The sequence below is a fragment of the Grampus griseus genome (genome assembly GCF_964374135.1).
Source record: "Grampus griseus genome assembly, chromosome: 11".
Taxonomy (NCBI): domain Eukaryota; kingdom Metazoa; phylum Chordata; class Mammalia; order Artiodactyla; family Delphinidae; genus Grampus; species Grampus griseus.
In genome coordinates, this window is record NC_139005.1 from 6,660,594 (window position 1) to 6,804,772 (window position 144,179).

The following is a 144,179-nucleotide window of genomic DNA, read 5'->3' on the forward strand; positions in this document are numbered from 1 at the left end:
TTCTCCAAAGAAGATATACAGATTGCCAGCAGACACATGAAAGAATGCTCAACATCATTAATCATTAGAGAAATGCAAATCAAAACTACAATGAGGTATCACCTCACCACCGTCAGAATGGCCATCATCAAAAACTCTACAAACAATAAATGCTGGAGAGGGTGTGGAGAAAAGGGATCCCTCTTGCACTGTTGGTGGGAATGTAAATTGATACAGCCACTATGGAAAACACTATGGAGGTTCCTTAAAAAACTAAAAATAGAACTACCATACGACCCAGCAATCCCATTACTGGGCATACACCCTGAGAAAAGCATAATTCAAAAAGAGTCATGTATCAAAATGTTCATTGCAGTTCTATTTACAATAGTCAGGACATGGAAGCAACTTAACTGTCCATCAACAGATGAATGGATAAAGAATATGTGGCACATATATGCAATGGAATATTACTCAGCCATAAAAAGGAACAAAACTGAGTTATTTGTAATGAGGTGGATGGACCTAGAGACTGTCATACAGAGTGAAGTAAGTCAGAAAGAGAAAAACAAATACCTTATGCTAACACATATATATGGAATCTAAAAAAAAAATGGTCATGAAGAATCTATGGGCAAGACAGGAATAAAGATGCAGACCTACTAGAGAATGGACTTGAGGACACGGGGAGGGGGAAGGGTAAGCTGGGACAAAGTGAGAGAGTGGCATGTACATATATACACTACCAAATGTAAAAATGATAGCTAGTGGGAAGCAGCCGCATGGCACAGGGAGATGAGCTCGGTGCTTTGTGACCACCTAGAGGGGTGGGATAGGGAGTATGTATTGGAAGGAGATGCAAGAGTGAAGAAATATGAGGACATATGTATATGTATAGCTGATTCACTTTGTTGTGGGGCAGAAGCTAGCACACCATTGTAAAACAATTATACTCCAATAAAGATGTTAAAAAAAATGCTGAGAAATCTAGTTCAGATAAATAATGGAAATAGAAATGGAGAAAGTTTTGTTATAGCAATGCCATTTGATTTGTTGAACTCCTTTTAAGGTATATTTCAAAAATCATGTAATGAAATGATACATGCACCCCAATGTTCACTGCAGCACTATTTACAATAGCCAGGACATGGAAGCAACCTAAATGTCCATCTACAGAGGAATGGATAAAGAAGATGTGGTACGTATATGGTACAAATGAACTTATTTACAAAACAGAAATAGAGTCACAGATTTAGAAAACAAACTTATTGTGATGAGAGGGGGAAGCGGGGGGCAGGGGGGAGGAATAAATTGGGAGATTGGGATTGACATATACACAATACTATATATATAATAAATAACTAATAAGAACCTATTGTATAAGCCAGGGAACTCTACTCAATTCGCTGTAATGACCTATATGGGAAAAGAATCTAGAAAAGTGTGGATATATGTATACGTATAACTGATTCACTTTGCTGTACAGCAAAAACTAATACAACATTGTTAATCAACTATACTCCAATAAAAAAATCATGTAATGAAATATGATTAATAATTATTACTAATGATGACTCAGTCAACCATTCTAACAGATACTCCTTCAATTTTGTAACCAAGCAGGACCCTACGAGACCTTCCCAGAATAGACCCCGACCCATGTCCTCTGCCTGTTTTTTGTCTATAGAAAAACTTTAGTGAAAGAATAAATTTAATCAGAGAAGTGAGAAAATGCAGAAAGGAAAACAGTCAAGCAAGACAAAATAAAAATACTTCAGCCATTCAAATAAGTCAAGGACTTTTAGTTCTTCCAAGGACTATAGATAACATTCTGAGCCAAGTCCTTTGAGCTGTTTTGCAGATACTGAAACCCCTACCAGGTGGAAGAAGTTAACTGCATGCTTCCCAGAAGCACCTATAGCTATGAGTCTATGACTAAGGAGAAAAATGATTTAATACTGTGTGGCCACAATATTCTTTAGACTCTGGAGAAAACTGGTTAAGATGAAACTCTCTTGAAATTCCAAAACTTGTTCTCTTGGCATGTGCAGTTAGAGAAAGCTGGCATGATAAAAAATTTTTTTTTCAGAACACTGACACTGAGAGGACAAAAATATTCTTAGGAGAAAACTTGAAGTTAACTCTTATCATGTCCTTGAAATATAAACACAGCCCACATCGACGGAGACAACCACCTTGGTTCAATTAGTAGAACCTAAACTGAGAAAAAAAAAAAGAAGACAAGAGGCATATATAATGGCCAACAGCTCCTGTTATGTATAAAGTTAAAATCCAAATACAGAATAATACAAAAGGCAGGGGGAGGACATGAATGGGGGTCTATTCTGGGAAGGCCTCATAGGGTCCTGCTCCGTTACAATTTTACTAAAAGCAAAGAAATGGAAACATTCGTTCAAATGTAGCTGTCACCTACAAGTAGAGAAATTCTCTTTTAAAGCTGAACCAGTATTTCATGTTATATTAATTGACACATTGGAGTTTACTACACTCCAGGGAAGTGCACTTTGATCAAACTGAGAGGAAAGAAAGATATATTTCTTTCTTTTGTGAGGTAGAGAAAGGCAGTTGTGATGGGGGAATTTGGAAGGGAGAAATTTTAGCAAAATTCATATGAAATTCAAGATCTGGGCAATGATTCCCTTTAAGCTCTCTTTGCCAGCACGACCTTTGGAAATACCACCAAAGATACAGGTACTCAAGTCTGAAAAATGCTGAACTAGATCATAGGTAAGGTCCTTTTCGCATTCTAATATTTCATGAAATATAAACTTCAGGAGGGACTTTCCTGGTGGCCCAGTGGTTAAGACTCTGCACTTCTACTGCAGGGGGGCATGGGTTCGACACCTGGTCAGGGAACTAAGATTCCACATGCTGCATGGCCAAAAAAATTAATTAATTAATTTAAATAAATAAATAAACTTCAGGAAATTTGGAAGAGAGCAACTTTTTCCAACCACTGGTTTGAAAAACACGGGTTTGTTACAGTAGAAAAAAATATTTATATCAGTAAATGAGGTAACAGGATATTTCAATTACTGTTGTTGAAAAAGTTAGTAAAAATTATAAAAATATTTTACACTTTAAGGGGAACAGTTTGGGAGCCTTCAAGTGGGTATAGGTAGCAGTGAGATTGGATCAAAGGTAACGTGATGAAGTGGATCTGGAACATAGTTGACAAGGATGTTAAAAGTTGCTTATTATTGTTGAAAAAACAAACAACCCAATCAAAAATGAGCAGAAGATCTAAGTAGACAATTCTCCAAAGAAGACATAGAGATGGCCAAAAAGCACATGAAAAGATGCTCAACATCACTAATCATTAGAGAAATGCAAATCAAAACTACAATGAGGTATCACCTCACACCAGCCAGAATGGCCATCATCAAAAAGTCTACAAACAATAAATGCTGGAGAGGGTGTGGAGAAAACTGAACCCTCCCACATTGTTGGTGGGACTGTCAACTGGTAAAACCACTATGGAGAATAGTATGGAGGTTCCTTAAAAAACTAAAAATAGAACTACCATATGATCCGGCAATCCCACTCCTGGGCATATATTCGGAGAAAACCATAATCCTAAAGGATACATGCACCCCAATGTTCGTTGCAGCACTATTTACAACAGCCAAGACATGGAAGCATCCTAAATGTTCATTGTCAGAGGAATGGATAAAGAAGATGTGGTACATATATACAATGGAATATTACTCAGCCATAGAAAAAGAATGAAATAATGCCCTTTGCAGCAACATGGATGGACCTAGAGATTCTCATACTAAGTGAAAATAGTCAGACAGAGAAAGACAAATATATGATATCACTTATATGTAGAATCTAATTTTTAAAAAGAGATACAAATGAACTTATTTATAAAACAGAAACAGACTTACAGGTACCCAAAACAAACTTATGGTTACCAAAGGGGAAACGGGGCACGGGGGGATAATTCAGGCACTTGGGATGAACACACACATACTATTATATATAAGATAGATAACCAACAAGGACCTACCGTATAGCACAGGGAACTCTACTCATTATTCTGTGATAACCTATATGAGAAAAGAATTTTAAAAAGAGTGAATATATGTATACGTCTAACTGAATCTTTGTGTACTTTGCTGTACACGTGAAACTAACACAACATTGTAAATCAACTATACTCCAACAAAATTAAAAATTTTTAAAAGTTGCTGCTGCTTATTATTATTTGGATATAGTAAAATTATTCTATACACCCAAAATTTGAAACTATAACCATTAGCGATTGAAGAATTTTAGCTATCAATGGGCCTATATTTTTTATAACTTGATTTAGGTTGCATGAATTTAGACATTGTGATACATAATTTTAAAATATTTTTTGGAGGAAGGTGGTCAAAAGGTACAAATTTTCAGTTATAAGATAGGTAAGAACTAGGGATGTAACGTACAGCAGGATGACTACGGTTAACACTGATGACGCCATGTCTGAAAGTGGTTAACACAGAAAAGCCTGAGAGTTCTCATCACAAGGAAAACAATGTTTTCATTTTCCAATTTTTTAATCATATCTGTATGAGATAATGGATGCTAACTCAATTTATTGTGGGAATCCTTTCACAATATATGTAATTCAAACCATTATGCTGTATACCTTAAATTTACACAGGGATATATGTCAATTATATCCCAATAAAGCTGAAAAATATTGAATAAAATAAAAATATTTTCTGGATTATATTAGAGGGAAACATTAATTTGTGAATAAAGATTTTGGTATTTTTTGAAATATATCATTAGACAATAATAACATTCACAAATATTTTTTGATGATTGTAACACACACATTATGTTAAGTGAATAACAAATATGTATCTTTACTAAGAAAGTATAACTTTTGTCAGAATTTGTTTAAAAGGGGATAGATACATAAGGTTATACTAGTAGTGAATTAGACTGGGCTCGCATTAATTGTCTAGCCTTCTTTTGCCCTTTATGGAGAATGGCCATCTAGACCTAATTATCCTTTGTGATAGAGTGCCAGGACTCCCTTGGTTTCAAATTCTTCAACTATTATTTTTCAACTTTTCTGGAAATTTCTTTGCCCTGCATACATATTTTTTCCTCAAATCCCCAGAATGCAATGTGTTCTGCCTCCTTTGTGCTCCTCACCTTAATTAACTCAGTACGTCCTTTTTCTCAGATTATTTTCCCTAACGTTCTAGCACATCAAGCATAAATTTAAGCTTCACACTTGCAAACCCGCCATTTACACTGAACGTATGAAGTGTGGATGGTGGCATAATGTGATGCTTGTTGTGTATAAACAGTTCATTACAGGTTGCTTATTGACAAACAGTTGGCTTTCATTCCATCATACACTGACTTTCTTTTCCCTCAATTCTAGTAAATGGACGTCTGCTATTGTTCGTCCTTGTGATAGTTTTTGTCATGTACCAGTTCCAGTCATTTGTTCCAGATGATCCACTTGTGCTTCACTTACTGTCTTCACTTCCTCTCCAAATCAATGAGTGCTTCAAAACTGGGGGTCCTGCCTTCCAACAGATATTTATGAGACAAAAGCAATATGTTGTCTTTGTACCATTTTGTCACCAGCCACAGACTGCTTATCTTTCTCTCTACTCCATCCAACAATTGCTATGGCTAACCTACCTAATATCACACTTTTATGGTTTACAGCTGGCCTAGATTACACCCATGTTGAGTATAAATTGTTTTTCTCTACCAAGTTACGTTATGGATGCCCCTCCATGTTCACTATCCCCTTGAAAATGATCATTTGCTTAGCCTTGCATTTGTTCTTTAAGCTAGTCAAACACAACTACACTTTTTGTACACAGCAGCTATTGAATATGTCATGGATAATCCGACACTGACCTTTCTTCTTGCTCTCAATCTTTCCTTGCTCTTTCTCCATGTTTCCCGTAATATAAACCCTTTGCTCTAAATCCGGACTCCGATTTTATCCCTGGTAGCTCAGATTTCACGTTAGTGCCTGACATTCCTCAGTATTTGATATCTGAGTTCTGCAATATTCTTCAGTTAAGACTTGAAATTTCAGCTTTTCCCTTTTAAGAGTTCTTTGTGAGAAAGCAGTTTATGTTCACAATTTGCTTTTCCTTTCACCCAACCACACTCAATACAATATAGTGTCTACTCCACATTTTATGTTTTTGTATTTAATCAACAATGACTTACCTACCTGATGGTGTCTGAAAGAACTAGAAAAAACATGTATGAACACCATGCATCCTTGATCTCAGGATGTTAGGACTGTCCAGAACGTGTAAGTACATTTCCAGTCCCACAAGCTATCAGGAGCCCATAAGAATAAAATAAGAGTCTTGAACAATATGTCCAAGATCAAACATCTTAATCTGTGTAAGGGTGACATAATCAGCCTCCTCCCTTTTCTCCTAATATTTCTGGTATTTGTCTAGTGATGGGCAGTTAAATGAACTAGAAACAGAGATAGGATTTAGTAAAACGTGAATATTGACCAAAGGATTTTACTCATACAAACATTTGTCAAGATCAACTGCTCAGATCTAAACTTCAGCTGAAATGAAGTTAGCTGCCATCATGACTTGTCCTTGTTAAGACTTTGATGCTTCTAATTACTGATCCGGAATAGAAAATGAATTGGGGTGTGGCCACATCCCTGTGGATGATGGGAATGTATTATAATTTTCAAAGTATCCTATAAGCTGAAAATGTCAAAAAACAGCCATACATAGGATGGCGTTCTACTTAAATTCTGAGGAGAAAAATAGATAACCTATAATCCAAAGGAGTAAAACAACACTGGACTCAGATTTACCTTCTGCAACAGATGGCAATGGATAGAGAATAAGGAACTGTTGAAAGAAAATGTTTATGTCTCATTAATTCTACCCAATCAAGTCATCTGTCACATGTGAAGACGGCAGAATATTTTAGTTACGTAAGGCTTTAGAATATGTACATTCACACACAAGGTCCAAAATTATTTGATAAAGAAGAAACATAAGTAACTAATTAAGAAAGATATAGGAAAGCAGAACAAGGAGCAAAGCAAAGGGAGACAGAAGAAAATGTGTGTCAGCAGGACTACTGAGTAAGCCCTTTTGGAATCAGCAAAACTAAGCATGGGAGGAAATGCTGAGTTTTATTATTCAGGAGAATTTGTGGTTGAATTTTTCACCTCTTGCCATGCTCTTCTTCCTTCCCCAGTCCTCCTTCCCTGGCTACTGTCTCTAGGGTTAGTGAGGGAAGGAGAAAGTAAGCATGAAGGGGAAGTAAATGTGGAAGGAATGAGGAAATGCAGTCAATGCAAGGGCTATGACCTCTTCTTAAACAGAGAAAGGAAGTAGAAACGTGCAACTGAATTACAGCAATTAAAGTGAGGGCCGCAGTGCGTTCAGGAAGGCTCATATGATTCGGAAGGCTATGATTTGGGGTTAAAAGACTATCAGTTTTCCCTGTCACTTTTTTCCTCTTAAGACTATGTTATGGAATACTGTTTAATTGACCTGGCTTAAAAGTTATTGGTCCTTACAGAGTGATGGAAGATAGAAAAAGGATGGTAGCAAGAGTTGAACATAGGAAAAAAAAAAGAGTTGAACATAGGATCGAATTGAGACCTTCAGGGTATTCCAAGATCTGAAGACATGCTGTTCTTTCATATACATAATTCAAAATAAAAATATAGTAAACTTTAAAATATAAGGAAGTTCAACAAAATTCTGAGTTATTTCCCAACAATTACTCCTTCAATGGTTTGTTCTCATTTAAAATATGAAAAAGTTTTCTCCAATTGCATTTGAATGCAATAACTTGGTGGTACCCTAAGCACATGCCTAGTCTTTCTGTTAGGTAAGCCTTTACTGGGATTGTATCTAAAAACTTGTGCGTGCGTGTGTGTGTGTGTGTGTGTGTGTGTGTGTGTGTGTTGTGTGTGTGCACAGCTGTAAATCTCTTCCTTGATTCTCATCAGTGAAATTCATACATCCTATTTAGCAACCTCAGCTGCTTCATAATGTTACTTTCTCCAGGATTTCCTAGACCTTTTCCTAGGCACTCCCTTAGGTTACGCCTTTATGTTCCTATTTCATGCACCCTGTCCTCTTAGGTATCTCCAACTGCTCTCTCTCAAATATGTCATATTCCTGTTAGTTTATAACACATCTTGAATTTATTCTTTACAGCTTGTTTACCTCTATCTTCAGTCTTCTAGACCTATAAAACCTTGATTTACCAGTGAAGGTAACTTGTTTCCTGCCTCCATTTGCTCTAAGCCTTAGACTGTTCTGTGTCTGTGTCTCAATGAGAGAGTTTGCCTCGTCCTATGTTTGTGCTCCTTCCAATTATTCCTGCCTTCTAGGAATGCTGTTAAGCTTAAATGAGGCACTGATTATAAAGTGCTTACTACACGTCTGAGAAAGATTAGACAAGCATTAAAATTTGCTTCTGGTTGTTTGCCATGGAGTTAGCTGGCAGAGATTGAGGTGAATGTGAACGTTTTACGCTATTAATGCCCACCCCAATTTTGTTTTATTCCCACTCACACGTTGAGTTTAAGGACCTATGGTCAAACTATAAAAACTAAATAATGGTAATTCCCTAAGGGAAGTGTTCAAATATAACTTTTGCAACATCAATAATGAAAAAAAATACACTCTGAAAATTTAAGAAATTTGTTACAGTTTGTTGTTACAATTTAAGCAACAGCAACAAGCTGTAACCTCTGTCCTCGTGGAATGTGTATCCTAGCTAGGAGAGATAACCAATAATCAAAATCAATTAGTAAAATATATATTATATTAGATGGTGATCAATATTATGGAGTACACATTGAGGAGCTTCAAGATGGCGGAAGAGTAAGACGCGGAGATCACCTACCTCCCTACAAATACATCAGAAATACATCTACACGTGGAACAGCTCCTACAGAACACCTACTGAACGCTGGCAGAAGACCTCAGACCTCCCAAAAGGCAAGAAACCCCCCACGTACCTGGGTAGGGCAAAAGAAAAAAGAATAAACAGAGACAAAAGAATACGGACGGTACCTGCACCTCTGGGAGGGAGCTGTGAAGGAGGAAAAGTTTCCACACACTAGGAAGCCCCTTCGCGGGCGGAGACTGCGGGTGGCGGAGGGGGGAGCTTTGCAGCCGCGGTGGAGAGCACAGCAACCGGGGTGCGGAGGGCAAAGAGGAGAGATTCCCGCAGAGGATCGGTGCCGAGCGGCACTCATCAGGCCGAGAGGCTTGTCTGCTCACCCGCCGGCGCGGGCGGGGCTGGGAGCTGAGGCTCGGGCTTAGGTCGGAGCGCCGGAGAGGACTGGGGTTGGCGGCGTGAACACAGCCTGCAGGAACTAGTGCGCCACGGCTGGCCGGGAGGGAGTGCGGCGAAAAGTCTGGACCTGCCAGAGAGGCAAGAGACCATTGTTTCGGGGTGCGCGAGGAGAAGGGATTCAGAGCACCACCTAAGTGAGACCCAGAGACAAGCATGAGACGCTGAGGCTGCTGCTGCCGCCACCAAGAAGCCTGTGTGCGAGCACAGGTCACTATCCACACCCCCCTTCCGGGGAGCCTGTGCAGCCCGCCACTGCCAGGGTCCCGGGATACAGGGACAACTTCCCCGGGAGAACGCACGGCGCGCCTCAGGCTGGTGCAACGTCACGCCGGCCTCTGCCGCCGCAGGCCCGCCCCGCACTCCATGCCCTTCCCTCCCCCCTTCCCCCCCCCCCCCCCCGCCAGCGGCCTGAGGGAGCCAGAGCCCCCGAATCAGCGGCTCCTTTAACCCCATCCTGTCTGAGCGAACAACAGACGACCTCCGGCGACTTACACGCAGAGGCGGGGCCAAATCCAAAGCTGAGCCCCGGGAGCTGTGAGAACAAAGAAGAGAAAGGGAAACCTCTCCCAGCAGCCTCAGGAGCAGCGGATTAAAGCTCCACAGTCAACTTGATGTACCTGCATCTGTGGAATACCTGAATAGACAACGAATCATCCCAAATTGGGGAAATGGACTTTGGGAGCAATGATTTTTTTTTTTCCTTCTTCTCTTTTTGTGAGTGTGTATGTGTATATGCTTCTGTGCGTGATTTTGTCTGTATAGCTTCGCTTTTACCATTTGTCCTAGGGTTCTGTCTGTCTGTTGTTGCTGGGTTTTTTTTTTTTTAGTATAGTTTTTAGCACTTGTTATCATGGTGATTTTGTTTGGTTGCTCTCTTCTTTCTTTTTTGTATTACTTTTTAAATTTTTTTAATAATTATTTTTTAATAACTTTATTTATTTTTATTTTTTTCTCCCTTTTATTCTGAGCCGTGTGGATGACAGGGTCTTGACAGATAGAAATTGATTAGAATAATCTTGTTTCAGAAATTTTTAAGGAGGAAAAAAATCCCTTCATAAAGACCTGTCAAGCTGAAGGATAGATCACAAATAAAATTTGTACATTTGGGAGAAATTGCAGCCTGTTGTTTTGGGCAATGTTTACCTTTGAGATTATATTTCTTAAATGATTTTGGATTTTCTAGATGTTTTGTGCAAACTGGACGTTGGGTAATAAAATGGTAAAACAAACAACACAGTGGATTGGAAAATTTTTCCACATAAAACATTGAATTGTTGGGTGGAAGTTTGTTGGAACAAAAGATTGAAGCATTCAGGTTTTAGTTAAAGAAGAAAAGTAGATATTTTGATTTTGTATTAGAATTCTAAATAAGGGTTCTAGCTACCAGTATAATGCTTCTTAACTATTTCTCAACAATAGATCTTGCTTTGCAGAAACAAGCTTTTATTTCTCCCCTTTCCTCTGTGCATCCTTTCTTTTTACACAATCTGTACCCATGAATGCATTGAAGCCCATTTCAACTATTTCCAAGGGAGTTATTGGGTGTGCCAGAAATTTAAATTCATTACTAAGGTTGTAATTTTACTACTCAATGAAATATGAAAACTGAAAATAAGTGAAGTACCTTCTTGAGAGATTCAAGATGGCAGAGGAGCAGGTGGATGTGGCGTTCATCTCTCTCCATGGATGCATCAGGTATACATCTATAGATGCAACAATTCTCACAGAACACCAGCTGAAAACTAGCAGAAGACCTTGGACACTGGAAAGGGCTATAAAGATCCCTGCATAACTGGGTAGGATGGAAAAAAGAAGAGAGAAGGAGGAGGAGAGGAAGCAGGATGGGACCTGCACCCCAGGTGGGGGAGCTGAAGCAGAGGAGAGATTCCTGAATTTGGGGAAACCCCTCTCTGATGGGGAAATCAACTGGGACAGAAGAGAAGCATTTGAGGCTGTCAGAAGAGAGTAAAGTGTCCAATCTGTGGCAGACGGGACAGAGTGAGAAATACACAGATGGTCCATACCGTGGCCCTATGTGTGCCAGATTGGGACGAGTGTTCACTGGTGCGCAAGGGGGCTGGGAGCTGGTGTGTGGGGACTGGAGAACAGGCCCAGAGCAAGAACTTCTGTTGATTGTGGGGAGATGGACTGAAGGGATGGGAGGGAGGAAATCCAGCAGGGATGCCTATGGAGGAAGACTGGACTGCCATGGAAGCAGGGCGCTATTGCTGAGTCACAAGCAGGGGGAGGAGCCACTATTGTAACCTCTCTCACCCCACATGCCAGCGCCTGCTGATGACAGGAAAAGAAGCCCGCTCAGGGCTGGGTCTTGCACGCTGGCTGACGGGCGCCAGAAAAAGCCCAGCCAGGGCTGACCCTCACGTGCTTTACTCCAGGTGCCAGAAAAGGCCCTCACTAGGGCCATATCTCTTACACCCGTGGCCTACGGCTTCCCTGCACATTTGGCACTGCCGGGGGTCCCGCAATCCAAGCAGTCATACCACCTCTGCACCTGGTCCTCGCAAGGGCAGACCCAAGAGCTCCAAGGCAGCCTCAGGACCAGACTCCTGTGGGTGAACCACACACAGAAGTGGGGATAAAACCAAAGCTGAACCCCAGGGACAGGGCAACTAAGGAAGAAGATTGAAAAGCTTTCCAGGGCTTCCCTGGTGGCGCAATGGTTGAGAGTGCACCTGCCGATGCAGGGAACACGGGTTCATGCCCCGGTCCGGGAAGATCCCACATGCTGTGGAGCGGCTGGGCCTGTGAGCCATGGCTGCTGGGCCTGCACGTCCGGAGCCTGTGCTCCAAAACAGGAGAGGCCACAACAACAAACTGTAACCTCTCACAGCAGTGAGAGGCCCGCATACCGCAAAAAAAAAAAAAAGAAAGAAAAAAAAGAAAGAAAAAAAGAAAAGCTTTCCATCAGCTGTACAAGCTGCAGATTAAATCCCCAAGATGAGCTAGGTAGACCCTGTGTCTATGGAATATCTGAGTAGACAGTGAGCCTTCCCACAAATGAAAATGGTCTAGCTCTGGCAACTATGGACTATGGGGGCAAGCAAACACAGGAATTGGGCCAGATCAGAGTCTGCGTAGTCCGCACAGGGCCCACAGCAGGTCCAGAGACCGCCCAGAGGCAGAGGAGAGCCTCTTGGGGAGGTGGAGGTGAGCTGTGGCTCACAGTGTATGCAAGGACACTTAAGAGTAGAGACCCCAGGGAAACATAATTATTACTATTAATTTTATTATGCTTTGATTCTTTCTGTTATTGGTTCTGGCTTTTTTTTTGGTTTCTTTTTCTTCCCTCCTTTCTTTCTTTTTTTGTTTGTTGTTTTGTTTTATTTTATTTTAGTCTTTTGGGATTGCCATTTTTATGACTTTTTTTTATATATATTTCTTTTTAACTTTGCTTTTCTGTTGTTCTGTGTTCTTTTCCCTTATTTTTTGTTCTTCTTTCTCTTTAATATATTTTTCTTTTTATATATATTTCCATATTTCTACTTTGCTTTCCTGTTGTCCTGTTTCTTCCCTTTTTATTCTTATTACTATTTTTAAATCACTTTTATCAGTTTGTTCCGTTTCCTTGCTGTACTCTTCAGTTGGCGCACTGCTTTGGTTTTGCTTTTAGGTTATGTGTTTTGCTAGTTTTAATCCTAAGTGATTTTGTTTTTGAGTTCTTCTATTTGTCTGGTTGTTCTCTTGCTTTTTTTTAAATTTTGCTCTGTTTTTGTTTCTTTTATGTAAGTGTGTGTTTCCTTGCTAATGTTTTGTTTGATTTTTTTTTTTTTTTTACCATTTCTCGGGGGTTTTGTTTGTCTTTTTTTTTTCTTTTTCTTTAATATATTTTCTATTTTATTATTTTTATATTTCTATTTCTGTGTGGCTTTTCTGTTGTTATGTCTTCTTTCCCCTTTCTCTTTTTCTTCTCTATTTTTTCATCATTTTTATCTGTTTGTTTTGTTTCTTTGTTTCATTCTTCAGTTGGCACTCTGCTTTAACTAAAAACTAACTAACCAACTGCTTTGGTTTTGTGTTTTTGTCAGCTTTCTTCTTAAATGTTTTTGTGTGTGTGTGTGGTACGCGGGCCTCTCACTGTTTTGGCCTCTCCGGTTGTGGAGCACAGGCTCCGGACGCGCAGGCTCAGCGGTCATGGCTCACAGGCCTAGCCGCTCCGTAGCATGTGGGATCCTCCCGGACCGGGACACAAACCCATGTCCCCTGCATCGGCAGGCGGATGCTCAACCACTGTGCCCCCAGGGAAGCCCTCTTCTTAAATGTTTGATTTCATTCTTGGGTTCTTTTTTTTGCCGGGTTGTTCCCTCGCTTTTTGATTTATTTGGTTCTGTTTTTGTTTCTTTTGTGTGTGTGTGTTCTTCCTTGTTTCTGTTTCTGTTTGTTTGATTGTACTTTTTACCATTTGTCTGGGGTTTTGTTAGTCTTTTTTTTTTTTTTTTGTAATCCCCTTTATTGCTGGGATGAGTGACTTGCAGGGTCTTGGTCCCTCAACCAAGAAGGGACACAGGAAGTCGGGCCTGAGGCTCTGGGGTGAGAGCACTGAGTCCAGAAGGCTGGACCACTAGAGAATTCCTGGCCCCAGGGAAGCTTAATCGCTGAGAGCTCTCACAGAGGCCTCTATCTGAATCAAAGACCCGGCTCCACCCAGCTGCCAGCAGCTCCCAGTGGTGGGTGGCTCACACCAAACAACAAAGAAGACAGGAACACAAACCCAGCCATCGGCACACAGAATACCTAAAGTCATACTGCGCTCACAGACACCCCAAAACACACCACCTGACACGGCCCTGCTCATCAGAGGGAAAAGACTCAGCTCCACCCACCAGAACGCAGGCACCAGTCCCTCCCACTAGGAACCCTACACAAGCCACTGGACCAACCTCACCACTGGGGGCAGAGATCAGAAGCAAGAGGAAATACGACCCTGCAACCTGTGGAAAGGAGACCTCAAATACTGTAAATTAGACAAAATTAGAAGACAGAAAAATATCTTGCAGGCAAAGGAGCAAGATAAAAGCCCACAAGACCAAATAAATGAAGAGGAAATAGGCAAACTACCTGAAAAAGAATTCAGAGTGATGATAGTAAAGATGATCCAAAATCTTGGAACTAGAATGGAGAAAATACAAGCAACATTTAACAAGAACCTAGAAGAACTAAAGAGCAAACAAACAGTAATGAGCAACAGAATAACTGAAATTTAAAACACTCAAGAAGGAATCAATGGCAGAATAACTGAGGCAGAAGAACAGATAAGTGAGCTTGAAGACAGAATGGTGGAAATAACTGCACAGAGCAGAATAAAGAAAAAAGAATGAAAAGAACAGAGGACAGTCCCAGAGAGTTCTGGGACAATATTAAGCGCACCAGCATTCGAATTATAGGCGTCCCAGAAGAAGAAGAAGAAGAAAAAAAGAACAGGTCTGAGAAAATATTTGAAGAGATTATAGTCAAAAACTTCCTCAACATGGGAAAGGAAATAGTCAGTCAAGTCCAGGAAGCACAGAGAGTCCCAGACAGGATAAACCCATGGAGAAACACACCAAGACACATGTTAATCACACTAACAAAAATTAAACACAAAGAAAAAATATTAAAAGCAGCAAGGGAAAAGCAATAAATAATATTCAAGGGAATCCCCATAAGGTTAACAGCTTATCTTTCAGCAGAAATTCTACAGGCCAGAAGAGATTGGCAGGATATATTTAAAGTGATGAAAGGGAAAAACCTACAACCAAGATCACTCTACCCAGGAAGGATCTCATTCAGATTCAATGGAGAAATCAAAAGTTTTACAGACAAGCAAAAGTTGAGAGAATTCAGCACCATCAAACCAGCTTTACAAAAAAAATCTGAAGGAACTTCTGTAGGCAGGAAACACAAGAGAAGGAAAAGACTTACAAAAACAAACCCAAAACAATTAAGAAAATGGTAATAGGAACATAAATATCAAAAATTACCTTAAATATAAATGGATTAAATGCCCCAACCAAAAGACACAGACTGGCTGAATGGATACAAAAACAAGACCTGTATATATGCTGTCTACAAGAGACCCACTTCAGACCTTGGGACACATACAGGCTGAAATTGAGGGGATGGAAAAAATATTCCATGCAAATGGAAATCAAAAGAAACCTGGAGTAGCAATACTCATATCAGACAAAATAGACTTTAAAATAAAGACTATTACAAGAGACAAGGAAGGACACTATATAATGATCAAGGGATCAATCCAAGAAGAAGATATAACAATTGTAAATATCTATGCACCCAACATAGGAGCACTTCAATACATAGGCAAATGCTAACAGCCATAAAAAGGGAAATTGACACTAAAACAATAATAGTAGGTGACTTTAACACCCCACTTACACAAATGGACAGATCATCCAAACAGAAAATAAATAAGGAAACACAAGCTTAAATGACACATTAGACCAGATGGCCTTAATTGATATTTATAGTACATTCCATCCAAGAACAACAGAATACACTTTCTACTCAAGTGCACATGGAACATTCTCCAGGATATATCACATCTTGGGTCACAAATCAAGCATCAGTAAAGTTAAGAAAATTGAAATTGTACCAAGCATTTTTTCTGACAACAATGCTATAAGACTAGATATCAATTACAGGGAAAAAAAACTGGAAAAAATACAAACACATGGAGGCTAAACAATACACTACTAAACAACAAAAAGATCACTGAAGAAATCAAAGAGGAAATCAAAAATTACCTAGAAACAAATGACAATGAATGGGCTTCCCTGGTGGTGCAGTGGTTGGGAGTCCATCTGCCGATGCAGGGGACGGGGGTTCGTGCCCCGGTCCGGGAAGATCCCACATACCGCGGAGCGGCTGGGCCCGTGAGCCATGGCCGCTGAGCCTACGCGTCCAGAGCCTGTACTCCGCAACGGGAGAGGCCACAGCAGTGAGGGGCCCGCGTACCGCAAAAAAAAAAAGAAAAAAAATGAATATATGTATACATATAACTGAATCACTTTGCTATACAGCTGAAACTAACACAACATTGTAAATTAACTATACTCCCATAAAATTAAAAATTTTTAAATGTGCTGCTGCTTCTTATTCCTTATTTCTCCTTGTCTCCCTCCAGACTATTTTGAGTGACTTTTTTTGAAACTTAAGTCAGATTGTATCAGTCTTTTGCTCAAAACCATGTAATTGTTCCCCATTTCAGTCTGACAAAAAACCAGTGTTTACAATGGCCTCAGTCTCCACATGATGTAGCCACGTAATTTCCCCCTCCTCCACTCCCCCTTTCCCCCACTGCACTCCTCCTCTACGACCCTCTTTGGTATTATCCACATCCTGCTTACTTCTGCCTAATTTAACCACTTGTTAGCCTCTCTGCCTGCAATGCTGTTCCCAGTATATTCACATGGCTAGCTCCCCAGCAACTTTCTCCCAATTACTGCAAAATCCACTGATGATTCCTGCCTGTAGCAATTATTAAAACTGGAGATTGATGCAAAACCACAATTTTCTAATTCTGTCATTCCTTGCATATTTATTAGCTGGCATTCTTCCAAAAGGAAGAGCTCCCCTGCCCTTTTCCTCCTCCCCCTATACTCTGAGTAACATTATGGACTCATAGATTCTTTTTTAATTTAATATTTTATAATCCATTATGGGCTTTTTTATGCTTAACCTTTTTTTTTTTTTTTTTTTCCTGGCCACACATCTTGCCGGATCTTAGTTCCCCAACCAGGGACTGAACCCACGCCCTCCACAGTGAAAGTGTGGAATCCTAACCATTGGACTGCCAGGGAATTCCCTTTATGCTTAAAATTTTCCAAATTTGGCCAGCACACGTCCCTTCAAGTCGGTTCTCTTGTCCTTTTAACGTCTCCATTGGTCTTTGAACACAATCTTGCTTTCTGGCACACACACAAAACAAAGATGGACCAGGCACACCTTGTACCTTCCCTGCCTCCGACCTAGAATCATCCATTTCTCCAAGAACGTCTAGTTCATTTTAGTGAGAAGTGATGCATCTAAGGATTAAGTGTCCTTGCCATCTAGGGAAACACTATCTAGAGACTAAGTATCCTCACCATCAGGGTATCACTGGACTTTTTTTCTTTAAGAACTCTTTATATTAGTTCTCTATGTATAGTATATTTTGCAAACATTTTTCTCTCATTTTGTCATTTGCCTTTTATCACTAGTTACAGTGTTTTAATATGTGTTATGTAGTATATATTTTAAGTTAGAATTCGTCATAGCTAAGTTCTGACTTGGGATATATAAAACTTCACTTATGTTTTCTTCTTGTACTTGTATGGTTTTATTTTTTGTATTTAGATTTCTTACCTATTTGGAATTTATTCTGGTGTTTGACTTACGGATCCAATTTTACTATCTTTCCAAATGGCTACTTAGTTCTTCCAATTTCATTTATTGAAAACTCAATTTTGAGTTGATGCTTTTATGTTTTTATGTACTTGTATTAATTTCTGAATTTTTGTTTATTCCATTTGTCTGTGTGTCTACTTTTGTGTCAGTATCACAGTGTCTAAAATACAAAGGTTTTATAATGTGCTTTAATATCTGGAAGGACTATTTCCCATTCATGGCTCTTTTCTAGGTGTTCTTATGTATTCTAGCAAGTTTTTTGCAATATAGACTGTAGAATCCATCTGTTTTGTTCAAGGGAAAAAAAGTATGCTATTTGTGTTGAGATTGTGGTAAATTTCTACATTAATTTAAGGAGAATTGACATTCACAAACAAGGGATATCTTTCCATGTGTTCGTGTCAACTTCCAAGAAAGTGCTAAAGTTTTTCTCATATTGATTTTTCACGTATCTTGTTATTTTATTCTTAGGAATTACATCTTATTTATTGCTGTCATAAATGGTGCTTTCTCTTTCATTGTACTTCTAATTGGTTATTTGTATATGTATTGCTTTTGTATATTAATTTTCTATTCTACTATATTACTAAACTTTTTTATTATTTGCAGCATTGATTTTCTTAGATGTTCCTGGTATATTACCACATTATCTGCCAATAGAGATAGTTCTATACCTTCTTTTCCCATTGTCATGTTTCTAGTTATTTTCTTTTTTAAAAAATTGCTTTGGCCCATGTTTCCAATACAGTGTTAAGTTGTAATGGAAATAGTGAGCATTCTTGACTTGTCCTTGACTTCAGTGGGAATTTCATAGCATTTCCCCTTTAAATTAGACTCTGGTTTCAGGAATTACCAATTCATATTTACTAAGGTTTTTATTAGGAATGAATATTGAATTTTGTGAAGAACTTTGAATGCTGAAGGCATTTATGGAGATAAATATAATTTTTCCTTTTGATTAAAAACAGAAAATAGGGTTTGAGACATCAGATATATATAAAATAGAGTTTAAGAGGCATGGAATGACTATCTATTTTACAACCCCTAAAAGGGAAGATAGAGACTAGGGGGTAAAATATTTGAAACAATAATGTTTGAGAATTTTCCTGAAATAATAAAACTTAATTCACATATTTAGAAAGGCCAGAATATCCTAGACAGGATAAAAAAAAGAGAAAAGAAAAGGAGATCCACATTTAGTTATATTTTTGTGAAATCACTGAACCAGAGAAAAAGAGAAGTAAAAATAGCAATTTCATTACAAATCAGGTAATTGCAAGTTAAAAAAAAATACCATTTCATAATCTCAAAGTGACAAAATGAAGAGCCTGACAATGACCAAATTTTGATAAAGATGTGATGCAATGCAAAATTTTATAAGTAACTATTGATAGTTCAAATTCTTACAAAAAGAATTTAGAAAATAAATTGATATTTCCTGGCAAAGAAATACCTTATGATACAGAAATTCCACTTCTAAAGAAATGATATATATATGCACCAGGGGATTTATACAAGAATGGAAGAAACAGCAATCTTTGCAATACGAAAAAAAAGAAACAGTCCAAATTTCTGTTGCGAGGAGAATTCACTAGTTACTGCTATATTCTTACATAGTGAGATACAATATATGTAACAATGAAAAAGGATGAAATACAACTATACTGTATCCAACCACATGTATAAATCCTTAAAATAGGCTTAGGAAATACAACAAGTCACATAAGAACACATGCCATAAAAATATTTATATAAAATTGATAAACAGTCAAAAATTCAACAACATACTATTTGGGAATGGAGAACTACTTTAAAAATGAAATGATTAACACAAAATTTAGAGTAGAGCTTCCCTCTAGAGAACTGCAGGGAGCAGAATGTTCATGGGAGAGAGCGTACAGGGAACTTCAAATCTATTGCTATTTCTTAAGCAAAGTGGTCATATAAAGGTATTTATATAATAAAAAGCTATATGGTATATGGACATTATTTATACTTTTATTATAATATGCTACAAAAGAATAAATTAAGATGCTGTGTAAAGGATCATTGGATGATGGGTTATTCCCCATGAGCCATGCATCAATTACCATACAGCATACCCATTTACAATCCATTTCAACTTTTGAACAATTGGTTTGAAACACCTCTTTGATGAATATTCACTTAAACACTTGGTTGAGCTCCTGCAAGAAGGTTAAATTCATGTCATTTATTGGAAATATTTCTGAAAATATTCTATTCCTTCTGTCGATTCCATGCATTACTACTATGTTGATATACAACCCCAACACAGAAAGATTTGTCCTAGAAAACATGACCTTACATTCATATACTAGTGCTGATCTTCCTCCCAGTTTTTTAAAACTAAGCTTCTCTCCCTTTTTAAGTGGTATGTTCTCGTGAACAGGTGAACACGAGAGTTGTAGAAACTTTCCAACACAACTTCTACAACACAATCGTTTCCATTATCTTCGGGTCGTAAACTGTGACTATAATTTAGCTTATTTACATCAGAGCAGATTCCAGTGGACTATTTGCTCCTTTTTCTACCAATTTTATGGCCAAATAGAAGCAATTAAGTCCAACATAAAGTGGTGAACTATATCTTATTTTTTAGTTAGAAATCTATTTTGCTAGGAAAAGAAAAAAGATGGGTGATCACTGAGAATTGAGATAGGCTAAGAATATCTTTGATTCACAGTTCCCTAGTCTTGCAGTTGCACTGTGTTCGATATTATATGCAAACACAATTCCTCTCAAGATCCAGAACTCTGAATGACATATAACTCCTGTCAAAAAAAACAAACCAAAAGTCAAGCAAACAGAAACATTTACCTAAAGGAGGGGGGGTTGAATTTGAACATTGGTCTACCTGACCCCAGTGCTTTCTTCACTGTGACTTGCTGCCACAATGATAGTGCCACTTGATCAAGGAACAATTGTCATTGTTTAAATGGAATGCATTTATTTCATACCACCCTTTGGAATATTTCCAAATAATATTTCCATATTATTGCTCATTTCATATCAGTGATGCCACTTTAACACTAATTCCTTTACCTTTTGCAAGGAATTTGTTCAGGTAATTTTTCCCTTGAATTCCAATCTGCTCTTAGTCGGATCACATAGTACTTGGGGAGAAATACACAACCCAATAAACCAACACTGGAAACCAAGATGGAAAATGTTCCCAAAGGCACAGTGGCCTTTCCTTTGGTGCTCAGATATCTGGGTATGAAAGAAATCCACACACTACAGAAAACCAGCAGGCTGAATGTGATTACTTTTGCCTCATTGAAATTGTCTGGTAGCTGTCTGGCCAGAAAAGCAATAGTCAAGCTCAGAAGGGCTAGAAAGACCAAGTAACTCAGAACACAGTAGAAGGCAGTAGTGGACCCCTCGTTACACTGCAGGATGATTAGGTCCAACTCTGATTGTGTGTCAATGTCAGGAAAAGGGGGAGAAGTTCCCAGCCAGATTGTGCAGATACATACTTGAATGAGGGAACCACTGTAGATGATAGTATTTGAGTATTGGGTCACCATCCATATTTGCAGGGTGTTTCCTGGTTTCATGGCTTTGCAGCCTACAAGCACAATGAAGGTCTTTGCTAAAATAGCAGAAATAACCACAGGAAATATAAATAACTCCAAAGACCGTCTGTCCTAGGAGGCAGGTAACGAGGCTAGGACAGCCAAGTAAAGTCAAAAAGCAGAGGAAGCAAAGTATTAAGGAAACGAGGAAGATATAACTGACATTTTGATTTTTGCTCTGACAGTGGGTTTGTCTCAGTACCGGATAAATAGGCCTAAAGTCAGAGCAGTAAGGACAGAGGAACTATGGCCATAGAATCCAAAACAGCTCCTAGAAGATATTCATGGGACAAAAAAGGCTCTAACCTGGAGGAGGCACTGCTCGCTTATTTGCATATTGGTCTTCAGGACATTGATCCATATCTGAAAGGGATACAGCTTGATTTATTCTAGCCCATCAGTCGTTTCCCAAATATATGTATAAAGCAAATGTATCTTGGACAGAAACATATTTGAATTCTGAGGTAAATGTACCTAATTACATTCATTAGATCGTAACATTGAAAAATAAGTAACCACCTCCGTTCATGGGAGAGATATCACCTATTATACATTTAAATCCAAAAATATACAGAAACAGTGAGTTGAATTGAACAATAAGAGAGCCAAAAATTTAGAAAGTAACAATGAAGGAAAACCACAGACTATATAACATCATATTTGATAATGTATGAAAGGAAGAGAGAAGACCTTCTGAGGCTTCTGGGCTTTAATTTAATTAACCTAGAAAATAGATAGTCCTAATGTTTATTGAGTATCTATGTTATAGTAAGTGCTTTCTTTAAGGTTATATCTTGATTTTGATAGCAGTTTTACAAGGAGTTTTCCATTATTTAGTGTTTAAAGAATAACAATGAAAGGAAGACATTTTAGAGGTAAATATTTTGAAGAAATTTCAAAACAGTGAAGTGTTAAGTTTTGTGCATTAAGATCTGACCTCATTCAATCTGAAGGACAATTACAAATGGTACATTTTAAATTAGAAAGACAATTACATATACAAATGGAGGTTTACATTCTACAAAAATTTTACCAAAAATATTGGTCACTTCTACGCTGTTAATCTCCCTTCCAAAAGAGGGATATAAATCAGTTTCTTTTAGGAACAATGACTTCTTCATAATCATTATCAAAACTTACTAGGTTTGGTGTCACTTCCACTCATTCTCCCTCTTGCTTTCTTATGCTTTCCTTTAACATGAACCTCTAGGGACTGGAGAGTCCAGGAAGAACACAGGAAACCTAACTTCAGGATAGGGGGATAGAGAAGAAGTATCATTAAACAGACTACTACAATAGTATGTGGAAATATTTTAATAAGTATATTGAGGATGGTAAGCAGTTAATGAAAAGGCAATGGGCCATAATAACAAGATTGAAATTTATCTTAAAAGACTTTTTTACATCTGCCTGTATTGTGCCTGGAACTATTTTCACTTCGCTCTTTAAAAGCTGGTTCCATTCCATCACTGAGATTGTTGCTTAAATATCAACCACATAGAAACACCTTCCCTGACTACTCTGTCTACATCAGCTATCCCATGCTAATTCTCTATCATAAGACTCCATTTTTTCTTTTATACCACATAACACAATTTATAATAACATGTTTCCTTTTTTGTTCATGTGTTAAATACGTACTCCCTTCAATATGCCATAACCTACATGAAAGCAGAGGCATGACTTTTGACAACTACTGTGTCCCCAGCACTTAGTAGAGTTACTACAACTAGGAAAGGCATAACAAATATTTGTAAATAAATAACTAGGCATATGTTATGGATTCAGTATCCACTGGGTCCCTGGACTGGCAGGATTGCTAGTGGACTGTGGCTAGGACAGGCTGGAACCAAGTATAAGTCTATTTCAGGATCTCTGGAGGCACAGATGGGCATGTCTGCCTCCAGATCACTGGGCCCACAGGACTGCTTGGGGACTATGGCTAGCAGGGTCTATGGCCCAGTTACAGGGCCATTTCAGAATCTACAGTTGGACTAAGTTTGGCAGACTTGTCCAGGGGCTCCCAGACCATGGCTGAGAGGGGCTGGAGCCAGGTCATGGGCCACTTCAGGGCCCATAGCCATTATCATCGTCTGTGGGCACGGATAGGTGTGACTCATCCCAAGCCCTTCAGTGTATGGTGCCGGGGGAAGGACCAACGCCAAGTGATGCTATAGCCAAGTCCACAGGGATACAGAGCCTTTCTGGGTCAGCCCACCTGGGCATGGGCCTGCATACTCAAAATGGCCCTCATCAATCTTGACCAAGAAAACTGGGGCATCACAATCTCCTACCTGGATCCCAAAACTTCCACAAAGACACTTTTGTCTGTGGATGGCTGCCCAGTTATTGCTGCTGAGGGGGGAAGGGGTTCAAGAAGAAGACCTCCTGTTCTGCCATCATGCTGACCCCACCTGCTTGCAGTACTATGTTAAATAGAAGTGATAGGGGGCAACCTTGCCTTGTTCTGGATCTCAGAGGGAAATCTTTCAGTTTTTCACAATGTTCACTTTTCATATATGGCCTTTATAGTGTTGTGGTAAGTTCCTTCTACACATAATTGGCTGACAGTTTTTATCATGAAACAACGTTGAATTGTGTCAAATGCTTTTTCTACATCTATTGAAATGATCCGGTGTTTTTTCTCCTTCATTCTGTTAATGTGGTGTATCACATTTATTGATTTGCATTTGTTGAACCATCCTTGCATTCCAGGCATAAATTCTACTTGATCATAGTGCATGATTCCTTTAATGTGATCTTAGAGGGAAAGCTTTCCGTTTTTAATCATCGAGTATGACGTTAGCTATAGGCTTTCCATATATGACTTTTGTAAGAGTGAACTTGTCGATATGTAATTATATCTCAATAAAGCTGTGATCTAAATTTTAAATAAATAGCTTTCTGTAAGCATTAAAGAATCAATATTAAAGAAGAATATTAAAGAAGAATCCTACCCCCAGGAAAAGATTTAAGAATACCATATAATGGGAAAGTTCTCTAAGCCATATGTTTCTGCAATAATAAATCTGAAATACAAAAGGGGCTATTTATTGTTGGAGGAAAGGATTAGAAATTTCAACTAAGATGCTTAGAGTGAATCTGCTCTAAGAAAATGAAATGAGTCTTTGCATGCTATTGGTGAGGCTTCAGGCTTATTGCATGTCCATATTTCTTTTGCTCAGTTTATAATGAAAGATTATTTATGAGGTTTACGAACAAGAGTATAGTTAACATCAGAGTCATAGTTAAGTCTTCTGCATAAAAACTTATCCCAACAATCTAAGGACTGACTTGCCATAGTGTCGTTTTATTCACATTGAAAAGCCCTCTGGGAAAAAGTTTAAAATGCCTATTTTAAACGTTTCATTTAACAATCAAACATCCATATTGTCTGTAAAAAATGTCCTGAAAAAACTGAGGTGATTCAAAAATTGAGAGACGTCTTTAAAAACAGGAATTTGTCTAGATAACTGAAAATGACAATGTATCTTTTAAAAATAATTCAGTTTTGTTAGTTGAATAATTTGTTTATTATAATTAAATAATTAATATATTAATACAAGGTTTCTCAACTTTGACACTACTGGCATTTTGAATTGGATAATTCTTTGATTTGCTCCTTTGCATCATAGAATGTTTAGCATCATCCCTGGTCTCTACCCATTGGATGCCAGTAGCACCCCTCTCTGAGTTGTAATAACCAAAACTGTCTCCAGACATTACCAAATATCCTAAGTGGGAAGGGAGCCAAATGACCACCAGTTTAGAGCCACAAGACTATAGGTTATTTGGTTAATTGAAACCTGATGTCATCCAACCTGTATTAAAGATTTTAAAAACAAATAAAATCTTGATACAATTGTATTTATTTATTCTTTCAATAAAAAATATTGAACACCTATGAGGTCTGAACTGTTCTATGCTCTAGGAATACAGTGATGAACAACCAACTAATTCTATGTCATGTGGAGCTTATATTCTAATGGAAGGTGGTGAAGTTGTTCTTGGGAAAGCTTGACACATTCTCTACAATTTGGTGATAATTTATAAAGAGAGCTTGTACCTTTTGAAGGCAGGAAGCTGCTGGAGCTGTCTATACCAGCAAGGGAAAGTGTTTCATGATGTAGCATGCCTGAAAAGAAGAGGAAGAAGAAGACCCCTGGTTTCCTTGACTCCATATGAAGGCCCTCCAGAGTGTAAACAAGAAGAAAGGAGCCACATGGCTGCTCAGACAGCTTCCAAGTGAGGACATTTCTCACCTTGAGCTATGGGTGTAAAATTCATTTCTTTGAGGCAGTATTAGGTGACAGAAACAAAAACTGAAACACGCCTCCAAGAAAATTAGGTGCCAAAACTACACGTTATACCACTAGGGTGCAGCGGAACCAAAATCAGCCTAAGCAAATGCTTCTTCACCAGGAATCATTGGCCAGAACCATAGAATGACCACTCTCCTCTCTGTTTCTCGTCCGTGTGCCCTAAAACAGAGGCCAAATGCAGAAGCCGGAAGGAAGGAGCTATTTCAAAGAGGAAATGTATTCAAAGAGCAGAACACATCCTCCTTCCTTTGCTGCAGATTCCTCAGGCCATGGCCTATGCCTGTGGTGCAGTGGGTTAGAAGATCCATTGCAGAAGGGGGAAATAAATATAAATAAGATATGTGAAATCAGCTTTAAGATAGATAAGACTAGAGTGGAAAATTTTTTGTTGTTGGTCATACCACACAAACTTCCCGAACCAGGGATTGAACCCATGCCCCTGCAGTGGAAGCACGGAGTCTTAACCACTGGACTGCCAGGGAAGTCCTAGAGTGGAAATTTAACAAGTGAAAGTGACCTGAAAACCAAGGGATCTGCCAAATTATTATTAAAATATCTGGTACCCAGCAGGGAAGAGAAGTTTGACACAGCACAGTAGAGGACGTTGTTGGGAAATAATAACATCGTATCATGTACACACCTCCTCTGAGCTGTGACTGCTCAGTCGCCTGATTGACCAACTGACGGTTACCCAAGTCTCTCTATGTTACCCAAGTCTCTCTACACAATCTCTCTCTCCACTTACAAAAAGATAGCCTGAATAAGCTATTAGCAAACACCTCACAATTCTGATGGGTTAAACAAATTTTTGTGTTAATTTGAGGGCCTATTTATTTCTATGGGGAGATATTTTACATATTCTAAATAATTTAAAGATTATTTAGTACTTATTAAAACTAATACTTTGGAAGCACACACAGTTGTAAATTAACAATTCCATATATCTATCCTAACTTAACTAAAGATGGCCATTTCCACATGGAAGCAACCTAAATGTCCATCAAAGAGGAATGGATAAAGAAGATGTGGTAAATATATACAATGGAATATTACTTGACCATAAAAAGGAACGAAATTGGGTCATTTGTAGAGACATGGATGGACCTAGAGAGTGTCATACAGAGTGAAGTCAGAAAGAGAAAAACAAATGTCGTATATTAACATATACATATGGAATCTAGAATAAATGGTATAGATGATCTTATTGGCACAGCAGAAATAAAGACACAGACATAGAGAACAGATGTACGGACACCAAGGGGGAGGGGTGGGAGGAATTGGGAGACTGGGACTGACATATATACACTATTGATACTATGTATAAAATAGACAACTAATGAGAACCTACTGTATAGCACAGGGAACTCTAGTCAATGCTCTGTGGTGACATAAATGGGAAGGAGATCCAAAAAAGAGGGGGTGTATGTATATGTACTGCTGATTCATCTTGCTGTACAGTAGAAACTAACACAACATTGTAAAGATACTATACTCCAATAAAAATTAATTTTAAAAAATGATGGCCATTTCCACTCTCCTTAAAAATTCTGTACTCTTCTGTTCTCTTTGAGACCTTCTAAATCTTCGCAGTTAGCCTTAGAAATTTCCAAATATTTCATCTGTTCATTGACAGTTGAACAGATCTGGGGAAACTAAAATTCCTCAGAATTTCTATGAAACACTCTCCTTTAACTTACACATCAACAGTCCCTCTGCAACATGAAATTCCCAACAAATTTTATTGTCTTGGGATAATATAACTAAAGTGAAAGCAAAGGATTTCAGAAGCCTCTTAAAATTATATTTTGCCTTGAGAAAGAACTGAATCAGATTATTCACAGGAATTGCTTAAATATTATTACAACAGCCTGTTTCACTCCTTAGAAACATGTTCCTGAGTTTTAAAACAGTTACACATAAAGAAGTAAATTATTAAATCTGTTTGTAAAATATCTTTCATTGCAGCTCTCTGTTAATGTTGACCAGAATGCTCTATTGGAAAATATCCCATGCCCCAAAATTAACCTAAGCAGGGACAGCTATTTAAGAAATTTATATGACTAAATGGTAGAATAAAGAAAAATTTCAAAACTTCCTTCTCCCAAAATTCTAACAATGAGCAATTTGGTAATTTAAAACAAAGAAAAACAAACAATCCAAGATGCAAAAATCAAACAATCAAAACAATAGTAAAAGTCAACCAGGACCCCTGCAACTGCTTGTAAGCCCAGATCTCACCCTCTCTCCTTTCACTGGCCTATATTACTACAGTGGGCCCCTGCATCTACATACCTATGTGCCCCTGGGCTTACTCCCATCACTGACCACCACTGCCAAACACATACCCATGGGGAGACTGTACAGCTACAGGAGGGCACATTGACAGCCATGGCCTCTACAGTTGCTTGTGGGCCCAAATCCGACGCTGCCTCTTGTCACTGGGTGTAGCACTGGGCTCACCTGCAGGTAGGCCCTCTAGCTGTATAGCTGCATTCCCCCAGCCAATCCCCATCACCAGAAACCACTGCCATGAGCCCATGGTGAGAATCTGCAGCCGCAGGAATGCACACCCACAGCCAGGGCCCCTGCAGCTGTGCCCCTGCAGTCGCCAGTACAGTGGCCCCAGCACTACAGATGTGTTTAAAACTGGCCCCTGCCACTACACAGTCGCCTACAGGTAGCCCCTTCAGCTGAGTGTGCGCACACCATCCTGCTCCATACTGTTGGACGTGGAGGTGCTACTGAGGATCCCAAGAGCCTATAAAGTCTCTGCAGGACCCCACCCTCTCCGTGTTCACCAAGGACCACACACTTGTTGATGTAGACCTCAGAGATCTGAGCTGGTGAGTCACCACGACCCCTTCCCCAAAATAAAACCAACAGAAGCCCCCACTTTTTTTTTTACATCTTTATTGGAATATAATTGCTTTACAATGGTGTGTTAGTTTCTGCTTTATAACAAAGTGAATCCGTTATACATATACATATGTTCCCATATCTCTTCCCTCTTGCGTTTCCCTCCCTCCCCCCCTCCCTATCCCACCCCTCCAGGTGTCACAAAGCACCGAGCTGATCTCCCTGTGCTACGCGTAAGCCCTCACATGTGATGATCTTTACCTCTAGACCCAGGGTCAGAGCACACTGGCATGCCGCCACCTACAGGTGAAGGTCTTTCCTTACCAATCATACCATAAAATCTGGAAGAGGTGACTACTTCTTGAAATGTGCAGATACATATGCAAAGCTACAAGGATCACAAAGAATCAGAAAAACATGACACTACTAAAGAAACACAACAGGGGCTTCCCTGGTGGCACTATAGTTGAGAATCCACCTGCCAATGCAGGGGACATGGGTTCAACCACTGGTCTGGGAAGCTCCCACCTGCCGCGGAGCAACTAAGCCCATGAGCCACAACTACCGAGCCCGCGTGCCACAACTACTGAAGCCCACATGCCTAGAGCCCATGCTCCGCAATAAGAGAAGCCACTGCGTGAGAAGCCCGCACACCGCCACGAAGAATAGCCCCCTCTTGCCGCAACTAGGGAAAGCCCACATGCAGCAAAGGAGACCCAACACAGCCAAAAATAAATAAATAAATAAATAAAATTTATTAAATAAAGAGAAACACAATAAACTTCCAGTAACTGACCCCCAAAAATGAAGATACAGAAATAGCTCAACAAAGAATTCAAGATAATCCTTCCAAAGAAGCTCTGAAAGCTACAAGAGAGCACAGAAAACCAGTTTATGAACTCAGGAAAACAACAAGAACAAAATAAGAAGCTTGACAAAGAGATAGAAGACATAAAAAGGAATGAAACAGAAATTTTGGAGCTGAAGAATACAATCACTGAACTGAAAACTCAATAGAGAGTTTCAACAGCAGACTGGACCAAGCAGAAGAAAGAATAAGTGAAGACGGATCATTTCAAATTATCCAGTCAGAGTTTCAAAAACAAAAAAGATGAAATGGAATAAATAAAGCCTACGGGACTGATAGGACAACAATAAGGGAAACAATATATGCAAAATTGGAGTCCCAGAAAGAGAAGAGAAGAAAGGGTAAAAAGCTACATAAAGAGGTCATGGCTATGTAAAGAAGAACTTGCCAAACCTGGGGTGAGATTTGGACATGTAAGTTCATGAGATTAATAGGTCACCCCAAAATTTCAATCTGAAATGTTCTTCTCCAAAACACATTGTAACAAAATTGTCTAAAACCAAAGACAAAGAGAGAATTTTAAAAACAGCAAGAGAAAAAAATTGGAAAATTTAGGAAAAGAATTCTCTCATACAAAGGAACCTTGATAAGGCTATCATGATATTTCAGAAGAAACTTTGCAGGCCAGGAGAGAATGGAATGATCTATTCAAAGTGTTGGGAAAAAACTGCCAACCAAGTATACTTTACCCAATAAGGTAAGTCCTTAGGAAAACAAGGGAGGTAGACTTTGCATAAGAAACAAGAGCCACTAGACATGCCTTAAAAGAAACACTGACACGGCTTCCCTGGGCTTCCCTGGTGGCGCAGTGGTTGAGAGTCCGCCTGCTGATGCAGGGGAGACGGGTTCGTGCCCTGTTCCGGGAGGATCTGAGCGGCTGAGCCCGTGAGCCATGGCCGCTGAGCCTGCACGTCCGGAGCCTGTGCTCCGCAACGGGAGAGGCCACAGCAGTGAGAGGCCGGCGTACCGCAAAAAAAAAAAGAAAAAGAAACACGGACAGATGTTTTTCAAGCTGAAATGAGAGTATGAAAATATACAAACACACCAATAAAGGTAAGTTTAGAGTTTCATTCAGAATGCTCTAATTGTAATATGGTAGTGTGTTAACTACTTTACTATAAAGGTTAAGGGACAAGTGTATTGAAAATAGTTATAGCTACAATAGCTTTTTAATGGATAGAAATATGTAAATTGTGACACCAAAAAAATAAAATGTAGGTGAGAGAGTAAAAGGGTAGTTTTTGTATGCAATAAAAATTAAGTTGTTATCAATGTAAAATACTGTTATATCTGTAAGATATTTCAAATAAATCTCAGGTAACACACAACAAAAACCTATAATAGTACACACAAAATAAAGAGAAGGTAATCAAATTATACTACTATCTAAAACCATTCAATTCACAAAGGAAGACAGCAAGAGAAGAAGAAAGTAACAAAGGAACTACAAAGCAGCCAGAAAACAATTAACAAGATAATTAGCAATAGTAAGACCTTACCTATTGATAATTACTTTAAATGTAATGGATTAAATTATCCAATTAAAAGGCACAGAGTGGCTGATGGGGTTAAAAAATAAAAAACAAGACCTGGGGCTTCCCTGGTGGCACAGTGATTGAGAGTCCGCCTGCCGATGCAGGGGACGCGGGTTCGTGTCCCGGTCCGGGAAGATCCCACGTGCCGCGGAGCGGCTGGGCCCGTGAGCCATGGCCGCTGAGCCTGCGCGTCTGGAGCCTGTGCTCTGCAACGGGAGAGGCCACAACAGTGAGAGGCCCGCGTACCGCAAAAAAACAAACAAAAAAAACAACAAGACCCAACTACATGCTATCTAAAAAAACTCATTTCAGCTTTTAGGACACACATAGGCTCAAAGTGAAATAATAGAAAAACACATTCCATGTAAATAGAAACTAAAAACGTGTATTTTTATATCAAACAAAATAGACTTTCAGTCAAAATCTTCAATAGGAGACAAAGAAGGTCATAATATAGTGATAATATGGTCAATTTATCAAGAGGATAAAACAATTATAAATATATGTGCATCCAATATGCCTCATTTCCACAATACAAGCCAACAGGCGCTCTCATAGGACTTGGAAATATAACTCACTGGCAAAAATCTAGCAAGCTTGCATTCATCCTGTCTATAATTGCCAGCAAATTTAAAGTCTTTTCTAATATTAGTTTCAAATTCAATCTCGTCATAGTTCAGTAGTGACCTCTGATACTCCACTTCACGCCTGCTTACAAGTTTTCTCATGGATTCTGGCTATCATCTTAAAATGACTTGTACTCAGTTCTCATCTAGGTTTCATAATCAGTCTCTGTTACAGAATGAGCTGTATGAAGAGTTCCTGAAATCCCAAATGTACTTGTGTCCATCAGAGTTCCTGCAGAAAGAGATGACATATTCAAAGGGGGTGATTGACAAGAGTTTAATGAGAGGACTGTTTACAAGGTGTGGGCAGGGTTAAGGAAGCCTGCAATGATGATGAAGCATCCGGGAGCTAGCAACAGCTAGAGAGGGATTATCCACACACCCTATGACCTGAAGAGCAAGGGCTGCCGTCACTACTAAATCTGGAGAGAGGATTCAGAACTGTAGGCAAGAGACTTGGATAGGCTCTGTATCCTTCAGCAGAAGAATACAGCCCCCCTCCCATGCCCTGAAGGTGCTTCCCATGGTCAATCCTAACCAGGAAGCCAGAGAACAAGGGAACCCACTGATGTCCTCCATAACGGTCAGCCTCTCAGGGCTCAGAACAAGGTGCAGAGGGTAGAGATTGGATCTGGAAACAAATGGGCAATATTCACCACAATTAGAATTGAATACTGTGAAAGTGTCATTTATTCCTAAATTAGTTTACAAATTCAATGTATTTCTATGTTAAAATATTATTTTTTGAAACATGACTTTAAATTTTTCTCATAAACCTGTGATGCAGAACAAAAGTGTGGAAACTAAAAGCAATGAAGGTGTATATGTCTTACTAAATAGTTAAACACATTAACACACTACAATAATAACATAATTTTGAATGTAGTGAAGGAATAGTCCAGTAGTAATGTAAATATGTAAAAAGGGAATTTGATGTACAAAACAGATGTGTATTTCAGTTATATGTGTAAAAATAAATAACCACTTAAAAAATATTAAAGCTGGATTCCTATGTTAATTCTTACATAAAATAAATTTCAATATTATTTTATAATACTGGTGAATAATTTATCATCTTGAAGTGCAGAAATCTTTTCTAAGCATAGCACAGCATAAAGGAGTCATAAAGGAGATCTTAATAAATTTTACTACTTGAAAATGTAAAAGTTTCTATACCACCACTAAATAAATAAATACATAAATAAATAAATAAAGTCAAAGACAATAAACTGGGGAATTATTTGCCACACATGTGAATAATATATGGATAATTCCTAAATATGTAAAGTACTTTTACAAATCAATAACAGATGAAATATACCCTCCCCAAAATTATCTATAGTTATGAAGAGTTTCTAAGAAAATAAAGACAAACAAATTGAACTAAAAGAGTATTAACTTCATTTGTAATTGATGAAATGCAAAAAAAGATTGAGATAACATTTTCTGCCTCTCAGATGGGATATTTTAAAGTTTGATAGTGTCCAATGTTGGTAAGGGTTTAGAGAAACTTGTAAGTTATACTGCTAGGTAAGCGTGTAATTTGGTACAGAATTCTTAGATGGCAATGTATTGTTGTCTATTATAAATTTTAAACATGTATACTTTTTAATAAGACAATTCTACCATTAGCAATTTATCCTGTGACTATAATCAAACAAGTATACAAAGGTAGGAGATGTGCCGTTGCCTCTAGGCTACCTTATCATCAGAATCTGCATTTTCACGGAGGCCTTACCCTCTATCTTTGGAAGGCCAAACAGCTGAATGTCTACCTGTAGGTCATTTCTGGAGCCCCATGATTTGTGTGTCATCATTGTTCACGTAATCACATAGGTAATCATCTTATTTAACCAATGTCAATAATATAAACTTAGCATTTGTTTGAATTTATTAATATTTGTACATTTGTTTAAATATAATCAAGCATTTGACCTGTAAATTGAATCAAAAAACTCTCTACATGATTTATATGTTGAAACTCTTTTCGGTGTGATGAAATATAAATCTATATGTATTATCAATAATAAAATGCTACAGTAATGGTTTTGAAAAACCTGCTAAATTTATATACAAAGTTAAATATCAAGAACTTCATTTAATAATTCACTAATATGAAATAGAAACTTTTATTATAAAAGTTCTTTATTTTAAAATTATAAAGTTAATAAGGACATTGATAGTAGATACACTATTTAAAAAGTGAAATATCTTTGATAAAACCATTCATAAAAATTTAAATAATATACTTAACACACATTTATAAAATTTGAGAAAGTAATACAAATGTAATAGAAATTAATTGTATCATAATTCTAATCTTTGCAGAATACCTCTGTTAGACATAATAATCTTTAAAAATGAAATAAATGATTTTTAACACTTAATTTCCATTTAAGTCTTTTAAGATAAGAATGTTTCACTGTTGTTAAAGGATATGAATAAGAAGGGATTAAAGAAAAGTGAAGTATCCAAAAATATCTTGTTCTCTATTCTTCCACAAGGAAGAGGAAGTGTTTGTCTTGTATGGAAAATTTGCGGTATTATGGTCACAAGAGTAATACACCACCCGCCCTGTTGAGTAATTAATGTTCCTACACTATAATATCCTTGTGTTATATTTACATAATAAGGTTTCAATATTAAATTATAATGAAAAGAATTGCCTTCAGACAAAATATAAGATTTATTTTTATATCCCAGAAAGTTATTCTGTGAAAGCTCAAGCCAAGTATTGATTTTAACACTTGGCCATGAATCATTGAGCAGAAAATTGTGCACCTGCAAATATGTGTAAAGTTGCTGTCGCCTCATTTGTTAGAGTGACAAAAAGCTGGACATGGTTTAAATGTCCTTCAAAAGTTCCTGTTCTATAAATTATGGAAAAATTTAAACATTAGAAATAAGAAGATAAACTCCAAATACATTGATGAATATAAAAGTAATTTTCAAAGCCTAAAAGCATGCATGGTATGATCTTATCTGCATAAAAATGAATACATGAATAAATGAATACTGCATAAAAATGAATATACAATATATAGAAACTGCACTTATATATAAACTTAAAAAAATCTCTCAAAGTAGATAGAAGAAATTGTTCACTGTGATTGACTTTACAAGCATGTACTAAGGATAAGATGGGAGGTCTTTTACCTGTCATATTTTTCTCATATTATTAACTATAAAAATATTATTTTTATAATTTGGGGAAAAGTGATAAAACAAAGGATAAAATCATATACATATTTTGGCTGGTTCAAACATGATTATTAATTCGTTAATTATATATTCATTAAATCATTAATGCATAATTGTTTATTAATATTGGTTCCTGCTGATTGATAATAATTAATAAATAATGGACTGTGGTCAGTGTGATTTATCATTTAATAATTCATATAACTCACCCACTAGATAATTTCTCTCTTTTTACCAGTCAAAAGCCATTTGCTGATAGTACACATTAAATTGCATATGTTTACAAGATAAACGTGTATAATTTTTAAACATTCTCTAATTAATCTATGTAACTGTTAAATGGAGAATGCAGAGAGAATTGACCAATACACTGAAATAATAAAAAGTCCCTTTGAAAACAGGGATATTTTCAAACACATAGCAAGTCTGTGAGTCATCGGGTGTGGGGATTACCAGGTTTTATATATTTTTATATATATATATAACTAATGTGAATTTAAATATTATATAAATATATATATATGAAACTAACATGAATTTAAATCAACTGAGACCAGTTGATCTTATTCTTAAGTATTTTATAGTAATGGGACATTACTATATCCAGCTAATCTTCCAGAAAGGCACTATATTCTAATGTCTAATTGAAATTGCTTCTTCTGACATTCAAATTCATTTTTCCCATTAGGAGAAATAGGCTACAATATAAAACAAAAACCTCCAAATAATCCAGAACAATAGAATTAAACTTCCTACTGAGCCTCCAAAGCCTCAGAAGCTGTGTTATGATGTAAGAAATTGGGCTGAGTTTCAAAGTACGTAGTCATGCTACATGAGGCTGTTCAACCGGGTTGGACCTGTAAAATAGCCTATCGGTCACCACTCGATAAAAGACATATAAATCCACAATAATAGACTGTTTAAGACCTGCAAATGAAAGAGGAAGGAAAAACATGACAGATGCAAAGAAATTCACATCACTAAGGTATAAATACATATACTATGTGCCCAGCTCTGTGCCAAATGGTGTGTCTCCTTTTCAGTTAACGAATGTGTAAAAGTAAAGATCAAAGTGAATAAACAACTAAAAATAGAACTACCATATGACCCAGCAATCCCACTCCTGGGCGTATACTCTGAGAAAACCATAATTCAAAAAGATACATGCACCCTAATGTTCATTGCAGCACTAATTACAGTAGTCAGGACATGGAAGCAACCTAAATGTCCATCAACAGAGGAATAGTAAAGAAGATGTGGTACATATATACAATGGAGTATTACTCAGCCATAAAAAAGAACAAAATAATACCATTTGCAGCAACCCGGATAGATGTAGAGATTGTTATACCGAGTGAAGTAAGTCAGACACAGAAAGACAAATATCACATGATATCACTTATATGTGGAATCTAAAAAAAGGGTACAAATGAACTTATTTACAAAACAGAAGTAGAGTCACAAATGTAGAAAACAAAGTTATGGTTGTCAGGGGATAAGTAGGAAGAGAGATAAATTGGGAGATTGGGATTGACATATACACATTGCTATATATAAAATAGATAACTAATAAGAACCTGCTGTATAGCACAGGGAACTCTACTCAATACTCCGTAATGGCCTATGTGGGAAAAGAATCTTAAAAATAAAAAAAAAAAAGAGTGGATATATGTATATGTATAACTGATTCACTTTGCTGTACACCTGAAATTAACACAACATTGTAAATCAACTAGACGCCAATAAAAATTTTTTTAAAAAGAGATCAAAGTGAAATTGGGAATGCAGAGGTAAGCTCCACGGGTGTCAAGGAAAATTTTAGGGATGAGTTAAGTCTGGAAGAAAGCAGAAACATTTTATCGACCAAAATAAAACAATATTTTTTAAGCCCCTCATATCTCCCTAAGGTCAGTCTGTTTTGTTGGTACTTAAAATGTTATCATTTCCCCATTTTGTTGTTTCCTGGAATGAGGAGACTGATTTGCTGCCCAATAAACTCCCTTGTCCTCCTTATGCAATAAAGGAAATCCTGACTTAAACACACAGCCACAGAGCAAGTTTATTTTCTTAAGTCTTAGGGTTGAGCTTCCTAAAATACAGTTAAAGTATTCATCCTTAAAGATTTTTTTCTTTGAATCTTATCAACAAAACACTCTTATACTTAGAAACTGAGGAGAGAGACAGAGAGGAGGAGGGAGAGACAGAAAGAGAAAGAATGGATTCATCCAAATCATCTGCATCACAAAGCACAGGTAAAATTTGCAACTATCCCATTTCTTTCATAGATCTTTTTGTGGAAGAGATGTTAAATACGTTGGGGATAGGACAATAGAAAATATCCAGTAGAGTAAAAGAGGAGAGACAGAGAGTGAAAGAGAGGAAAATAAAAGAGGATGGTTAGAAGACTAGATGTTAGAAGACTGGATTGCTGGAGATTGAGTTTAGGGAGAGCTACCCTTTCCATAGTTCGTTGTGTCCCATTGGGCAAGTCACTTCACATCTCTGCAACTCACTCTCTCCTTGTAGGTAAAATGTGTGTTGGGAGGGAGGAGGAGAGGAACTCCTAGATCATCAATGTTTTATCTGACTCACTTACAAAGGACTTGGTAAAGGAGACACTGAAAAGAGGAGAGCAGGAGAGAGACAGGAAAATCAGGGAAGAGTGAGAGGGAGAAAGAGAGAGAGAAAGATAGGGAAAGAAGGGGAGAAATCTGGGAGAGTTAGAAAGGAAAAACTGCACATCTATCCAAGTCTATGAGTCAGAGTCTTAAAGTTTGTAATGAATTACTCCAGTGGTTGTTTAAGTGTGGTCCCCAGGCCAGCAGCACCCTCAGCTCCTGGGAACTTGTTGGTTCCATACCAGCTCTACTAAATTTTTAACTCTGGAGGTGAGGCCCCACAATCTGTGTTTTAACAAGCCCTCCAAATGATTCTGATGCATGCTGAAGTTTGAGAATTACTCAATATAGACAATGCAAGTGGAAGGAGATAAGCAGGGTAATAGGAATTTCTTATATCTCTTTTGTAGATTTTAAGGGAAGATTGACCATGTCTATGTCTTTCTCCAGAAAGAGGATGCTTCTCTTCCCAAGTGTTCTTATGGACCGTTGCTGGGCTCTGCATCCTGCTACTGAGTGCTTGTTTTATCACCAGATGTGTTGGTGAGTTCTGAAGGTCAAATTCAAGCTCCGTGGTGAATATTAGGAGTGAATTCTTCCTTGTTGCCTGTGAGTTCTCTTCTCCCACAAAGGGTATTTCTATTCCAATTTTCCCCCGATTTATCTCAAGCCAGAAACCCCAACCAGTATAAAACTGTTACCAAATTTCAGTGACCTGTGACACATTTTTCACGGTACGCATCTTTTATCTCCTTAGTGGCCCTGAGTCCTCCACCCACACCCCCGTACCCTTGTCATTAGTGTAACCCTGCCCTGAGATCCTAGCCAGAGGCACAACAAATCACTTCTTGGAAGGAAGGTTTGAGAGGTTAGACTTGGCATAAGAGAGAGCGCAAACACATTTGTTTTCTTTGGGTCTTTGGGCCTGAAAAAATGTACGTTTATTTTCATAAATAAGGAAAACCATGAAATGTGAATTCTCTCTTCTTTGAGTAAGTAAACCTCGGTTCCTCTCCATGCTGAAGGAAAAGTAGATAGTAAGGAAATATCATAATTATTGGTACTTTTATAACTACAGAGAGGATATAATGTATTTTTATCAAGAGTAATGAACATTAACTGTGCCCCTTTCCTTACAGTGACATATCACACCTTTCAGCTCTGTGATGAGAAAAAGTTCCAGCCACTCGAGAATTCCACGGAGTTCTCCTGCTATAATGATGGATTAGGTAATCAAATTTGAACAGCTAAATTTACACATCAACATTTTCTGGCTTCTAGATTGATTTGGGGATAAACAAAGTAGTCGAGTTAGGTCCTTTTAAATGCAAAATCTTGCCTGTACTGTCAGAGAATAATGAGCAGTTGGTAAGAGGACAGGAATAAAACTTTGGAAGTGCAATTAGCATTGGGGCAGGACACTTTGCAGACATTATAGCAAACTTTTAGAATAAATTTGAGGTATATGTCTGAAGAGTCAATCTAGAAGTGGAAGGTGTTATTCCCAGAAGTGCACTTTTTGTTTTCATTCATCACCTGCTTCCAAAATGAGGTGAAGGAGAAAAAAATGCATGGAGTAGGAAATTTGGAAATACCTCAGAAGTATGCTCCCTATACTCTTGCATATACTCCTGATCCAAGTCTTAGCAAAATGCTACATGACAGTAGAAAATGACTTCCTTCTCTGGGCTACAATTTCCTCACCATTAAATTGAGAGAGACTGTACTATTTATTTTTAATTTTTTTAATAGATTTTTTTTTTTTTTGCGGTACGCGGGCCTCTCCCTCTGTGGCCTCTCCCGTTGCGGAGCACAGGCTCCGGATGCGCAGGCTCAGCGGCCATGGCTCACGGGCCCAGCCGCTCCGCGGCATGTGGGATCTTCCCGGACCGGGGCACGAACCCGTGACCCCTGCATCGGCAGGCGGACTCTCAACCACTGCGCCACCAGGGAAGTCCTTAATAGATCTTTATTGGAGTATAATTACTTCACAATACTGTGTTAGTTTCTGCTGTACACCAAAGTGAATCAGCCAATGCATACGTATGTCTCCATATCCCCTCCCTCTTGAGAATCCCTCCCACCCCCCGTATCCCACCCCTATAGGTCATTGTAAAGCACCGAGCTGATCTCCCTGTGCTATGCTGCTGCTTCCCCCAGCTAACTAGTTTACATTCAGTAGCGTGTATATGCCGATGCTACTCTCACTTCGCCCAGCTTCCCCCTCCCACCCCGTGTCCTCAAGGCCATTCTCCATGTCTACATCTTTATTCCTGCCCTGCAACTAGGTTCATCAGTACCTTTCTTTCTTTTTTTTTTAGATACCATATATATGCATTAGAATACAGTATTTGTTTTTCTCTGACTTACTTCACTCTGTATGACAGACTCTAGGTCCATCCACCTCACTACAAATAACTCACTTTCGTTTCTTTTCATGGCTGCATAATATTCCATTGTATATATGTGCCACATCTTCTTTATCCATTCATCTGTCAATGGACATTTAAGTTGCTTCCATGTCCTGGCTACTGTAAATAGAGCTGCAATGAACAATGTGGTATGTCTCTTTTTGATTTATGGTTTTCTCAGGGTATATGCCCAGTAGTGGGATTGCTGGGTCATATGGTAGTTCTATTTTTAGTTTTTTAAGGAACCTCCATACTGTGTTCCATAGTGATTGTATCAAGTTACATTCTCACCAACAGTGCAGGAGGGTTCCCATAAACTTCAAAGACTTAAATTCTGTAAGTCTAAGAACTGTAGCCCATCTGGACAACCAGTTTGGAGATTCTGTGGAGGGTACATTGTTTGGGCAACATGAGAGGTGGTTGCTTCGAGGTCACTCAGATAAAATGCATAATTTTCCTCTGAACTTGGAAGTCTATGAACAGGGTTCATAGAACATGGAACAGGGTTCCATGTCAGTAGCATAACAGGGGTTTCAAGGCTTCGGACGATAAATGAGGAACTTTATGGGCTCAGAGGAAGGTTTCTGTTATCTTACCCAATTCTGTAACTTACCCAGTTCTGTGAGGACTCTCACAGAAACTTCTCTCCTTCTAGGTTCAGTCAAGAATTGCTGTCCATTGAACTGGGTACATTTTCAATCCAGCTGCTATTTCTTTTCTACTAACACCATGACCTGGACAGCAAGCTTAAAAAACTGCTCGAGCATGGGAGCTCATCTGGTGGTTATCAACACACAGGAGGAGCAGGTAGTTGGAGTACAGCTTCCTCCAGTGCCAATGAAACACCCTTCACAGGACACATCCCTTTTTCCATACATGTGTACTGTATTTGGCCCCCAGTTACTATTTGTTAAGTGAATTTACTGAAATACATGCTGTTCTTATCATTTCTGTAAGTCAATACCAACTTTATTTTCATTACTAGTTTCATTTCTAGTTTCATTAGAAACTAGAAAAAAAGGAACTTCCATGTTCAGTTCCTTAATTAGTAAGGCAGGAAAAAAGAGGGTTGGGACTTCATTTTAGAATGACCAGTATGTTTATAAACATGTGAAAGAGGGCAAGCAAAATGTCCATTATCTTTAAGCTATGATTTGTAATGTTTTGGGCTACCAATAACAGTAGACAAATTTTGACTGTGTTACTGAGAACCTCCTTCTCTGTTGAAGGTTCTTTTTCATTGGTTTAATTTTATGTTATGTATGTTTTACCACAGTAAACAAATCAGGAGGTAATCCTCTATGATCTTACCATTTCAGGCCCATTTTTCTGTCATCTCTAGTCTAGATCCTACTTTCTTTCTTTTAATAACAATTACGTTCAACATTTGTTCAGAATTGGGATAATTGATCTCCTCATATTTTGTGTGTATCTTCCATAGGAATTCCTTTACAGTATGAAACCTAAAAGGAAAGAGTTTTATATTGGACTGACGGACCAGGTGACTGAGGGTCAGTGGCAATGGGTAGATGGTACACCTTTCACAAAGTCTCTGAGGTAACTTCCTTCTTGTAGTAGAATTATAACACTAGCCCAAATTGTAAAGTTAGACCACCGTTGAGGAGAGTCCTCAGAACTTCCTTCTGGTCCAGGAGGTATATTCAAGTCCATTCTTGGTGATATTAGATGCAAGAAGGGAAAGAGCTGATGTAGAAGACAGAAAAGAGAAGTACAAGGATCTACTGCTCCCATCTCCTGGAACTAGGTCAAGAATAAAGGGGAAATAACAGATGAAATGAGAAGAGGCTTAGAATTGTGCACTAATTCACTGGAAGTGCATGCAAGACGAAGAGTGGAATTCGTAGTCTTATGCCCACAAACTGCAATCAATGAGACAAAAACAGGGATTTGAGAAAGCTAACAGATTCTTACGGAGTAAAAGTAGGATGCTTTGATCCTTTAACACACTGTTTCACTATAGCACTGTAACATGACTGAAGTATGTGCCTCAGTGAATACAAACTGTAGAATAAAGGGAGCAGACATGATATATGAGTATGAAGGAAACAAATCCATCAGGATATCAATCCTTCCCATAACATCTCATTCTGGATCTAAAGCCATGAGACATCATCGCAGAACAGCAAGTCAGAAAGGTCCAGTTTAACTTCACTGTTCACAAACTCTGTGACTTAGAGAAATGGTTTAGCTTTTCTGAGATTCCTTTTCTTTATCAATAAGAGATTATAATCCCTGCCTCACAAAATTGTTGTGAAGTTAAACAACACAAATGTAATTTGCCTAGTTTACAGGTCACTTTACCTCTTGTAAATCTCCCATGTCTCTCTCTTTCAGCTTCTGGGATATAGGAGAGCCCAACAACATAGTTACAGTGGAGGACTGCGCCACCATAAGAGACTCTTCAAATCCAAGGCAAAACTGGAATGATATGCCCTGTTTCTTCAATATGTTTCGGATTTGTGAAATGCCAGAAAGAAATAGCTGAACAGAGAAAAATCACCAAGACAGAACGCACAATGTAAACGTATAAATGAGAAGGAACAAGCGATAATCACAGCCGCACAACTCTAACATAAGTGTGCATTGCACTTTATAAGGACTTCATAAGTGTTTGTCGCTTTGATGTAAATAAAAATACATCGTTTTGAATGTTATAATTCATGATATTGACAGAAGTGCATTTTTCTCTACATCAGTCTCGGGATTTCTCAGAATTTACCAAGCTTCTCTAGCAATGTTGTGGGCGGGGGGGAAAGGAGTATTTCTCCTTTTGGTACATTTGCTTCAGTTATGAGTATTTGTAAGAAAATACAGGGACACAGAACAAGCACCAAATCCAGCAAAGAAGAGGATTTTGGAAAGTGCCTTGAACAATTCGAAATCAGGCTCTGTGTCATGTCTTCTTTTTAGTTCCTGAAAAGTCTGTCTTCTCTTCTCAATTTCATCCTGTTTTTCACTCCCTACCTAAGCATATCTCCTATGTTCTCCTATATAATAAGTAGGAAACTTCTTCAAGTCATGAAACGTATTCCTGCTTAAAAGACTGGTGTGGACTTTCCGGCCAAAGGCATTCACTGCACCTTCTTAGAAAGATCATGCTAACCTTCAGCTCCAAAGAGACTGTCATCCAGTCTACTCATCTCAGAAACTCCATTTCCTCTCTATTCTCTTCCATTGACTAACTGGATCGCACCCAAATGTATCTATTGCTCAGCCAGAACCAGAGTCCAATAGTCAAATTATTCTAAGACAACAGTCAACTTGACACTTTCCTGTCTCAAGCCTATCCATTTATTGCATAATATTCTATCAATACTGAAAAGATTATTCAAGAATATATAAATAACATGGAAGTTTTATAACCATGTTTCTTGCACACAGCACCATAAAGAGACCCTTGAAATCATTGGAATTAACACGTAATCACTGAATGGGAAAATTCAACTGAACAAGTGAAAATAATATATCAGCTTTCTTTTTTTTTTTTTTTTTTTTTTTTGCGGTACGCGGGCCTCTCACTATTGTGGCCTCTCCCGTTGCGGAGCACAGGCTCCGGATGTGCAGGCTCAGCGGCCATGGCTCATGGGTCCAGCCACTCCGCGGCATGTGGGATCTTCCCGGACCGGGGCACAAACCCATGTCCCCTGCATCGGCAGGCGGACTCTCAACCACTGCGCCACCAGGAAAGCCCTATATATTAGCTTTCATTACAAACATTTATTTCTCTTAGGCATAAGTGACAATCTGTGGTTTTGAAATCAATATGCCTTTAAAACAAAAGTCATTCAACCTGAAAGTAATCCAATAAAAATATCTTCAACTTTCTAATTTCTTTTTTTCATCTCATAAACATCAATGAGGAAACACTGAAAAACATGTGGACATTTTTTTGTTCATTGTTGTTGTATTTCAGGTGGCTATAATTATCTTACATTAATATTGAAAGATATAAAAATATTAATGTATATTATTTCACCATTTATAATTTAAGTTATACAACTAACTCTGCCTTCAAAGTTTGGCAAGAAAAGAAACAATTGTTAAGGGTTTATTTGCCAAAGTAAAGATCATTAGAACCTAAATTATTTATCAGGAAAATTCTTCTTTGAGAAGGAAATCATCCAATTGAGACTGTTTTTAAATATCGTATTTTATAGGACTACATAAATACTTAGGCACCGGAAAACCCAAAAAGTTGCAAAAAATAAAGAGTAATTAATCATTCATATTCCCAAGACCATATTCCCCAAATAAACCACTGTTATGACTTAAATACTATTACCATTGGGGTCCCCAATTTTTTAAAAAAGAAAAATCACTGTACTACATCTTATAAAAATGATACATATTTATTATTAAAAATTCCTACAGAGCACAATTGTATAAAGATGAAAGTGAAAAAAATTCAAATCCCAAGTTGATATAGTTAGAAATCATACAACAGATGAGTCTTTTAAAACATTAAATTTAATTTTACTTGAATTTAACAAATAAAAAAATTGAGGTGAAATTTAAGAATTCTTGAACTTCAAGAATTTTATAGGCCTTATAGATTACCACAAAAAACTTTTTCCTGAAGGGTCCCTAAAAGAAAAATGATAAGGAATCAAGTAAAATGTTCTCCTTGCTTTCCTATTTCTTCTTCTTCCCACCCCCCTTTTCCTTTCTCAACAATATAGCCCTAAAATCATTCATTGGATGGGGCATAGCTAGGTAGTTTTTGCATGTGAATGCATGGGGGGAAATATAACATATATAGATATACACATAAGAAACCGATAATCATAGTTACTTTGAAGAGGCATTTAGGGGTTCAGGGTGAATGAGAGATTCACCTTATACTTTTATTAATGTTTTTTACTGTTTGCCTTTTTAATGCACACATACATTACATTTTCAAACATAAAAAGTGTTTAGATTTTTTAAGTGTTTCAAAGTTCTAGAACTATTGCAATGTCCTAAAGAAATAGGCAATTATTTTTATAAAATTACTATCAGTTGTCTTAAAGAAATTGTGAAGACTAGGAGAGGTGCCATGAGACTTGAGGATACACAGAAAGGGACCAACTGTGGAAACAGGGAGAACAATCAGAAGGCCATTGCAATAATCCAGGTAAGAGATGGTAACTTGGTCTGTGATGGTAGCCATGGAGGGAATGAAAAATGATCAGCAGGGGGAGAAATAGATTAGAGGTATAGATGTAGACACAGATGTATAAAATCACAAACAGGTCATATTTTATTGACAACTGAATCTTTAAATACAGTCTTATACAAATGAAAAATGGATAATATTAACTATACAAGCCTATTATCATTTACATAAATTTATTTCAACAAGTTTTGTAGATTTGTGCTATGTAATTTATGGCTAACACAGTTAAAGTCACTTGGTGCTACTTCAGTTAAAAGTATCAGCTTTAAACACAGACACACACAGACACACACATAATCAATCAATCAAACACTAATATTCCAAACTTACAAGATCACTAATTTACAGAATAAATACTGTTTTTAAAAATAGTGGTAAGGGGCTTCCCTGGTGGCGCAGTGGTTGGGAATCCGCCTGCTGATGCAGGGGACACGGGTTCGTGCCCCGGTCCGGGAAGATCCCACATGCCGCGGAGCGGCTGGGCCTGTGAGCCATGGCTGCTGAGCCTGCGCGTCCGGAGCCTGTGCTCTGCAGTGGGAGAGGCCACAGCAGTGAGAGGCCCGCATACCGCAAAAGAAAAAAAAAAAAATAGTGGTAAGGAAGTTAGGTTAAAAAGCTGTCGCTTGAAATTTTTTAGCTTGGATGCAGGAAACGTCAGCAAAATGAATATATGTAAGAAGACAGCCTTATTTTGTTGATGTTGGATGTGACTGCTTCACAATTAAAACTACACACATCGCAAACGCATAACTTCAGGTTGCTAAAGCCATGATTTCCTTGCTAGTTTGAACTGCAGCTTTATAGCTCTAAAGAAGCTTGCTAACAATTTACATAAATGGATTGAAAATATAATTTTTTTCTGATTCAAATTAAAAATACAGAAACACTAATACAATGTTGCAAGAATAATTAAGAACTATTACCTTTTAGCCAAGAGGCCACAGCACCTCCAGTAACTCTCCCATAATACCAAAGGGAACACATTTCACTTGCTATGAAAGGTAGATCTGGGCCATAGTCCTGTTTCTGTCATACACTAGACATGTGAAGGTGAGCTCTTCGGCTTCCCAAGGGTTTTGTGTCCATAGCTATAGAAGTAAAGGAGTTTGGTAAAGGTGGCCTGTAATGGACTTTTCCACTCAAAAAGAAATTAAGTCAGCTTGAGACTCCCCACTATGGGAAGACTTTTAAAGTGGAGTAAGAAGTAAATTTTTGAAAAGGTAAATAGACTTTTTTTTCTACCTGGGCAATACCATAATTCTAAATATTCTATTCTGTTATTCAGAAAATATTTTGCTCGTGGAATTTCAATCTAATGGCATACTATTAAGAAGTCTGAAAATGAAGCATCAGGGGCTTCCCTGGTGGCGCGGTGGTTGGGAGTCTGCCTGCCGGTGCGGGGGACGCGGGTTCGAGCCCTGGTCCGGGAGGATCCCACATGCTGCAGAGCAACGAGTAGCCCCCGGCTCGCTGCAGCTATAGGGGGCCAGCGCGCAGCAATGAAGACCCAAAGCAGCCAAAAATAAATGAATAAATAAATAAATTAAAAAAAAAAAATGAAGCATCAGACAATAAAAATGTTGCTTAAAAACTTTAAAGAGTTTGTGATATTTGGGTTAAAAACAATGATACACCACTACCAGTAGGAATATCCCACCTTTGAACTTGAAGAGCTAAGAATTGAAGCAGAGGAAACAATGACTTATAGATTTCACCATTCAAGCTACTCTTAGATACGTTAATCAATACACACTAACTGAAAAGTAAATACCTTGAAATACTATCAAGAAAGCAAAGTTAATGAAAATTGATTCTCACAGAAAAATATGATTTTTTCCACCAAAACACTACACAAAAGCACATTATCTTGAATGAATTAAACAAGAATAACTACGGCCATAATGTTCTATGACTGAGAATGTTTTCTCTGTTCCCACGATGCATGTACATTCTTCCCTAGTCTAATTGGTTCTTCTTTTCTGTCCTCATAACAGGGACCCCTTCCTAGGCTTCTTGTTGAATGCTGCTCCAGGTATCTTACAAATGCTACTTGTCTGAAAGTCACAAGGAAAATCATTCCAGGCCCATTTGTCTTTGTCATTAACAAAGACAACACATTTTTCTTTCTGGTAGTTGTTGGGTTCACCCTCGGGCCAGAATCTGAAGTAAGTGTGTGTGTGTGTGTGTGTGTGTGTGTGTGTGTGTGTGTGTGTGTGTGTGTGTGTGTGTGTGTGTGTGTGTGTGTGTGTGTGTGTGTGTGTGTGTGTGTGTGTGTGTGTGTGTGTGTGTGTGTCTATACATGTTGGGTGTGTATGGTAGAGGCCAGAGGACAAGGCAGAGAAAATGTTCCTAGTGAAACATTTAGAGCTGCACTGTCCAACACAAGCGTAGTGTCTACTAGTATAGAGGTTACTCAACACACTATGCTCTATTCCGAGTAAGCTTTCTTACATTGGTATACTCCACCCCAAAATAAATTCTGCTTGCTGTCTTCTTCTCACCTTTGCCTATAAAGCTCTTTAGCCCCAGTCAGTATACTCACACCATCTGTGGGTTCAATGGTGTCTTGTCCACCCAATGCCACTGGCTTTCAAGGTTCTCATCTGTAAGTCCCAGGAAATATGAAAATCGCTATCCAAAAATTGAGTGATAACGTTCTGCATAAAAATGTGAATTTTTATAAGTATATTTGCCTTTATCAGGTGATAGCTGTTATGTTAGGAACAGAGGAAAGAAGTCAAATAAAGTACTAGTTAAGCACAAAAGCATTGGCATCAGATCTGTTTTCACATCCCCCCTCTGGCGTTTATTCCACAATGTTAACAAGTGCTTTAATTTCACCAAATCCCAGTTTTCTCAACTCCAAAAGGGATGACTCCACTATTTCATAGAGTCACTGTGAAGATTAAGTGAGATCAACTTGCAAATCACTTAGCGCAGTACTTAATAGGATTGGATTTCTAGGAACTTTTATTTTTAAAATTACCTTCTTCAATTGTTTGTGTATTTCATTAAACTCCATTTTATTCAGGAGCTGGTGAACCTATAGTTGCAAAGCCATGGAAACAGAATCCTCCACGAAACCCTACTAACCAAGAATAGAATCTGAGTCATGGTATCGTACATATATGGAAATATATTACATGAGGAAATAAATTTCAGTTCAAATTGAATTTACCTTGAGATTTTTTTTTTTTTTAGAATGACAACCATACTTCTGAATTATTTTTCCTGTGCTCTATTCTGAGAAGCTATTTCAATCCTGATCAACCATTCATTTACTTACTCATGAAATATTTATCAGGACCTATCTAAGTGTGCCTAGCACTGCAAAGGCCATTGGAGATGCAAAGATGCTTAAGGCATGGCTCCAGCCCTCTACAAAGTAGGACTCATGGGAACACTGAAGTAAGTGCCATGGTCACACGATGCACAAAGTACCACGGAAGTATCTCCAAACTAGAATAGGAAAGATGGAGCAGAGAAGGTGGTCAGGGTAGTTTTCTGTAGAAAATAACACATGAATCAAATCTGGGAAGACCAGAAGAACTTGGCCATGTGAAGAAAAATGAGAGAGGAAGAAAAGTCTTTCCAGGTAGTTGGAAGAGATGAAGCAAAGGCACAGATGCATAGCAGAGCACAGAAATTCCTCTTTCTCTGCAAAGAGATTCAAACCAGCAGAGAAACGGATGTAAGCCTCTCAACATACCTGCTCAGCTTCTGTGCTGATGGTGGCCAGATGAGCCCCTGTCCCCATACAGTGTCTTTCACTCTGAGCCCACGTCTTGCTGTCATTAAAAACAGCAGTTGGACTGGAAGGCTCTCCAGCCCACAAGACAGCAATTCCAGGTGACCCCTCATGTGAAAACTGAAAGGAAAATTAGTTACACCATGTATGTCATCTGTAACAGATTGCATAACTATTTCACTACCTAATATCCAACTAACATTTATGAGAATAATACCAGGATTACCAGTCATTCTGTCCCTCCCTTTTTAAAAATCCTGAAAATTGGGCTTCCCTGGTGGCGCAGTGGTTGAGAGTCCGCCTGCCGATGCAGGGGACACGGGTTCATGCCCCGGTCCGGGAAGATCCCACATGCCGCGGAGAGGCTGGGCCCGTGAGCCATGGCCGCTGAGCCTGCGCGTCCGGAGCCTGTGCTCCGCAATGGGAGAGGCCACAACAGTGAGAGGCCCGCGTACCGCAAAAAAAAATTTTTAAAAGACAACCAAGAATAATGTTTAAAATCCATGAATTGATGCAATGCTATAAAATTTCAAATTAGCAAGTCGATGGCATACTCAAGTCACTGGGCAGCTCTGTACATCTTTTAGAAAGAAGGAATAGACTCTGCATGCATTGGAAAAGAGGTATATATGTACAGCATTTAAAGGAGGACAACAGGTATTCACTACAGACTAACGAACTCCATTTTAATGATTGTCAATTAAGCACAACAAGCATAAGATATTTTAAAATTAGCTTCCAAGAAGGATTCATATTGGTTTAGAAAATTTAAATACAGGCATCTTACTCAATACTCCGTTTTGATGAAGACAGCCATTATAAACAAGGGAATGAAACAAATATGGCTTGTTTTACAGACTAGTTATGGCAGCTCAAAACCATGTGCCCTTCACATTAATGAAGAAGATAGACAATATCAATAGTTTCCAAAGTAGGAAATAACTTCAGGGATTTATCAAACAATGAAATACTTTATTTAAAAACACACACAAAGATTTAGACTGCTACAGAGAGTTTGTGGAGAGAGATTTAAAAAATTCCTTCAGTCAAACAAAGTTAATGTAAATAACCCAAGCAATACACCCGGGAGAATATGAGTACCAGCTCATGCTAACTGTAATAACCTTGGAGCACTACTTAAAAAATACCTCTAAAGCAATGACAGTTCACATTTGTTGATATGCCAGGCACTGTTTTAAGTACTGAACAGAAGTTAACTTGCATAATATTCACAAAATGAAGTATGTATTATTATCTTCCCACCTTCACAAATAACATATCCAAGTCTTTGAAAAGTTAAAAATTTGTCTGAGGGCTTCCCTGGTGGCGCAGTGGTTCAGAGTCCGCTTGCCAATGCAGGGGACGTGGGTTCGTGCCCCGGTCTGGGAAGATCCCACATGCCGCGGAGCAGCTGGGCCTGTGAGCCATGGCCGCTGAGCCTGCGCGTCCGGAACCTGTGCTCCGCAACGGGAGAGGCCACAGCAGTGAGAGGCCCGCGTACAGCAAAAAAAAAAAACAAAAAAAAAAGGAAATATATCCTGTGTTCATGGATAGGAATAATTAATATTGCTAAAATGTCCATACTACTCAAGCCAGCTATAGATTCAACATAACCTCTATCAAAATTCCAATGGCATTTTTCACAGACATAGAAAAAATAATCCTAAGATTTGTGTGGAACTACAAAAGACCACAAAAAAGTAATAACCAAAGCAATCATGAGAAAAAAGAACAAAGCCGGAGGCATCATACTTCCTTATTTCAAATTATACTACAAAGCTATCATAATTAAAACATTAAAAAACTAGCATAAAAAGAGACACATAGGGCTTCCCTGGTGGCGCAGTGGTTGAGAGTCTGCCTGCCGGTGCAGGGGACACGGGTTCATGCCCCGGTCCAGGAAGATCCCACATGCCGCGGAGCGGCTGGGCCCATGAGCCATGGCCGCTGAGCCTGTGCGTTCGGAGCCTGTGCTCCACAACAGGAGAGGCCACAACAGTGAGAGGCCCGCATACCGCAAAAAAGAAAAAGAGACACATAGATCAATGCAACTAAATAGAGGTGCAGAAATAAACTCCTGCATTTACAGTCAACTAATATTTGACAAGGGAGCCAAGAACACTCAATGAGAAAGGACAGTCTTTTCAACAAAACTATGTGTTGCAAGAACTGGATAACCACATGCAGAAAAATAAAATTGGACCACTATCTTAGACCACTCCCCAAAATTAACTCAAAATAGATTAAAGACTTAAACTAACACGTGATACCATAAAATTCCTAGAAGAAAACATATGGAGGAAGCTCCCTGACATCGGTCTTAGCCACAATTTTTTAGATATCACACCAAAAGCACAAGCTACAAAAGCAAAAATCAGGAAGTGGGAGTACATCAAACTAAAAAGCTTCTGCACAGCAAAAGACACAATCAAAAAAACAAAGAAAGAAAGAAAAGACAACCTACGGAATAAGAGAAAATATTTGCAAACCATATATCTGATAAGAAGTTAATATCCAAAATATACAAAGAACTCATACAACTCAATAACAAAAACAATCCAATTTTTCAAATGTGCAGAGGAACTAAACGGACATTTTTCTTAAGAAGACATACAAATAGCCAAAAGATCATTTTTTTAGAGTCACAAGCAGTTGACTGACTCAGTGTGACTCAACACCACAAAGAAACCATTTCTAATTCACACTGTTCTGAGTCCTGGGGTTGGGGCCCAGGCTGGCAAGAATGATGCTTGGGACCCATTCCCACGCAAACGCACTCAACATCACTAATCATCAGGGAAATGCAAATCAAAACCACAGTGAGATATCATCTCACATCTATTAGAATGGTTATCACCAAGAAGACAAGAAGAGATAACAAGTGTTGGTGAGGATGTGGATCAAGGGGAACCCTAGCACACTCTTGGAGGGAATGAAAACTAGTCCAGCCACTATGGAAAACAGTACAGAGTTTCCTCAAAAGATTAAAAAGGGAACTACTATATGATCCAGCAATTCAACTTCCGGGTATATATCCAAAGGAAATGAAAACAGGATATTGAAGAGATATATGCACTCCCATGTTTATTGCAGCATTATTCACAATAGCAAGGTATGGAAACAACCATAGGGTCCATTTGCAATGAATGGATAAAGAAGATGTGGTATACATATGCAAGAAAATGTTATTTGGCCATAAGAAAGAAGGAAATCTTGCCATTTGCAATAACGTGGAGAGACCTTGAGGTTATTATGCGAGGTGAGAAAAGTCAGAGAAAGACAAATAGTATATTCTATGATACCACTTATATGTGGAATCTAAAAAAGCCAAACTCATAGAAACAGAGAGTAGACTGGTGGTTACCAGAGGCTAGGAGGTGGAGGAATTGGGGCGATGCAGTTTAAGGTTGCAAACTTTCAACCAGTAGATAAGTTCTAGAGATCTAATGCATAGTACAGTCGTTATAGACATACCTTGGAGAAATCACAGATCCAGTTCTAGACTACCAGAATAAAGCGAATATTGCAATAAAGCAAGTCACACAAATTTTTGGTTTCCCAGGGCATACAGAAGTTATGTCTATACTACACTGTAGTCTATTAAGTGTGCAGTAGTATTATGCCTTGAAAAACAACATACATACCTTAATTTTAAAATACTTTATTGCTAAAAAATGTTTTCCATCATCTGAGCCTGCAGCAAGTCACAGTAGTAACGTCAAAGATCACTGATGGGCTTCCCTGGTGGCGCAGTGGTTGAGAGTCCGCCTGCCGATGCAGGGGACACGGGTTCATGCCCCGGTCCGGGAAGATCCCACATGCCGCGGAGCGGCTGGGCCCGTGAGCCATGGCCGCTGAGCCTGCACGTCCGGAGCCGGTGCTCCGCAACGGGAGAGGCCATGGCGGTGAGAGGCCCGCGTACCACAAAAAAAAAAAAAAAAAAAAAAAATCACTGATCACAGATCACCATAACAAATATAATGATGAAAAGGTTTGAAATATTGTGAGAATTACCAGAACATGACACAGAGACACAAAGTGAGCAAATGCTATTGAAAAATGGCACTGATAGATTTCCTCGATGAAGTGTTGCTACAAACCTTCAATTTGTAAAAAGCATAGTATCTGCGAAGTGTAATAAAGCAAAGTTCAATAAAATGAGGTATGCCTGTATAGACAATATTATATTACAAACTTCCAAGTTGCTAAGAGATTAGATCTGAGTTGCTCTCACCACAAAAAAGAAATGACAATTACATGACAGAAGTGTTAGCTAACACTCCGATTACTGCAATAAATGTATCACATTTTGTATACCTAAACATTTACAATGTTATATGTCAATTATATCCCCATAAAAATTAATTTTTTTTTAAAAAGGAAAGGATCTCATCATTTTGCCCTTATTCTTACCATGTTATTGCAATCCTAATAGGCAGAATTAGGATAGCCAGCCAAGCAGCAGTAGTAGAAGCAGTACTAACAGAGAATTTACCATATGCCAGGCTTTGTTCTAAGCACTTTAAATTTTTATTTTATTCTGACAATAACTCTATAAAGTAGGAACTATTATCTTCATTTTGCATATGAGGAAACCAAGGCAAATAAGGGTTAATTTATCCAAGGTCAAAAAGCCAGTAAGTGGCAGAGTAAACTCTTGTGCCAAGGCAGTCTGTCTCTTTCCAAATTCATGCTCATAACCACTCCTCTTTACTTCCCATTAATCACCTATTTTGGTGGGACTGGGGAAGGGGGGGTCATTAAACTCAGTAAGTGTATTCCCTATTCAAAGATTTATTTAAGTATTAAAGTCTGAAGAAAGTATTATTCTGTTCTTCATTTTCCACCTACCCAAACAGCTGTTTTTCTACATTCCCAACAAACTTCGGATCAGGTACATGTTTAGACTCCATAGATGAAATGTCCCTTGACAGTCTTCATTCATGTCTTTAGGTGTCTCCCCTGCCACCAGGAAATCTGAGCAGTATTTGCTACCACTGTGCTAGAGTTGCTAGGGGGAGCCCGTCCTCTAGTGGTCCCATGCTGCTATGCAGCTAGTTAAAGCGTTCACAGAAATTGCCTCAAAGACATTTTTTTACTGTTAGGTGCAGTGGCAGAACACACGTAAGACAAAAGAAAATACTAAAAAGCAAACAGCAACCTTCATGGTCGGTCTTAATGCATCATTGTGTGTAACTGAGGGGATGACGCTAGTCTTAGATTGATAGGGCAGAACATGAGGTCTCAAAGGACAATTATTTCACTCCTGAGACGTAGACTTTAGTATACTAGAGCTTTTTAAAAAACACACCACCCCCATATCTTAGTAACTTTCAAAAAGGGACTGAAAATGACAATTTTCATTCTGAAATAAACGTCACACGACATGGTTTCAACCATGGTTGCTGTGAAAACCATACCAAGCCTATACATTCCCCAGGCTGAAGGGACTTGCAAGTAAATGTAATCCTCTTCCTTTTTCCTTTCTTTCTCAAGAGAATATGTGATGGATGGGGAGCTCCTGAGTATGAGTTCTAGTCACAAACCATGTGTATTTTCCTCATGTACAGTTAAGAGGCAATAACAGAAATGATTTTTTTTAAAAGCCAAGAAAAAGCTAAATATAACCAAGTGCAATCTTAGCCAGTTCTGATAACTGAGATCAGACACTAAGCTACCAGATTTATCAGCAGCTGCGCGACATGATATCCAGTTTTCCTTTTCCCAGGCCATAGCGTCTATGTACCAAAGTAAAATTTGTCTTCAATGCTACTTTCTTGGGCCCAAATATTAACTGACCCTGGAGCATATAAATGAGACCTTCTGCAACTATAACAAAGCATATAAGGAATACTTATGTCCTGTAGCTAGGAACAATCAAAATGAGAATGAGTGAAAAAAGGAAAAACCCAACTTTCTGATTTCTGGTCCCTCTTCACTGAAATCACTGTTAATTCAACAAGTATATATTTACGGCATAAGGAAAATACTGAGTAGATAAAAATGAAGACATGGTCCTTATATCAAAGAGCTCACAAACCAGTGAGAATTTCAACAGCAACCCCCAATAACAAGGGAGATCACCTTTCAGACTGAGGGGATAAGTAACGTTTCACAAAGCAGCACTTTCCAGGATGGGAAGGATTTCACCAGGCAGGTAGAGAAGGGAAGGAATTCCAGGCAGAGGGAATCGCAAGCACTCAATGCCCATGCTGCTGATGGCATCTGCAGAATGACTAGTGTGCGGGAGCTGACTGAGTGAAAGGGAAAACTGAGAGCTGAGGATGAAATGGTACTTTGGACTTTAATCTGTAAGCAAAGGAAAATTATTAAAGGTAACCAATGAGTAGGGGAGGAAAGGGCATGAGCAGGGTTTGGTTTCAGGAAGGTTATTCTGGTGTCAACACGTAAGCTGAACTAGGGCTGAGAAAGCTGGAGGCAAGCCAACTACCTAGAAGGTTATCAGAATGGAGGAAGTGAGGAGTAATAAGCTCACATGACAACCGTGAAGGCAGATGTCAATGTCTAACCAAGGGGGTTGAGCTGGAAAAATTATCATCTGCATCTTCTACCCAAAAAACCCCCCTGCAGTTTAGGATACAAGTTTATCCATGATAGTGCCTCACAACCTCAGTAATGATAAGAAAGGCCGTGGTTGGGGAAGCCATCCAAGCCCTTCCCTGGGAGGGCGAATGGGGGAGGTGTATCAGAATCTCTGGAGAGAGCAGTATGTTATTTTAAATTGAAAACAAAAAAAGAGAGAGAAAAAAAAAAGAAGTACCCGTATCATTCTGATTCATCTCCTGTGACAATCACTGAATGAGAACTCCAAGATCCTTCTGGCTTCCAAAGTCTATGACTCTCACTTTAGTTCTATCTCATGCGTTGATTCCCTTCATTTATGCTGACCATAGTTCTGGGATATGAAAGGTGGCCTAGATCACAAAGATAATTTGAAGCAAATGAAATTAACTGTACCAGTAAATAAATAATAAATACAAATGATCTCGACAAGGAGACTCTGTGTGTTTAGAAACATGAGGACAGAGGTCTAGCCTTAACTTCTTAAAACCTCCATTTCTTGAAAATGAGTAATAGATATAAAATGTCCTTTTATTACCTACTGGCCACCTATATTGGGTCAATTAAATTAAAAAGATAATGAAACAGGCAAATAGAAAGATAAAAGAGACACTACCTCTTTCCGTATTTTTAATTACCATTATTGCACCAATACAGCATACATATGCTCTATATACATATATCTGAAACTTCATTTTCAATTCTTCAGCAATTCAAATACATAATATATTATCATCTTGAGAATACAAAGAACACAACATAGAGGAAGATTGAGAAAATAGGCTCCCAGCAGTTAGTCACTAGTGATTCTATAGGCTTTCTTTTTAGTGTTTTCTATTGGAATTTTTAAATGTCCTGTCATGGCTCTGCAAGAATAGAGCTGCCTGGAACGGGAAGCAATGAAAAAAAAAAAAAAAAAATGGACCCAAAGTTAAAAAGAGTCAAGAAGGAAATCCAAGAGAGAGAATCTATTTTGAAACTATATATAAGGACTCCCTTCAGCCAGACGGTACCATCCAAATAGGTGCTAAGGGAAGAAGTGAGATCCTTCCGTTTCACTCTCAGAATTGCCCCTTAGCAGACAAAATAGCTGGTGCCAGTTCATCTAAGAGCGGGACCCCTTCACAGCATTGTAAAAGGAATGGTGGGCAGAGAGAGGGGAAGTGGTGGGGGGCAACTTGCTTCTGAGATACTCCTGGTGATGGGTATTGCAGCCGGCGTTTGGGCAAAACCTACCACAGCTAAAGTCATGGCTCTCTAGCTTGCTTCATAAACGATGGTACATGTAATAGCAGCTTTCTGTTGAAGAGCTGGTGGACTGAAAAAATAACTGTGTATGAAAAGGAGCCAGATACCCAGGCAGCAAGGCAATGTGGGTACTGAACAAGAGTTAAGTGCTTTCAACCTCTCTGCTCTACAAATTAGGTTAAAAACTCTAAACTCTTTAACTTTAGGACAAATAATGGGGCCATTACAAAGTAACGCTGTGCTTCAAATGCAGCAACTAGATGGAGCTGCAAGAAAGTAACTGCTTCTCTAGAAAATAAGTAGGGAAACATAGTCCCTTGAACCTCCTTCACCCAAGAGACACCCGCTGATCAGAGATGCTGCACTGTCAACGAAAGGAGAGTGGGGCGCCACCAACACAACCCTCTTGCCACAGGAGGACACATGCAAACGCACTAGAGGGTCAGGGGGCTGCACCCAGCACTGGATGTTCACTGAATAAGACAAGCCTGAGGGAGGATATATAGCAGAGACCCAGGAAACAGGTCTTTCTTCACACCTACCCCTATCAAAATTCTGAATCTGTAAACACTGTGATCAGTCTGTCCATTTTTAGAGTCTTCAGTTAATGGAAAAGGAAGTTCTGAGGGTTTTGTCTCCCCTGAAATTGCTAAACAGAGCTTCACAAAGAGGCACACAAGGGTCATGAGATGATTCTGAAAGAAGTTAAAGAATTTAAAGATGGAGAAAATTTTACAGATGTTGGAGGTTATTTCCCCACCAAAGAGACCCTGGCCTTTAGAGCCCTGCAATAGCCACAAGTATCATAAGACTCACTATTCCCCTGCCCTGACAGTGAACAGGAGATAAGAATACTTTCTTGGCTGTACAGCAAGGAACAACACCGGGGAGTGACACACCAGCCTGAACGCAATGGAGAAGCTATGAAAACAACCGTTCAGTAATTTTGGTTCTGGGGAGGGAAGGGGTTCCGAGCTCCCCTCACAGATGGGTGCCCTCAAGGTCATTTTGATTCTTCAAGTCTGTCCTTAACATCCTGCCGTGCTCCTCAGAACTGGACCCAGTTGGATGGCTGTGGTGCCTGGTTTGGAACAGAGCTGCAAGACAGAGCAGAGAGATAGCCAAAGGCATATTAGGATAGGGACTCCAGCCCTAACAGTAAGAAATTTCTGCCCAGAGTTCCTGAAACTATACTCCACAGCAATTCTTATTAAGGCCTGAGATATTCCACTCAAGCTTCACGCTACAGCTTTGCTACCCACCATCCCCAGCACTCCTATACCTGCTTACCTAGAATTCCTGCTGAAGACTCTATGACCTACAAACACCCTGCCTTCCCAGATCAGAGACTTCATTTGACTGTACACACATCATCGATACCCTGGTTGAGAGTACGCTGGTTTCCCTATGCTAATACCTGGATGCAGTGCTAAAGTCACCCCACAAGTCATTGCTTGCAGAAACTGGAGCTGGTGCTGGTGTCGTTACAGGAGCAGGAGAATCCAAATCTAAAAGGATATCTGAATACAAGGTAAGAGAAGAAATAAGAAAAGGGGAAACATAATAAAAATTTTAGAAACAAAAACTTATGTTCTCACAAAAACCTATACGTAAATGTTCACAGTGACTTTGTAACAGCCAAAAACTGGAAACGACCCAGATGCTTTTCCATGGGTGATGATTAAACATACTGTGGTACATCCATACCATGGAATACTACTCAGCAATAAACAGGAACAAACTGTTGATATATACAACTTGATGACTCTCAAGGGAATCATCCTGAGTGGGAAAGGTCAATCCCAAAGGTTATATACTATATGGTTCCATTTATGTAACATTCCTGAAGTGACAAAATTAGAGATGGAGAACAGATTAGTGACTGATTGCTGAGGGTTAGGGATCGTGGGGAGAGGCAAAGAGGTGTGGCTATAAAGGGCGACACAAGGGATCCTTGTCGTGGTGGAACTGTTCAGTATCCTGACCACGGTGGTGGATCCAGGAACCGACACATGATAAAACTGCACAGAACTACAGCCAACCCTTGAACCACATGGGTCTGAACTGCATGAGTCCACTTACGCAGGGATTTTTTTTCAAAGAACACTCACTATAGTACGACGTGATCTGTGGTTGGCTGAATCTGCAGATTCGGAACCGCAGATACGGAGGGACAACTATGAAGTTATACACAGATTTCTGACTGCATGGGGGGGGGGCGCGGGTGAGCAGGGAGGAAGTGGTCAGTGCACCTGAGCCCTGCACTGTTCAAGGGTCAACTGCACACACAAATGAGAATACGTAAAAATGACAAAATCTGGACTTCCCTGGTGGCGCAGTGGTTGAGAATCCACCTGCCAATGCAGGAGACATGGGTTCGAGCCCTGGTCCGGGAAGATCCCACGTGCCGCGGAGCAACTAGGCCCGTGCGCCACAACTGCTAAGTCTGCACTCTAGAGCCTGCAAGCCACAACTACTGAAACCTGCGTGCCTAGAGCCCATGCTCCGCAACAAGAGAGGGCACCGCAATGAGAAGCCCACACATTGCAATGAGGAGTGGCCCCCACTCGCCGCAACTGGAGAAAGCCCATGCACAGCGACAAAGACCCAATGCAGCCAAAAAAAAAAAAAACAGACGAAATCTAAGTAAGATGAGGAGATGGTGTCAATTTTGCAAAATGTTGAGGGTAACTGGGTAAAGGGTATGTGGGATTCCTTTGTATTATTTTTTACAACTGCATGTGAATCTACAATTACCAAATTTAATTTTAAAAAATAAAAATAAATAAACCTTAGATACTATCCTTAGTGCCTTCTGGCAACACTTACCAAAAGAAGTAGCCTGTAACCACTTTTACCTCAAAAATTCCAGAAGGAGAAGGTTTGCTCTTAGCAATCAATTACAAATGATTAATGATATAATTTAAAACTTAAATTGTATTAAATTATAATTAACTAATTAATGATATAACTTAAAACTCCCAGATTCTAATACTAGGTTCTCTAATCTTAGGAAAATTCCTTCCCAAGTTCTAATTTGTCATCCTTTAAATGGAAGTAACTATATCTATTCTTTTTTCCCACCAGACAGTAAAGAAAAACGAAAATGTACTTATAAACACAGATGTCGTCTCATTTCCTCTCATGGCCCTTGTGAAGAAATGAAACGGATTAAGAAGTGACATTCACTGAGTGGCTACTATATTCCAAGAACTGGGCTAGGTGCCACCACATCATTTCACCCTCACAGTCTTAGGGTAGTTTTACATCTCCATTTTACAGGTAAGGATACTGAGACTCAGAGAAATTAAATAATGTTAGCCAACACATTCAGATAAAAAGTAGCAGAGCCATGACCAAAATCTTGTCCCATCTGACTCTCAGGCCCACTAGCATCTCTTTCACCAAGGTACAATGAAGGAAACAGTCTTCTCAATTTCTACTCATTTTCGGCCAAAGAACCACCCAGAACCATGACTCTCAGCTCACTAAAAATCTTCAATGCCTTGCTAGAGGTTTCCAGAATCACCTTGTCAGTGTCAAGTGCCATTTAACAGCAAAACCATCAACACTCTCCTTGGCAAACAGGTGTTACCCAGTTAAACCCTAAGATATGATTTCTCAAGGTTGAAGTGCTAGAGACAGTTACCTGCATCAGTACCTCCATGACTGGATTTTGGTACGGGCGGTGGAGTGACATGATTGCTGATGGCAACTGAGGAGGACGGTGGGGGAATTGTGACTCTGCCTCCAGGCGGGGGTGGGAGTAAGCTTAGGCCCCCAGCCGCTGTAGTCTTGGGCCTAGAAGCACCTCCTTTCTTGGTTGTGATGTTCTACAAAAGAAAAAAAAGCAGCAGAGTGAGAGAAAGAAAAAGAATAAGTCACAGGCTTATGGAAATACAAGGAGGGGTGGGGGGAACCATACTCACCCCAATACTCAACTTGATGGTCTGCCCCTCCTTGAAGCCCAGATCCAACTTGGGACGATTATCCATTTCCTGAGATTCTTTGGAAATCTCAGATTCCTGCTTTACCCACCTTCAGTAAAAGAGTAAGTTATTTTAATTGGGATTCCCTGAAAGCGGAGTCTGACACACAAATTTGAGTGTAGCTAATTTATGTGAAACATGATTCCAGAAAGTAGAGTAAGGGAACATGAGATGTGAGAAAGGAAAGGAAGAAAAGCCAAGAGAGGGCAACTGGGGTTCAATACCGCTGAGGAACCATTCAAAATGCATATTAAACTTGTCCCTCCAAAAGAGGGCACTCAGCCACCAATTCCCATCCCCCACGGTTGAGGGCGGCCCCTGAGGGGGTGTTAATCCCTCAGTCCTTCCAGGTTGCCCCCCTTGCTAACTGGGTAGCCTTCCACAATTTCAGGAAGTCCTAAGGCAGAAAAGCCTGCCCTTGAGGTAGGAAGCCGACAGTGTGCACGGTGCTGTCTACCACAGCTGAGCCAAAATCGAACGGGCTGAAGAAATACTGCAACAGGCACAAAACATGTCAGCTACATGGAGTAACAACACTGGCACATAACTCCCCACATAGCTCACAGACAGCCCTGCTGCTACTGTTATGCCTCCCTCAGCCACCTAAAAGCAAGGGCAAATTCCCCAGAGGCATAAACAAAAGCCCCATCTCAAACCACTGTACAAGGGATTAAAAACATATTCTAGCTATAAGGAAAGGATAGAATAGATACAAATATAATGTAAGAAAACAGAGTGAATGGGAAGATTTATATTCACGTGAACTAGTTTACCAAGTAAAGAAACCAGGAGGTAAAAGAGATAGTGCCCACTCAGCTGAGGAGCAGTACTCCCCAAACATTTAACCTGGTAAATAAAGACAGGCTTCACTCACTTGAAGTGATCTTGCAAAGAGACATTAAAGTCAAAGGCATCACCCCGATCTGAGAAGCCAATGCCAATGAAAGCACTACGCCCTGTGAAAAAGACAGGAATCTTCAGAACAGGAAGTATCCCTTAGCGCAAACTCTATCCAATGAAAATATCAATGTCATATTTACCCTAACTAGATAACATCTGTGAATGTGAAATATTTTCTCCTGGACCAGGGATCAGCAAACTGCATGCAGCCCATGGGCCAAATGCTGCCAGAGCTTGTTCCTGTAAATAAAGTTCCACTGGAACAAAGGCACACCAGTTTGTTTACACACCACCCATGGCAGCGTTCACATTACATCAACAGAACTGAGTAGTTGCAAGAGATCATTTGGCCCACAAAACCTAAAATATTTATTATCTGTGTATTTACAGAAAAAATTTGCCAGCCTCTGATTGGAGAAAAGATGATTGCCATAAACACAGATGATGTAAGACAGTCCCACAAAAAACCACCACAACAATGAACAGGCAATATGTGTCAATTCTTTGGTTAGATAAACATTTTGATTTATTTATGTCTACTTTTAATAACCACATCTTGAAACCTGTGCTCATATCTATTACAAACATGTTAATCCTTCTCCTTCAGCAACTAGAGTTAACTCTGGACAAAGGGGAGGAAAAATGTAGTAAACTGAAGTAAGATAAATGCATTGGGGCACACTTCTGTTGAAGTGCATTAACTATTTTCCTAATCTCAACCCATTCAAAATCCCTGATCCCTTACCAGTACCATCCTGGATCCGGATTACAAAGTAGCGGCTGGAATCTGTCACTGTCTCCACAGCAATACCAGGATATTGTTCTACTGGTGCTTGAGCAAAGAGCTCCCCTGACAGGTAAGGAAAAGACTTCTTTGAGCAAAGGAAGCAAAATTTAAAACTCAATTAACAAGTATTTCCATGCCAGTCCCCAATTTGAAGGTATTTATAAAAGAACACCAAACCAATATCCTTAATATGTTAGAGAGTCACCAGCACAGATTACCTGAAACTTTATCCTCAAGTTTGATATAAGCAATCTTCCCTTTTGAAGTGATTCGGAGACGACCAGTCCAATCAGGTTGATCTAATTTCCAGTCAGATGCCCTAGGATAGGAAAATGGAGAAGCCTCAGGCCTCGGGTCCACGTCTTTAATACACTAAAAACCTACGCAGAATCATTTGCCATATTTCTATTTCCCTCTTCTGAATTGCTTACTCTTTCTACGTATTAAATAATCAAAAGACTAACTCATGATTCTCTCTATACAGATGCCTCATGTTACACACAGTCCAAAGCAAATAGAAGAAATGTTACTACTTAAGTCCAAAAAGCATCAATAAAAGTAAGAAGTACAAAAAAAAAAGCAATTTAAAAATTTATCACAATGACACTATTTTATATAGTACCGTAGATGGTATTTTATATAATAGTGTTTTGCTGATCAGGGAACAACAAGGTCTACTAAGTGAAATATATTAGGTACAGAAGCCTCCCAAATCCCTAAACATATTACCTTTCACTGAATTCAACCAATATTTACAGAGTGTATATTAAGTTGCAGGTACTGTTCTAGGTACTTGGGATACAAGAGGGAACCAAATTTAAAGCCGTCATGAAGCTTTCATTCTAACAGAAGATAGATAATAAAAAAGAAGCAATAAATAAGTAAAATAATTAACATCTCAGAAGGTGATAACTGCTACGGTAAAAAGAAAATGCAGGGCTTCCCTTGTGGCGCAGTGGTTGAGAGTTCGCCTGCCGATGCAGGGGACACGGGTTCGTGCCCCGGTCCAGGAGGATCCCACATGCCACGGAGCGGCTGGGCCCGTGAGCCATGGCCGCTGAGCCTGTGCGTCCGGAGCCTGTGCTCCGCAACGGGAGAGGCCACAACAGTGAGAGGCCCGCGTACCGCAAAAAAAAAAAAAAAGAAAGAAAGAAAAGAAAATGCAGAGGCAGAAAAGGGAGATTGGGAGGGTCGTGGGAGAATGAACAGGTTGCAGCATTCAAAAGGGTGGTCAAGGTTAATAAGGCAGGCCTTATTAACAAGGTGAAATGCGAGCAAAGGTGTGAAGGAAGGGACTTCCCTGGTGGCGCAGTGGTTGAGAGTCCGCCTGTCAATGCAGGGGACACGGGTTCGTGCCCCGGTCCGGGAAGATCCCACATGCCGCGGAGCGGCTGGGCCCGTGAGCCATGGCCGCTGAGCCTGCACGTCCGGAGCCTGTGCTCCGCAACGGGAGAGGCCACAGCAGTGAGAGGCCCGCGTACCGCCAAAAAAAAAAAAAAAAAGAAGAGGTGTGACATGATCCATGATCTCCCTTTTAATTTAAAAGGACTACTTTGCCATCATAGCAGAGATGCAGCAATATGAACACTGAAGCAGGGGGATTAGTTAAGAGACTACTGTGCTAATCTAGGAGAGTCACAATGGTGACTAGGAAGAGAAAGGAGCAGAAGTGGCTAGACTGTGGATATACTTAAAGTAAGGCAGCAGGATTTTCTAATGGAATGGATTTGAGGTAGAAGGGAAAGACAGACATCAAAGATAAAATCAAGGATGCCTCCAAGGTTTTTAGCCTGAACAGAGGAATTGCCAATAATTGAGATGAGGAAGGCTACAAGTAGAGCAAGTCTGGGAAGAAAGATCAGGAGTTCAGTTCTGGCTATGCTGAGTCTGAGATGTCTTACAGATTTTCAAGAGGAGATACAGAGTATGCGTTTGAATATATGAATCTGCACTTCAGGAAGGACATGTGGATTAGAGATACAATGTCCATGGAAACAGTACAAACACTGAATCCGTATGTTCTGTGTTATAAATGAATCTGAATGAAATCTAAGATATTATTTAAACATGAAACAATTTTACAAAACATTGTATTTGTGAGTTTGTTTTGCCAGCAGTGTGGAAAAGGGAGGGCAAATAAAAGTTATTAATAACTCATCCCTAAAAAACAATAAAATAAAATAACTCATCCCTTGAGAACCTAAAGACTAATACTTGCAGGTTAGGAAGGTAACAATAAAGTATATCTGAATTAAAATAATTTTCACAAGATGGTAAGCAAATGGTGGAAAGGAAGAAATGAAAATTTAAATTAGGACAAGTTCTGAATAGGATTTACAAGATAAAATCTTTGTCGCGCCCTTCTCTCTTGATGTCCCGCCTCAAAGACCCTCAAGTACCTGAATCTGATCCAGACTAGAGCAAGCTCTAGAGGTCCTTGTCTATGAAATTTTTTTAATGAGTCATTACTTATTCCACTATACCGCCATGAGCTAGACATAGTGTAAATGGGCTACTGAAAATATTAGGAACAAGCCTACGAGACACGCTTCTTTGGACAGGTTCCTAAGCTTATTTGTGTGTCTGGTGGACAATATTTAACAAATCCTCAGTAAATGAATGGATACTCATGGCAGCAGTATCCCTCAGCCCTGAGCCTTACCTCCTCTCCCACTCCCCTGACCTAGCCTAAGGAACTCTTGGTTTTACTGATCTTCTAAACCAACCTCACAAATTTTCATCTACCTTGGCAATAAATCTTATAGCAGCCATATGGAATAGGCATGAAAAGTCTACCACCTCTCTCTAAATGAAGAAATAGAAAATAACACACTAAGTAACAATCCCTAACTTCAAAGTCCAGCATTCTTTTCATTACATTAAACCACACTATAGGGTTTAATACTGATTTAGCTGAGGAGGAGGGTAATGATGAATTTTAAAAAGTTTTATAGCTTGGGAAACCATTTTCTAATCATTTATAAGTTTTGCATCAACCTAAATTCCGTAAGTCTGGTCAGTGCAAGTCTGGGAAGTAACAGCTTATGCTAGGTGAATCAAAGTCAATCATTCCCTCTCATCTTACTAGTCACTCAAAGAAAGCATTTCTCCTGCTTCCTACAAAGTCCAGTTTTTCCTTTAATGGCAGCCTGGAGAACAAATCAGGCTTATAATGTAAAATGGACACAGACAAAAAGGGAGAAAAGTAATATTTATCAAGCACCTGTTCCAGGCATTATGCCCATTCTTGTGAAAATTGAGAGGATCTCACAAAATAAGTAATATTATATCCATTTCTATAAATGGGGAAACTAAAGTTGAAAAGAGTTAAGTGACTTGCCAAAGGTAACACAGCAAATAAATGAGAATCACAATTCAAACTCAGTTCTGCTCTCTTCACTGACTAAGAGTGGTTGATGTAAAAAGCCTCTTGTAGGATAAGATGTCAATAATAAGCATGGAAAACACAGAATGACAACAAGAAAAAGGGTAAAAGAGGAAAATTAAGAAATTGCTTTGATGGCTCAATGCAGTTAATTGACATAAGGATAAAGGATAAACCAGAAGCGAAGACAGAGAAAGCAGACGGGTGAGAGAAGCTTCAAGCTTTTAAAAAGCTTGCAGTAGAAGAAAAAGAACAGAACCTCACTTCAACGTGTATCATATCCCTTAGGAAGTCTCAACGCGTAAAGTTGGAGGTCATGAGCTATTTTACCTTATTTCACAGTTCAATCAATGCTAATTTAAGTGTAATCTACTAATTTCTTTCAGTCAACATTTACAGAGTCTCCACTATGTACCAGAAACTGTGCTAGACCCTAGGAATATAAAGTTTAAAAAGACCTCAAGTTGTTCACAGTCTCGTCTGGAGAACTGGGAGACCAAACAATCAATGAGAATGCAGAAGGAAGAGCTCTGTGATAGAGACAAGCTCAGGTGCCATGGAAGCACCAAGAGCACACCTAGGCCAGAATGGAGGGTCAAGGAGGGCTCACCAAAGAAGGAGAGCTCTCTACTGACGCACACATGTTAGCACCTGTGACTACCATCAAAAAGCATGTAGAGTCTTATTCATGGTCAATTTGGGGTCTGATTGAAAGCTTGAAATTACCAAAAGGTACAACCCACAGGGTCTAGTGCACAGGTCAGCAAGCAGAAAGATACTGATTCATGATGAATGAACCCCTGATAAGGAGGCAAAACACTGGACACAGGGAGAGGATAACTTTTCAGCCGAGGTAGTAAGAAATGCCAAGAGGAAAATCATGATGGTGATGTGAGTCAGAGAGAGAAATCAAAACAGTATCTCATGTTTATATACTGCTTTACTGTTTTCCTAAATTCTTTTTAGGAAATTTATCTTAAATTCTTTTTCACATTTATTATATGATTTCATTTAACCCTCTAGAAACTTCTACAAGGTACGTAGCTAGAGCGGGTTTTATTACCTTTTTTTTTTTCTATTTTACAGATGAGAAAACTGAGGCTTGGAGAGGCTAAGAGATTTTTCTCAAATCATACAGCTATAAAATTGCGAGGGCTCATACTCATATTTTTTAACATGCAATCCAGTGAATTACATGTGAACTCTTTGGACTACATGACTTGATGACTTCCGACAGCATACTCAGACCCTCCCAGTCATTGGATTACAAGGTGGTTAGTCAGCCCTCCAGTGAAAATGCTGCGTTAACTCTGGAAGTAAAAGCTATAGGCGAAGTGGAGAGAAGGAGGTAGGGAAGAAAGATTGAAAATACTATAGTAGCACCAAGAAAACACTGAAAAGAGACAGAGTGGACAACCATTGGAAAACTTACGATCATAACCTTTGCCCACTGGCAAAAGACCGGAAAGGAAAAACCATACGGTGGATGATAAGATTTGGTGACAAGACGGAACAGCACAAAAGACAAATTAGCTCATCCAGAGAGGGGCCAACGACACAATGATTACCCACAAACACGCACGAGGTACTGGAAATGGGGGGCGGGGACAGACAGCGAGGGGAAGATGAGGGTGACAAGCTAAAGGACGCAGGGAAGAGCGAAGGAAAGGTGACTGGCGATGGAGCAGACACGACTGGAAACGGATGGAGAGCAGAGGGGTAACCCAGAGGGATCCGGGGGAGGAGGGGTGGAAGGATGCAGGATGGTCATTTTTTTAAGCGGCGGAAACAAGGATGACAGCAGTCCAGAGTGGGGGAAGAGCAGGAGGACAGAGTGACAACAACCCAGGTGGGGAGCCTAGCAAGGTGACAACCCAGAGTTGGCAGTGGTAGGGACGGGCAGCGTGCTACTGAGGAGCAAAGTGTCAGCCCCAACCGGGTACGCGCGTGCCGCAGTACCTCGGGGTTAGTACCTGTAACCGCGGTTGGAGGCCCGGGGCGGAATCCGGTAGACGCTGACGTCGGGCTTCACACACAGAACAGACTCGTACTCCAACTCCGCCGCCATCTTGGCTCTGCTCACCGCCCAGCCGGGGGCGCGGCGTGAGCACGGGGGCGGAACGTGGAGGCGGGGAATCGCGTTACGCAACAACTTCCGTTTACGCTACTTCCGCGAGAGTTCCACTGGGTTCCTGAGATTAACCTCCGGTGCCGCGGGTCCGGGAAGCCATGTTGAAACCTGGAAACGGTGAGTTTGCGCGACTCACCATCTTGGGTAAGGGCAAGGGTGGCCTCCAAGTGAGTGATTCTCGTTAAGGAGCTCTCCATCCCCGAGAAGCGAGGAGGGAAAGCGCCATCTTGCTCCGGGCAAGGGCCCGCAGAGCTCTGGGAGGGTGCCGGTCTTCCGAGAATTCGGGCGAGTTTCTTTCTTCCAAGAGTCACTTTAAGACGTGTCTTAGAAACCGTAGTTTCCAAGCAGAAAAGGGGAATCCGCCCGTCGGTATTCCCAAATTGGATACCTACAAAAACTGTATGACCCAGGCGTAGACAGGCGTGGTGGATTTTAACCTTCCAGAGTCCAAACTTCAGAAATGGCCACCCAGCCTGATCCATTGCTTTATAACACCTTTTTATCTCAGTTTCGAGAACGGCACCTGTTGAAATAGTCTGCCACACTTTCAGTGTGCATTCTGGTTATCTTTTTGGAAATTTTGCCCATGTTAAACTGTAAATGGGATCAACTCATTCCTGACCCATTGGGAAAGCACCATGAACTATTTAATAGCCAATATTTGCTCCCAGTCTTATTATAATGATAGATTCTACTGTCTCCATAAACACATGCCTCGTACACTCCAAAGGTAAACTTGCCACCATTCCATCACTTAATTGATTTAAGTAGCACAGACAGCAAATGGAAAACCGAGATACCAACTCAAGGCTGTCTGACTACAACAGCGGTGATCTTCACCACTTCATTATGTTGACTGGTTGGAAACCTGTCTCTAATTTGTCTACCCTGCGTAGCAAAGTGATATCTTAAAATTCAAAGAGAATCATAATATCTAGCCCTTATGAGGAGGTGGGGAATCAGCTACTCTCGTACACTGTGAGCAGGAAGGTAATTTCGTACAGCATTTCTGAAGGTAAATTTAGAATTGATCAGAATATTGTAGGTAACCTTCAATGTAGCAAATCCACAAATAGCTATTTTAGAGAAGTTTTTAATGTGTGCAAAAAGGTATGTACAATAATGTTTATTACAGCATTGTTTGTAATAGTGAAAAATGGAAACAGCATGAATGTCTATCAGAAAATGGGTAATGGCATACATTACTATAGGATGTTTTGAGGTGTGTGTGTGTATAATATATATAGTAAATAAATAAGTATAAGTATATAGATATTAAGGCCATAAAAGAGATCCAAGATTTTTTTTTAAAGCAGACATTCACTTAAAATTTCAGTAATCCTCAACTACTTAAGGTTTCCTGAGTTGTCCATGTTCTTCATATTCTTCATATCTTTGCATGCATTAAACCTTCTGTCTTAAACACTCTCCCCTAGCTTGTTAATTTGGCAAACTAATATGGTCACATATCAGCTCAAATTGTACCTCCTCCTGTGACTTTGCCAGGTCCTTTAGATGAACTTTCTCTGATGCTTCCACTTGCTTCTGTTATACCTTTTCATTGTATCTAACGTGTTATTATTCTTCAAATATCTCCCACTAAACCATCAGCTCTATAAAGGCAAGAACTTTGCTTTTTCAGCACCCAGCACATTGCCCTTCACATAGTAGGCAGTAATAATTGTTGAATAATAAAAGATTTCTGCTTAAGTCCAATCATTTAACTTATTAACTTGGCCATTTCCCCAAATCCCCCCAATGTAAGGACCCTACATGAACTTTACAAAAAATTCAGAGAATATGAAATTATAAAATGAAACATGAACTTCCACATCTCTATATTATTAACAGCTTTATGCCAACAAATTTAATAACTTAAGTGGTAATGGATGTACACAATTTACCAAAAATAATTCAAGAAGAGAGAGAAAATTTGAATAGCCCTGTACCTGTTAAAGAATTTGAATTTATAACTAAAAACCTTCCCACAAAAAAACAAACCTCCATGCCCAAAATGTTTCATCATTGATCAAACATTTTAGGAAGAAATAATGTAAATCCCATACAAATGCTCTAAAAACAAAGAAGAGATAAGACACTTTCCAACTTTTTTTTTTTTTTTTTTTTTTTTTGCGGTACGCGGGCCTCTCACTGTTGTGGCCTCTCTTGTTGCGGAGCACAGGCTCTGGACGCGCAGGCTCAACAGCCATGGCTCACGGGCCCAGCCACTCCGCGGCATGTGGGATCTTCCCGGACCGGGGCACGAACCCGTGTCCCCTGCATCGGCAGGCGGACTCTCAACCACTGTGCCACCAGGGAAGCCCCTCCAACTAATTTTTATAAGACAATATTACCTTGATACCAAAACCAGAAAAAGATGTTACAAGAAATAAATATATATATGAAACTACAATGAGATAACACAACACACCTAATATAATGGCTTAAAAGAAAACTTGACGACAGCAAAAAGTGCTGGCAAGAATATGGAGCAAAAATACAGAGCAACTTTCATACATTGGTAGTGGGGAGTTAAAATGGCACAACCATTTTGGAAAACATAGTTTTGTATTTTCTTAAAAGTTAAATATATCATTTATCACATGACCCAGCATTTTACTCTGAAATATTTACCCAAGAGAAACTAAAACATATGTTCACAAAAAGACATATATGCAAATATTCAGAGCAGTGTTTTTTTTACAGTGGTCAAAAACTAGAAACAACACTAAATGTCTATCAGCAGGTGAATGGGTAAACAAATTGTGGTGCATCCCTGTAATAGTGTCATATTGACATACAATAGTAATAAAATAAATAGAATAGCAATAAAGAGGATCAAATACTAACACTCAGGGGTAGCAATTTTAAAAATTGAACTACTGACACCCACAATCACATGGATAGATCTCAAAAACATTATACCCAACAACAACAACAACAAAAAGCCAGGCCCAAAAGAGTACATACTGTATGACTCCATTTATATGAAATTCTTAAAAAGACTGATCTACAGGGCTTCTCTGGTGGTGCAATAGTTAAGAATTCACTGCAGCATTGTTTATCATTTATAACAGTGAGACATTGGAAATACATGTCCATCATTAGGACAAATCAGTTGTGCTGTATTCATTCAACAGGATGGTGTAAATAGTGAACATGAATGAACTACTTGCTATGGACAACATGGATAGATCACAAAAACTTAATTTTAGGAGAAGAAAAAAGTAAGTTTAACAAAAGATAAAACAAAATTGTCCATTTGGACAATGTTTAAAAACAGACAAATCTAAAACTGTATTGTTTGGGGGTAGCCAGTTAAATGGAAAAGCCATATTTAAAATGTAAGGAAATGATAAATACAAAATTCCCAGTTGTGGATTCTTGGGAGGCGGGGTTCAGGAAGGTGATTAGGGCGGGCACAGGAGGTGCTCCAGAGATACGGGTAGCATTCTACTTCTAAAACTGGATGGTAAGCTCATGGTAGTCATTTTATTATTATTTAAAATGTACATATTTATTATAGACACTCTTTCAAATGGATTATATACCTCGCAATAAGATTTAACAGGTGCTATGTGAATCAACTAAGTTTTTAGTTATTGATTTCAACAATAAACATTTTGTATAACAATAATTATAATAATATTACCTGATATTTACATAGCAGCTTTAAGATTACAAAGTGTTTTCATATACACTATCTCATTCATTTTTCACAACAGTCTTGCCCATAGGTAGCATTATCCCCATTTTCATTAAAAAAAATTGCTGAGATACAGAAAGTTCATTGACTTGCTCATCCAATATTTAAGTGTCAGGAGAGAAATCCTTACATTTCTGATACAAACATAACAGCTGCTTATACCTTATATTTAAATGTTTGCATGAGTAATTAGTATTCCTGTGCCTATTGGTTGAATTATAGTAAAGAGTAGCATTTATTAAGTACTAAGTACTGTTCTGCATGCTTGTGTGCATTATATTATTAATCCTAACAACAGATATGTACTATTGTTATCCTGCTGTGAAATTAAGTAATTATTGTCCACAGTCACAAGTGACAGACATAGATATGTGTCTCCAGGCCCGGGTCCTTAACCAATATGCAATTCTGCCCTAACAGCTCTATCCAGTGAATGGACAGAATATACAACTTTTGAGCTTCCCTGGTGGCGCAGTGATTGAGAGTCTGCCTGCCGATGCAGGGGACACGGGTTCGTGCCCCGGTCCGGGAGGATCCCACATGCCGCGGAGCGGCTAGGCCCGTGAGCCATGGCCGCTGAGCCTGCGCATCCGGAGCCCGTGCTCCGCAACGGGAGAGGCCACAACAGTGAGAGACCCGCGTACCAAAAAAAAAAAAAAGAATATACAACTTTTAGCAAGTACAGTAGATCCTCCTCATTCATGGACTCCAATATCTGTGAGTTTGCCTATTTGCTTAAATTTATTTGTAACCCCCAAAGCAACATTCACAGTCACTCCCTAACATGCACAGGGTGGCAAAAAAATTTGAGTCACCTAGACAAGTACATCATCAGCTGAGGTCAATCCAGGCGGCGCTCTGCCTTCTTGTTTCATCTCTCTTATTGTAAACAAGCATCCTTTACACAGCCTATCTAGTGCCAAGTTTTTCGCATTTTCGTACTTTTTGTTGGTGATTTTGCTGTTCAAAATGACCCCTAAGCATAGTGCTGGAGTGCTATATGGTGTCCATAAGCACAAGAAGGCTGAGCTATATATGTGTTAGTTCATCTTGTTTGGGCATGAATTATAGGGCTGTTGGCAGAGAGGTCAACGTTAATGAATCAACAATATAAAATAAGGTTTCCCAGGACGACCTTCAAGATGGCGGAGGAGTAAGACGTGGAGATCACCTTCCTCCCCACAAATACATCAGAAATACATCTACATGTGGAACAGCTCCTACAGAACACCCACTGAACACTGGCAGAAGACCTCAGACCTCCTAAAAGGCAAGAAACTCCCCATGTACCTGGGTAGGGCAAAAGAAAAAAGAAAAAACAGAGAAAAAGAATAGGGATGGGACCTGGACCTCTGGGAGGGAGCTGTGAAGGAGGAAAAGTTTCCACACACTAGGAAGCCCCTCAACTGGCAGAGACGGTGGGGCGGGGCGGGGGCAAGCTTCAGAGCCACGGAGGAGATCGCAGCAACAGGGGTGCAGAGGGCAAAAAAATTTGATCATTTGACCAAAATGCAGTGACCAGAGGCTGGCAGAACTCAACCCCATACATCCCCTAGCGTGGTCCAGTGTCTGCTAATCCAGTGTTCCTGGTGACATTATAGAACATAACTTCCACGAACATGGAGACAGTAGACCGGATTAAAATTCACAGGGCAGCATGGTGGCTAAGAGCATAGGCTCTGGAGGCCAGCTGTCTGGTTCTAAGTCTGCCATTTACATAGTGGTGTGAATTTGGATAACTCATTAGCCTCTTTGCATCTCAGTGTCCTTTTTGAAAATGAGGTACTAATATTAGTACCTATCTCATCATTCGGGTGTCGTTAGAGTTAAATAACATGCAGCCGATGAAGCACTCAGCACAGTGTCTGGTAGATGTCCTCAACGTGTAAGTTATCACTATTATTAATATTAATTTATATTTGAAACAAGAATGATCATGTTTGTTTAGGTAATTATAAACATAGACACATGCAGTTTTAGAATTTCAGAAGCTGCACAACAAAGAACATAATAACTAAAATGGAGTTACCATTCTAACACCATTTTTCCCTAAATGACTGACAAATATGGCCAGTGTAGAAAAAAACATTTCACCTGAAATGAGTATGCGTGCTACTGTGATTTATAATAGGAAATATATATATCTTGATCTGTGCCCCTGGCTCCTAAAGCCCTTGTAAATTCCTAGGTGACAAGAGCATTAGGAGCATCTTTTGTTCTAGTATTTGGTCACTGACCCCAGTTTCTGACACAAGGGAAACCCTTGTAATTTCCTGGTGATTTGATCCAATGAGGTGACTGGGTGGGCTCTTGGATGGCTCCTGGATAAGGGCTCGGGAGAGACCAAGCCATGATTAGAAGCTTAGAATTTTCAGCCCCACCCCCCATGCTCTTGAGAAGGGAGAAGGACTGGAAATGAAGTTAATAATTGAACTTGCCTGTGTGATGAAGCCTCCAAAAAAATCGCAATAACATGGGGTTGAGAGAACTTCCAGTTTGGTGAACACATCCATGTACAGAAAGGGTGACACACCCCAACCCTACTGGAGACAGAAGCTCCTGCACTCAGGACCCTCCCAGATCTCGCCTTATGTAGCTCTTCATCCGGCTGTTCATCTGTGTCCTTTATCATATCCTTTAATAAACTGGTAAACCTAAATAAATGTTTCCCTGAGTCTGTGAGCCACTCTAGCAAATAATCGAATCCAAGGGGAAGAAAGTCATGGGAACCTCTGATTTGTAGCCAAGACAGAGAGAAGTTGTGGGTAACCTGGGGATCTACAACTTGCAATTGGCATCTGAAGTGGGGAGCAGTCTTGTGGAACTCAGCCCTTAACCTGTGGGATGTGACGCTATCTCCAGGTAGATAGTGTCAGAATTGAGTTAAATTGTAGGACACCCAGCTGATGTTGCAGAATTGTTTGATGTAGGGGGAAAAAACACACACATTTGGTGACCACAAGTGTCAGAAGTGAAGTATTCTGTGTGAAAGTAAAGGAGACACATGGGAGGTGGAGACCTGTGGTTTTCCCTGCACAGAAGGAAAAACTGGGTGGTTTTCAACCCAACATCATTTTGTATCACCACTTTCTTTGCCCACATTCTAGTGGAAATGAAATGGGGAAGAAAAGGCAAAGGGTAAATGAAATGGAGAAGACATTTTCTAAATAATGCACAAATAGGATAGCTAACCTAAAAAATCCATCAAAATTTACTCAAAAATTTATCTACACTTAAAACATTTATGAGAGCCATCTACCCCTCGATAATCTTGAATTCTGTCCCCCCTACAAAATTTTCTTATGCCTTCTTATTAGATCAGATAAACACAAACTGAAACCTAGTCCCTGGTCCATTTTGGGTTTCATGGAACTAAAGTCACAAAGGGTGTTCATGAAACACTCAGTTTACTTCCCCTTCAATCTCCCTTCCTTGGCTGACTGCCGTGGATACCTATTATACTAGAAAATCAATCATCAATAAATCAATATAAGAAACAAAGTTTGCTAAATTTTCTTTAAACCACTCAGATTTGAATGATTCATCATGCCAAATTTGGCTGGATTCTTTCAAGATCCAGGCATCAGTTCATCAGATATTTGTTATTATGGTTGGATTAACAGTTTTTTGTTTGTTTTATTTTATTTACCTTTCGACTGAATTACTTTAATTTCTGGGTGACTTTGTTCTTCAGTTTGTGCTCCTTGTTTTATTATAACTATGTGCGTAATTAGGCAGCTATACTATAGGGAGTAGAGAGTGTGTCAGATCTACATCCCTGAGGGCTGTGGGTTAGAATTTGATTCGACAGAAAGGATGTAACTTAACAATGTAAAGGGAACATTCTGTAAATTATTTTCTAAGAGTCCAAGATGGGAGAATAGTTTTGATATGATAGGCAACTGGAAGCCACATTAGTTTTTTGACCTAGTAACTGCTAACATTTATTGAATGCTTATGTGCCAGCAGTGTCTTAAGTGCTTTGCATGTATTAATTTATTTACTCCTAGCAGTCCTATAGAGTAGGTACAGTGAATATTCCCCGACAGTCATTGCCCAGCCAGGAAAACAGAAACCATTGTAGGTATTTCAAACAAGGTACTTAATACAAGGACTTGGTTGCAAAAGTGTTGGAAGGACTAGAGGAATAAAGGGGGAGAAGATAATATAACTTCAGGAAGGTACTTCCCTAAAATGGGAAGAGAAATACTCACAGGGCTGTAGCTGCTGCTGAAACCAGTAATCCTGCCAGAGCCCACAGTTGCCCGCAGCTGCCAAGGTCACACCTGCCATCTGTGTTACAGAAACCCACCAGAGTGGTCTGCTGCTGAAGGAGCCAGAAAATAAATGATCCCCCTTTCAATCTGTCTCTTTTATATTTTAATATTTTTAATGTTTATTCTATTTTATGGTTTTGTTCTTTTATTTTTAAAACATATTTGCGAACTCTGCACAAACTAAACATCCATCAACGGAGGAATGGATAAAGAAGATGTGGTACATATATACAATGGAGTGTTACTCAGCCATAAAAAAGAATGACATGAGGCCATTTGAAGAGACATGGATGGACCTCGATATTGTCATACTGAGTGAAGTAAGTCAAACAGAGAAAGACAAATATCATATGATATCACTTATATGTGGAATCTAAAAAAATGGTACAAGTGAACCTATTTACAAAACAGAAATAGAGTCACAGATGTAGAAAACAAACTTATGGTTACCAGGGGGAAAGGGTGGGGAGGGATAAATTGGGGGATTGGGGTGGACATACGTACACTGCTATATATAAAATAGATAACTAATAAGGACCTACTGTATAGCACAATGAACTCTACTCAATACTCTGTAATGGCCTCTATGGGAAAAGAATCTAAAGAAGAGTGAATACATGTATATGTAGAACTGATTCACTTTGCTGTACAGCAGAAATGAACACAATATTGTATATCAACCATACTCCAATAAAAATTAATCTCAAGAAAAAGAATCAAATGCAATGATTCCCTTTTCTCTTCACTTTCCAAGAGCACATGAACATGCCCCTCTGGCAGAGCCTAGGCAGACCCTGCCTGAGAGGCAGTCTCGGAAATGCAGTACCCAGGCTTCACTTAGAGAAATAATAAGGAAGAATGGGAATGGGCCTGAGTATCAATAAATAAAACCTGACACAATCCCTGTTTTGCAGGTGAGGAAATGAAAACACAGAGTCTGAAAAATTCCTGTGCAGCCACACAATTAGTGGCAGAGCTGGGATTCAAGCTCAGGCTCTACGCATCTTCTATTGCTCCCTGTGTGCTTTTTACTCCAGCCAGACCACTTTACCTGTGTCGTTCACTCACGCTGGGCTTCCCTCCACCTTAATGTGTGTTTTCCCCCTACTTGAAATGGGAGAATTATAGATTGTTAGATGTAAAAGAAACCTTAAAGATCACGCAAGCCAACCCTTTAATTTTACATCTAAGAAAAAAATTCTAGGTCAAGCATCCAGCCCAAGGTCAAGTATTTAGTTATGATTAAAACTAGAACTCAGATTCCTAATCTAGAGCAGTTTTCACAAGAATGTTCTTCCATGAAAATTTCCCAGCTAATTCTAACCTCCACCAGGTTCATCAGATTTGTCCTTTGCTAACTAGCCGTAGCATTGGTCTATGTCATCCATAGTTTTTGGCATTTGGTTATTTTTTCACTTAGAGTATATTTATACTTGGTCTAATAATGAATCTAATCATTTTTCGTCAAAGTCCTTAAGGACAGAAACTTTGTCATATGTTTATTTTTAATTCTCTCAGACAGAGCAGGCTAGACATTATACAATTCTAAAATTTTTATTTCAGCCAAATGACTACAGATTTCCATCATTGAAAATGTAGAATTAATCAGTGACTCATAACATGTTTTAATATGGCTGTGTTTGCAACATATATTCAAAATTTCACTCTTGCCAAAGCATTTGATCTCTGCTTAGAAACTTGTAATTAGATATTAAAAAGGAACAAAACAGAAGAGAATCACATAACTTCCCCCCAAGTTTTCCACATTACACCATAAAACTAGTACTTTATAAGAAGCGACAGAAGCCATCTAGAAATAGGAGCCCTATTCACAAGGTGTTTTCAGTAATTTCCTTCCTGATCTGAAAATCCAAGTAATACAGCTGGAAGTTCTCCAACTGGTTTTAATTGCTGTATAATCTTTAGAGAAAGAGGCATCAGTAAAACTGGATCCACACCAGAAACAACTTTAAAGACTCAAATTAATTCTTTGAATTATATTCAAAAGCCAACATCCTTTTCAACCAAACTTTCATTCATTCATTCATTGGTGCCCCAGACATGTATTATTCCAGGCATGGTAGTAGGCTCTGGAGATAGGCACAAACTCTTGGTCTAGTAGGGCAGAGAGACAGATAAATTATTTTATAGCACTATTAGTGTCTGTCAAATTTCTACCCAGCCTTAAAGCCCAGCTCAAGTGTTATCTCTTCAGTGCATTATCTTCATGTTTGTTTCAGTGAGAATGTCTTTCCCTCTTCCATGTTCCCAGGACTACCCTGCTAGCAGCCCTTACTCAATTATAATTGTATATTTACATCTTTCATTGCTTCTGCATCTCCTACAGTGCAAAGTATAATGTCTATATTAAGAGCAGAGTACTTGTTTATGATACTGAACTTAATGATAAAGACCTTACCTTTTGCAAATGGAATAGATACCCTCACCACCGTTGATGGAAGTGTAAATTGGTGGAGTCTCTTTAGTGGGAAATGCCATACCTTTCAAAAATGTAAATTCACATACATAGATTTAACAATTACAGTCCTAGGAAACTATTCTACAGAAATTTTCATAGATATGTAGAATGCAAGAGTACTCATTGAAACATTGTTTATAACTGTTTTAAAATTTGATAAAAACAGAATATCCATGAAAAGGGGAATAATTGACTAAATGGTATAATATAGAATAATTTAAAAAGTGTGATGTGGGGACTTCCCTGGTGGTCCAGTGGTTAAGACTCTGCACTTCCACTGCAGGGGGTAGGGGTTCAATCCCTGGTCGGGGAACTAAGATTCCCACATGCCCTGAAATGGCCCAAAAAATAATAATAATAAAGATAGTAAAAGTAAACAGCTTGTCACCTCTTTCTAGAGAAGTCCCATAATTCTTGAAGAACCTGCCCAGACCTTATTTCTACCTTAAGACTTTCCTAGATTGCCCCAGGCTAAATACACCCCTACATGTTATTTTCTACTCTTTTACTTCTACTGCTATTTCTATCATTATAGTCTGAATTGTATTACAGGTGTTTTTTGTTGTTGTTGTATGGGTACATACTCTCACCAGACTGTGAATCTCTAGAGATTAGAACATAGTTTAATTCATCTGATTTTTGCACGACAAACTTCTTTGACACATATTAAGCATATAAGAGATATTACTTGAAATTCATTACATGGGGTTGTGCAGGTCATTCCCCCCAGTTACTCCCCACCCCCAGTCTCACATACCATAGGATCATTTTTGTGCATTTCCAAAACAAAGCAAATCCAAAAACCTATAAATTGGGAAGCTGATGTAAAAAGTACTCTCTCTCTAAGCATACTCTGTGTCCTGCAGAAAATTTTTGAGAACCATGCTCTCCCACTTCTGTTTTTCTTACTTTTCTTACATGAAACATTTAGAAATGACTCACTTTGAAACTCTTTCTGTGGAGTCAGATAGTTGTCAAAAGTGTTGGGTTTCATTTATCATCAGAAACGAAGAGAGAGAGGAAAGAGGAGGTGCTCAGCAAATTTCCTAAACATACTTGACTGTGGTCAAGACAGGACTTGTGGAGACCTCCAGATCCATGCTGAAGTCTTCAGCTACTGTCTCGGGTTTTTGGTAAGGAAACCTAGATACACCTGAAGACTTGTGCCCAGCTTGTTTTGCTCATTATTGATAATGGTTTGAGAGTCATTATTTTCTATTTCTCCTTATTCCTTCCCCAACTTTTATTTCTTTTGCTTTATTTCCATGTCCACCTTTTTCTTTTTCTAAATATTCCACATTCTATTTACCTCTGTTCTTAATATTTTCATTCTGGAACTAATATTGAATTTTTACATCATTTTTCCCTGTCTTAAACTGGCTGTTTCTCCTTCTCACCTTTGATTCCAGCTTTCTCCAATAGTTTTGTTTTCCAAATCATCGATTGCCTATTTTTTCTTTTTCTTTTTAATAAATTTATTTATTTTGGGCTGCATTGGGTCTTTGTTGTTGTGCGTGGGCTTTCTCTAGTTGCAGCGAGCAGGGGCTACTCTTCACTGCGGTGCGCAGGCTTCTCCTTGCGGTGGCTTCTCTTGTTGCAGAGCACAGGATCTAGGCGCGTGGGCTTCAGGTGGGCTCAGTAGTTGTGGCTCGTGGGCTCTAGAGCGCATGCTCAGTAGTTGTGGCGCACGGGCTTTGTTGCTCTGCGGCATATGGGATCTTCCCAGACCAGGGCTCGAACACATGTCCCCTGCATTGGCAGGTGGATTCTTAACCCCTGCACAACCAGGGAAGCCCCTGCCTATTTTTTCTTAATATATATATATTTTTTCCTCATTCCATTTCTCTTATTTATTTATTTTGCTCATTCCTTATTGCTACTGATTCTGTCATCATATCATTAGTCCTGATTCTGGAATCTATTTTTCTTTCCCTATCATAGTTGAATTTTGGTTTCAGGAGTTTACTTATCTTTTTAATTACTTGTTGGTCAATTCAGTATTGAAAACTAAAAAAAATGTTGAGGTACTTTTCAGCCAACACACTTGTTGAAATATAAAATGTTATCTTGCCCAGAAAGATTTTTAAGATTCTGATTCATATATACTTTCATTTCAAGACAGATACTATGTAATATTTAAAATATAGCTCACGCCAGATGACTCAATTTCTTTGTATTGGAGTTTTGCTCTTTTCAATCGTTATCACTTCCTTATTATTCTTTATTATTGTGCGGCTCTTGGTGCCTTTCCCTTTATTAGCAATACCAAAGGCTTTTCAGTTATGTGATTATTTGTAGTAAAAAGAGTATTGGTCTGACAGTCATTGGACCAAGGATATGACAACCCTCCTAGTTGTGAATATGTGAATATGTAAAAGTCCCCTAGTTTGCTGAGTTTCAGTGTCCAAAACTACAAAATAAAAATAGAGACAAGAAGAGATGATCGCTAACTTTCCTTTCAGTCCTAGAATTCTATGACTATCGGTCTCTCAATATTTTATGGGTCTATGCGTGAATATGTGTGTAGGACAATGGATCAGGGTAGCTGCCACACACAAAAGCGAAGGAAGTGACCCTGACAGGACTTGAATATTGGAATAAGCAAGGTTACCGAACGGAGAATGAGAATCACTTCTTTTTTAGTATTTTGTTGTCTTAGTTATTTTAACTTCTGCTAATCCCTATGGCAGCTTGTAAACTCAGCAGAACAGCTTCAAGTCACACAGTATTTTGGACTTCTACAAAAGGAAACATAAACTGCTGTTACAGCCAGTAAGAATTAGGAACTGGAAAACAAAAAAGGAAGTTAGAAGAGACAGCATCCTTACTGGATTAAATGGACAAGCATAAGAATTTTTCACTTAGTTGAAAAAGAAAAAAAGTTAACCCCCAAAATGAGCATCTATCCATTCAAGTAATCTTTAATTGTGCTAAATTCTGTGGAACGAGCATTTAGGAACAAGATTCTTTTTTACCATTATGAAACTTAAGGCCAGAATGATAGATAAGACAGCCACAAAAAGAATTATAGTACAAGATGAAATGCATCATTGCACAGAGAATATGAAAAGAAGTTCAACCCCCCACACACACCCAAAAATAGGAGGCTGAAGAAGTAGATTATGACTGGGATTATAAGAGAAGTTTCAAGGAAGATATATGTGAGCTTGACCTTAAAGAATGGCTAGGATTTCAACAGATAGAGATTAAGAATGGAGGAAAGAGGAGGTTAAGGTGGAGGATATAATTCCATAGAGAAATAAACAGCATAGCCAAGGAATAGAAAATGGTATTGACTTGGAATAGTGAGTTGTTCAGGAAAGCTATAAAGTAGGGTATGTTTATGGGAATGTTGAAAATCAGGGAAGGGTAATGTCACAGAGGCCAAGAGAAGAAAGTGTTAAGAAGCCAGTGTATCAAATGACATGGATATTGTGGAGGATAAAGACAGAGAAAAAGATGCTTGGGTTTGTTATCTAGAGTTAGTTTTAGCAGCATGACGGGGCAGAAGACCAATTACAAAGGGTTGTGAAGTGAGTGGTGAGAACAACAGACCCCAAAACAAGCCAGTATCCTTGAAGAAGAGAAACAATGCTACATTAAGAGACTTAAGAAACATCCTGATGCAGTGTGATCCTAGACTGGATATAATTGTTGACAAATCAGGTGTAAAGGATTGTTTTGGGGACAGCTGGAAAAAATGGATAAAGTCTGAGTATTCCTTACGGTACAATCTTACTGTATAATGTGGAGACTGCTAACTGATAAAAGTGTAAAAGAAAGCAGTTTATATAAAACAATATGCATTTACACCCATGTTCATAGCAGCATTATCCACAGTAGCTACAATGTGGAAGCAACTCAAATATCCATCGACAGATGAATGGATAAACAACATGTGGTACATCCATACAGTGGAATATTATTCAGTCTTAAAAAGGAAGACAATTCTGACACACACTACAACATGGATGAAACTTGAGGACATTTTGCCAAGTGAAATAAGCCAGTTACAAAAAGACAAATGCTGTAGGATTACATTTATATGAGGTATCTAGAGGAGTCAAATGCATAGAAACTGAAAGTAGGATGGTGATCGCCAGGGGCTGCGGGGAAAGGGAAGTGAGGAGTTGTTTTCTAATAGGTATAGAGTTTCGGGTTTACAAGATGAGAAAGTTCTAAAAATTGGCTGCACAATAATGTAAATATACCTAACACTACTGAACTGTACACTTAAAAATAGTTAAGATGGTAAGTTTTATGTTATATGTATTTTACCACAATTTAAAAAAATTTTAAACCAATATGCACAGTATAATCTAATTTTGTTAAATTTTGCTTAACAAAAAATATACATACATATAGTATACATGTATGTATGTGAAAAAAGATCCAGAAGGATGTAAATTAAGATACTAAAATAGTAATCCCTGACTAGTGGTATATGACATTTTTATTTTCTTATATTTGCTTGCTTATGTTTTCTAAGTTTCTTCATGAATGATTTCTTTTTTTGTTTTATTTTGTTTTGTTGGCCATGCCAAGTGGCTTGCGAGATCTTAATTCCCCGACCAGGGGTGGAACCTGCGCCTCTTTCAGTGGAAGTGTGGAGTCATAACCCCTTGACCGCCAGGGAATTCCCTATCTCCATGAATGATTTCTGTCTCTGCAATAATTAAGCTATTTTTCTCGAGTTGTACTCATAAAAAACAAATAAGAAAGAAATGATGAGTGGTAAGGAAATCAACGCAAAGAGGGAAAACAACTCTTGATAAATTTGACAGCAAAAGGAAAAAATGAGGTTGTATCTAAAAGACATGACTGAGGGAATTCCCTGGTGGTCCAGGGGTTAGGATTCTGAGCTTTCACTGCCGAGGGCCTGGGTTTGACCCCTAGTCGGGGAACTAGGATCCCACAGGCGGTGCAGGGCACGGCCAAAAAAGAAAAAATTTTTTTTAATTTTATTGAAGTATAGTTGATTTACCATGTTGTGTTCATTTCTACTGTACAGCAAAATGACTCAGCTATAAATATATATTCTTTTCCATTATGGTTTATCACAGATATTGAATATAGTTCCCTGTGCTCTACTGTAGGACCTTGTTGTTTATCCATCCTATATATACACTAGTTTGCATCTGCTAATCCCAAACTCCCAATACTCCCCTCCCCCACCACCCCCTTTGGCAACCACAGGTCTGTTCTCTATGTCAATACAGTAGATTTTAGATTGTCTTTCAGAGAATGTTTTTGTGTAATCCAATGTGAAGTCAGAAAATAAAACTAAAACAGTGTGAGGGTCTTTGTGACTCTACATCTTTATGTGGGGAGGTTAGAATTCTAAGAATATGCATTTTTTTAAGTTAGTTTTAACATTTTTGTTTATATTTTTATAAAAGTTTAGCAATGGAGTCTTTCTCTGCTGAGACCAATTCAACTGACGTACCATCACAGCCCTGGGATGAACCCCAAGTAATCCTCTCCATGGTCATTCTCAGTTTCACTTTCCTACTGGGATTGCCAGGGAACGGGCTGGTGCTGTGGGTGGCTGGCCTAAAGATGCAACGAAGTGTGAGCACCGTTTGGTTTCTCCATCTCACCTTGGCTGACTTTCTCTGCTGCCTCTCCCTGCCCTTCTCCCTGGTTCACTTGGCTCTCCAAGGACGCTGGCCCTACGGCTGGTTCCTATGCAAGCTCATACCCTCCACCATTGTCCTCAACATGTTTGCCAGCGTCTTCCTGCTGACCGCCATTAGCCTGGACCGCTGTCTTTTGGTACTCAAGCCAATCTGGTGCCAGAATCATCGCAATGTGGGGGCAGCCTTAACTATCTGTGGATGTATCTGGGTGGTGGCTTTTGTAATGTGCATACCTGTGTTCATATACCGGGAAACATTCACTATAGACAACCATAGTATGTGTGGCTACAATTTTGGTCTCTACAGATCATTAGATTATTCAGACTTCAACTTTGATCTACTGGAAAACGGGTCTCTTGACAACTCCATTGTTGAGCTGCCTGAAGAAATGGATGATAGGTTAGATTCTTTCTCTCAACAAACAAATGCTTGTCCCTGGGCAGCCACTGCTGGCCTCTGTTCTCAAATATCTCAAAGAACTTCTGGACATTCACTCCCTACGGATTCAGCTAGATTATCTGTTCAACATCCATATTATAATGTATTTAAACCAGCTGATGAGCTCTCAGCTACAATCCCCAGTGATTTTCCCATTGAAGATCACAGAACTAACCCACTGGAGAACTCTGATGCTTTTCTTCCTGCTGATTTAGACCTTTTCGCTAGTGCCTCCGGCAACTCCTCATACACATCGGAGCTATTGGAAGATTTCCAGGATGATGATTTCGGCCAATTTGCATACGGCCATCAAGTGCCAGCACCCCAGGTAGCAATAACCATCACTAGGCTAGTGCTGGGTTTCCTGTTACCCTTTATCCTCATGGTGGCCTGTTACAGCCTCATTCTCTTCCGAATGCGTTGGAGCCGCTTCACCAAGTCTCGGAGCAAAACCTTGAGAGTGGCTATGGTGGTGGTGGCTGTCTTCCTCGTCTGCTGGGCTCCGTACCACATTGTTGGAACCCTCTTACTGTTTATTGACCCAGAAACTCCCTTTGGGGAAGCTCTGTTGTCCTGGGACCATGTGTCTCTTGCTTTAGCATCTGCCAATAGTTGCTTCAATCCCTTCCTCTATGCCCTTCTGGGGAAAGATTTTAGGAAAAAAGCAAAACAGTCCATGCAGGGAATTCTGGAGGCAGCTTTCAGTGAGGACTTGACACACTCTACCAGCTGCCCCCCAAACAAAGTCTCTTTGGAAAAAAACAGTATCAGTACAGTTGTGTGAAAATATGGAGCAGCTGACCCAACCAGAGGTTCTTAGGCATTCACCCAGCACATCATATTTCTAAAAAGACGACAGAGATAGGGAGCAGGGGATTTCAGAAACTGTCAGAGAATCAATCCAGAGGGTCTTAAAGTGTGGTCCCAGACTAGTGGCCTCGGTATCACCTGGAAAGTTGATAGAAATACAAATTCTCCAGCCCCACCAGAGACTTGCTGAATCAGTCTCTGGGGGTGGGGCTCAGACAGTGTTTTCCCAAGCTCCCTTGTTTCGGATGAATGCTAAATTTGGGAAGCATTGTAAAAATTAGTCTATTTCTATCTCAAACAAAGCCACGTGAAATAAATGCGAAGGCAGTCTCCTTTAAAATGTTTCCATCATTAAATTTCTTTCTAATTTCCTTCCAGATTCAAGTTAAAACCATTTCTTCTAGTCCTACCTGAGTGAAAGGTGATCATTTATTCTATGGCTTTGTTGTGGTGATGGTGGTGGTGATAGTTTTAAATGAAAAAAAAAAGGTGCAAAAAGAAAGTCTATAAAAACAAGGAGTTATGAGTCTGAGTCTGGAGCAGAGTACAATGCCAGATGCCTGCAACTTGGAATACTCCTGGATACAGGACGTAGGAATTCTGAGTTTCCATTATTACAACTAAATAAGCGTCTATTGTGTAAAGACAGACTACTTAGGCATCTAAAGACTTTCTCATGAAACAGTATGTAAGCCACAGTTCGGGGAGTTCTCTCTTCCCTCTGTTTGCTCTATCTGCCTATTGATAGAATCATCTCTCTTTCATTCCTTTTCTTAAGCTCCTTAATTCCCTTATTCCTCCCCTGCCTCTAAATCTTCTTCCAGACTTTATGCCTCTAATAACCAATAGTTTCATAAGATGCAAATTACTCCCCTCCTCTAGCTCCACATTGGTACTTTCCAAGAAACTCATTTCAAATGAAAGGAGAAAGACGGTGGAGGATAGGGCAGCAATTCTTGAATTCACTGCAATGTAACTGAGTACCCTCTGGGCATGTTATCCAACTTTAAAAGAAAACATGACTGTAGGTGTGTATCTTTCATGCCGTAATTACCAGATATATCTTCGGGTTTTTTTTTTAATTAATCTTTATCTTTACCAAAGTAATACATGCACATAACTTAAAGAGAACCTAAGGCTCATAATGAAATCTAACAGGTTTCCTGCCCCACTCTGCCCAGCCCCTCCTTCCTCCCACTCCCACTTCCCAGGGATAACCTTTGAAACGATTTTAGATGTTTCCTCTGATATTCACCATGATAGTTCTAAGTCATGACCTTATGCTGCTAAGTTTTCGTAGACGTGATAAAATGACTTCTTGTTTTGAAAGACGACGATTTTTATCCAAACACATTCATATTTTTTGTTTATTCAGCATCCCAATATTCATTACCCATCATCCTTTAAATTTGTTCACGATCACACATTTTCTTCTACTTTGTCGACCCATTCCAACCCCCCTTCTCTTTCTCTTTCTCTTTCATTTTTTTCAGAAAACATTAGTAAACCCCCATCACCTCATTTTTCTCTGTATATAAAGTTTTATGTGTTAAACCTCTAAATTTTCAGGTTTTGTTTGTACTACAACATAGCCTCATCTGTGTACAGTGATTTAATCTGAAAAATAGAAAATGAGATGTCTTAGACTTTACAAGGCACTATCCTTTGTTCAGTGGTTGAGGGGAGGGTCTGGACTACAAATAAGTTATAAAGTACTATGTGGAAAAGTGTCAAATCACTAGGAATGCTTTCAGTTGTGCAGTAATGATATCTGACATGATGTGAGATTTGCCATGCTACCTTCCAATTTAATCTGATCATATATTTGATGTGAATAAATGCTTTATTTCTGAATGTTTCCTTGCAAGGCTGAGAGATTCATGGATCCTTTTAATTGTTTGACTCTCAGAATATATCATAACCTCTAAACATACGGCAAATATAAATCTCATAGTGGGTAGCCGTAGGCTTACTATAATGATGATTAGCTGGGCTTCTGGAAATCCCAACATTTCTCATGGGACCCTGGGTATAAGTCCCTAACTTCTAGGGTTACTGTATAGGATACCAGGGTGAATGATTCTGGCATAGTTATAAAGATTCAATAGTTCAATAGTTGACATTTCTGGACTCCTTTTGCGAGTTCTATTTACCCTGGAAATGTATTCTGAAGAAATCCCTACCATTGGAATTCCCTCATTTCCAATGAAAAACTCTGGCGAGTACCTGTAAGTGTTCACTGGGAGTCCCAGAGGGGGACCCAAGTCTTCCTCAAATTGTAGGATCTTTAATCTTTACAATATCCCAGAATGCAAGCAAGATGGCTTAGCCCACACATCAAGCTGCAAGGGGGCACTGCCTCTCCCAACGATATTTCGCTATATTTAATAGCATTTGAAAAAAAGAATGTTAAAGGCATGCTTTTAATTCTTTTTTCCCATCAATCTTACCAAGAATGTCAGGGTCAACTAATCAAACCCAGTGAGGGGTGGTGAGGGGGGCAATAGAAGACAAATGCTTTCACATTTCTCTTTTCCTACCCTGGCAAAAACAAATTTAAGACCAGCGCCAGGAAGATAAAACCATAAACATTCTTTTTTTTTTTATTAAGAAAGCATGCAAACAACAACAACTTGTGAGACCATACACCCCCCGCCCCAGCCTGCACCAATGCAAAGCATTATGGGTGGTATGAAGGACTCACCAAACCAGAAACGTGGGGGTTGAAGAGAGAAAGGCAGGGATGGGCGGATCAATACCAACGAATTGCTCCTTCCATCCCTCTCCTCCACTTTCTCCCTTACTTCCTCTTTTAGGCAGTGAGCTCCTGCAGTTTCACACACATCACCCAAGACAACAACAATGACAAAACTTTCACGGCCAGCAACGCTGGACCAACAAGACAAAGTAGGATTCTTTGCATTTCATGGAGGGTAGGGGAAACCGAGGCCCAAAGAGGGTCAGGTTTGTCCTGTGCCATTTAGCAAGGCTGGGTTTAGTGGAGAGGAGCTAAAATCCCAGAAGGCCTGACGGCCAATCTCCAGCCCTAGCCCCAGACTTCAGTTACTCCGGCTGCCTGCCAGAGTTCTTAATGACCCTCGTTTTCAGAAGACACAGATGAAATATAAACAAGAGACATTTACATGTCTGATTTAGTCTACCCTTGCAAATCCTGTATGGATCTGGGTAGAAAAGGGGTTTAGAAAAGAGTGATGATTTGTCAAGGGGGAATCTTAGGGAGAACAGATGGGACGTTGTATGTAGGAGGCACCTTGACTGGAAGGGTAAGGAAGACACGCCTCAGATAAGGACACTGGGCAAAGGCGTGTCACCACCCTCAAGAGAAATTCTCCCTTCCCCAAGGGGAAATCTTACGGCATACTTCAACCCCACTAACTGCCCTCCGACACCATGGGGGATTCACACCACTCACACCCCTACTTCTTACAAAGAACTTCAAAGAAATAAAGTGCTGTTTAGTTAACTGCCCTTTCTTGCCCCCTGACTTCAGCCTCACTGGACGTCTTCAACAAACTCATATAGCATCCCTTACAAAGAAAGGAAGGGGCAGATGAGGGGGACAAGCAGGAGAGCAGAAAGCATGGGTAAATAAAAGAATATGAACACAAAGCAGAAATCACAGAGAGAGTGGCCTTGTCCATTCGGTACATTTTGTCCTGCAGCTTTGAGAAAGTGAACATTCAGCAAAATAAAAACAGAAGTAAAATTGTTCTCCCCTCTCATGACTAAGATTCAATGATTAATATCAAATATACACTAAGTACTTTGCAGCAATAAATCATGGCCACTCCTTGTTAAAGGAGGTTAAGTTATCCCTGTACCTTTCTCTGGGCGGGGGCGGTCTCCCTTGGCCCTCATGGAACTCTTTGCTTTAGGTTACTTATTCCCCTCTACCAATTTCCCTTCACCCCTCAAAAGCCTGATTGCCAAAGCCTCAGCCCCAATGATCTGGATTCCAAGAGAAGCATTTGCCTACATTGTTAAATAACTGAAATATTCTCCACCCACGTCTATGCCAGCTCCCCTCTCCTCCCCGCACCCTCCTGCCACCAGTAGTGTAGGTTTGGTTCTGCTATGATGGGTGGGAAAGAGATTCCCGTCTTGCCCTAGGCTGTGGTGAGACTACAAGGAGTAATGGGTTACTCTCCTTTCTTGAGAATGCCAGAAAATGGGGGAAGAAAATACCATGGGTGGAAGAGATGAGTAGACAAATAAAGGAGGACAAAATAATATTTGCTGAATGAGATAAGGGGGTGAAAGGATAATTGGTAAATGCAAATAAAAGCCACAGTTGATTTCCAGAGAAAATGATGTTTAAAAAGTCAAAATGGTTCAACTGAAACCATCTCCAAAAAGCTGAACCTATGCTGAAGAGTTGTCCTCATTTCCACCAGAGAAGCAGAGTTCTGGCTAAGCCCGACTCTAGCTCCTACAGAGAACAGGCCAGGAATAAGCCAATGGCAGTTTATCTGACAGAGTAGCACAGACGCAATTTCTGACTGTCTTATATTCCATCATCCCTCTATGATATTCTACCCGACCCAACCCAGACCTCCTATTCCACTAGGATTTTATTGCCACCACCATCACGCTCACCCTTGATGGGGAATGAGGGTCAGCAGAAGTAGGATTGGAGAGATAAAGGGACAAGGAAGAGCTCAGAGGACAAAATTAGCACCATTGAGTAAAACCTGCAAATTCATGGTTGCCAAGCAGTGTTTTAGATCCCTTCTACTCGATAACGTGGCTTCTCCAGTCCTGGATCCAACGGATACCCACAGAAAACAACGTGGGGCTGAAAGGTGGGACTAGCGCTGACTTTCCCAAAACGAAAAGGAAATCAAAGTTTGAGACCCTTCTCTGCGGCTCTCATGGCCTCACCTTCCAGCCAGATGATTTTAAATTAGCAAGAGGTGGACGTGGTCCATGGTGGAGGGACAGGAGACCGGAGACAGCATATAACCAATAATAATAATAATAATATAATAAGAATAATAATAAAAGAATTAGGAAAAAAACAAGAAGGAAGAGGAAGAATGAGGCAGAAAAGAGGGGGTTATCTTCGGCAGCATCTTGCGGTGGCTTCTCTGGCAGAGAAAGAAAAAAAAAAAAAAGAGGATATATATCTATATACAGGCAAGGGCGGAAGGGATGGGCTGGGACTGTGCTTTCCCCACTGCCAGACTTCACCACCCAGCCCTGGGCTGATGGCCAGGCTCTCAGATGCACTAGGTAATCAAGTCCCAGTCGAAGTCATCGGGGATCTCCTCATTGGCCCCAGGAGGTGGAACTGGCGGCCGAGGGACCATGTGGTGTGCTGTGGGAAGAGAGAAGGAGATTAAAAGGAGAGTGGATGGGAAGCCATTCTATCCATCTTGACGGATGGTCGTCAACCCCAAACACCACCATGGGGAAGGTCTGGGGAAACTATGGTCCTTATCAGCCCAGAGTTATTTTTGTTTCCGGCCACCACTTCAGTGAGATCTCAGGAAAGACTCAGAGTAAACTAGGCCACATGGCAATGTCACAGTATGCAGCCATTAAAAATTATACTCATGGGGACTTCCCTGGCGGTCCAGTGGTTAGGGCTTTGCGCTTTCACTGCCAAGGGCCCGGGTGTGATACCTGGTCGGGGAACTAAGATCCCGCAAGCCACGATGCGCGGCCAAAAAACAAAAAAAAAAGAAAAAAAAATTATACTTAGGAAGACTACATAATAATGACAAAAAAAACATACAGAATATACTATTACATGAAATAGCAATACAGAAATTTGTATACAAATCGCACGGAAAAGGAAAACTTGGACAAAGAGATGAACGTCACCTCCAAAATTGAAAACACTGCGGTTAGGCAGCATGATAACAGTGATTTTTCTCAAATGCATTTAAAGGTGAAGGATCTGTTCGTTCTGTAGTATTTATGGCAATTTAGGGTCTCCCCACCTACTCTCACCATCAGAGGTAGTTCAATCCCAGAACCCTGATACTAGAGGTCAGGAAGACAAGAAAGCAGATGTGGGCACAAAGCAGGTACATTTGCATAACATGTTCATGTCATTTGTCTGAGTGTACCTCCCACTTAGATTCCGAAGCCAGGCATAAATGTTCTACACGTCTATCTTTTGTTTATAGCCATGCTTCTACTTCCTTTCATCACTGCAGGCACGAGCTCATTTTAAAGTAAGTCGGTCTTCTTTAGTCTCCCATGACATACACCTCCCCAGCAGGTGGACCACCCTCCAGCCTTGAGAATCAGGAAGGCTCACCCCCTCCCGGCAGTTGCAGGCAAAAGAGCCAAGAATGCAGGTTCGGAGCCATAGGAAAGCCAAACGACTCGCTGGTGGTGAAACAAGCTTCCTGGTTCTTACCTGGGCGATTGTATCCTGCTGAGTCCTGGGTGGCAAGTGGGTACATTGGTGATGGACCCGGGTAGAGGTGGGGGGCTTGAGGGTGCACATAAGAGTTCACTGCCAAAGCAAGACAAGAGTTAAGTGAGTGGGACCATCGTATTCAAGGAAGCAGAGTCAGACAGAGAGGGATAAAAAAGTACTCTTCCTCCCCTTCATCTCTTCTCCCTTCCCTGCTCTGTTCTGTAGCTCCTGTGGGCATCAAGGCTTTCTGCAGAAGCTATCAGTCCTCACCACTTAGGGCACAAAGGGACCCAATACTAGTGGAGTTCAATATCACAGCTATCAGAAGGATGACAAATATGGAACTGTGATCATTGACTCTTACTTCACCAGTTTGAAGACCATATAACTGTAGAGAATCACAACTCCACCTAATTACAATCCAGGGAAGGGTTACTGAGACACAAATTTGGAACAGGGACTTTCTCCTCCCTTTTCTTCAGTAACCCTGACCTCCCAGATCAAGATCTAAAAGGAATCATACGGTCTATTTCTTTGGCATTTGGATCACTGCTCATAAGCTGATGTTTCTCAGTTCCCTTCTGCCCTTCTCGTCCCCCTTCCTTTACATCATCCAGTCTCCACCTCCTTGGCAGCCTGCTTTGTGCGGTACCTTGGTTCATGGCTGGCTCCTGCTTGCCACTAGTGAGGGCACAGGAATCAGCAATGCGGGCAGGGGCGGGTGGCCGGTGGGAGCCCCCCTGTGGGGGCACGTGACCAGTCTGAGTGAGGAAGTGGTTGAGGGAGTCACACAGATTGGCAATGTGATGCTGGTCCAGGCTCCAGTTCTTCTGCTCTGCCTGCCGCAGACTCTCCATCAGCTCTGCAAACAGAGCAGCAAGAAAGGCTAGCCTTGCAGACGCCCCAATGCCCCTAGCGGCTCTATGCCCAACTCACTGCTCCAACTAGATGGCCAATCAACACTGCTGATTATATGCGCTACCAATAACTGACATCCGTTAGAGTCCTACATTTTCAAACTCTCATTCCATTTCTTCCTTACTAAATTCTTTTCTTTTTTTAAATTTTTTTAACATCTTTGTTGGAGTATAATTGCTTTACAATGTTGTGTTAGTTTCTGCTGTATAACAAAGTGAATCAGCTATACATACACATATATCCCCATATCCCCTCCCTCTTGCATCTCCCTCCCACCCTCCCTATCCCACCCCTCTAGGTGGTCACAAAGCACCGAGCTGATCTCCCCGTGCTATGCGGCTGCTTCCCACTAGCTATCTATTTTACATTTGGTTCCTTAGTAAATTCTTATTATAATTTCCATCTTTCTGATGAATAAGTTTCAAAGTGACTGAGTGAATTAGCCGTGGTCACAGTGTCAGTAAATGGTGACAAAACTACAAAATAGTGGTCCAGGGTGATGAATTCCTGAGAGTCTTGTTCTCCTGAAGATAAAACTCAGTGGAATAAACCACCGTCGTATTTTGCATTAAGGCAGAAATTAATTAAAACTAACTTGAAGAGAGCATCAATATTATCCACCTTGTGTAACATGAAATCCTCCATCCTCAAGCTTCACTTAACCATCCTCTCCTGGTTCCGGTTTCCATTGGGTTTTTCCACTTCCGCTATATCCCTCTTCCCTCCAGGCACCATCCTTTGATCACTAACCTGAGAACTGTGACTGCTCAATGCTGGACCAGTTGAGCCGGTTCACCATCTTGAAGCTTTCCTTTAAGGAGTCAATATTGGAGCACCAGTCAGGAGGAAAGGCTGTAAAGAGGGGGGCGTGGTAATGAGACAGAGTGAGGGGCAAGAGAGCCGCCAACTGACAGCAGACTGACTACTGAATGCAAGATTCTTGTGTCTACGTAGGTTATCAGCTGCATGACCGAGATAATTTTGGACTCTCCCTCCCTGGAGATTTAGGACAAACAAAGCTATCGATGCTTTAATTACAGACAGCCAAGCTCATGGGCAAAAGAATATGGAAAACCATCCCAATTTATCCAAGAATTCTCTAATACAGAGCTCCAAGCAGCAACCTCTGTGGCTCAGACGAGCTCTCATGGGAGAGAGGCTACAAGACCCACTGTTAAACTTCCTAACCAGCCGCACCTCCTGCCAGAGTCAGAACAGGGGGCTCAGCCCGCAGTCCTCTAGGGTCTCCCTGCACCCTCCCTACTCACCAAAGCCAGTGCTGTTGATGGGAGCCTGGCCTTGTGCCTGTGGCGGCGGCGGCGGCGGCTGGGCAGGGTGGGTGGGGGGATGGTGCTGATGAGGGTGGTAGCCGCTGTGCTGCAGCGGGGGTGGGTGCATGGCCATCACAGGGGGCGGCCCGTAGCCCTCGGCCCCCGCTTGCTTCCCCCCTGGTGGGGCACAACCATCTGGGCTTGGGGTGTGCAGGGGGGGCGCACCGCCCACATTGGAGGGGCCCTGGGCGGGTGCCTGCTGCGGCTGCGGCTGCGGCTGCGGCTGCGGCTGCGGAGGCGGCGGCGGCGGCGGAGGCGGCGGCGGCGGCTGCTGGTACATGTAGTAGTTGTTAGAGGGCGGCAGGTCCCCCAGGAGAGACGAAAAGCCTGCGGGGAGGGGCGGGGGCGGGGGGGGGGAAGCGGGTACGTGAGCGGGGCAACGCATCACTCAGGACGTCCACTGGCTGGAGACGGGACGTTCTGGGACAGCAGGGTCCCCTGGGCCCCCTTCCTCCCCCGCCCCGGCAGGGGTAACCGACAGACGGAGGCCCTCGACAGCACCGACAACCGCTGAAATTTTAGCCAAAAGGTCAGCATGCACCTTTTCATGCTATTTTTCAAGGATCTGGGATGTAGTCCTGGAATCACAGTTTCAAAAGACATCGGACATCAGGTAAAGTTCCAAAAGCAAATTATAAATGAAACAAAGCCATGGGCCTCTGTTCTCTCCTTTTCCTTATTGTCCTACACGCTTCTGCCTCTTGCAGTCACTACGAGAAACGGAGTCTGGGTACGCAGCAGAGTGGGGACGGATGAATTTCTCACACAGATGGGGCAGGGAAGAGCTCGAGATGGAGACCCGGGCTTTCAGCCTTCAGCCGTGATTAAACTTGAGTGAACTCTCTGCTGTCCTTGCTGATTTTTTCCCTTTGTTTCTGGGAGCCCTCCAAGCTCCCTACTTCCAATCAACCAAATCACCTGAGTTGGACTCATTCCTCAAGCGAATGCTGCAATCTAGCAACACAACTCTAGATAGGAATCCCCTGGGATATAAAAGACAATTAATGACAATTAAGACAATTTTCCCCAAAGTGACTCCTAACCACTTTTTTTTTTTTTGCGGTACGTGGGCCTCTCACTGTTGTGGCCTCTCCCGTTGCGGAGCACAGGCTCCGGACGCGCAGGCTCAGCGGCCATGGCTCACGGGCCCAGTCGCTCCGCGGCATGTGGGATCCTCCCGGACCGGGGCACAAACCCATGTCCCCTGCATCAGCAGGCGGACTCTCAACCACTGCGCCACCAGGGAAGCCCCTATTGGGAGACTTTTTGAGAGATTGTCTGGTTCAGTGCTCTGTGATTCCTGTTTCTTAAATTTTTATTTTTTATTTTATTTTTACTTTTTATTTTTTTGCCACACCACATCGCTTGCGGGATCTTAATTCCCCGACCGGGGTTTGAACCCACGCCCCCTGCAGTGGAAGCGCGGAGTCCTAACCGTTGGACCACCAGGGAATTCCCCTAAATTTTTAAAAAGAATTTAGAGGTAGGGATGAAGTCAGGACTTTAGGTGAATCATGAGATCTTGTTCTGTCCAGTGGCCTTGGATAGGCGGCCGGAGATTAATGGAATGATAAAAAGTGGTTAGGGGCTTCCCTGGTGGCGCAGTGGTTGAGAGTCTGCCTGCCGATGCAGGGGACACGGGTTCGTGCCCCGGTCCGGGAGGATCCCACATGCCGCGGAGCGGCTGGGCCCGTGAGCCATGGCCGCTGAGCCTGCGCGTCCGGAGCCTGTGCTCCACAACGGGAAAGGCCACAGCGGTGAGAGGCCCGCGTACCGCAAAAAAAAAAAAGTCTCCCAATAACGGCTTCAAATCACTCTCTTATGGTAATTTGGGAAATTTGAGTATGGATGAGATATAAACTGATATTAAGGAAGCATTATTTACTGTGTTAGGAGTCATCATGGCAATGCATAACTAAAAGAAAAGTCTTCGTCATTAAGGATGCATACTGAACCAGTATTTGCAAGTAGAACGATGTGCATTAAATTCCTCCATTTAAAGAAAATCTGGGTGGTAAACAAAACAAGCTTAACATATCGGTAACTGGTAAAGTTGGGCAATGAAAACGTGAGGGTTTATTATACTATTTTCTCTATTTTTGCATCTGTTTGAAATTGTTCCTAATTAAAATTAACATAAATACGTTAAAAAATAAAATTAAATTGTTCTCACAGTGAAACGCAGGGATTCTTAGGAAAAGGAAACTACTGCTGTCCCCTAGTGGCCATCCTCAGAATGACTTGCTGGCAGCCATAAAATCATGGCCCTTAGTTCGAACAGATGGGGGATTCCTCCAACTCACTTACTGAAACTAATGACCCAGCTCGCCTCTTGAAACAGCTGTCCTTCAGAACTAAGCCAGAAGAGCTCTGACTCCACACAGTTGTGGCTCATGACATGCTTTCCCTGACCAGTGATCAACCTCTCCTTGTGTTACAAGTAAGAAAAAGAGGGAAAGAAGAGAATGTCCCCATCTGTTCAAAAACCCAAGGACGTCTCTGCTCCCCTCCGCACTCCAGACTCACCATGCTGAGAGGACGAAGAGGACTTCTCCAGCATGGATTTGTAGAGGTTGCGGAAGGACCAGCTTAGATCCTGAAAATTGATCTCTGAGTAGGAGAATTTGAAGTCATGGTTGGTGTTGTACAGGGGAGGGGGACCCTCGGTGCTCTCTCGGCCTGGAGCCCCTGCTGCCACTGCTCCGCCATCCACAGACCCTGTGCCCTGCAGAAAGAGGTAAGAAAGACTCGATACATGTCCTACGTGAGGGACCAATACAACCCCTTAGTGGACACCAAGTTCTCTGCCTGTCCTCTTCATCCTCTCCCACCTTTTCAATGAGTGAGCATCATTTTCTCCTTCTCTTCTCATTCGTTCCTATCTTGCTGTAGCTTCTCGCCCTTTTCCTGTGCTACATCCATAGTCAATCTTTCCTTTCTCATAACCTTTTTGGCTCTCTTTCTTGTCTTCTCACCACTTTTTTTCTGATCTTTCTTAAAACTTTGTCGTCTCTCTCTCTCCATCTCTCTCTCAGCTTCCCTCTTTCCCTTTCTCCTTCTTTCCCAATTTATCTGCCTACCATAGCACAGATTCTCAACACATAATTTTGAACCAACAGATATATGAATCTATTCAACCATCCATCCATCCATCCATCCATCCATCCATCCATCCCTATATCCCCTGCCACCTCCACCTCCTACCTGGCTGTAGCTGGCGATAGATGTGGGGCTCTGAAGTGGCATCTGAGGATTCCCCTCGGGAGGCAGTGAGGCTTCTCCACTCCCTGGAACGCCTCCCCGTGGGCTCTTGCTTGCCTCCTGTTCTGGTGAGTCCTGGGATAGCTGAGGGTTGTGAAAGAAGAGAAATCTATAAGCAGATGCTAAACATCCTCCCAAGACCAATGGTTCCACACCTGCTGGTATTTGACCTTGGCCCCAAATTTAGGAAATGACTGAAAAAGCAGGCAAAGATGTGGAAGGAGCAGCTGGCTCATAAATGGCATCTCATTGAGGTGGAGACTTACATCATCATCGGGAGGGTGTCTTCTTTTTCGGGAGATGTCAGGGCAGGTATCGATTGTCCAATAAGAGCCCTAGAAGAAGAACCCATCCCCATAAAGAAAAAAAAAAAATCATTATATACGGAAATTCCCACCTTTGGAAAAGTAGACATTTGAAGGGATTTTCACATAAAATAAGAGTTATATTTTTTAAAATATAACTGGACTGAAATTCAACTATACTTCAATTTAAAAAAATAAATAAATAACATTAACATTAAAGAAGATCATCTATCTGGAACCTTAAAAAAAAGAAAGAAAAGAAAAATGACTGTAAATTCACAGGACTGTAATCCTGAGGGTACCAGCTATTTTTGAGGACTAAATTTGTCCTAACAGCTCACTGAGGCCTCGATCATTCTAGAGGGACAGAACACAGCATCTAGTTCAAAGAGCTGGAAATGTCCAGACCAACCCTTCCCTTCCACGTGATCTGAGGCAAAAGTGTCTTGGACTTCAGCTTCCACAGCTGTCAAACAAAGAGGATGATCGATCCCTTCTCCCTTCTGAAGGTAAAATCATGGGATTCTTATACAGAAAAACTCCTACAAAGGTTATTAAGCCCACCTTTTACACCTAGAAAGAGCACCATGCACAAAAAAGGGGGCATCAAGGTCCATTTTTTAAATAAATATTTCTATTTAAAAAAAATTTCAGTCTTCCTTAGTCATTCACTCTCATGGGGACCCACCAGCTTGATAATCAAGCTCTTCCTTTGAGGAAAAAAATAAAGCTGCTTCTCTAATTAACATGATTTCCTCTTCTGGGTAATTAAAACAGCCATAGGACTCTAAGCTGTCAACCACTTCTCGCTCCTTCCTCCCCTCCCTTCACCGCTTACAGCAGAATCTCACCTTCCCAGGATCATCCCGAGGTCTGGGCACCTTCCGGAAACACTTGTTGAGAGAAAGGTTGTGCCGAATTGAATTCTGGGGAAGCAGAGAAGCAAGTTAGATTTGAGCATCGTGCAAAGCAGAAAATTTTCCAGTAGTGCCCAGAGGGACACAAAGGGATATAACACACACTAAAGTTCAAGTATCAGGGTGAACAAAGCACCTCTTAACTATACTGATGGAGGAAATTACCTATCAGATAGCAAGAGCAATGAGATAAGAAAAAGGAAGCAATTGAATTGATGAGAGGTAATGGCTGTAAATTTGACTATCAGGTGCTTCTAGAAAGCTGATTATATAGTTTTTCCATCTTTCCACCTAACTAACAACAGGTATATAAATGCCTCTATATAAATGCCTCAAAATCACATCTGCCCAAACCTAAGTGTCCATCAATAGATGAATGGATAAAGAAGATGTGGGGTGTGTGCATACACACACACACACACACACACACACACACACACACACACACACACACACACACACACACACCCCAGAATACTACTCAGCCATAGTAAAGAATGAAATTTTGCATCTGCAGCAACATGGATGGACTTGGAGAGCATTATGCTTAGTGGAATAAGTCAGACAGAGAAAGACAAATACTGTACGATATCGCTAACATGTGGAATCTGAAAAATACAACAAACTAGGGAATAAAACAACAAAGAAGCAAATTCACAGATATAGAGGACAAACTTGTGGTTATTAGTGGGGAGAGGGGAGCAGGGGCAATATAGGAATAGGGGAGTAATAGGTACAAGCTATTGTGTATAAAATAAGCTGTAAGGCTATATTGTACAATATGGGAAATACAGTCAATATTTTGTAATAACTATAAATGGAGTATAACCTTTAAAAATTGTGAGTCACTATATTGTACACCTATAACTTACATAATATTGTACAGCAACTATACTTCAATTAAAAAAAATCACATCTGCCCCGTTCCTTAATTCATTCTATCAGTCGTGAAAGAACAATGTTTTAAAGCTGATGATGTGGGAATTCCCCAGCGGTCCAGTGGTTAGGACTCGAGCTTTCGCTGCCAAGGGCGTGGGTTTGATCCCTACTCGGGGAACTAAGATGACACAAGTCGAGTGGTGTGGCCAAGGGAAAAAAAAAAAAAGCAAAAACTGATGATGTGAATGATAACAAAATATAAATTATGAGTGAAACAAGGCCCACTTTGCCTTTGTCTTCTCAACAGCCCATGGAATGGTCACACTTGGAGGAAAGAAATATTGTTGCTCCATGTCTTGGATGAGGTGGGTGGAGGCTATGGCAGCTAGGAGGAACATATTTCTAAAGGAAACACTAAATGCTTTCAACAGTCTCCAGCTCATCATCTGGTCTGTATGTCAGCCGGTGATTTACAGAGTGACAGACCTACATTAAATCCCCATTCCTACTCAACAACTGGCAAGCGAGTGATTGCTCCAAAGGACTGAGAATATCAGTCTTCCTTCTTTGCTTGGAAGAGGAGGCCCCTTTTTCCTTTATCTCCAGCCAAACAACTTATCCTCTCCTTCCTTGCATGGTGGATGAGCTGTTGGGGAAGAACCTAATTATATTATTCTTTTTCTTCGTACACAATTTTTCAAAAGATGCTGACTATGTGGAATGAAGCTCTGCAAACCTGACGAGATGCTACCTCTGGGTAGGATGGAGCAATGCCACGCTCTGCACGTGACTTCAACAGAGCAGAGTGGCAATAAATATCTGTGAAATGAACCAGAGGATAAGAGGGTCTGATAAGCGTCAGCATCCTGTTGCCCCCATAACTATACTTAGTGGCTCGGTATCCCTGGCGTGTCCCCGATACACCTTACGGAAGTTGTTCAACTCTGGAAAAAAAAGTGACGGATGGGAGATCTGAGATTTTTAAGTTCACACAACTCTGAGACGCTCAGAGTGAACTGGACCAGGTTATAGGAAGAAATAAAAGTAGAGGAAAAGGTTGTCAAGGCTAAGAATCATCTCAGGGTATAGAAGCCGTCCCACCTTCCAACCAATGCCAGCATTCTTGTAATAGGGGAAGTTATCACAGATCCAGCGGTAAATCTCACTGAGGGTCATCTTCTTGGCTGGAGAGGAGTTGATGGCATAGGTGATGAGGGTGGCGTAGCTGTATCGGGGTTTGCCATCCTGGTGGACGGCTGCCTCATCTTTGCTCAGGGTGGCGTTAGGATCTGTGGGTGAGCCTGGTGGACACTTGCGGCTGCTGCCTGGAGGCCCAGCCTGGGAGGCACTCCCAAGCTTCTCAATGGTAGCCCGGAGGGTCAGCTGGGGGAGCCAGTCTATGGAGGTGAGGCTACTCTCTAGGTCAGAAGCCATGGTACTTCTGGGTTCTGTAGAGAAGAGGAAAACAGAATAGACAAATATTACCTGTGGTTACTGGTGGCAAGTAATAGACAAATCCTAGGGCTTTAAGGGAAGGAGAGGTTCTTCCCACTCTAATTCCCGTAGAAGATTCCTCCCCTGGGATAGCCCTCGACCAGGTGTTACCAGAACCCCCAAACGGATATGTCACCAGCCACCTACCAGGTGATAGACTGGTACTTATTCTACATCTTCACGTGGAACACGGCCAAGAGGCCTCTCCCTTCGCACAGGACTAAAAAGCAGATCAAACCGCCCACCAAACTGAGCTATTCCCTCAATTCTTCTCACTTAAAGCCCTATAACATAATTTTTTTAAACTATGTAGAAATAAATTTTAAAAATAAAATAAATACGTAAAATCAGCTAGAGTCTATTCTCCAATTATGTGATGCTTATTATATTTACATTCAACAACCACAGATAGCACGGGTGAATGTGCAAAGAAAAACAGAGTAAACACAAGTGTACACTAATGAAGCGCACACCAACACTTTTAAAGATGTTTCACGTCAGTTCCATACCAGTGCTCACCCTCTTTATCCCACATACGCGTGCACATGAGGCATATTACATAGTTCCCAACATAAGTTACATGTGACGACCAGCCACGCACAGATGCAAGACGGACACATCAACAGCGGCTCACGACCAGAGATCACAATGAGACACACGGCATAACGTTACCCATAGGGCACAGAGTCACACACAGAGCGAACGGAGCCCGAGCACAGCTGCCCTGGCACCTTTAAAGCTCCCCCTGGCGAGCTCCCGCCCACAGACACCGACACCAGGAAGAAGTCATTGGCAAGGCCCTCCCACCTCTCGGCCTGCCCTGCTGCACTGAGCCAGGGAGACACCCAGCTGCGCGCTCACCGGTAACAATCAGATCGCCGGGCTAAAAATAACCACTCTGGGGCTAAGGGCTAGCTCCCCTTCTCCCTCCCTCCTCCTCTCTCCTTCCTTCCCGGCCTGGCACGCACGCTCGCTGCACCTCCATGCAAACTCCTGACGCTGCCAACCCGCCCACGCCTGCTGTCTGCACGCCCGGCTGCCACCCACGCAGCCTGGGCGCTCTTGCAGGCGGAGAGGTGCAGCTAGAGTGACGTCTCGGTGGGGGAAGGTGAAGAACGGTGGGTGAGATCTGTATCGCAGAATCTGGAAAGGCTGGCAGGAACCACTTGGTAGCCATTTGGCTCTCCCCTGGGGTCGATGCCAGCCACCCCCCAAGCGCTTGCTGCCTGACCGGCTCGTGCCTGCACAGCCGGCCAGATTCCAGCTAGGATTTCTTCCTCGGACCCCTGCTGAGGGTCCATCGAGGCGTCCAAGGCTAACATGCCTCAGAATCCTGGACAGAAAACCTATTCCGTATATAACCTCTAAATCCACACCCAGATAATACGCACCAGCGTTACATACAACTACACACACACCCACACACTCTGTAGTTAGAAGCTCAATCGCAGATAAGCCTGCCTACCCCAGTCTCCGCCTCCAACACATCTTTCAGGCTATTGGCTCCCTCGTCTAGTTAGAGACTCTTCTCCCCTGGAGACATTCTCCGAAGGGTCAGCATTCTCACTCATCTCCCAATTCCCCAAGTTCCCCACCCACGCAGTCTCTGCAAGCACGCGCATGTCCCCTGCCCTGCGCTCGCCAGCAACACGCCCACTCCCGAAGGCTCAAGGAAACACCTTAGCGCCTCGGGGGCTTGGGCAGCGTGAGACCCAACTGCAACCCAAGAATTGCTTGACAGGAGAAAAAACTTTAAAGTCCCTGTTCAGAAACAGCACCACGATGGGGTTTCCCCTTTATCCTTAGCTCCTCTCCCCACCACTCTCCTTGCCATCCCACCACCACCATCTTGCCCTAAAACCACGGAAACTTGGAAACTAATAGGGACATTTAAGCATTCCAGGAAGCCTCAGACCTCCTAGCGCTTTACTAAGTCAAAGCAGCACAGCTTCTGGGGTAAAGCAGGGTGCGATGGGCAGCCACCTGGTCCTGTAGCTGGGTTATCCCAGCTGAACGGTGACATGGCGATGAGCGGGTTCACGATGACCAGGGTTCTCCTGGGTCTGTAAGGAATTTTACCCTATTCCCTATTGTCTCCCGCTAAAGCTCCTTGGGAAGTCTCACCTTAAGTACACAGAAGCCTTCAGGGCACATTTCATTTGAAACTCTCCAGACATTGGACAGGGAGGGACATGAGCGTACAATCAACGTGGTTTACAGAACCCATCTGGCAGTGCCAATCACCGTGAATTCCGGAAAGCGAAGCACCCTTGGCCTTTTGCTACTTGTTCTATGCCCTTCCCTAGCACTTCCCCAGTACCAGGTTAGGACACTGAGGTTAAATTTAACCTTTCTCCAGTACCCTCCCAGCCAGCCCTCCAGATACCGCCCCAGCACTCAAAATATCTTCCGATAGACGCAGCGAAAGATCCTTGTGATCTTTCAGCACCATTCTCCCTAAACCCATCCCATTTTCTCACCCCCATCGCTTCCCCATACTTGAAGGGCAGCCCAGTGTGTGGAACCTCAGAGAATGAGGTTCCTTGATTCTATTCCGAACCTTGACATTAACTCACTAAAGGTCCCGAACCGCCCCTTGCTCCCTGAAATCTTCCTGCCTCAGTTTCCCCCTATCAATAAAAGGGATGCAGTCATAAACACTGTCCAAGCTTCATGCCTGGAGGCACGTGAAAGAAGCTTAAAGAGCCAGTGGCTGCCCCACATGCCACACTCCCCAAAATAATGGCATCCGGCTAATGTTCAGGGCTATTATTAGAAAGGCACACAAAAGGTACTTCCATTTCTCAGTCCAACCAACCTAGTTACCCAGCAGGTGGGCCTCGTGCCACTGGGCTGGGGCAGAACCTGAGTCAGGCTACATTCTTCTCTTCGAGCTGGAAGACTGAAAGGAAATACCCATAGAAACTGGGAAAGGCAGCCAAAGGGCAGGCTCCATCACATCCATGGAACGTCTAATGAACACCACACTATTGGGAGAAAGGCAGAGAAGAACAGAAAGACATTCTATGTTTGGGGGGGGGGCGGGGGCTGATCCTGGGTGAGACATGTAAGACCCAAAATAATAGGCACAGTTTTCTTCCCATTTTCTCTGAAAGGTCAGTAATTGTTCTCTGTATGGTGCCAAGGTCAGACATTAAGGAATGATAACTTCCTGCTCTGTACATAACGCAGAAACTAATAGAGCAGTGGCTAAGTCTGCCACATTACCGATTACCAGCCAGGCTGCCTGGGTTTCAATCCTGGCTTTACTACCTACTGGCTGTGCAACCTCAGGCAAGTTACTTAACCTCTCTGTGTTGTAGTTTCTCCATTGGAAAACAGAGGTGATAACCGTACCTATATAGGGTGGTTGGGAGGATTACCTTGAGTTAAAATTTTTAAAGCACTAGTGTTATGTAAGTATAGCAATTACCATTTTTGAATGAGAAAAAAAGGAGAATATTAGAAATTGAAAATTAGAAAATGGACAGACCATCCAGGTAAGCCTGGAAGTAGCGAACTTGCAGTGGTTTACACCCGCACTGAGTTCTCAATAGTTTTCAGGATGTCAGGATCTCAAACATTTCCTTTGGGGGGAGTGTCGCCCCAGGACTGACCAATGCCAGGACTAGTAAACTCCCAGGATGAAGAAATGGGGGAATATCATCCCTTATTTTTCCGGGGGAACTAGGTCTAGTCATAAGACATGATCTGGAAAGTAGCACCTTCTAAGTCATAGTTACTCCAAATCAATAGCCATATGCTTCTAACTGATTCCACGGAGGCAAGGAGAACTAGGGAAACTCAGTCCCAGCAAGGCCAGTTACACTGTGCGGCAGTGAGACACCTGCAGGTGTTGTGGTCCAGCTCGCTCGGAGCCATTCAACAAGTAGCATTCCAGCATCTGGTAAAGTACTTTGTGAGAAACAGTCTGCTGTTCCACAGAGCTGGCTCTTTTCAAAAAATGGGGGAGGGAGTTCTAGAGTTAAGAACCAAGGATCCTCATGCTATTTACATCCGAAATGGAGCTCTCTTATCAGTCCTAGAAGAAGTGGTCCTAGCCTGAGACTGGGCTGCCCTGCTGCGTGGGATGACTCTCATGCAGCCATTCATGAGGGCTCCCACTGGACAGCGCAGGCCAAGCCTTTCCTCCCAGCTGGGCATTCTCACCAGCACCCTCTCCACGTTCCTACACAGGGGCACCTGCTCTTAGAGGCCTACCAGAAACGCACAGTTCTAGGTAACTGGAGGCTTAGTCTGAAAAGCACACACGTACCTGTCCCCACACCTTGCACGGATGTGGATAGAGCCACATCCACCTGAAGTAAGAAACAGACGCACATCATTCTACAGCACAGCCATACAAACCTGAATTAGAGCCCTGTCTCACTGACCACGACTAACAGGTAACTTCCAGGACCCAGTGGATGTACTTAGAGACTCAGTCCACCCAATGCCCGGACAGAGAATGGAGGAAACATCAAAACCCAGATAAGATGAAGCCTCCCACTTAGACTCTCTGTGGGGTCTAATGCCCCTTACAGGAGACGAGGTATTTCCTAAAGGTGAGGCAGGAGAGCAGGCACCCAGCTAGGGATCCCAGGTTGAAAGGCAGAGCACTACTAAACCCACAGCCCAGGCTCAGCCAGAAGGAGTTCCTGGCACCTTTTTCTTGCCTTTTCTGGACAGTCTGGGCTTTGATGATTCCTGCTATTATCTTATGAAAGAAAACTTACATACAAGGTTCCAGAGACCCAGAATTGAACAAGGAACAGGGAGGCAGAGGGTGAGACTATTAGGTGCTTTTCTGAAAGGAAACTCCTTGGGGGCTCAAATCTCCCTGGCAGTCAACTGATTTTTTTTTTTTTTTTTTTTTTGCGGTACGCGGGCCTCTCACTGTTGTGGCCTCTCCTGTTGTGGAGCACAGGCTCCGGACGCGCAGGCTCAGCGGCCATGGCTCACAGGCCCAGCCGCTCCGCGGCATGTGGGATCTTCCCGGACCGGGGCACGAACCCGTGTCCCCTGCATCGGCAGGTGGACTCTCAACCGCTGCGCCACCAGGGAAGCCCCAGTCAACTGATTTTGATGCAAGACTGGAAGGAGGCTAGGCAGCAACCCTCCTCTCCTCCTCTCCAGGATCTGCTTTCTCCTGGAGAACCGTCAGCAAGACAGGAGTGGTGTAGGGCACTGGGGCAGTGGTACCCGGCCAACATTAGGGAAGAACTTCAACCCAGGGCTGGCATTCCCCTGCACCCTTTCTTCTTGCCTCGGGACATGGGATCCCCATTTTCCCTGTGGCCTCTTGGTGCTGGAGGCAGGGTGAATGGAGACAGACTGGTTTTCTTGTCAAGGGAGCAGTAATCACAGTGGGCTGCAGAGAACAGCTCCGGTGGACATTAAGTGACCTAGGGTTACAGGTAAGAAAATGTAATACCAACGGAAGCCCCAGACAAGGCCAGGCCACCAAATACCACCACGACTTTAGTGGGAGCCCACTCTCTGCATGAAAAGGCCCAAGGATGGAGAGTGGCACGGGAGTCTGGCTGGGATGTGGCTTGCCATCATTATTCCACTGTGTGGATGGAGTGCTGAAGATGCAGGTGTTTTCTGATATCCTTTTGCCCTCAGCATGAAAACATACACTTCCCTAGGGACCTCAAATGAATTCCATCCCTTTAGTCCCCCAACACTAAGAAACCCATTTCTCAGAGCCTCTGAAGCAAGATGACGGCTTGAATCCAGTAGCTTCAGAACACATTTCCCAGAAGGTTCTGAGTTGTTACTCTACCTTCCCCAGTAATGAAACCCAAGAGTCACCATCTCAGCCCCCTACACCCACTAGTACCTAAAGATGACAGAGAGAAGATGAAAGAAAGCAAGCACTGACCTGTCTCCAAGTCTCCCCCAGCAGAGGGACAGGACCACTTGGTACTGGAGTTTGGGGTTGGAGGGACTCCCCTCTTCAGAGGCAGATGAAGAGTCTCATCCTCAGTGGCTCTTCCTGTACTTGGCTGAGCCCCCCAAGCTGGGGAGGGGAACTGGGTCCCCTGAGGAGGAGCGGGGGGAGGGGGAGGAGAAGGCGGTCCCACCTGGGGAAGGTGGCACAGTCCCCACACTCGGCCGGTGACCCTGGGGACGAGGGGAGGAGCCTCTCCCAACCGGGAGTTGTCTCCTCCCCCTTGGGGGAGTCCCCCTCCCCCCCAAACTGAATCTGTCGGGAGTGGAGGGCTCTTTCTGTCCGCTGGAGATCTGAGCGGAGGGGCTCTGCCCTGTTCCACCGTCTAGGTACAAGGAAGTTGGGGGGAGCTCTTCCCCTCTCCTGAAAGGCTGAGAGCTGAGTCCTTTTCTCTCCCGGGAGTGTCCTCTGCCGCTGAGTGTAAAAGGAGTCCTCTCCCCTGTGGGTGGGATGGAGGGTGTCTACTCCATAGGCATATCCCCCTTCCTTTATGCCTCAAAAGTCCAGAGCTGAGGAGAGTGGGTTTGGAGGAGTGGAGGCTCGCCGGGGCGGTCTCACTCGCTGCCTTTGGTAAGGATCAACCCCTCTACTTCGGGAGCTCCATCCCCGGGCCGGTACAGGGATCTTCCTCGCCTCTAGGAAGAAGAGACTCGTCCCCTAGAGAGGTCTCTTCTTTCCCTCGCCCGAACGCGAAGGGTCATCTCTCCGGCCGGGGGAGAGGTGGCTCCCGTCCCCGCTCCCGCCTCCGCTCCTGGGGCGCCCCCGAGGGTGGGGTTCTCGTACTCCCCGCTCTCCCGGAGCTGGCCTGGGCAGCTGGGGCCGGGAGGCCGCGGCTCCCGACGCCCGTCACTGCTGCGGCGGCGGCCGCGCCTCTTCTCTGGTCCCGTCCCGTCCGCTCCCGCCGGCGCGTGGCACTCCCCGCGCCTCCACCGCTCGGGCTCCGGCCAGTCCGGGCTCCCGGGGAACCAGGAGGCGGACGGACGGTGTCAAGACTCGGCCGGGGCTCGGGCTCCGCTCTGCTCCGCTGCAGGCCCCGGCTCCTCCCCGGCCTCCGCGCCGCGCTCGGCGCTCCTCCCCCGCCCCCGCCCGCCCGGCCGGCCGCCGCCGCCGCCGCCTCCCCGCGCGGGTTAAGGAGGAGCGGGCGGAGCCGAGCCGCGGGCCGCGCCGCCGGGGATGAGCTGCGCCGGAGGAGCCGCGCCACTGGCCCCGCGCTCCCTGGGGACACGCCGCGCGCCTCCCGCGGCCCCGGGGACGCACGCCGCGCTCGCTGCCCTCCGGCCGCCACCCCGCCACTTGGCCCCGTGCAGCTTGCCATCCACACGAGATGACACCCCCCTGCTGTCTGTCGGGAGAGTCCCTGTTTCGCGCCGCAGGAACTGTCAATTTCAGTTCAACGCTAATTCTGCCACACTGACCTTTTTTCATTGTCTTCTACACGCAGATGAACATCGGTTTTCTCAGGAATGTCTTTGATGGGCTTCTTTTTCCCCTGGGATAGCTTTGAAAGGGGTATGGGGTTGGGCCGAAGTTAGTCTGTTACCTTGATATCATCCCGGAGTTCAGTAAATGCTTGTGGAATGACTGAGTGTAGAAAGGGAAAAACGAGCGTGCAACGGAGAAAACTCTGGACTAAACATCAGAAGATCTAGCTTTATAAATTTGTGCAAGGCCCTCGTTCTATGGAATCTTGGTTAGCGAAGATGAGATCCTGATGCTCGCCCTGCCCACCCAATAAGGCTGCTGCAAGAATCAAATGAGTTCATTTATGTGAAAATGCTTTTTAAACTGTACAGTATACAAAGGATAAAGGATATTGTTCAAAAAAATATATTGTTCAGTTCACTTGACAATTCTATAACAAATCTTAACCAGGTCACAGTATAGAATGTTCACATCCTCTGCCTCTTATAGAATAATCCTCACCCAAAGACAAAAAACGCCATGAAGCGTTTTTTTTCCATTTTTTTCCATTTTTGCTCCTGGAATCATATTATTCCTCTGCAAATTCTTATATATTTCAGCCTCTGGCCTATTAAACTTTTCTCAAAGTACTCTACTTTCTGTCACATAAAGTAATAAGAAAGCAAAAATATTATCCATGAAATATTTTAATTGCTAAAAAAAAGAATGCATACTCAAGATTACAGCTTGATCACTACATTTCACATTTAGATATTAAAGGGTTTTTTTGTCTTCTAGCTAAATATCTAATACTATATATATATAAATTACATTATATTTACAATGTGCTAGGAATTCAGCTATACATGCATTATCACATTTAATTTTTCCCAATCCCATAAGGCACTATTATTAAACCTATTTTACAGATGAGAAAACTGACTCAGAGGCATTGACTATTTCTGAGTACAGATGATTAGTAAGAAGCAAAGTCAGGACTTAAATTAACATATCCAAAATCCAAATGACTCTTAACTTATATTCCATTTTCCTGAGTTGTCAGAATTAAAAGTCATTCCTTTAAATGTAATTAAAGGCAGTAAATTCCAATTGAGCCTTTTCTTTCTTTCCACCCTTGCAATATCCAGGATTAAGACTGTATTTTCCCTTCCTCTTTGAAACATTAACTCATTCTCCCATACACAGATAATTTGGCATCAAATGTTTCTTGCTATGTGTTACATGTTTTGTTATGTTTCTTTTCCAACCCTTTTTTGACATTTGTTATGTATATGAAATTTGAGGAGCAGGGGTAGAGAGGTCAAAGTACTAAAAATGGGAAAGTTAGGGAAGGATTAGACTCTCTTTTCCTGGAAATTGAGAAAAATAAAAAGCTCAAGAACTTATTTGACATCTACAAGACATTTGCTGCAGCATTATTTATAACTGTAGCAAATCAGATAAATATCCCTAATAAGGTAACTATTAAACATGCTATGGTACAGTTACATAATAGGATACTACTTAGCTTTTAAATGAGTAATTTTATTTAACTCTGGGAAGTAGAATTAGAGAGGAACTGTTTTTCTTTTTATGTCTTCTTTACCATTTAGATATTTGCAATAGTCACGTATTATTTTAAAGAACGAATTTTTTTTTCATGTATCTAAATATATTCCAGTGAGAAAATCATGTTAAAAAAGTTTGTAGGGAGACTGTCCCCTTGGCGGATGCGCCGGATCACGGATCACGGGGAGCCCGGGAAGGGGAAGGTAGAATTAGAAGATCATGTGACGCTGAAGTGTGAGGATTTATCTTGGTGGCTAGGTTGCTGGTTCCACTGCAGGTATAATTATGCAAAGCTAAGAATCCAGGAAAGACTTGACAGAGAAGGAATTTAAAACAAGATTTTATATGAAAGTACCCACCTTGATCCTGAAAGAAAACCAACCAACAGCGGCAGCAGCAGCAATTGAGCAGTCTTGAGCACAGAAAACCCAGATACAACTCACTTCAGTGGGAACAAAGCTGAGATCAACTATAGAAAGCATTTTATGTACCACAAGGCTTTCAATCAAGTAAACAAAGTATGTGTAAGTTGTAGTTTTTTTACACGTGTATGAATATTTACAACCTTATTCTGGCCCTGTATCTACTGTCAGTATAGCACATAGTGGACTCATAGTTAAAATAAACCTCGTGTTTAACATGCTTATAAAAAAAAGAAAAAACAATTTGTATAATATGATTATATAGTTGCTTTTTTAAATATATATGTATGTGTATGTATATATTTGTGTATGTACATACACACAAACACATAGATGGATGTATACCAAAGATGTAAGCTTAAAGATTATTATAATTTACCTCATTTTCTACTATATCTATAATTAGCATTTGTATGGTTTTTGCTCATGAGATTTTTTTAAATCAAAAAAAGAAACCGATAAGCTAGTTTTGTTTTGCTTTTTCCCTGAGACAGGGAGAAGCACTTGCATTCATTTTCCATTTACTTTCTATTAAGGAGGGTGATATGGAGTAGAATAAAAATATAGTCACTGAAACATGCAAGGAATAAAAATGTACAAGATTCACCCTTCTCAATAATAGAACATATTATATAATTCTTCATGAGTGCTAGTCTACCTTGAGCGAAATGCTTCTTCATACTATTGGTGACCAATATGCCACAATACATATTTTGGAAGCACTTATGAAAGACCTGTGTGTTATATGAAACATGGTATAGTGGATAAAATTTGTGTATTCAAATCCCAGCTTTGACACTCAATAACTGAGAACTTAAGTCATTTAACTGATCTGGTAGTCAGTTTCCTCATCAGTAAAATGGGGATAATAATATTACTTACATCATAGTGTTGGGGAGGGACTGTGTGATTTCATGCATGGAATGCACTTAGATAAGTGCACGAAGGAAGAGTAACCTAGAAATTGAAAGAGGCTTAAAAGACAAGGCAACCAAATGCAATCTGTATGGATCAAGAGACATATCTGTCAAATACAATGTATGGACATTTGGGGGAATCCTGATTTGAACAAAGCAACTGGAAAAAACATCAAGCAATTGGTGAAATTTCAATCCTGACTTCGGTGATATAAAAGAATTACTGTTATATTTTAGATATGTTAATAGAATTGTGTTATTATTATTTAAAGATATTTATCTTTTCATGATGCATACTAAAGTATTTAGGCATGAAAAGCCTGAAATTTGCTTCAAAATAACCAAGTGATGAGGAAGAGAGGTATAGGTAATAAATGACTAGCCAAGTGTTGCTTATTACAACGTGGGTTTTTTTCATTTGTCTTTTTTTAATACTATTCTCTCTACTTTCGCATATGATTGAAATTTTACAAAATAAATAGTTTTTTTAAAATACTGTTTAAAAGTACTGGAACATAATAAGGACTCCGTAAATGTTTACTACTATTACATGCTTTATATTTATATTATCTAATGTTTGTTTTACACCTTTCAGATCACAGTGTGTTTTCATTTACACGAAGTCTTTTAGTACTAACACTAAACCTAGAAGGTATCCCCATTTTACAACTGAGAAGACTGAACTAGAGGCAAGACTGCAAGGCGGCCCGATATACCACTTCTGCCTTTCCAGCTTCCAGGGAACCCTCGGTAAAAGGACTAGGAGGTAGCCCGCAACCTCTAAGCAAAGGGTTCTTGATTCCTTTAGAGGCTGTCGTCAGATCTAGTGGGGAGAGAATAAACAAACATACAAATGATTCACTTAAAAATATTTATCAGACAAAATCTGAGCCCACATTTGCGCATCAGAAAAATTCTAGCGGCTACTTTAAAAGGTAATCTCGGAAGAAAAGAATAGAACGCAGAAGAAGAGATTACATCGTAAAGGAAAAGTTCTCTCCGTGGTTTGTATTTCTTTTACATAACTTTATTATTGTAAGTTTCATTAGTTTACCTACCTAACCTGTTTATTCTTTCTAAAAATAAGACTAGGACTAAGGTTAGGGGACCAGAGACGAGAAACTGCGTGGGAAGCGAAGTAGGGAGGCAGGAGGACGTCACATCCCAGTTGTTTAGAGGCCCAGCCACCTAACAGCTCTGCGCCACCTTAAGAAGGGTTAGCCTCTCCCCAAGCCGAGCAGGCCCTCGGCTCCTCCCACTCCCGTGTCAGCTCCGACCCGGGAACGTGGGGAAGGGAGGAGAGACACACTGAATGGAAAGATTGGCGCCGGGGTCTGCAGGGTCTCCCCTTCCCCCTACTCTACCGGCGCGGGGAGGAACGTGTAAAACACGGGCCTTTGGGGTTTGGATCCTTTCCTGATGATTCAGGATGGGAATGTGTTCTACTGAAATAGGGGGCGAGCGGGGGGAGGGATATGAGGGGTGGGGCTCATCTTGGGGTGAGGTCGAAGGGGAACAGAACTGGGGCGTTTGAGACACGCAGTATGCAGTGATCGTTGGTCGAAAATTGTTAAGTTCAAGAGATCCGGACGCACCTCTTCAAACCATTTCCAAAAGAGGGGGCAAGTTTTCCATTCTCCGCCCAATTCTCCGTCTTCATTTTAATTGATTGGGTTTAAGGTAGGCCGGGCCCAAGGTTGCTTGTTGATTGGCTACGTATGTAATCTATCAGGATGACGCAAGCGAGAGGCGGATGTTTGGGAAGGAAGTGAAGATTATTTTAGTACCTCCCACCCCAACTACTGATTGGTTGGGATTTGCCGTGATGTAAAACAAGGCGTAAAGATGTCCACGAAAGAGAAGGGCCAATTGGCCATTCTCTCAAAGACGATGTCTACGGTGGAATTGGGAAGAGTGAGATGGAGTCTGCTATTGTAGTGAAGGACCAAATGGATTGAAACCCGGAAATGAGTTTAGAAGGGAACTGAAGGAGAAAGGGAAATCCGCGAAACCTTCGTTGCCCTCAAACAAGGCCATTTCCTGCGTGGGATCGATAGTTTCCTGTTTACTCAGCGAAGTTAGCGGCTACCGTGGTTTTCTAAAATATACGTGATAATTAAATTCATATGAGCCTTTGGTCCCAGACTTCCCATTTACTTATACTAAAAGGATGAAAGAGACAGAAGAAAGGAAAAGCGTGGGGTTTAGCCTTGCCTTTAGGGAAGGATGGGGAAACCGAGGTTCTCATACAGAAAGTTAAGGACTGACCCTGGATCACAGTATCCTAGCAGGTGGGTTCCTAAAGAAACCATTCACAAAATAATTGGAGAGGCTGCGGGGAGGTGAAGGAAACTGTAAAAGTTTGTCTGAAGGAAGGGCATTAATCACATTACAGAAAACTGCTTGGATATGGAGTGTATTTTATTCATCGTTGCATATCCAGTGTCTAGCAGTGTCTGATACATGGTAGGTTATGAACCGAACCAAAATGAGAAGACTTTTACAAAGTATGCCAGACCTTTAAAATATGTTTTTAAAGGTATATATGCCAATTTTATGATCCTGGAAAAATGGGTTTTTTCACACTCACCACCTGGGTTTTTCCAGCCATAAATTGAAAGATAAATCTGCTCCCACAGATCTACCTAGGAAGCTACCTATCTGTGAAAATGCAACCATTTTCTCCTTAACACCCTGAGGCATTTAAAATTTGAAAGTAGATTTCCCCTCAACCTACCTTCCTAGGAAAATTGAAAAGATAGATGGAATTGGAGAAGAGATATCCTTTACATCCAGTGAATGAAAAATAAGGTGTTTAACCTACAATCTGCAATTCCAGGGTAGGAAGGACTATTTGAGAGTGTTGAGAGATGCCATCTATACTGTAAATTATGGAATTCCCTTGCTTCCCAGCACAAATGGACCTTTTTTTCCTTTCCTAGTCCAGACTTTTTCTTACAGCTACATTTCAGCAAAGCTCTAACACTGTCTAAAAATTGTGCTTTGAAATTGAGGGACCAGAATAAGGACTTCCCATCAGTATTATAACTGTCCCCACTGCAGAGCTGCAAGGGCTATGGGTCAAGATTCAGTAACAGGTAACTTCTGTTCATCCAAAGTGATCCCATCTTTTTATGATTTTCCAGGATCTCCTAGGCCAGATAGTTTACAAGAGAGTATATCATACTAGCCCTTCAGTATCGTTATGGCCATAGTTTAGAAATAAGAGGAGGAACGAGAGGCAGCTGTATTTGCAATAATAAAAGTACCATGGGAAAATTATTACTAGGCTGTAAATAATTCTAGCATAATAAGGTATATCTTGCTTATGCCAAAGTGGGATTGAGGGTGGGGCCAGGGAGGGGGAGGATATTAAAATTTTTTTCAAGAATTGTCTAGGCTTCCGGCGCGTCGGTTACTCGGCTGGGGGAACCTTTGGCGTGGTGGTCGCCTAGGTAGTTCCCGCCGCGTGAGAGGAGGGCGAGGAGGGTTTGAGCATGAGCATGGGAGAAGGGGACACCCTGATATCAGTGGGTTATGAAACTGGGGGGAAGGCACACGGGGTGTTTTTCCACAAATATACTCAGGCTGAGGGGCAAAAGCTGGAATTTGGAGGCTGGGTCCAGAATACTGACCAGGGCACAGTATGAGGGCAATTTCAAGGTTGCATCTCCAAAGTGCGTCATATGCAGGGATGGTTGGAAAAAGAGGGGATCCCAAAACAAACGCACGTCGACAGAGCAAACTTCTACAATGAGAAAGGCATCTCATAGTTGGACTACTCAGATTCCTAACTTGTAAAATAATGGCCAGAATTTAAATTTTCCAAGATAAACTAAGTGGTTTTGCTTTTTATTGTTAGTAGAGATAGAACTATTCTGTGTTCAGTATTAGAATTTATCAGTAAGTTATTTTAGTATCAGATATTTGATTATTACTGCATATTATATGTATGACGGGAGGATTACAACTACAATTCTAATCAACAAAAACACATTAGAACCTTTAAAAACAATTGTGTTTATGAGAGAAAAGGGCATTTTGTTCTTAGTAATGTTAAATGAATATGTGGAAACATGCAATATTATTTTTAGGTTAATAATTCATATACTTAAAGAACTGTGAGGCTTCCCTGGTGGCGCAGTGGTTGAGAATCCGCCTGCCGATGCAGGGGACGCGGGTTCGTGCCCCGGTCCGGGAAGATCCCACATGCCGCGGAGCGGCTGGGCCCGTGAGCCATGGCCGCAGGGCCTGCGCGTCCGGAGCCTGTGCTCCGCAACGGGAGAGGCCACAACAGTGAGAGGCCCGCGTACCGCAAAAGGAAAAAAAACTGCTGTTGTTCCTCACCACAGGCCCACGCCCTCCAGTGAGTAAAGATAAACCACTGGCATCTTGATGAGTGAGAACATGAGACACTGAGTCATAGCCTCTTGGGCATCAGGAAAATCAGAAAAAACGCCAGGACCTGCTTAGGACCTGCCGAATGAACTTGGACAAGTCACCTTACCACTGGGCCTTCATTTATTGCAAACTAAAATTAGTATTACAGATAAATATTAACATTTAAGAAAGGAGGGGGGAAAAAGGTATGGAAGAAACAGTTTGTAAAAGGAACATATACAGTAGTACCCTCTTAGCACTTTCACTTTCTGAGGTTTCAGTTACCCACGATCAACCGCTGTCTGAAAATATATTACATGGAAAATTCGAGAAATAAACAATCCACAGGTTTTAAATTGCGCACCACTCTAAGTAGCATCATGAAATCTCAAGCCATCCCATTTCGTCTTGCCAGGGATGGGAATCATCCCTTGGTCCGGTTTATTGATGCTGATTACTCACTCGGCAGCTGGCTGCTGTCATGGTATCACATTCACATACATTTTATTACAGTATGTTGTTACAACTGTTCTAGTTTATTGTTAGTTACTGCTGTTAATCTCTTACTGTGCCTAATTTATAAATTAATCTTTATCATGTGTATGTATGTATGTATAAGAAAAAACATAGTATATATAGGGTTGGGTACAATCTGCGGTTTCAGACATCCGTTGAGGGTCTTGGAAAGTATCCCCCGTGGATAAGAGGGAACTACTATAATATGAAAAGATATTTAAAAAATAAGGAAGGGGACTTCCCTGGTGGTCCAGTGGTTAACAATTCACCTTCTGATGCAGGGGATGCAGGTTTGATCCCTGGTCTGAGAACTAAGATCCATATGCCGAGGGGCAACTAAGCCCACGGGCCACAACTACTGAGCCCGCACATTCTAGAGCCCGTGCTCCACAACTAGAGAGCCCACACGCTCTGGAGCCCATGCGCCACAATGAAAGATCCCGCATGCAACAACTAAGACCCGATGCAGCCAAATAAATAAATAAATATATTTTTTTAAAAAATAAGGAAGGCATTAGATTAGTGAAGCTCTTAGTTCCCTTAAGGGTCTGAAAGTCTATTATTTAACTTTTTTTTCTGGACTCCTAATAACCTTCTACATGGACCTCAACTTGTAGACTTATGCCAACCCTACTTAGGCCATCTAGTCCTGTTCAGTGACCCAGATTTGATGAGGAGAAACACAGATTTTTTTTCATGTCACTGTATTTGTTCAAAAGCATTCCATGGCTACCAGTAAAATATAAAACACACTATTCAGCTTGGCATTCAAAGCCCTCCTCAACCTGTCCCTAACCCATATTTTGCACAATTCCTGCTCCCAAAAAGCCACTGGCATCACATAAACAGGTGCCTTTATTTCTGTTAACATTTTCCCCCATTTCAACAAATATTCATTGAGCTTATTAATCAATTCTATGTCCCAGACTTTATGTTGGAAACTTCAACAAGTTCAAAGATGAATCAGGCTCAGCCCCTGCTAGAGTGTATCCATACCAGGTTGCCCAAGACTACCTTGGGTTTAGCGCTAAAAGTCCCCTGTTGTGAGAAACCCCTGAGTCCTGGGGAAAGTGAGACAGTTGATTACCCTGGTCCCTGCCCACGGAGAAATCATGAGCCTCTTAAGAGCCCTTCTAACTCAGAAACTCTGCATAGATGCATATTCTTTTCCCCAGCTTTCTTCCAAGGGAATTATTTTGGACTTCCCTAACAGTATAGTATTAAAGACTACGCCCAAGCAATGACTTTTATTTGTAACACCTCCTAGATGATGAACTCCTGGGAGGCAGAGACATCATTCCAGGATTCCACAGTGCCTCCTAGTGCCTTATTTACTAATATAGTGACTATAAAATGAATGTATGTTGAATTGAATAGAGGAGAACTTGGACAAATTAATAATAGTTAAGGCTTTTTTTTCTTTTTTAAATAAATTTATTTTATTTATTTATTTTTGGATCTGTTGGGTCTTCGTTGCTGCGCGCGGGCTTTCTCTAGTTGCGGCAAGCGGGAGCTACTCTTCGTTATGGTGCGCAGGCTTCTCATTGCGGTAGTTTCTCTTGTTGCAGAGTACAGGCTCTAGGTGTGTGGGCTTCAGTAGTTGCAGCACTCAGGCTCAGTAGTTGTGGCACACGGGCTCTAGAGCGCAGGCTCAGTAGTTGTGGCGCAAGGGCTTAGTTGCTCTGCAGCATGTGGGATCTTCCCGAACCAGGGCTCAAACCTGTGTCCCCTGCATTGGCTGGCAGATTCTTAACCACTGCACCACCAGGGAAGTCCCTTTTTTTTCTTAACTAAAAAGATTTTTAAGTAAAACACATATGGAAAAATGCTCAGTTTGATTATTGTTTTTACAAAGTTAACAGCACCCCGACAAAATCACAGAACACACCCCAGAAGTCCTGGTGTCCCTTCCCAGTCACAACCCCCCAAAGGGCAACCACAGATTTAGATTTATGACACCACAGCTTAGTTTTGCCTGTTTTTGAACCTACCTGGTTTCTTCCACTCAACTTTGTGAGATTCATCCATATAATTGCAGGTTGCTATAGCACATTCACTCTCATTGCTGTATAATATTTCACTGTGTGAATATAACACAATGTAATTATCCATTCTTCTCTTAAAGGACATTTGGATTATTTCCAGTCTGGCATTGTTATGAATACTGCTGAGATGAACATTCTAATACCTATTTTTTGATGAACGTGTGTATGCATTTCTCTTGAGTATATATCTAGGGGTGGAATTGTTGGGTCATAGGGCAGGCATGTGGTCTGTCTGGTTTTTTTTAAATAATTTTTACTGAAGTATAGTTGTGTTTCTTATTGAAGAATGTTGTGTTTCTGGTGTAGAGCAAAGTGATTCAGTATGCATACATATATTTTTTAGATTCTTTTCATTATAGGTTATTACAAGATATTGAGTATAGTTCCCTGTGCTATACAGTAGGTCCTTGTTGTTTATTTTATATATAGTAGTGTGTATATGTTAATCCTAAACTCCTAATTTATCCCCCCCACTTCCCCTTTGGTAACCATAGTTTGTTTCCTATGTCTGTGAGTCTATTTCTGTTTCGTAAACAAGTTCACTTCTATCATTTTTTTAAGATTCCACATATAAGTGATATCATATAATATTTATCCTTCTCTGACTTACCTCACTTCATATGATAATCTCCAGGTCCATCCATGTTGCTGCAAATGGCATTGTTTCATTCTTTTTTATGGCTGAGTAACATTCCATTATATACACATGTTCTGTTTTAATAAATATTGCTAAATATTTTCCAAAGTGCGCCAGTTTATCAACTTGTACCCCCATTAACCACGTATGAAAGTTCTGGCCTCCCGTATTTGGCATTCTATCTCTCTTTCCTTTTCCTCCTCCTTCATTTTAACCATCCTAGGGGGTGTACGGTAGCATCTCCTGTGGTTTTAATTTGGAGTTCCCTGATATGACCAATTCAGATGCATACCTTTTTCCTGAGTTTATTGCTCACTGGGAATATTCCCTTTTGAGAAGTGTAATGCAGACATTTTAAAAAAAACCTTGTCACTATTGACTCAGCCCTTGCTGAAAGGCCATGCTATCACTATGAGGCTCTAAATAATTCCAAGTTAGCTAGGGGACAAAGGGGAGAACAATCTCCAAAGCACCGGTCCCTCTCTTGCCCACCAACCACTCCCCGGACAGCACCCACGAGGCAGCGCGGGACGACCTTTATTACTCCTAACCCCAAATTTTAAAGAGTCCTTTCCAGGAGGTGGAAGGAAAGACATTTGGGGCTTTTCATTAGAAAAGAGCCACCGGGTCCAAAAGAACCACTAGAAATTGCCCTCTGCCTTCTCAGCCTCGACCCCGGCCCACCCCGCAGAGTTGTCTGAGGGCAACACCCCCGGGGCGCGGAGGCGCTGAGAGGGAACCGGTATCTCTTAAAGCAGAAATGTTAACACCCTCTTAACGGCGGCATCAAGGATGGTGGGGCCCAGAGTCGTTTCCCCGTAAAGCGTTCCCCGCTCTCTTCTCGAAGATGCCTGGGCGCCGGGTGGGAGCGAGGTGGGCTGCGGCCCGGCCGGTCAGTTTGGCGCGAGCGTGAGGAGTAGGACTGGGGCAACGGTTGTGGGGACTAAAGAGCGCGACCCCTGCTCACGCCAGGGGTGGCTGCCTGCGTCCTGCTTAACGGAGGCAGCCGGACCCACGAGACACGTTTTCCTCCCACATCAACGGACCGTTCAAAACAGAATCCTGGGCATCTCGTAGCTGCGCGGGGGGTCCTAACGGCCGCGCAGCCGGGCGGGCGGAAGCGCAGTGGCAGCATCGCTGTCACCCCCGGGCGTGGCCTCCTGGGACCAGCGGAGAGGCGTGGGTGAGCCCGGAGATGGGCGGTTGAGCGGAGCCGCCGGGCCCAACCGCAGTTGCCCGGTCCCGGTGGTGGGTGCGCAGCGCTGTCCCTGTGGCTGGCAGGCGGGAGGACGAGCTTCCGAGCTGGGCTCGGGTAGAGGTGGGTGGTGACTCACGGTTGGGCGGGACTAAGGGAGAAGGGGGTCCTAGGGCTCAGGAGAAACTAGCACGTAGCCTCAGAGTACTTGAGAGAATATTTGTTATTTCCTGAGCACCTACCGTGTCCGAGCCCTGCTCCAGGTGCTGGAGACCTCACAGTGAACGACGTGGGCAATGGTCCTGCCTTCCTGGAGTTATACTCTAGGGAAGGGATAGACAAGAAAATGCGTGGATGTGTAATAAAATGCCAGACAGTGATAAATCTTATGAAGAAAATATGTAGTAAGAAATGGGGAGGGAACTGGCATATTCAATTGCAGGTGGGGGAAGGAATGGGTCTGAGGAAGTGCCTTTTGACCAAAGACCTGAAGAAAATGAGAGCTGTAGAAAAACCATCCAGGCAAAGGGAACTGTGCTGGCCTTGAAAGATACCTACCAGGAGTTTAAGTGCTATGCAAATGATAACTCTGTAGGTTTTTGAAAGATGAAAATTGGAATTTCCTTAGAAAATTATGGCTCATTCATTCATTCACTGCAAGTATAGCACCTTACTTTTAAAGAAAAGTATATTTATTTGAGTTAGAAGAGTTGTAGAGGTTTTTGGTTTTTATTTTCTCCCCGAATGATGATGACCTGGAAGCCAAGAACTAGCAGACAGAGGAAAGGAGAGACACTGGGGGGCAGGGGCTGCAGAGAGAAATGAAAAGGAAAGGGTAATAAGGAGGCTGTGGAATAGTCAAAGGAATGGTCTGTCCTAATTCTCCCCTTCCTCCTAATAAACTCAGGAGATAATACTAGTGTTTCACCATACATCTCAGCTGATCCCCAGCTATGCATCCAAGTCAGGAGAGCTGGTCAAGGAGGAAACACTCGGACTTGATAACTGGTTAAGCAGAGTCCTGATTTCTGACTCTACTGCAGCTCACTGATGATGTTTAGGTGAAGCTGTGAGGAGGTGGTTTATTTCAAATATTTTATTAATTTTATATGGCAAAATAAGCCACATTAAATCACAGAGTTTTATGACAGCAAGTTCACCTAATCCCTGCTCCTTTTGCTGATGGGGAAACAGTGCTAGTTGGTGAAGAGCAATGACTCAAAATATAGAGGTTCCATTTTGCACCATATTCAGCTCTTTCCGTTTTCTCTCCCTTTACTTGATAAAATTCTTCCCACTGGCTACTGAACAAGTGGAAAGAGCTTTGTTGAGGACCCCAGAATTGAGTTAATCTAAGACACTAGAATTATATGAGGTTTCACCTACTTCCACAAGTACTTATTGGTGTGCCAGTGGGTCGGGGGGCTGACACAGCCTCATCTCTCAAGGAGCTTAAGTAGATAAAGCAAATAAATAACTAGCCAATTACAATTTACAGGAAGCAGTACCTTAAAGAAGAATTGGAGGGCGAGTCAATTCTTAGTATAGCAGAGAGATGGAGAGCAACAAACAGGATGTGAGTATTAAGAATTTATGTCAGATTGGTATCAGCTTGTTTTGTCATGGTTATGTTAGTAATCTCAATACCTGTCGTTTCCCTAAACTTTCGTTGTCTTATTAATGCAGACCTACATAAGTGGTGGTGGGAGAGACTATTGCAGCCAGTAGACTCGGTACATTCCCATATTATTTTTATTCACAATTAATTAGTATTTGCCATGTGTGGCATTTTGTGCTTTAACATCAAGAATAATAAAAATGATAAAATATCCACGTTCAGCATTGTAATTGCAAACAGGCCTCGGTAAAATTATACACAACTGGACAAGAGGAAATTACCTTAAAAACTGCCATGACTATATAGGTGTGAAGAATCATAGCTGAATTTGCACCATGATAAGAACTCTTCTTATAGAGCCGACTCTAAAGTGTTACTGAGTCATATTACTTGCAAAGCACTGTGATGAAGAGTCACAAAAAGATATTAAAGAATTTATGACCCTTTGGCCTGGGATGGGGACAGGGTAGGCTTCACCTGGTGACTAAATCACATATTGCCTGAAGCCAAGGGTTTAGCCCATGTGATCTATCCAGAAAGACTTTAAATAAGCTCGTTCTCAGGGAATTCACTGGGATCTTGAATGGCGGTCTTATCAGACTGCCAGATTCTTTCCCAATTTTTTTATTGGTCGAACTAAGGAAAGCAGAGCTGGGGGAAGAACAAGGCGGGCAATTGCTCTTCCTTAGCACATTTTCCAAAACATCGCATCTTTTGGAAAATCTTAAAAGTCAATACATTTTTAAAGGTGGTAGGTCTACATGATAGTTGTTAAGGCTATTTTGGAAAGACATTGGTGGAAACACTGTGAGGACAAGGTGTGAGACACAGAAATCAAGGAGTGATCCTTTTTTAAAATGTGTTCAACGCTTTACCAATGGTGAGCAAAGCCACTGTGCCTCCTGTCCACCCCAGCTCCCACCGAGCTCCTCCTGCTGCATAATTATTTAATAATTAGATTTGACTACTTAAGATTGTATACTACTGTGTTTTTCCATTTCAAAAATCATAGGGTAGTCTACCTCTCTTATTTGTGGGCTTCCTAATTATGCCAACCTTATCATTATTAAGATATCGTATATCGCCGTCGTGGTGGTGGTTTTATTAAAAAAGAAGTACGTGCCTGTGAAACATCTCAATAATTGAGAAATTAAACGACAGAGTCCCCAGAATTTTAGTGGGAATTAAGGATAAGCAAAGGTTTAAGATAGTTGTTGCTGTTGTTACTGGCATTAAAAACAGTGATTTTCCATCAACTGTACCCCAACGAAGACGAAAAACAAAAAAACAGTCATTTTACTTTTGACAAGGCCATTTTGACATAGCCAGATGCAAATGGCTGTGAAAGTTTGTCGTATTTTATACCTATTAGCCAGACACTATAATTAACTCTTTGGATGACATCAATCTTTGCTGATTATTGTGACAATTAAATTAGATAATATATTCTCAGCACTTAGCAAAGTATTTGGCTGTAAAGGAAAAAAATCTCAGTTTTTCTGCACACCAAGCAATTCTCTGTGGCTCCAACTGGATGTCCTAAAATTTAACTCAATTCTGACACTGTCTAACCAGGTCCCAGAAGTAAAGGTCTCAGTCCCACAAGACCGCTGCTGTCCCGACCCCCATACACACATACTTCAGACGCTGGTTGCAAGCCCAGGTTATCACCTGTGCTTCTGACCAACCAGCTATAGATCAGAGGTTACAATGACCCCCTCCTTGCGTTCCATTAATTTGCTAAAATGGATCACAGACCCCAGGGAAACACTTATGTCTACCAGTTTATTAAAAGATATGATAAAGGATACAGATGAACAACCAGATAAAGAAATACATAGGGCAGGGTCTGGGAGGGTCCTGAGCATAGGAGCTTCCGTCCCCATGGAGTTGAGGTGCGTCACCCTCCCGGTGTGATGTGTTTCCCAACCTGGAAACTTTCCAAACCTCCTACTATTGGGATTTTATGGAGGCCTCCTCACATAGACACGATCAATTATTAACTCCATTTCCAGCCCCTCTCCCCGTTCTGGAGGAGGAGGGGTGGGCTGATAATTCCAAGCTTCTAATCACAGCTTGGTCTTGCTGGTGACCAGCCCCCATCCAGGAGCCCATCAACACTCACCTCATCAGAACAAAAGATGTTCCTAGTGCTCTTATCACTTAGGAATTTACAAGCGTTTCAGGAGCCCTGTGTCAGGGACCTGGTCAATGACAATTATTAGAATGAGAGATGTTCCCAGTGTTCTTATGACTCAGGAAATTACAAGGGTTTTAAGAGCCCTATGCCAGGAACCGGGGACAGATATATATATAATCTCACATTGGCATATAGAAGATGTTAAATAATTGGGAATTAATTATTATTTACATACATTTATGCGTGAGGCAGATGTTACTATCTGAAAACAAGGTTTAAGATCTTGAGATATGTTTTTAAGGTCACATAACTAGTGCTAGAGCTGGCCTGTGACCAGTATCTTTATGCCGAAGCTCTCTTTCCTTTCCTCTGTTCTACATTGTTCCCCTACAGACAGATCAAGAGTTCAGAATTCAAGAGCAATCAGGAGAAATCAATTGTAGTGTGAAACAGATAACCTACGTTATTATCGACCCATTGAATTTCAGTTCAGGCTCAAGAGGAGATCAGGAAGGAATACAGAGTTAGAAAACAAATGTAAAGACTTCCAAACATCCTTGCTCTCCAGCCGTAGGTAACTCTTTAGCTCGATATGTTAGGGAATGCCATGGAGGTAAAATGACACATAAACATCATTAGACAGTTCATGAAGGGAATCAGACCTATTGTTCTTTCATTCAAGTATTGTTCCTCTGACAAAATAGTTTATGGGATAATAAATATCAATAGAGTTATTTTTCCTGGAAAGAGGTGGTTTCCACATAGTTCTCTGTGACTCACTTATTTATTCAAGTATTTCTTGAGTGATATTATATGACAGGCACTGTTGGTGCCTGAGACTGCCCTCATGGAGCTTATTCTAGTGAAGGAAGTGATAAATTCTATGAAGAAAAATAAAGTAAGGGAGTAGATGGTGGAACGATGGGGAGGGTTGCGTATTCTAAATAATATGGTCATGGAAGGCCTCTCTAAGGTAAATTTGAGCAGAAGCCAGAATAACACTGGAGAGCCAGACGTGAGAAGGAGATCCAAGGAAAGAGTGTTTCAGACAGAGCGAGTGTGTAAGGGCCCTGGAGTGTAAAGGTTTAGCAGATTAGAGCAGCGGGTCAAGAACCTCTTCTGTAAAGAGCCAGATAGTAACTGTTTTAGGCTTTGTGAGCCATGTGGTCTCTGTTACAACTATTCAACATGGCTAAGCAGCCACAGACATTATGTAAGGAGGTAGGCATGGTGTGTTACAATGACATTTTATTTACAGAAACAGGCAGAGGCTTGACATCAAAAGCACAGGCCTAGATAGATAGATAGATAGATAGATAGGGCCTCACTAAAATTAAAAGCTTTTCCTCTGCAAAAGACCCTATAAAGAGAGTGAAAAGATAGGCCACAGAAACAATATTTGCAAAGCACATATTGACAAAGGACTTGCATCTAGAAAATAAAAAGCCCTTTCAACAAAACTCAACAGTAAACTATAATCAAGACAGTGTGGTATTAGCATAAGGTTAGACATATAGATCAATGGAATAGAATTGAGAGTACTCAAATAAATCCCATGCATCCGTGTTCAACTGATTTTTCAACAAGCATGGCAAGACCATTCAATGGGGGAGAATAGTGTTTTCAACAAATGTTACAGGGTCAACTGGATAGCCACCTGCAGAAGAGTGAAGTTAGACCCTTACCTCATACCATATACAAAAAGGAACTCAAAATGGATCAAAGACCTAAGTTTAAGAGCTAAAACCATAGAACTCTTAGAAGAACACATAGATATAAACATTTATGGTCTTGGATTAGGCAACAGTTTCTAATATATGACACCAAAAGTATGAGTAACAAATGAAAAAAATAGATATGTTGGACATAATCAAGGTTAAAAACTTTTGGACGTCAAAGGACACCATCAAGAAAGTGAAAAGAGCGGTTTCCCTGGTGGCGCAGTGGTTGGGAATCTGCCTGCCAATGCAGGGGACATGGGTTCAATTCCTGGTCCAGGAAGTTCCCACATGCCGCAGAGCAACTAAGCCTGTGCACCACAACTACTGAGCCTGCGCTCTAGAGACCATGCTCCGCAAAGAGAAGCCACCGCAATGAGAAGCCCGTGCACCACAACGAAGAGTAGCCCCTGCTCTCCGAAACCAGAGAAAGCCTGCGCGCAGCAACGAAGACCCAGCGCAGCCAAAGATAAGTAAATAAGTTAATTAATTTAAAAAAAATGAAAAGGCACAGAATGGGAGATAATTTTGGCAAATCATGTATATGATAAGGGACTTGTATCTAGAATATATAAAGACTATTACAATTCAATAATAAAAAGACAACCCAATTTTTTAAATGGGCAAAGGATCTGTGTAGACATTTCTCAGAAGAAGATATAAAAGTGGCCAATAAGCACATGAAATGATGCCCAGTACCATTAGCCATTAGAGAAATGCACATCGGAAATCACAATGAAATATTACCTCACACTCACTAGGTTGTCTATAATTGAAAATACAGATACTGGAATGCTTTGGTGAGGGTGTGGAGAAATCGAAACCCTGATACAGTGCTGGTAGGAATGTAAAATGGTACAGATGGCAGTTTCTCAAAAAGTTAAACATAGAATTACCCTACAACCCAGAAATTCCACTCCTAGGTGTACCCAAGAGAAATGAAAACATATGTCCACACAAAAACTTGACTTGAGTGCTCATAGCAGCATTATTCATAATAGTGGAAACAACCCAACCCAAATGTCTATCCACTGATGCTCGGATAAATGAAATGTGGTATGGTATGTCCAATAAAATGGAAGTTTTTTTTTTTTTTTTTTTGGCTGCACCACGTGGCTTGCGGGATCTTAGTTCACCAACCAGGGAACAAACTCCAGCCGTCGGCAGTGGAAGCGCAGAGTCCTGACCACTGGACCACCAGGGAATTCCCTAAAATGGAATATTATTTAACAATAAAAAGAGATAAAGTACCGATACATGCTACAACGTGGATGAATCTTGAAAACATTATATTGTACTAAGTAGAAGAAGCCAGTCACAAAAGACCACATATTATTTGATTTCATTTATATGACATGTCTAGAGTAGGCAAATCTATGAAGATAAAGAGTAGACTAGTGGTTGTCTAAGCCTGGGAGTTTGGGGGAAATCGGAGGGTGACTGCTAACGGGTAAGGATTTTCTTTTGGGCGTGATGAAAGTGTCTACAGTTAATTATGATGGTGGTTGTTGCACAACCCTGTGAATATACTAAAAACCACTGAATTGTACACTTTAAATGGTGAATTGTATAATATGTGAGTTATATCTCAATAAAGCTGTTACTAAAAAAAATCAACAGTTAATAAAATGGGCAAAAGACATTGAGCAGACATTTCAATGAAGAAATTATACAGATGACAAGCACATGAAAGGATGCTCAGCATCGTTAGCCACTAGGGAAATGTAAATTAAGGCCACAATAGGTATAACCACGTGCCTTTCAGAATGGCTAAAATGAAAAATAATAACCCCATTTTCTGGCAAGCATGCAGAAGAGCTGGATCCTTCATACATTACTGGTGAAAGTATAAAATCGTGCAACGACTCTGGTATAGAATATGACAGTTTCTTACAAAACTAAACATGCACTTACCATATCACCCAAAAATTGCAGCCTTGGGCATTTATCCCAGAGAAACAAAAACGTAATCATAAAAAACCTGTACTTGAAGGTTTATAGCAGCTTTATTTGTCAGAGCCAAAATCTAGAAACAACCTAATTGTCCTTAGGTTGATGAAAGGTTAACAGACTATGGTACATTCCTACCATAGAATACTACTCAGCAATAAAAAGGAACAAACTACTGATACATACAACAACTTGGATGGGTCTCAAGGAAATTATGCTAAGTGAAAAGAAGCAACCTCAAAAGGTTACATGTTATGTGATCTTGTTATGGACTGTATGTTTGTGTTCCCTCAAAATTCGTAAGTTGAAATCTAATCCCAAATGTGATGGTATTTGAAGATGGGGACTTTGGTAGGTAATTAGGTCATGAGGATGGAGCCTTTATGGATGGGATGAGTGTCTTTATAAAAGAAGCCAGGGCTTCCCTGGTGGCGCAGTGGTTGAGAGTCCGCCTGCCGATGCAGGGGACACGGGTTCGTGCCCCGGTCAGGGAAGATCCCACATGCCGTGGAGCGGCTGGGCCCGTGAGCCATGGCCGCTGAGCCTGAGCGTCTGGAGCCTGTGCTCCACAACGGGAGAGGCCACAGCAGTGAGAGGTCTGCATACCGCAAAAAAAAAAAAAAAAAAAAAGAAGCCAGACAGACTTCCCTGGTGACACAGTGGTTAAGAATCCGCCTGCCAGTGCAGGGGACATGAGCTCGAGCCCTGGTCCGGGAAGATCCCACATGCCGCGGAGCAACTAAGCCCGTGCACCACAACTACTGAGCCTGCACTCTAGAGCCCGCGAGCCACAACTACTGAAGCCCACGCACCTAGAGCCCGTGCTCTGCAACAAGAGAAGCCACCGCAATGAGAAGCCCACGCACCGCAATGAAGAGTAGCCCCCGCTCACCGCAACTAGAGAAAGCCCGCGCGCAGCAACGAAGACCCAACGCAGCCAAAAATAAATAAATAAATAAATAAGAAGCCAGAGAACTAACTCAGTCTTCCTCTGCTGTGTGAGGACACAGTGAGAAGATGCCTGTCTGAAAACCAGGAAAAGGACCTTAACTAGAACCCAACCATGCTAGCACCTTGATCCTGGACTTCCAGCCTTCAGAACTGTGAGCAATAAATGTGGTTTAAGTCACCCGGTCTATACTACTCTGTTATGGCAGCCCAAACTAAAATAGGTCCCATTTATATACATTTTTTTCTTTTGTTTTTCTTTATATATACATTTTTAAATGGCAAAATTATAGAGATGGAGGACAGATTAAGGGTTGCCACCGGTTGGGACTCGGGGCCAGAGATGACCGGCTATAAAAAGAAGCACGAGGGGGCTTCCCTGGTGGCGCAGTGGTTGAGAGTCCGCCTGCCGATGCAGGGGACACGGGTTCGTGCCCCGGTCGGGGAAGATCCCACATGCCGTGGAGCGGCTGGGCCCGTGAGCCATGGCCACTGAGCCTGCGCGTCCGGAGCCTGTGCTCCGCAACGGGAGAGGCCACAGCAGTGAGAGGCCCGCGTACCGAAAAAAAAAAAAAATTACGTAGAACTAAACAGACACACATAAGTGAGTGTATGTAAAACTGGCAAAATCTGAATAAGGTGAGTAGACTTATCAGTATCAGTTCCCTGGTTGTGATATTGTGACTGTGTTATGCAAGATGTTGCCATTAGGGGAAACTGGGTGAGGAACATAACGGGATTTCTGTATTATTTCTAGCTACCTGTGAATCTATAATTATCTCAAAAAGTTAAGGAAAAAAAAATTAACGAAAACCAAAACCGGGGTAGGGTGCATTTGGCCCATGCATTCAAAGAACAGCAGGGAAGGAGTGTGGTGCATCCGGAGAAGAGTGGCAGGAAGTGAGGTGGGGAGACAGCCCAGAGCAGATCACGTAGTGCCCGGTAGTCCATGATGAGATGCTTACCTTTTTTTTTTTTCTGAATATGTTGGAAGGCCACTGGAAGGATTCCGACCAGGGGACAAGTAAGTGCAGATTTATGTTTTTAAGATCACTGTTTCTGTGAGTGGGAGAATGGACTGTAGGGGGCAAACGTAGAAGCAGAGAGATCAGTTATTTGCTGTTGTATTGGTAGAGATAACGGTGACTTGGACAACGGTGGTAGTAAGGGGTAGTAAAAACTGCTAGATTCAACAGGCAGGACTTGCTAATGAATTGGGCATGGGGTTCAAGCGTAATACGGAAGTCAATATTAGTTCCTTGATTTTTTAGCTTAAGCAATTGAGGTAGGAAATTGGAGGAAGAACAAGTTAGGAGAGGAGAGACCAGGAGCCTGGGGCACTCCTGGCTTTGAGATTCTCATTAGCCCACCACCTAAAGGCCAGGTCCAACTGGAGTCTGAGATTTGATGTAAATGGTATTTAAAGCCATGGGCCTGGAGGAGGGAACCCGGGGAGTGAGTGTTTGTAGAAAAGTGTCTTAAGGATTGAACTTTGGGAACATTGCAGCATTTAGAAATGCTGATAAAAGGCGGTAAGATAAATGAGAAACCAGAGCAAATTGGTGTATGAAAAGCCAAGGGAAGAAATTTACTCGAACAAGGAGAGAGTGATGAGTTTTGTCAGATGTTTTGGAGTGGTCAGGTTAGAATGATAGAGAATTGACCCTTGGATTTGATAAGATGGAGTTTGCTGAGGACCTTGATAGGATTCTTTCAAACAGAGCAGGAGGGACAAAAGCCTAATTGGAATAGGTTTAATAGAGAATGGTTTGAGGAATTGGAGGAATTTACATTAAAGGGGCGCTTACCTTGAGAAGGGACTTGAGGTCAAGAGAAGAACTATTTCTTTCATTACTCTGAAGGAATGGATGTATTATAAGAATTTTTTATGGTGAAAAATTTTATATTTAGAATTAATCAGCTGGACTCAGGTTAGATGATCCTAATTTTGTTGGCAACCTCTAAAGCATCATAGTCAGTAGCCAGTCGGACACAGGCCTTCTTCTGTCCATCAGGCCTGATCAGGGAGTTGACCTTGGGCCATGTAGGTGTCACAGAGCTTCTTCACAGCCTGTTTGATCTGGTGCTTGTTGGCCTTGGCCTCCACAATGAACACAAGTATGTTGTTGTCTTCTGTCTTCTTCATGGCTGACCCAGGTCGGGGGGCTTGATGATGGCATAGTGGTCAAGCTCGTTTCTCCCGGGGGGCGACCTTCCAGGGATATTGGGTTGCCTTCAGAGGCGCAGTGTGTGCATGCCTTTCAGCGCTGCTTCCTTCGCCTTCAGCATCGTCTCTGTGAACAAGGCAAGAATTTCGCAGATGAACACCTTGATACCCACCCTGCTTAAGAAATCAAATCTTGTACGTATTGTAAGATTCTCTTCTAGCTTCTTGCCATGCCAGAAGTATCTACTTTTCTGAAGTTTGTCTTTATCTAAGGGAGAGTGTTGTTAAGAGACATTATGATATGGATCTGGTAGAAAAGGAAAATTTGATGATATAAGGGGAATGCTTTTAGGACAAAATTCTTGAGTAAGGTCAGAGGTAAAGGGATCCAGTTCTGTGGTGGATGGGCTAGCCTTAGGAGATGTTAGACAATCAGTCTATTTAAACAAGAAGCAAACTGAGTGTGTGGATACTGATTCAGTTAAATTCGATTTGGTAGGGAAGTAGGAAGATGAGAAATTTCTTTAGTTTTCAAAGAAATAAGAAATGAGATTATCAGCTAAGTGTGAAAAAGGACAGGGGATCCTGGAAATTTGAGTCGAGAGGAAAAGGTGTGAAACTGTTTTCTTGGACAACAGGGAGTGAATCGATTTGGGAAAATAAAACGGGAGAGCCCACTTGAGATTATCATCTAATTTAATGTGAGACCAATTAACACGGCTGTGGATTTTTCTCCAGTTATGTTTATTTAGTTAGTGAATGCAAGCAAGTAGAGTAATTAGAACTGGACTTAACAAGGGTTTGGATTTTACCAAGGAATACAGCAGGAGGGAGAGAAGTGCTAGGGAGTCGCAGGTTTATACAAAGGAGCGTTTAAAGTGATGAATCAAACAATTTCAGTTGGGAGGTATGGAAAGTAAAAATAGAAGGATGATGGCAGTGAAAATTTGATAGAGTCAATAGCTTAAAAATCCTACTTCAGTCCAGAAATTGTTGAAGAGGTGATAACGATCAGTGTGAGATGCAAGAAACAGAAGTTTCGGAAGGAGTGCATTTATTACTAATAACCAGGGCTAGGGTGTCACCATGAGAATAAGTGACTAAGGTGGGCTGGAAAACAAGATGATTGGAAATGAGCGGATAAGACACTGAGGCCAGCTCATGGGATGAATTGTGTCCAAGGATGACGAAGTCACTAGAAATGAGGACAGCAGGAGTTGTGTAACCAAGAGGATGAGTCAGGTTTTTAAATTTCCAGGGAATGAGGGGAAGTGGCCCAGGAGATCAGCAGATTGCAATATCCTGATGGCATGTACTTCAAAGGACCTGAGTCTTTGAGGCACTAGAGGAGGAGAAATAGTTCGGATTAGGCAATGTGGAGCTTCCTGACTTATAATGAAATGCTGACCCCACTCTGGGACTTGTAGAGGAGTGAGATCCTCTAACTCGAAAGGTCAGAAAAAGGGATCACGGCATTTACACTGGACTATGAAAGATGAAATGAATTTTGAGAGAAACAGATTTGGAAGGATGTTTCCAGCCAGAGAAGATGCTGTTACCCAAGCAGAGGGAGCCAACCCTGGCAGTTCCATCGGCGACTGGTGCTTCTTGCCAATCTGCCTTCAGGCCTGTCCCCGTGTCACCGAGAGCGTCCTGGTGTCACCACGTCTGGTTAGCAATCGGCCGCCAGGTGGCGATGTGTGCCTTTGGGGCTCCCTTCCTGGTCCTGTGGGTTTACAGGGGCTGGAAATGAGAATCCAGCTGAGTCCAGATGAGGTGAGCTAGTGATGGGTTGGTGTATCTAGTTAGGCCTGAGAGTGCTGTCCTAGCAATGAATCGGCAAAAGAAGAGTAAACTTGAGAACATTTAGGCAAAAGGTCAGGGAGAAGGTAAAAGGAAAGGAAGCTGTTCATGATAAGCCTTTTTTTTTTTTTTTTGGCTGCGTTGGGTCTTTGTTGCTGTGCAGGCTTTCTGTAGTTGCGGCGAGCGGGGGCTACTCTTCATGCGGTGCGCTGGCTTCTCATTGCGCTGGCTTCTCTTGTTGCAGAGCATGGGCTCTAGGGCGCGGGCTTCAGTAGTTGTGCTGCAAGGGCTCAGCAGTTGTGGCTCGCGGGCTCTAGAGTGCAGGCTCAGTAGTTGTGGTGCACGGGCTTAGTTGCTCCGTGGCATGTGGGATCTTCCTGGACCAGGGCTCGAACCTGTGTCCCCTGCATTAGCAGGCGGATTCTTAACCACTGCGCCACCAGGGAAGCCCCAAGGAAGAACTGGATTCTTAACCACTGTGCCACCAGGGAAGTCTCCATACAATAGGCTTTGATGGGGTATAAGAAATAGAACCACAGAGAAAGGAAGAGATTTAGGGTGGAAGGTGGGTGCCAGAGCAACACAGAAAGAAAGAAGCAGTGATCTCCCTTTTGGCTTGTTTACTCAGAAAATAATTTTGGAAAACTATGTACCCCCCACCTCACACACACACACATTTTTTTTTTTTTTTTGCGGCACCGGGCCTCCCGTTGCGGAGCACAGGCTCCGGATGCACAGGCTCAGCGGCCACGGCTCACGGGCCCAGCTGCTCCACGGCATGTGGGATCTTCCCGGACAGGGGCACGAACCCGTGTCCCCTACATCGGCAGGCGGATTCTCAACCACTACGCCACCAGGGAAGCCCAATTTATGACTTTTTAATAGCCACTAGCAGATTTACTTTTCTAAATATGTTTTATCCAATACTGAGTATTTTTTTTTCATTTCTGTGGCTAAGACAGATGGACAGCAGGGAAAAATGAACCAGAAGTATGCAGGGTGACTGGAGTTGAACTTTTTTTCAGTCTATGCATGGATGATTGAAAATTATCAATATCATATTCCTCAGCCTAAGGGGAAAGCAAAAAGAACTTTTATTTATTGTGTTAGGCACTTCCTCCACTTTTTCTGATTTAATCCTCCTAACAACCCATGGGATGGAACAGAACTTTAGCTCCCTGTTGAGAGTTGCCACATGAAATAGTTCTGTGGTATAGGTATGTCCCAAACATTTCATGGGACATATTTATACTAAAAGAATTATTCATTGTTTACCTGAAATTCAAATTTAATGGCATTCTATTAGTTTATTTTTTTGTTTTTGCTAGATCTGACAACTCTACCTGTTTCTTTTATCCCACGTATTAAAAATAAATTACTTTCTTCAAAACACATTGCACAACTTAAACAAATTCCCTAGCTAATACTCCTTATTTTACTGGTGTTTGGATTGTAAGAGGGGCCAAAAGTTAAAGGCAAAAGGTTGTTAATGTTTTGGATAACTTTTGTAGGAATCCACTGAAGGAACTGTAGGAGATCCCAGAAATGTAACTTCTATTTCCAGATTTATCTATGAGTCTCAGGTCCTCAATCCTAATTTTAATTAAGAATTAATTAATTCTTTTAATTAATTAAGAATTATCTCGTTCTCTTTACAAATTGACCTTGTGAAAAGATATGTTGTGGAAATCTTACGAGAATTGTAAAATTTTAAAACTGGAAGGGACCTTAGAGATGATCTAATTCTTAGAGTTTCTAGAACCTAACTTAATCCTAAGCAAGAACCAGTGTCTCCAGGCAATGAGAGGTCTTTGGAGATGGGAACTCCCGCACCTACTGCCAGGAGATGTCAACCTACCTCACATTTCCCCTTTTCCTGCTTATGCTCTGTCCCAGACATCTCTCCTTGTCTGAGTACCTAACATTCCAAATATCTTTCGTTCTTAAATTATAAAGTGTTATCTATGGCTCCACGGGGTTGGTGATAAAAGGCAAGCAGGAGAGGGAAAGTGAAATGCAACCGTTCAAGATGAAAATAAACGTGCCCCCAACGTGGGGAAGTCCCCCTGGTAAAAACTGTGGCAAGTTGAAAAAAAAAAAAAACCTGTGGCGAGTCGGAGGAGGAATAGTTCTTTCCAACACAGGAGAAAGAGAAGGGAAGGTCAATCCACACAGCCTTCTTACAGTGGATAAACTTAAGGTTATCCTTCCAAACCCGATTCAACGTGAGGAATGCTAAGGAAGATCACCTGATCATCTAATGAGTATGTAACCTTGCCTCTGTTCTAGAGAAACAAACTGAGAAATAGCTGAAATATTTTCTAAAAGATTTTATCCTACAAGGAGGGCCCCCAGCACTCAGAAATGTTCTTTCTCCATGATCAGATAGCACATATCTTGAAGCTTAGCAGTCGCTTTAAGCCTCGATATGTCTTTCTATGGTATACGGAGAATTGTGCCTAGGACCCAATATGTAGTAGCTGATCAGTAGATGTTTACTGAATGAATACCCCACCGGCAGGTTTTGTATTTTTTTTCCTGCTTTGTCACAACTATTTCTATGCCTTATTTTCCCATCTGTATTTTCAGAAAAATAAAATCAAACAGAAAATCATAAGATCTGCCTCTCAAGGAAATTTCCTTGAGAGCAGAGGTTTGCATTAAAAGTACTTTTTAAGTCCTTTTGATACCTGATATTCTGAGCCCCCTGCCAGTACCTCAGTTCAAGCCATTGTCATCTATTATAGAAAGCTCCTAATTAGTTTTAGTACAATCAGTAATCTTTCTAAAATCTGTGTTCATGTTTTTACTGTACTTAACCTACTGGCTCTCTGTGGTCCTCAGACTAAAGTCCAGACTCTTTCACCTGGCATATCAGGCCATTTGTGATACGATCCCTGCTTACTTCCCAGCTTCTTCTCATCCCTTGGCCCCCTACAGGTCAGCCATGTGGACATTTTTGCAGGATCACAAACACACCATAGTCCAACCTTCCAGCCCATTCTCACTCTGTCCCCTCAACCTAGAACACAATTTTCTCCTATCTCCCTACCTCCTACTTTGTCAGGGCAACTACCACGGAGCCTTCAGGTCTTTCTCAACCTACCTTCTCAAAGGGGAAGCCTTCTGGACAATACCACACCCCTTCCTCCTGTGCATTTTTTATTTCTCCCTCAGGTCCTCCATGCAAGACTGGAAATCAGGCACGGCTGGGCTGGGGGAAGGAAGGCGCTATTGGCATAAACCGTGACGTGAATGGTAGTCTGGGTGTGCAGACACAATTGGCACAATCTTATGTGGTGTCACCATGGGAGTTTATGAGTCCCATAAGTCTAATATTCTGTAGTGACATTGCCTATTGTTCTCCCCCTCGGAACTGCAATCCTGGTAATCTAGGCCCTATTCTGAGCGCCGGAAGAAAACAAAGGGACTCTAAAGGAATTCATATGTGCACTCAACTATAGTACATAAGATTATGGTTAGTCCTATAATAGAACTGCAAAAAAAATAAGGGGGGGATACTGTGTAAGCACGCAGGAGGGCATAATTAATTGTTCCTGAAGACTGGAGAGAACGCAAGTGGAGGGACATTTGAGCTGGGCCTCAGAGGTATGGCAACAGGCAGAAAAGGTAAATAACCATATTTCAGGCAGAGAAAATCACAATAAAAAGAGTACAGATGTGTTTTGTGTGATCAGATTAGATAGGAGTGAATGAAATTGGGTAAGGCCTTGAGTGCTTCCTGTATCAATGTGAATTTTCTTCTGTAGGCAACAAATCATTGAAGAGTTTGGAGCACAGCAGTGATATAATCAGATCTGTGTTTAAAAGTATTTTTCACTGAAAACAATGTATACTTATTCTTTTTTCTTTTTTTTAAGCTTATTCCAGAAAAATAGATATCAGATAAAGTGAAAGGTCTCTATAATCTTACTCACCAGAGTTAATCATTTGGTGTAATGCTCCGTGTTTTTTCCTGTGCACATGTGCGTTTGTTTATGTGTTTATATATAACTCGTTTGTTTATAAGGAATGACATCATTCTAACCATACTTTTGACCACTACCTTTTTTGAAGTAATGTTGTGTATATTCTATGGGGTGGCAGATCACACAACATTATCAACTACACCAAAAATGTGAGGCATGTGTACTCATATTTTTACTACTTCAATATTAATGCACATAGAAATTATATCTTATTTTACCTAGGAGATGCGACAAATTAAAAAGAGTGATCAATATTCTGTTTTGGGGGCTTCCCTTGTGGCGCAGTGGTTAAGAATCCGCCTGCCGATGCATGGGACACCGGTTCGATCCCTGGTCTGGGAAAATCCCACATGCCACAGAGCAGCTAAGCCTGTGCTCCACAACTACTGAGCCTGTGCTCTAGAGCCTGCGAGCCACAACTACTGAAGCCCAGGCACCCTAGAGCCCAGCCCATGCACTGCAACTACTGAGCCTATGCGCCGCAACTACTGAAGCCCGTGTGCTCTAGGGCCTACGTGCCACAACTACTAAGCCCACGTGTTGCAACTACTGAAGCCCCCACACCTAGAGCCCGTGCTCTGCAACAAGAGAAACCACCGCAATGAACAGCCCGTGCACCTCAACGAAGAGTAACCCCCGCTCGCCGCAAGTAGAGAAAGCCCTCGTGTAGCAATGAAGACCCAACGCAGCCAAAAATAAATTTTAAAAAATTTTTTAATGTAGACAAGGACTTATAAAAATAAATAAACAAAAAATTATACATGTATACAAACAGAGCATGCATATGTATTCTATAATGTGCATACATATATAACATGTGTGTTCATATGTGTGTATACACACCCCCAAAGTTTTTAATAATGGTTAATCTTGAAATTTAATAGGAATGCAGTGTATGTCTTTAACTTTTTACTTTTTAGATTTGTGTATTTAAATTTTTTTAATAATGAACATATGTATTATTTTTAAAATATATACCTAGACATATTTTCGAGTCAATATATATAGTTATATTTCATTCTTTTTAACAACTACATAGTATTTCATCAATAGCTACACCATTGATTTATTCTACAGTTATGGAGAGTCCACTCTCCTGCAGATCTCAGGCTGAGCATTGAAGGAAGCAGCAAACACTTAAAATAGAAATTAACAGAGAATTCCCTGGCGTCTGGGCTCTGAGCTCTCACTGCCGAGGTCATGGATTCAATCACTGGTCAGGGAACTAAGGTCCTGCAAGCGGCCAAAAAAACCCCAGCAACTGCAAGAGAAGGAGCTTCACAGGAAGGATGACTAGGAAAGGCCTTTCTCAGTAGTGAACATGCTACAGTGATAAAAATACAACTTTTTTTTTTTTTTGGCTGCGTTGGGTCTTCATTGCTGCATGCGGGCTTTCTCTAGTTGCGGTGCGGGGGACTACTCATTGCAGTGGCTTCTTTTGTTGCGAAGCACGGGCTCTAGGCGCGCGGGCTTCAGTAGTTGTGGCTCACGGGCTCTAGAGTGCAGGCTCAGTAGTTGTGGCGCACGGGCTTAGCTGCTCCACAGCATGTAGGATCTTCCCAGGCCAGGGCTCAAACCCCTATCCCTGCATTGGCAGGCGGATTCTTAACCACTGTGCCACCAGGGAAGCCCTGTATGGTTCTTATTTTATTGTTCCTTTCTATTTGTATATTATGAAAACGAAGACTTTGTCATGGCTTTCACACATTTTTGCCAGTTTTTCTTTAAAAAAGGTTTTGATGATGTTTTATCACAATAGAAAGTTTTAATTTTATGTGGTTAGAAGTATAAGTTTTATCCTTTATAATTCACATATACTTTGCTTAAAACAGATCTGTATTAAAAAGACAACTATAGTTATATGGAGGTATATGATAGGTGGGTGGGGAGGAGATGTTGAGGAAATTTAAGAGAATGAGACCATTTAGTTATTCACTGTAAACTGAGGCAGTGGCTATGAGCATGGGGAATAGAAGACAGATTTGAGGGATTTTTTTTTTAATATAACACCTTTACTGAGATATAGTTTACATATACAGTTCACCTACTTAAAGTGTTACAGTTCAAGGGTTTTTAAGTATATTCACAGACATGTGCAACCATTAATCAATTTTAAAACATTTTATCACCCCCACGAGAAGCCCCATAACCATTAGCAGTCATTCTGCATTCCTCTTTAACTGCTTCCAGCCTCTGGTAACCAGTAAACTACTTCTGTCTATAGATTTGCCTGTTGTGGACATTTCATGGATGGAATCATAAAATATGTGACCTAATGTGACTGGCTTCTGTCACTTAGCATGATGTTTCAAGGTTCATCCATGTTGTAGCATGTATTAATACTTCATTTCTTTCTATGAACAAATAATATTTCATTGTATGATGATTATTACTGCATTTGTTTATCCATTGACCAGTTGATGGACATTTGGGTTTTTTCCATTTTTGGCTATTATGAATAATGCTGTTACGAACATTCTTGTTCAAGTTTTTATGTGGATATAGGCTTCCAGTTCCCTTGGGTATATATATTGGAGTGAAACTGCCAGGTCATATGGTAACTCTGTTTAACTTTATGAGGAACTACCGAACTATTTTCCAAAGCACTGTACCATCTTACATACCCACAAGCAATGTACGAGGGTTCTAATTTCTTCATATCCTCACCAACAATTGTTATTATGTATCTTTTTTTTATTACAGCATTCTAGTGGCTATAAAGTGCTATCTCATTATGAGTTTGACTTTCATTTCCTCATTGACTAAAGATGTTGAACGTGTTCTTTGCTTATTGGTCATTTGTATACCTTCTTTGGAGACATGTCTGTTCAAGTCCTTTGTCCATTTTTTAATTGTATTGTCTTTTTGTTCAGTTGTAAGTTCTTACATATTCTGGATGTGCCCTTTATCGGGTATATGAGTTATGTTTGCTCATGTTGTATAGGTTGTCTTTTCATTTTTTTTGGTGGTATTCTTTGAAGCACAAAAATTTTTATGTTGATGAAGTCCAATTAATCTAATTTTCCTCTTGTTACTTGTACTTATGATGTCATATCACAAAAGCTCTTTCTAGCTCAAGTCGGAAAGGTTTATGTTCAGATCTGTTATCCATTTTGAGTTAATTTTTATTTATGGTGTGAGGAAGGGATCCGACTTCATTCTTATGCTTGTGGATAGCCAATTGTTAACAGCATCTTTTCAAAACAAGATTTGATTTTGTCAATAACTATTCAGGGATTGAGGGACATTTTTTGAAAGCAGACTTGAAAGGACTTGACAACTGGAAGGTGAAGGAGATACAAGAGTGAAAAATTTTTGTTTGGGAGCTAGATAACTGGTAATGCCATTAACCAGTGTGGGCAAATCAACTAGAGGAGGAAGAGCAGAAGCAGCTTTGGAAGATTGGTTTGAGGCATGTTGAGCTTGAGATACTTACAGGATGTTCACGTGCAGATTCATGACAGGCCATTGTACATTTGGCTTGGAATTCAAAAGAATGTTTGGAGTGAAAAACCATAGATTTGGAAGTCCCCTTCTTCTGTGGGAAAAGTTGAGATAACCGAGAATCTGGTCAGAGATAAACCTGACATTTAAGAATCACTGAGGGGGAAGAATCAATGAAAAAGAAGTAGAATTAGGAATGAGAGACATTGAGAAGGCTACCTAGAGAATGGTGTGGGTGCTGGGTGAGGTTGGGGAGCTCATTAGCAATTTAAATGTTGAAGAGAATTTGATTAGGATAATAGCCAAGGAGGTCACTGGCTCTGCAGTTAGGTCATTCCTGTTTTTTGCAGCTGAAGAAGCTTCAGCAGAGATGTTGCAATGGAATGTGGGGAAGAGTGCTTGAACCTTCAAGCAAAAAGTACATGTGTGCCTTGGAAATTATTGCTAAAGACTATAACTACCATCTTGGTAGCCTAAGGGAAGGAGCACGAAGAAGGCCGAATGCTTCTCTTTTCCTTTGATTGTGGCTGCATACTCCAGTACTTAACACAGCTGAGATAAGCCTGGAATGTTGTAGCAAAACTTTCTAAAGACTAGGAGATAGAAGAAGAGAAAAAGAATACTACAAGAGCTATGAGTAATAGATGTTTTACTTTTAGCGAGGTGATTCATTACAGAGCTATCTTCCTGAGAAGCTCCTGGCCTAGTTCCATTTGTCAGAGGCCGGCGCCACCTTGTACCTCTTGGGAGGGTCCTCAGACACCTCTAAACTCAAAGTCTAAGGGAGCAAGGTCAAGTTTCCTTATACATATGTGTAAGAGTTCTGGTTTTCTTTTTGTGGACCCACCTCTTTTCTCTAGATATGGGAATGTCCACTTTTTTCAGGGAGAAGCTACCTTCTCACAAAGGTGTGGCCATAGGATTAATCATTATTTCAATAAAATAAATAAGAATTCCAGTCACACCAAAAATATTGTTAGTAACAGGTACGTAATTTCATATAGAGGGCTGACCGTCTGTGGGACCACTAGACATTCTGAAATAACTTGATGTTGAATGGGAGGGAAAGAAAAAGAAACAGAGTGTAGGTCACTCCTTGGAGGATTTTGACAGTGAAGGACAGAGTACCTTATGGGAAGTAGAGGTATAGAAAGAATGGGAGTGCTTCAGGATGGTGGTACTTTAGAATCCCTTGGCAGCAGGGATAGATAAGCAGGAAGTGAGAAACTTAAGGCAGAAACAGGAATAATGGACAGAACAGTGTCTTGAAGCATGGGTGGGATAAAATATGGAGAGGAGGATGGAAACCTCTAAAATAGGCAGGACTCTAGAAGGAATGGATTAAAGGTAAAGTGAGGGTAAGGAATGAAAATTAGCAAAATATATTTTCTGAAAAAGCATGGAGTCTGGTCATCTGGGTAAATGGGGAAAACAAGGGTTTGAAGAGGCTGGGAAAAGGTTTATTTCTCTGAATGCAATATTTTCTCCATACCCTAACACCTTGAGCAGTGCTTCTGCAGAGAGATGTCATTTCCTGTACTTAACCCTCCAAAGGTAAATGCTTTTGGTTGAATGAGTCCCTTGCCTAACAGTCCTTGTGTTTTACCCACCTGAAAAATCCCCAGGATTGATTTAGCCTTCTTTGATACTACCCCCAGGATGCTAAAAAAAATAAACGCAACCTGGAAGAGGATGGTACCATTATAAATTCATAGTCACCCATCTCACTGAGATATTAATAATGTTCAGCGATCTGTAATCATCTAATCCAAGTTTTTACCAAATTGAGGAACAATAATCCAGTTTATCTATATTATTATTTGCTTATCCATTTATTCAACAAATACTAATTGAGTGTCTAGTATGTACAGACTCCTTCTAGATGTTAAGTATATGGGACAAATAATGTTGATAGACAAGGTCCCTGTTGTAATGGGGTCAGATAATAACCAAAGAAATATTTCCAGATAGTGATAAGACCTATGAAAAAAATTAAAACAGAAATGTGATAAATGGTGAGTGGGTCGAAGGACAACATAGATAGCCTGGTGAAGGAGACCTCTTTGAGGAAGAGGCTTTGAGCTCAGACTTAAATGACAAGAAGGAGTCAGACATTTGAAGACCTTGTGAAGACATCTCCAGGCAGTCCTGTGCCAGAAGTGAACTTGATATAATAGAAGGACAGGAAAACAAAACAAAACTAAACTATAAACAACCCTCCTATGGCTAGAGCTTAATGAATCAAGGGAATAGTGGTAGATAGTAAGGCAGGAAAAAGAGGTAGAGGCCAGGTACAGTTTTGATACTTCTGTGAAAAATGAGTTATAGAAGAATAGGAATGAAATCAGTAAGACTGATTAAGAGACTACTGCAGCAGATCAAATGACAGATTTTGATGGTTTTGACAAGGGTGCTGCGGTGGAGATAGGAGAGTGGAAGGAATCTGGGTAGATTCTGGAGGTAAAGCTGACAGTTCTTGCTGTTGGATTAGATGTGGGAGGTGGGAGAGAAATCCTGCATAGCTCCTAGCATTTTGGCTTTGGCAAAGGGGTGAATAGTAATCATGTTTACTAGATGGAGGAGAGTAAGGAAGGAAAAGATTTGGGGGGTTGGAAGAGAAACCGGTACTTCTGTCTGGCTATGCTTGGTTTGAGATGCCTTTTGGCCATTCAGATGCAGATATCGGACAAGCTATAGATCTATGACTGGAAATCAGGAAGTAAGTCAGCAGTGAGAAACTTACTACCTTTCAAGGTAGCCTATTATGTATTGGATAGCTCTAATTACCAGCAAGTTCTTTCTATTACATTGAGATGATTATAAGTGTAGTATAAATATGATGCCCATTTCCATCTGAGGTTACTGAAAAATACATATTTTTGGAAACACAGCAAATGTCTGAAGGAAATTAGCGTGCTCTCTCCTAATGTCTTTTATTCTCTACGCTAATAATCCTAGTTTCCCCAGCTGCTCTGCAGGACCTTGTTTCCAGATTCCTCAACATCCTGGTCACATCCTTTTTAAAGTAGGATGCCAAGGACTAAAGTGACCTGAATAACACACCCAAAATGTGGGACTGTTTTCCCTCTGATTTGTTATTCTTTCAGAAATATGTTCACTTTTTATAATTTGTCTATGTTCTGTCTTGTCGTTCATGTGTTAGGGTCCCTGCCTGAGGCATACGACATTTCTTCTAATTTTCTCCTAATCTGTTGTTGATTTGAAAATCAAATAACCAACTTATGCTTTGTATCAGATATTAACAGTTTGCTTTGTATGTTTGGAATATTTTATAATAACTTAAAATGGAGAGAGAGTATGTGCTTTCTGAGAGGGGCCACCTGAGCCATTCTGTGAGTAAAGCTTTGAACTCTAGTGAGAAATTTTTTTTTTCCTTACTTTGTTTTTCTAATCTATATTCAAAATAAGTGAGTTTTTCAAATAGTTGATTTCCAGATGGGTAAGGTATTTCAGTCCTTTACGAAAGGAACTTCTTAGAGATTTTCTCAGTCTAGGGCACTGGTTCTCAACTTGCGGTGATTTTGCTCCCCAGGGCCATTTGGTAATTTCTGCAGACTTATTTCATTGCTATGACTTGTGGCAAAGAGAATGCCACCTACATCTAGTGGGTAGGGTCCAGGGATGCTGCAAAACATCCCACAATGCACAGGACAGGCCCCAGTAACAAAGAGTTATCTGGCCCCAAATGCCAGTAGTACCTAGATTTACAAACCCTGGACCATGGTATCTCCCTGATGTTGTTTACTAACCTCATTGAAAAAAAAAGGTTAATAAAACCTACGTGAAAAAAATCGACACAATTTAAACTTAATGAATTAATTCTGCTTCCAACTAATCACTGCACTCTCCCTTTATCTCATGCCAACCATCTGTTAATAATCTTTCTATAATTTAATGGGACAATATTGAAGCACAACTTTTTTTCACCTAAGAAAATGTTTTCAGAGCCCCAATTTTCTGTCACCGCTCTCAGTCTCCATCCTGTTTAGAATATTAACAATGTTCAGTGATCACATTTGGACATTATTTTCATATGCTCTCATTTAAAGCAAAATCAGGGAGTTCCCTGGTGATCTAGTGATTAGGATTCAGTGCTTTCACTGCCAAGGGCCCGGGTTCAGTCCCTGGTTGGGGAATTGAGATCCCGCAAGCCTCGAGGCGTGGCCAAAATAAATAAATAAATATTATAAATAGAGTAAAATCTCGGTCTCATTTATCTCACTGACCTTTCTGGCCTTTCCTTTCTCTTCCCCATATTTTGCTCATTCTTTCCATCTGTAAGGTCATGTTTCTTGAGAAGAGGAACAATCCTGCTTTTCCACTAGATAAATACAACACAACTTAAACCAGAAGCTCTGTTCTCCTTATCTTTCAGGTGCCCCAATGAGGCATGTGGCTATTCTGGGACGTGGCTGTGCAGACATGTTCACTAGTTTGCTATTAGTGAGACAGGCGGAGGCGGAGTCACTGTCCTGTCACTGGCTGTACTTAGAGGCCAAGGTGTGGGCACCAAGAGGAATGCTTTTTACTGCATGTGCTCCATGCTGGGAGCAGCTCCAGTCTTTTCCTGGGGCCGTTTTGTTTCTTGTTATTGATGGCAGCTGTCAAGATCAAAGAGGAACTAGTGAGACAGGGGTAAATAGCTTCACTCTCAGGGTACCTGAAAGGAGCAAAGGCTGATGGAAAACTCTGAAGTGCAAGGGGAGCAATAAATTCTTTCTTTAGCCATACCCAGAAACAACAACTAGGTAGCTCTTTTCAGATACTTCTAAGT

The 144,179-nt window shown here is 41.1% G+C and overlaps 6 protein-coding genes across 9 annotated transcripts; 2 read left to right on the forward strand and 4 right to left on the reverse strand.

Moving 5' to 3' along the window:
• Positions 1–20,801: 20,801 nt before the first annotated feature.
• LOC309829373 (vomeronasal type-2 receptor 26-like) lies at positions 20,802–21,699 on the reverse strand (the record flags this gene model as incomplete). The annotated part of the gene is given in 3 exon segments (XM_082665223.1): positions 20,802–21,410; positions 21,645–21,660; positions 21,662–21,699. Coding segments are annotated over 3 exon segments (663 nt in total).
• A 15,110-nt stretch (positions 21,700–36,809) lies between these two features.
• LOC309829717 (C-type lectin domain family 4 member E-like) lies at positions 36,810–42,409 on the forward strand. The gene is made up of 6 exons (XM_082665846.1): positions 36,810–36,998; positions 37,815–37,907; positions 38,504–38,593; positions 40,431–40,582; positions 41,217–41,332; positions 42,131–42,409. Exons 1-6 carry the CDS (start codon positions 36,962–36,964, stop codon positions 42,279–42,281), a joined length of 639 nt encoding a protein of 212 aa, XP_082521972.1. The 5' UTR covers positions 36,810–36,961; the 3' UTR covers positions 42,282–42,409.
• A 4,050-nt stretch (positions 42,410–46,459) lies between these two features.
• Positions 46,460–48,932, reverse strand: LOC309829374 (C-type lectin domain family 4 member D-like; the record flags this gene model as incomplete). The annotated part of the gene is given in 6 exon segments (XM_082665224.1): positions 46,460–47,111; positions 47,494–47,584; positions 47,587–47,608; positions 48,661–48,754; positions 48,756–48,807; positions 48,926–48,932. Coding segments are annotated over 6 exon segments (441 nt in total). The 3' UTR covers positions 46,460–46,936.
• Positions 48,933–49,694: 762 nt separating this feature from the next.
• On the reverse strand, positions 49,695–67,680 carry NECAP1 (NECAP endocytosis associated 1). 2 transcript variants are annotated; one of them, XM_082665502.1, is made up of 12 exons: positions 67,564–67,680; positions 62,424–62,524; positions 62,164–62,268; positions 61,393–61,474; positions 60,459–60,567; positions 60,179–60,362; positions 57,947–58,049; positions 57,515–57,626; positions 56,518–56,599; positions 55,481–55,634; positions 52,344–52,824; positions 49,695–50,153 (listed from the first exon to the last, which is right to left on the reverse strand). In XM_082665502.1, exons 1-8 carry the CDS (start codon positions 67,656–67,658, stop codon positions 57,578–57,580), a joined length of 828 nt encoding a protein of 275 aa, XP_082521628.1. In that variant the 5' UTR covers positions 67,659–67,680; the 3' UTR covers positions 49,695–50,153; positions 52,344–52,824; positions 55,481–55,634; positions 56,518–56,599; positions 57,515–57,577. The 2 variants fall into 2 exon arrangements, with proteins under 2 accessions (XP_082521628.1, XP_082521627.1); XM_082665501.1 differs by having other exon boundaries at positions 57,072–57,626.
• An 8,294-nt stretch (positions 67,681–75,974) lies between these two features.
• Positions 75,975–86,924, forward strand: C3AR1 (complement C3a receptor 1). Of its 2 annotated transcripts, none has more exons than XM_082667092.1 (2): positions 75,975–76,024; positions 83,588–86,924. In XM_082667092.1, exon 2 carries the CDS (start codon positions 83,590–83,592, stop codon positions 85,042–85,044), a length of 1,455 nt encoding a protein of 484 aa, XP_082523218.1. In that variant the 5' UTR covers positions 75,975–76,024; positions 83,588–83,589; the 3' UTR covers positions 85,045–86,924. The 2 variants fall into 2 exon arrangements, with proteins under 2 accessions (XP_082523218.1, XP_082523217.1); XM_082667091.1 differs by lacking the exon at positions 75,975–76,024 and adding an exon at positions 79,198–79,316 and having other exon boundaries at positions 83,583–86,924.
• A 733-nt stretch (positions 86,925–87,657) lies between these two features.
• On the reverse strand, positions 87,658–107,547 carry FOXJ2 (forkhead box J2). 2 transcript variants are annotated; one of them, XM_082664932.1, is made up of 11 exons: positions 106,457–107,547; positions 100,177–100,523; positions 98,131–98,205; positions 97,241–97,309; positions 96,918–97,058; positions 96,240–96,438; positions 93,651–94,040; positions 93,133–93,234; positions 92,117–92,326; positions 91,462–91,560; positions 87,658–90,408 (listed from the first exon to the last, which is right to left on the reverse strand). In XM_082664932.1, the coding sequence occupies exons 2-11, from the start codon at positions 100,507–100,509 to the stop codon at positions 90,320–90,322; spliced, it is 1,707 nt and encodes a 568-aa protein (XP_082521058.1). In that variant the 5' UTR covers positions 100,510–100,523; positions 106,457–107,547; the 3' UTR covers positions 87,658–90,319. The 2 variants fall into 2 exon arrangements, with proteins under 2 accessions (XP_082521058.1, XP_082521059.1); XM_082664933.1 differs by lacking the exon at positions 106,457–107,547 and adding an exon at positions 102,694–102,779.
• Between the last annotated feature and the right edge of the window lie 36,632 nt (positions 107,548–144,179).

Bases quoted from the DNA above. Each gene is read 5' to 3' on its own strand.
- LOC309829717 (XM_082665846.1), top strand. From the start codon at position 36,962: ATGGATTCATCCAAATCATCTGCATCACAAAGCACAG. The intron at 37,908-38,503 runs GTGAGTTCTGAA...CTTTCCTTACAG, and splicing joins TTTTATCACCAGATGTGTTG to TGACATATCACACCTTTCAG. The intron at 41,333-42,130 runs GTAACTTCCTTC...TCTCTCTTTCAG, and splicing joins CCTTTCACAAAGTCTCTGAG to CTTCTGGGATATAGGAGAGC.
- C3AR1 (XM_082667091.1), top strand. From the start codon at position 79,282: ATGCTGAAGTCTTCAGCTACTGTCTCGGGTTTTTG. The intron at 79,317-83,582 runs GTAAGGAAACCT...TTTTTATAAAAG, and splicing joins GCTACTGTCTCGGGTTTTTG to TTTAGCAATGGAGTCTTTCT.
- FOXJ2 (XM_082664932.1), bottom strand. From the start codon at position 100,509: ATGGCTTCTGACCTAGAGAGTAGCCTCACCTCCATAGACTGGCTCCCC. The intron at 92,327-93,132 runs GTTAGTGATCAA...CTCTGTTTGCAG, and splicing joins TGAGCAGTCACAGTTCTCAG to AGCTGATGGAGAGTCTGCGG. The intron at 90,409-91,461 runs GTAAGAACCAGG...CTCTTCCCACAG, and splicing joins AGCAGGATACAATCGCCCAG to CACACCACATGGTCCCTCGG.
- NECAP1 (XM_082665502.1), bottom strand. From the start codon at position 67,658: ATGGCGGCGGAGTTGGAGTACGAGTCTGTTCTGTGTGTGAAGCCCGAC. The intron at 62,269-62,423 runs GTAATCTGTGCT...CTTACCTGTCAG, and splicing joins ACTTGAGGATAAAGTTTCAG to GGGAGCTCTTTGCTCAAGCA. The intron at 60,568-61,392 runs GTGAGTGAAGCC...CTTTTACTGAAG, and splicing joins TCTTTGCAAGATCACTTCAA to GTGGGTAAAGCAGGAATCTG.